The 144,179-nt window shown below is 38.9% G+C and overlaps 3 protein-coding genes across 3 annotated transcripts in view; all 3 read right to left on the bottom strand.

Moving 5' to 3' along the window:
- Positions 1-52,720, bottom strand: part of LOC140243023 (inositol polyphosphate 5-phosphatase OCRL-like) — a 61,662-nt gene extending 8,942 nt beyond the window's left edge. Inside the window, exons 1-16 of the mRNA XM_072322764.1 lie at positions 52,498-52,720; positions 43,622-44,743; positions 32,919-33,018; positions 26,344-26,441; positions 20,495-20,623; positions 15,986-16,441; positions 10,478-10,573; positions 9,436-9,616; positions 8,117-8,239; positions 7,191-7,407; positions 5,473-5,589; positions 3,967-4,148; positions 3,076-3,187; positions 2,204-2,313; positions 1,213-1,348; positions 438-548 (exon numbers count right to left, since the gene is read on the bottom strand). Of these exons, the coding sequence (XP_072178865.1) occupies positions 438-548; positions 1,213-1,348; positions 2,204-2,313; positions 3,076-3,187; positions 3,967-4,148; positions 5,473-5,589; positions 7,191-7,407; positions 8,117-8,239; positions 9,436-9,616; positions 10,478-10,573; positions 15,986-16,441; positions 20,495-20,623; positions 26,344-26,441; positions 32,919-33,018; positions 43,622-43,682 (2,229 nt within the window). The 5' untranslated portion in view covers positions 43,683-44,743; positions 52,498-52,720. The remainder of the gene's footprint in view (positions 1-437; positions 549-1,212; positions 1,349-2,203; positions 2,314-3,075; positions 3,188-3,966; positions 4,149-5,472; positions 5,590-7,190; positions 7,408-8,116; positions 8,240-9,435; positions 9,617-10,477; positions 10,574-15,985; positions 16,442-20,494; positions 20,624-26,343; positions 26,442-32,918; positions 33,019-43,621; positions 44,744-52,497) is intronic.
- LOC140242895 (uncharacterized) lies at positions 49,045-49,842 on the bottom strand. Its single transcript, XM_072322641.1, has one exon. It carries the CDS (start codon positions 49,840-49,842, stop codon positions 49,045-49,047), a length of 798 nt encoding a protein of 265 aa, XP_072178742.1.
- A 15,464-nt stretch (positions 52,721-68,184) lies between the features above and the next one.
- On the bottom strand, positions 68,185-139,890 carry LOC140242792 (uncharacterized). Its single transcript, XM_072322549.1, has 28 exons — positions 139,608-139,890; positions 120,483-120,675; positions 112,250-112,359; positions 105,442-105,558; positions 104,222-104,357; positions 103,351-103,508; positions 102,492-102,609; positions 101,727-101,870; positions 99,622-99,728; positions 98,486-98,689; positions 97,625-97,711; positions 94,470-94,556; positions 91,812-91,866; positions 91,156-91,361; positions 90,524-90,669; positions 89,920-90,017; positions 87,413-87,493; positions 84,549-84,817; positions 83,695-83,853; positions 83,169-83,352; positions 81,989-82,119; positions 80,473-80,583; positions 79,919-79,984; positions 79,027-79,100; positions 78,114-78,232; positions 75,638-75,832; positions 72,618-72,717; positions 68,185-72,057 (listed from the first exon to the last, which is right to left on the bottom strand). The coding sequence occupies exons 1-28, from the start codon at positions 139,710-139,712 to the stop codon at positions 68,607-68,609; spliced, it is 7,011 nt and encodes a 2,336-aa protein (XP_072178650.1). The 5' UTR covers positions 139,713-139,890; the 3' UTR covers positions 68,185-68,606.
- Positions 139,891-144,179: the final 4,289 nt, after the last annotated feature.

The following is a 144,179-nucleotide window of genomic DNA, read 5'->3' as shown; positions in this document are numbered from 1 at the left end:
TGGCGGCACATTCACACACTGTTCTTTGAAGCATAGTAGGTAACATCTTGAAGTGTGATTAGGCAATTATTTATTCAAAAGTTAGGAAAAGCTTAAAAGCGTTGATTGGGAATGATAAGGACGTTAAGTTGTTACTAAAAGCCATACAGTTAGTGGCGCCGTAATGCTCTTATCATTTTCAACCAATGATAGTTTCATTTTCTGATCTTTGGTGGGTTGTTACAGAGGGCAGCAAACTAAACAGACACAGCCTGACTCACACTTATAGTAGTATCAGCAGAAGACAGATATCACTAGTTGTGAATTTTCCCAAAGAAATATGATGCTTCATGGGCACACATATTCTCAATACCTGAATTCCTGAGCACGTTTCTTCTCTTGACAAGGAGTGGAAGAAATGATTGACAGACAAGGTATGGTAGAAAAAGAAGACTCACCTCATTCCTGCCAAGGGTGACTTGAGGCAGAGCCTCATTCTCCTGCTTGTCCAGTTTTCGTATCTCCTCCTCCACCACTTCCCTGAATTTCTTCTCGTCCACGACTTTCACCTGCGGCACAAGGAAAGAGAAGTGAATCATATTGCATTTATCAAATTGATACTACCAAATATTTTACAGACAAAAAAAAAGAACTGCTTTTACTATTATCCGACAAAGCTTTTTCAAGCACATAAAAGAGCAAAACATCAGGGAATTACTGAACATAAGCTTGCTCCACTTGATGAGCATTTCACAAATCATTTGGTAGTCCTGCAGAAACTACATGGAAGGTGGTGACACATGGATGAAAAAAAAAAAAAACCAACAACAACAACCAAAAACACCCAAATTATCTAATCTATGAGATTTCCTTCACAATGAAATCTGCATTCATTTACCAGGCCTTCCAACCTTTCTGACTAAAAATAGGGATGATCTGGCTCAGAAGTAGGAAAGGGCAATTCCCATAGGATTGTGTAGTAAAATTATCAAGAAAAATAGGAAACACCTATCAAAACAAACAATTGGGAATGGACAAAATTCTGACTCTTTCCTCCTAATTCAGAATGGTTGGGAGGTCTGCACTCACCCAAAAAGTATAAATCAAATGTACACTTGTACCATTCAACCTCCATACAGAATTGGAATCCTCATAGTATTGCATTTCATTTTTTAACTGTACGAAAGGAAAGAGATGTTACAAGGAAAAAAAAAAATTCTCCCAAGTTCTCACCCCTATATCATAGAGGGCACTGACGGGTTTGTGGTCACTCAGCTTCAGCTTCATGTGACTCCGGTAGACCTTCTGGGTGATGCGGTCACCACGGTGAAGGATGCGATCACACCAGGCAGGCACACGCTGTTTCTCACTGAATTGGAACAAGGAGATAATGTTTATGTTTTATACAAAATTACATGACAACTTATCAAAACACTTCTTATATTTGTCCGTCTAAATTCTCCTGAATGAGCACACCATCTCATCAATTGTATGGTTTAAAGCATTGTTTCACAACAAATGCCAGATGCTTCAAAGTATCTGCAGAGCTTTCAAATTTTATAACATGCTATGATGCAGATCTACATACAATGTACAACTTGTATGTACAGACTCTTCCTACGTCCAACAAAAGTCTTTTCTTTTTTTTTTCTCTCTATTGTTGTTGATTATTTTTTTAAAACCTTATATGAAAGTTTGTCATGGCTGAGAAAGCACAAGAAGACATTAGTGAGTCAGGGAAACAGACTGACCATTCCTCAACTTATCAACAATCCTTGAAGAAATTGAGCTCTCATGCCAGTTTCTTTAAAATGAATTTGTAACTTTAGACTTTTCTCCTTAGGTAGAAAAGTTGATTTGTAGTTGTGTTGTTGTTTCTTCTTGAAATTGAATGCAAAGAAAGGACCCAGGTTTCTCCCTCATTCTTCTTGCTTTGGAACTCCATGCTTGAAAAAACAAAACAAACCGACAAAAAAATACACACACACACACACACACACAAATAAACTAAACTGCCCTGACACATCTCAATGAGGGGAGTTCTAATGCAATTACAATATTTCACAAAGTAACTCTTATTCATCACCAGCCCCCCCCCCCCCCCCCCCCCAGTGGAGTACTACCTCTTATCCCTTTGTGTATGTCTTGATTTTTTGTGTGTTTTTTTTTCCTGTTCCTGGATGACACCATTAAAAAGGCAAAGCAGCTCCCCCGAGTCCCTTACCTGTTGTCCCACTCATCCGTTCCTGAGTTGTACTTGTAGGTGGGTCTGAATCCAATGGGCCCCTCCTGGAATCCTGCAAAGACTCTCTGGCATTCCCGCTGCCTGTTTAGCTTCAGAAGGATGGGGAAGGATCAAAAAAAAATAGAATAAGATAATAATAATAACAATACAACCATGTCAAAGAAGCCATTTCACAGTTTCAATCTGAGCATGTGCAGTTAAAGGTCATTGCAGACCTTCTCTCAACATGGATTTGCAACTGAGGTATTCAAAACCTGGATAGGGCTTCATGACAACTGTGTTGTAAATGAACCAGTTGCAGATTGGAATCTACAGGTGAATGTAAATTCTTTTCAGCAACATTAACAAAAGCCATTTATGCAGCACTGACATGTAAATTACCACTTCCTGCATGGCTGTGTTCAACTGCTCTTCTTGAAGACTATTCCATGTATTGCAAAGTCTGTGGTTGTAGAGGTCATTGCAGACTAGTGCTAACTGTGAACTGGCTTATTTGGTTGAAAGAACACACATCACACTTCACTACTACTCCCTCATACAATTAATTAAATTGCTCAAAGAGGGCCTGTATGACAAAGGTCTACAATTTTTACTATGCAACTAAAATCATACAGCAGGGATTCACACATTTGCAATTCAAAGCCGTTGTCCACCATGTGCATGTTCCACTCTCCATCACCTTCCAGTAGTGTAGTATTTTCTTTCTGAGGGTCTTGTCTGTGCAAACATTTTCGTTCATAAATTTCAACAGTAGTGTACATGCTGTCCATCATTTCACACAAATGCAAAGCACATTGAACAGTATTTCACACAGACATGGATGAAAGCCAAATCACCCCTTTTCTCCTTACCTGATCTTGCATCAGCAGCTCTTTGTATAAATTCTTTTCCGCCAGCATCTTGACTGTGTCTACCGGAATGTCGCTGACACGGTAGTTCAGGTCCCCCATCCAGATGACAACACTGCAATGTATTCAGACAGCATGAGTGGCTTTGATCATTCTACTGAAATATGTACTGCTTTGATGCTTAACTGTACACAAGACATCTCTGGTCTGTAGAGATTAAATGTGACAGGTAGAAAGTCGATTTCACATGGTATTTTCATACTGGGTTAGGATTTGAACTAACAATACGAGTACAAATACGAAATAATACATTTAACAACGATGATAATGATGACAAAGGCGACAGTGACAGCAATATCATGAAAAGAAGACAAACACACCAATCATTCCTGGTGATTATGGTACATCAAGTATATCGATATCACACGACTGACAATATCAATGACATGGTCTGTGGTAAATACCAGACAAAATTCACATCACGGTCACGTTATGCTATCTGCCCAATTGATCAAACTCACTCTAATCAACTGAAGCTTATTCACTTAACAGTTTGAGGTCTGTGTGACAATAATGCAATGTGATGGTATCTTCTAGTTGAAAGCACTTTCATGCTTCCATACCCCTGGTTCTTTTTGATATCATCCTTGTAATCATGCCACAGCTATCAATTTAGAAACACCTGAGTTCTTGTTGCTTTAATGAAAAAGACTGGGGGAAATGTAAAGAAAAAAAAAATGCATGAAAACTCCTGAGAGCAGGTGGCACGCCTAATGCCTGTCATGAATATTTGAGCGACGAAGCACAGAGATGGAGCAATGACATAATGAGGGCGACATTCACGAGGCCGTGATAGAGAAAGAGAGGGGAGATGGTGTTGCCATGGCAACTCACTCGTGCTGCATCACGCCCAGGGGCTGGCGGTTCTCCCGCTCGAACTTCATGCGGGCGCAGATGTCGTGGTAGTCCTGGTTGCGCCTCTCGAACTCCTCCATGTGGGCCGCGAGATGCGAGTTGATGAAGCAAAAGGAGGTGTTGTGGAAGTTGAACCTCACCGCCACAGCTCCCTTGTTACCCTGGAAGGAAAGGAGTTTAAAGGTACAGTCACATCTTCAGAGGTTAATCAAAGAAGAAATATTGCTCCTCAGTGTTTTCTTGTCACCCTGAGGTTGCCTCAGAGCAGAGAGTCCAATTCCTACATCAGGCACCAGTACCTGATGATGATGATTTAAAAAGAGAAATGAAATGCATGGGAAAGAAACAACACTGAACTCCTTTAATTACAGACAGCTAACAACAGCCATCATAATGTACAGTATTCATGCCTGTGTTTATCACCACTGCACAGTCCACATATATCACAAGCAGTTTTGTTTTCTTCTTCTTTTTATTTCTTCAATAAGGACTATATTGCTTAAAAGATTACAAGTGTATGATCTAATATTATGTGTATCAAATCAACGATGCAAAGTTTGATGATAAAAACGGCATTTCCCCCTTTAAAGGGCACGAGGACTTTTTTGGAAAAGCAATCACCTGATCACCAATGCCTCTGAATTTTTAATTGGCTGATGCAGGCAAGCAGTATGCGTGATGTCAACTTGTGACCACAGTCCACTGAGCCTCCAAACACTCATTGCAAATTGTTCACTGCGTTTTTGCACATCTCCTTAAATATGAATATGCATTTTAGTTTTCCCCTCCCATCTCATTAATATTTACATTTCTCCTCACAACAAGCAGGCATACACAGGAATCATTGTGTGAAGAGCGAACTCTCTAATTCAGCTTTATTAAAGAAACTATGAAAATATGACAACACCATTACAAATTATATGTAACGGGTAAATTGGAGTCACTTGGTGACCAATTTTTTATAGTAAAACTATTGTGATGTAATTTTACCATGCACACACAAAAAAAAAACCAAACCCCAGATTGCGCAAATCTCTCATCAAATTCGAGTTTCCATCAACTAACGATTAACACTCTAAGAAATCACTACTCCTCATATCATCACATAACACAACGCAGTGAAACAAATAAGAATAACACAAAAGATTTATTTTGTTTGTTTTATGTTGGTATTGTCTGGGGCAAATTATTTGTTGTATGGGGCCCCAATTTTTTTTTCTTTCTCCTCTTTCTTTAAAACACACACACATAACACAAAATGACACACACACACACACACACAAAAATTATATGCTCTGAAGTTTTATTTTTAATCATTTTCATCTCCTATGATGATAATACTTGACAATAGTGATAGCACACTTACAGAGCTCTTTTAATGTTGTCTGGGATAAAGGGGGTGGGGGAGATATTTCTGATATAAGTGGTTATAAATCCTGGAGTTCAGACCTGATGTTTCTCTACTATGAGTACATCTAAACTCACCATTTTACCCATAATGCCTGTGCCCACAGTTTCTGCGATGATGTCGTCAATGTAGGGAAAGTGCCTCTCCAAAATGAATACAAGTAGCATCATGCCCACGAGACGAATCAGTTTGATCTGTTGGGACCATCAAAGGTGAAAGGTCAAACGAAATCAGCACAAACGCAATGGCAAGCAGAGTGCTGCGAATACCAAAACTACTATAACACTTATAACACTGTTGGTTTTTATTTGAGTTTAGTCCTGCTGAAGTACCACCGAGCATGATCCCTATATGGCATATGGCATCAGCATCGCGAAAGTGAAATTGCAAGTCAAATTGATGTGTTGGAATAGGAACTATTCTTGATGACAACTCCCTTTTTCTTTGTGAGCAGGCAATCTGTTGCCTCAATAGAGATGTATTTACGTCTCGTCAGAAATGGTTCTATTGCAGCAGTGAATTCTAATTCTATCTGTGTATGTCAGAATGCGTGTGTAGCAAAATGCTGGCAAATTGAATGTCATTAGGGGTAATTTAAATTTTGTTCAGTGTTAATGCCTTAGCCGACAATGTGTTGCATAGCTCAATTAGATAACATACTGTAGGATGATGTAGTACAAACATATGTGTACAATAGTATGCATAATTAATTCATCACGAATGACTATCAATGTTGATACAAGGTACATATTGTATATCGTCGCTGGGGTGACAAAACCTCATATCTCAAAATTGTCAAATGTTCAGGAGAGCGAAAAAACATGGCGGCCAAAGCACTATAGTGAATGGGAAAGCCTTCTCTTTGACATGTCATGGTGGCTTCATTTTTGGAGTAAGAGAGTTAGGATTTGGCCAAGACATCACTTGACCCATTATTTGACCATTAAGCTTAAAAAAAAAAAAAAAATTGACATTTTTTAGATACGAGGTCTTGTCACCCCAGCGACGATATGGACTAAAAGGGTATAGGTCTGAAAGTGCAATAATTCCGAGAGTCAAGACAGAAGGGGCTTGTTTTGTTTTGTTTTGTTTTTTTTTTTCTCTTTTCATTTTCTATCTGACAAGATGGCTGGATAGCCCATATTTAGCTGCACTAGCTGGTCTTCCATGGGGTCAAGTTGATGTATGTACTTTTGGCGGACCACTTTCACAGGTTAGTATACCCCTGCGTTAAATGAACAAAGCGAGATCTTTTACAAGACAGTGTGGGTTGTAACTCTCTCACGAACGGGACCTCAATTTGATGTCCTGTCTGAAGGACTAGACCCATGATAGGGGGGTAATTTTGATGGCTTCCCTCCCAAAACCCTGTGATAGGGGGTCAAATCCTAATCCATTTCCATCCTCAAAGGGGTATCTGTCAAGCCCTCCGCACACTATACAATCCGACTGGTTGTACAACCTGAAGACCAGAAGTGTGACATCACCAGCCTTGCCGGTTTCAGCCATACGACTGGGTCTTAGTGCCAGTCATAGAGATTTGACATGTTGAATTTCCACAACCGGTCGTGGGCTTTCAGCCATTCTCCATACAGTAAAATGCACGTACTTTTGGACGCACTAACTCAGTACGGTCATAAGCCTAGTTGTGTGGTCTGATCGTACAGTGTGCAATACCAAGACCTGGTATTATGGTCATAAGGTCGTATAGTCGTGAGTTGTATAGTGTGCGGCGGGCTTACGAATCTGGAACAATCATACGTGTATGGTTGACTGTCGGTGGAGGGGGTCATACCTTGACGTAGATCCCGTCTTGGTGGAGGCACATGACGACCCTCTTATGCCACTCCTCCTCCCTGATGGAGTCGTTGAAGAGGAACGCCTCCTTGCTCAGATCCAGCTCCTGGAACCCGATGGCGTACATGTCCGGGGGTCGAGGGTCGGCCGCCAGCCAGTGCCGTAGGTCCTCCGTCGCCCCCTTGCCGTTGACGTTCCATGTGCCGACAAACACCCTAGGAGGATGATTTTGGGGATAACAAAGGCTTAACTGAATAGAGATTTACAGTTTACAATTAAACTTACATGCGGCCTCATATCATGTCAGATTCATAAAATTGCGTGGCAGTGGTCTTCTACTTTCAGCATTTCTGAACATGCAAGACCATCTCCTATGCTTTCTAATGACATACCTGTATCATTTCTTTCATATAAGTTTTTAATATCTGCGCATTAACAGTTGAAAAGGTGGCTACCAAATACACACTGCTTTGAGAAAATCAGCTTAGAAGTTAAGATGCAGTCAAATGTGCAAAAGACTGTGTACAGAAATAGAACATATACATGTACGTCAATTTAACCCACCAAGTAAAACTACCATGTTTCACAATATCTAAAGCACTTCAGGTTACAAAATGTTTCGTACTTTGAAATTGGAAGAAGATGAATTAAAGATTTCAAACTTTTGATCTTTGAAAAGAAAATAAGATTGTTTCCCTCTGCTGGCCTTCACAAATGGCTGGAATTACACTGCGCACTGTGAAATAATATTTTTGTTGCATGAAATTTTCGCGAATTAGGAGCCGACGGCCTTTTTCGCGGCTTGAAATTTTCGTGAGTTGCCTCCAACATTCAATGAGTATAGCGGAGACAAGAACTTTCATGTGCATTTTAATTTTGCGAAACTGAAATGCACACAAACATTCCTCATTTTACAGTAGTTACCTGAAATTATGAGGAAAGGTGTACTCATCCTCTCTCCTCTTCAGGATCTCTTCCCGGATTCCTGCAGGCTTGAAGGGTTTGATGGAGGCATAGCCCTGCTTGTCTATCTCTGGGTTTGAACTCCTGGGGTAGAGACAGAGAGGGAGAAGTAACATGGGTGTGGTGGGGGAAGGGGTTAAAGCAGGTGTATCAAGTACTTGGTACTTGGTAGATGTCCTCCAAAAGGCTCCTTAAGAGGTGCTTAAACGGAAGGTGTGCCGTGTGCGGTCAGTCACCAATTTACAGTGCTAATTTTGTGGTTCTTTCTAATATTGTTTTGAAACTACCTAAAGATGGTTGGAAAAAGACTGAAGAGGGAAGGCAATGCCATTCTTTCATGATTCTTTGAAAAATACTTAATAAAAAACTGGTGGTTATGTACCCGTCCAATCCAGTTTTCCTTCAGAGAGATGTATTCCTTATAGTTAATGTCCATTTGGCTGTGGATTATCTTGTATAAATGGGTAATTTGTGAAATCTGCTTTTCTGTTTGGAGAGGGATCCATCCAATGGAGTCTTTTAGAGCAGTTACACTTGAGTGAACAGAGTGTGATGACAAATAATAGCACAGTCTTCTTTATTGAGGGTAGCATGCTGCCACTGCTCTATCAGAGGGCCCTGCCTTTTAAATCACTATCCTAGTCATTGTAAGGTACCTGTTCATATGCCTGAGTTGAGAGGGACATGGTGGGTACGAATATCTTGTCTAAGGACGTAAGCACTAGATGGGATTTGGATCTGAGATGGAAAGTCAAGTGTCTTCCACTATGCCACAGAACCCCTCCCCCTCCCCTCCTCCATATCTATGAACGGATTCATGATGAATGCAGATTGTAATACTCTGTATAAATCATCAGATGTGGCTCCTGCTGTGAATCTGGGGACAGCTTCATTTGGGGACTCTTGGTTCTGCCACCACAGCAAGACTAGTTCACCGACATATTTGAATTTAATGCCTACCTTTCCAGTACCTGTCATTTGTGACAACCACATATCTTGCCCCAGTCTTGTCCAACATGTAGCAAAAACTAGTAACTGTACAGGCAAACTGGATAAGAAGTATCAAAATGCATTGGGTATCTACAGGCAGATGGAACAGCTTGTTACCAGCTCCTCTAGAGGAAAAATATCCATAAATTTGATTACATCAGTAAATCTCATCACTCTCAATCCAGTGCCGACAGCTACAACTGCGTATTACTTGTATTTATAAACAACTTCTTACATAGATCCTACACAGATCTTTAAATCATGATGGGAAAAAAGCAAAGTTTTCTTACGTCAGTAACGACGACTTTGAAGTCGTCTCCTGGAATTTGTGCCCATCCAGGTCGGTGTAGAATGTACTATTCGTTGGCTCCTGGAAATGGTCGTCTTGAATGAGCATACCGCCGTTGCTGTCGAGCACCATGCCGGCAAAGTTGTCCTCGAATCCTGGCGTCACTCCGACTTTGTCTACACCTTGGCGGGGGCAGAAGAATGTAGGCAGATGCCACAAGAGTTCACATCTAATTCTGAATCTGGACTCCTATCACATGACCATAGACTCAAACAGTATGGAATGTATCATCGCCCACAAGATAGATTGACTCACTGGTAATTTAGGTAGCATGTAAAAACATTGTGCTTTCCACCATCTTGGAAGGTAGAATATCATCTGGGATGGTGCATCACAAATCTTTGATGTCACAGGTACTATAGTGACAAATGCATTCAGTGCCAATCTGATCTTGCTCCATAATAATTATCTCAAAATTTGCTGTCAGTGGATGTGAAAATTGCAAATCTCCAGATAAGGTGTGAATCTGTTTCACTGAAATGAGATCAGCTTTTGATAAATCACCATGGTGACACAAAATAAAAATGAAAAGATGAATGATCAAATACCTTTATGCCCTAGACTCTAACTTACCAGCTGTGTCTACTATTGAAGCTCCCTCAAGAAAACATCACTTCTTAAGTTGTTTTTTTTCCCTTGCTCTTGCTAGATATTCTTGAAATATATGGTCTTTTCAACATGGATGAATCTGCCAGTTTGCAGAAAAAGTTGCATTTGGATTTGAAGCTGCCATACACAAGGCTCTGAAGCACAGGAAAACCACATGACAGAACATTTGATGACATTCTATGTCCAAGTAACTGCAAGGTAGTAGCAGGGACAGAAAGGAGAAGAGGAGATATGTACTTGTAGCCCCACTATTACCACAGACATTGATGTTGCCCACAATGCTTTGTGTTACACAGGACATGGGAGAGACAGAGAGAGTGGAAACACACATCTACAAGAAACAAAGCATAGAGCACCGCCTTGATGCTACTTACTAGATGTCGAAGATGATGATGAGGATGATGATGAGGATGATGTCGAAGACGATGACGACCCCTCGTTATTCCCATAGTCCTGTGACACGTGCCAGGCTACAGAGAGAGTTCATAGCACATAGTCTTGAGAGTGTCACAATGAATTTCTAATGAATCTCTAGCACCACCCGCTAAAGCTTGTGATCTCAGTGAAAAGTCATCCACCTCCAAAGTGGTCAGGCTTGAAAGCCACCTTCACCAGCAAGTCTGACTTCATGCACTCAGTTGTTCATCTATAGCTGGGCTTCAATGCTTCCAAGAGTATGCAATTTTTAAGGCAGGTCTAACATTGCCCATTACATGTGGTTGACCTGACTGGGAATTCATCCATATCTGAAATTAACAGGCTTGGAAGTCACACCCCTCCCTAGTGGCTTGACTTCAATCATCACTTGCTGTTTCAGAAGCTTGGTGTGGTAAAAGCTTTTGAAAGATTTTATTCAAATCACTAGCTATAATAATAAAGCTGGATTACAAGAAGGTTGCTATATGTCTGAAAAGCTGGTAGCTTGAATGACCAACTACTTTGAAGGTAGATACAAAGTTTTGGGATTTAAAAAAAAAAAAAATCCATAAATGGAGTGACAGTAAAAGACTTTCTTCAAAGAAGGCATCACAACGGAGAGCTGTAGACCATACAATTTTCAATGGATTAGAATTCATGCTACACAGATGTTGCATGTGTACATCTTTATGTAAATGATTGTGCTGTAATGGGTGACAATGGAATAATTCTTGACCTAATGTCGTCATGGCAGAAAAGGCAGCCTTGGCGTTACTTTACATGAAGCATGCAGCATATACATGACAAAACATGCAAGTAATGAAGATACATGCAAAATATGTAAGATCAGATAAAATATGTGCAATAAAGAAGATGTACATGCAGCATAATATACAATGTTAACAGACTAGCATAGGATGTGAAAAATATCAAAAACATGTAACAGCATACAGCCATTATAAAAAAAATAAGTAAGAAGAGCGTGTATTATTGACATAGAAAACTGATAAAACACGGCACAAAACATAGAACATTGAAAACACGGAGCAAAGAGAATACATTTAAGGAATTTCTTTTGAGTAACGATTCATGACTCATATGCACAGTGTGTACAATGCTCTGTTTTGGCTGATAATCCCAGGATAACAGATCTGTGATGATACAATCATATCAATGTGGTGTGTAGTGTCACACAAACACACAACAAAATCCAACTTGATCTTCACATGTGAACCTGTCTTTACAGAATGCATAACATATTTGAAACTAGTGGAATGAGATGAAAAGGAATCTGGATTACAATACAAGAAAAGGTCTATACTAGAACTGTTCTTTGCATTCGAGTACAGTTGAACCTCTCGTATCCGGACAAGTTGGGACCGGGGCTCATCCGGATAAGGGATTTGGCCGGATACGGGAGACTCAATACTTTATACATGTACATATACATACACATGTACTGATGTAGCCCATTGTAGTACCACATGTAGTAATGTGTATACTGCAACCTTTTCATTGTTACATTTGGGGATGTCTGGGGATGTTGAAATGTCTGGAGGTAAGCAATTTGGAAGGAAATTTGATGTAATGTATGTTAATCATGTTGGAAGTAATATGTAATTCATGTGTGTTTGGGTAGAAGTTGTCAAGGAGTTGGGAATCCCCCTTTCCTCCCGTAATTATTTAAAGAAAAATCACGGCGAGATTGCGTCCATATAATAGAGAGATCCGGATAAAGGGAGGCCGGATAAGAGAGGTTCAACTGTATGTCATCCTAAGCCATTCTTGGCAAAAACATGTTGTTGTTTTTGTTTTGTTTTTAAACAAAACAAAACAAAACAACACAACACAAAACAGAACAAGAAAAAATTTATCTGCATAAAATGGACCTCATCAACCAGAGGGCAGATGAAATGTTTTGACAGGTTCTGATTCACATAAAGAAGACCACAGAAAATGAACACACATATCCCACAGGTCACATGACCCTGAGCTGACCTCCAACACTGGCATGGGTCACACTCCATAATGTTTTAGCCTCTATAGTCTCGTATAGTTGGTTAATCCACCTTCTGCAAGTAACCCCCTCCCCAAACACGTCATCCACAAAGTTCTTTGTGGCAACCCATGGTCCAGCCACTGCTGACACATTGTCCACTATCAAATCTCCATGAAGATTAACCCATTGAGGAAGGGCTGATTTTGCTAAAACATGCATTTGCCCGAGTATGCTCGGGACTCATTGTCAATGGGTTAAAATTACTAGCTCTCTCTTGATAACTGTGTGGTGGCAGTCATACACAAGCAGACTATGATCAGTGGGAAGTGTAGCTGATAAGTGCAAATATGCAAGCAATGTCAGTGTGATCTTGCACAATTCGACAGTAGACGCAACAGGACTGATAGCACCTCCCTGGGCTCATTTCACTTTCCTTTGCAATCACTATTTCAGCCTATCATACAACTCGCATATATTTATGTTGCCATGGCAAAAACTGAAGAGCTTTCAGCTGATTGGTTGTTGCCCAGCTGCATATCATAGAAAATATTAACACCATACATGTATTTGATGTTGTACTTTAACCCGTTGAGGACTGTTTGATTTTGCTACAACACGCATTTCCCACAGAAGCTTGCCTGAGCATACTTGGGACTCGTCCTCAACGGGTTAAAAGCTGTTTTGCGAAATGGGAACAAGTGATGGTATCAATACCAGCTCCTATTTCAGGTGTAGCTAATGAGTGGGGTGTGGTGGGGTGGAAGGGGTGGGGGTGGGATAGCAGGGCAGACACATTCCCAACCCTAAACAAACCTCAAGGTCCCATCACAATAAAGACATGTGGATCTTGATCACTGATCCTTGGCATAGCATGCAAACTCACATTTCCTCAAGTCTCCTCATCAACACAAACTAACCCATTCCTCATCCCCTAACCCACCCTACAGAAGAGGACAGCAACTATACCACGGACTAGTCTGAATACTTCCAGCTGTAGGACCAAATGTGACTGCCAAGCTAAAAACCCACAAAAAGTCACACATTAGGATTCTTTGTAATGTAGCAAAATGAGTGTTATCTGGGTTAACAGAATCAAATTGTTAAAGTTTGCCTTAGCTGGGACAGTAATCTCTACTCTACCTACTGTCAAAATTTGACTGCCTAAAATAAGACAAAATCAAGATATTAGCAGTTTTTTCTTCTTATTCTTTTTCTTCTGAACATTATATATTTACAGACACATCTGTTAGGTCTGGAGTGAATAAATTACAGCAATGTAGCAGCACAGAGAGAAACATCAAATCAAAACTTGTTGCACTCTTCTCTCTTTCAATTTATATGCTGTACCTACATGTAACTTCTTGATTGCAGACTGTGGTACGATTTTACTACTATATACCAGAAGCCATGGGTACATCCATGCACATGACTCTCAATATTCAGGGTGTCCAACTTTGCAGGGAAAAATTCCAAACAAATGAGCAAGATTGGAAAAAAACAAAAACAAAGAAAAAGCAAATCATCTTCAAACAAAAGGTTCCGTGGCAATGTCCATTTTGCAAAGAATAAAAGTGGTGGGTGATCACAAAACATGCACCATAGTACAAAGTATATGCTGAAAGAAGATGTCTCTAAAACCTTGTCTATAATAGGTAGATCAGAAACTCATAATTCAATGATAAAAAGGGCCATAACTCAAACATATTTGACCAGTCCTCAAGATAGGGTCATCCCGGTATATGCTGGATATGAATGAACTGTTTTGCAGGGTGCATTCAGAAGCTTAGTAAAGCAAGAACATTCCAAGACAAGGACATAAAACCAGCATGCATAACTGACATAACAAAACGAGCAACTGTAAACAGGGACAAGAACAAAATGCACTGAAGGAGTAAAGGCAAAAACAAATGGGTGAAAACGTGGGAGGATGCAATCAGTAGTATGACTTCTCAAAGGAAGGTCTTTCTTTGGATGTGCGCATGCTTGTGTGAAGTGAAGAACAACATAGCTAGAAGAGCAGGTACATCCATTTGCTCAGGCTTTGCTGATTTATATGTGTGTGTGTGTGTGTGTGTGCATGTGTGTTCTCGTAAAGGACTTCAATTTGGGATATTGGTAAGTTTTGCTCTGAGCAACCATCGATACATTTCACACCATTCGGATACTAAATTCGATGGTTTTCCATAACAATTCATCAATTCATCAAAAATATAAAAATGTTTTTCAGACATAAAAGATGGAATTTTCATGCCCAATTGCCTTGAGCAAAATATCATATATCCAGGCGGAAGCCCTGTACAAGAATGTATGCATATATATGTGTGTGACTATTTGTGGAAATGGGAAGAGAAAAATATGGAGTTGTGGATGTACACAGAAGAAAGCTTTGAGAGAAAACTCTAAAATGAAACACAATAATTATAATGATGCAGATATGGGAAATAATTGCTAGTTTGAGTTGTAATCTAATATTCTCACATTTAGTAGCACATGACACTTTGCTTGTACCATACATGTAGGTTTTCACAGTATCACCTGCCCATTAGAATGATGTACATAAATCACAGGATTATGGTTCATAAAAAATTTTAAGAAGACTTTTATTTTGAAATGTTGTGTGCTTTACTAGTGAGAGACTTTCTGTTTAGATGCTGCAGTTGAAGTTTTGATTCCATAAATCTAATGTAGCCCTAACACTGACACAGATTCATTACAGTTCATACGAACACAGATGACCACACTAATAGACAACAATATTGATCCTGGGGTGGCAGTGTGTTGCATACTGGTACATTAACTTTGTGTATCCAAATTCAATGGACTTCATAAAGAACTCTTAGAATGGCCATGTTACCTGATAATTACTCAAGTGCCAAGTTTACCCTAACAACAAAACATGTCCCAGTAACTCTCAAGTCTGGAACTGGTACTGGAACTTTTTAATAGGATTTTTAACAATTCACTGTTTAGTGTTACTGTTTCATCGGGTACAGTAAATTGTCATTTATACAAGGTTATTTGTTTCAGTTGTAGAATTTGAAAAGCCTCTAATTGCTCACAATTCATTAATTACTAAATTGGCAAACTATTCGAGAAGATTCAAGTTCCTGTTCCCTTGAAAACTGGTGCTTTTTTGTTTACTTCTTTCTGATTTGATATAGAAGTCACGTATTTACTCAGTTCCATCAAACCTTTCTCCAATTGAAAGATACACTGTAAAACTGACAGGTACTGAATCTTTGACGATATTATAAATATGATGATTTGTGCAGCAAAATTCCCCAACAACTTGAGAAGTTTACAAACAGTCATGTCTGGATAGGCAGATGGACATATGGAGGGGTGACACACATGCCTTTGGCACCAACTTGTGGCTTGGTGATAGAGTGAGTGGGGAGTGGAAGGAAAACGTGATTCAGAGCAGATGGAGAGAGGGGGAGGAGAACGATGACCAGCGATGAATTACCTGACGAGGTTGACGATGGAGGGGCGGGATGTACCATTTGAGAGGAGGGGGTGAAAGGGTCAGTACTGTCCAGTAAACTCCTTTCCCCTTCCACGTTGCTCTGGGCCCCGATGTTGACGTAGCCATGCATGAGGGGGTCTGAGACTCCCCTATGCATGGTTGGCTTCCCGGCTGTTGATGTCGGATTCGCCGCTTCCAGGTTGGGCAGGGTCTGGGCGTGTGGCAAGAAGGGGTTAGTACTGGCAGTGGTGGAACTCGGGGACGACACGGAGGTCGCCGACGATGGCTGAGGAGCGAAGGAGGTCATTCCGAACGGATCCGTGGTGGTCGGTGATGAGATGTTTAACAGGTTAGCTGATTGCTGCTGCTGCCCCCCACCACCCTTGATCATTTGATGGTATCGCTGCAGCCAGTAGAAACTGGGAACGACTCCATGTTTGACTTTCTCTAGGCACGCTAGTGGATGGAAACAGTGAAGAAATGAAGACCACTGCTCTAAACGAGTTTGCTATTAAAATGATGGGGAAAGAAAGCATTGGTTTTGTGTGAACATTGGGTAAGAATGACCAAATATGGGTGAGTGTGGGTGACAAGACTGAGAAGGATGGCTTTGGACACATCTTCAGTTTGACTTTGCCTGCATCATGAAATTGCTCTTGAACAGAATAGATTGCGGGATACTCTACATGTACATCTCTACATGTACATCTATATGTACATTTCTGGACTTTGTTAGTGCATAAATGTTGTATGTACCCATGGTGCATGTAATGCCCTTCTATCAGAGAAAGACTCCTGACCTTCTCTGTGATGAGCACACTGCTTTCCCTCACATCATGTATCTTGAGTTGTCTTGAAAAGAAGGAGTACTATGCAGGGAGTTCCTGATATGTACAGCCTGTATGCAATTCGTATCAGCATACATATCAGGGTGCAGATTATATACCCTTGTACGTATGCAATTCTCATGGTCTTCAGTCTTTCCAACTCTACATAGAGAGAGAAAAAAAAAAAAAAAAACTTGGGATACTGAAGTAATATGCTTGCTACAAGGAGCATAAAGTCGGTCCACTCCATGAACAACCCTCGCCATTTTGCGCACGGTTGTAAAATTGTGAGACCACAAGAACAAGGACAATCTAGTGCATATATGAGCAGGATACAAAGAGAAGAGACAGCACAAGTCTAAACGCAAAGAACGTTGAACATACATACCATAACTGGACACAGAGACCTTTTGTTCGATGAATTCACAGACTGATATTTTGTTCTATATACTGACCTCTCTGCACCTTTTACTGTGACATTTAGAGATGTTCTTACTACACAGTTACAACCTAGGCACTCCACACAGAGACCAAGCTACTGTAAAGGCAAGAAGTCAGTCCCTGGGGTTTAAAGAGGGATTCCAGACCAGTTCAAAGTTTAATAGTTTGATAAGAAAGAGTAAAGCTGGATATTAAGCACGGAAGCAAAAATTCCATCAAAGTTTGATAGCTAAATTACTGAAGGGAAGCAGAAAATCTTGGAATTTTCAGGGGTTTGTTTGTTTGTTTGTTCAACTGCAACTATGCCCTATAGTCTCAAATCCTAATATACCTGCATGATCATTATTTTGAAGCTATTCATCCATGAATCACACTGTGTTTCACACTTTTAGAGCCCCCTCCCCCCAAAAAAACAAACGTTTACCTGGTCTGGAATTCCCTTTTAAAGCCTCAGACTTTCAGCTGCAAAAGTCTAAAGGTAGTTGAAATACACTCAGGCTAATCACACTCTCAACAAGCTCAGCATTCAGGCTGTTGCACGATAATGCCAGAATAATTTCATGCATACATTGTATACATGTACACACACCTTGTACCAGCATATTTTTCAACAATTAATTTAAAATCTGACAAATTGATCGAGGTGCAATGGAAGAACAGAGATCAAAGTTCAACGTCACGAAATGTGGAAGTGAAGAGTAACCCAGCCCAGCATGTATGCTCATTTTGACAAGGTTATCTATAAAGCATTATCTGCTGCACTTTGTAATCTAATTCTTTGGCATGTAAAGTGAGGATTAGCATATCCCAGTTACCACTTTAGGCATGCAGGAGTAAATTGTTTCAATGGACTTAGTCTAGATTCCAGACTGCCTTTGTTTGGCTGTTTGTTCTTGTCATAATAGCACATTAAACAGCACCTATAAATCAGGCTGTGTGCTATGTGTTTTATGACTTTCCCTGGATATTCTCTGGTACAGCTCTTACAGGTACTCCAGTACCCTCAGATACCATTGAAGAACATTTCTACTACTAACTTCTCAGCCAGGCAGTGGCTGAGATGTTTTCTTTCAAGATGTTTTAACTTTTAAATGAACCAGTCTAGAATCTAGACTATGATCTAGACTACACTTCATAATACATGTACCTTTGCTGTAGGAAAAGTTACTATTAAAGTGCGAATGTTTAGTATTAGAGTGAAAGACAAGATGGAATTAAGTGACATGAGAAATGTTTGAACAAGAGAAATGCAGGTTTTAATAGTAATGCAAAAGTCCAGAATTCTACGTGAATGAAAGGTGACAGGTCATTACATGAAGAACTCACACTCTGTGATGTTATCCCCTGCTAAAAAGAATGTCTCCCTCAAAACCTCAGAGCAAGGGTATGGCAGGAGAAGAGTTGTATGGACCAAAAAATTTTGGTATGACCAAATATTTCCCTTTCACATAATGCTTGGTCAAAGGTAACCTGTCCTTTAAGTTTAACAGAAGAATTGGGCCAAGCAGTATGGCCTTTCAAAAAAAATCAGAGAACGAACTAGCTGCTCTCTCTCTCTGGTAAGTAACCATTTCTCTCGTCTAAGTAATGGTGTCTTTATTTTAAGTGATGTAATACCACATTCCTCGAAGCTTGTTCACACTATTGTTACTCCCTGGGTCATCTCATTTGGCTCAAAAAGCTCTTTTTGTTTTTTTAACATTATGATACACTAGAATCTTGTTATGAATATCTAATTGGTCATGACTAAAGTTCTCAAAAGGCACTACTGTTTTCTGTTGGGCATCCAACTCATATCAGGTTCCAGCTCTGGGCTTGAAAGAACTGCCATCAATATAATGGCCTTGGGGTTATTCTCAATATCACGGAGCCCCCCCCCCCCTCCCCTCCCCCAATAGACAGCATAAACAGGGTATTGTGCTTTCCTGCAAACATATCCTCATTGGTTGGACTATCTAAGGAAGACCTCAAATTCAATGTTCGTTGGAATTTGATTAACACCAACTGCTGTAGAAAGAGATCATGACGCATGAACATAACAGATGATCTTTCCCTTTAAAGGTCTTCATGGTGTATATGACAATATTTCAGCCACGACCATCATACAGTAGTAATCTTGTAAAATCTTAATACAATGTATATCATCAATTCCCTACTCTACATGTATACATGATGTTCTTGGCTTTAAAACAACAACAACAACAACAACGAACTTGTCACTGGACACGACTGGTAATCAAAACCTCTCCATCTTTCTACTAGTCTACTCAAACCTGTTTGACCAATCATAATCAAGGCAAGATAAGATTATCAAGGCAAGTTCTAATTCACAGGGTGAACTCTGAACTTGTCGGAGGACATGCTGGTGCCCCTGGTATTGACAAAATCAATATTAGATACAACAGCAAACTCTTGGTGGATTATGCTCTATTCTAATATTTCTTTTTATGCATTTATAATGGATCTGGCATATGCTGCCAATTAGCCTTGCCAAAATGAGGCTGAGTGTGACAAGGAAGGAAGGAGTCAAGGGTAAGGGACAGGGAGGAGAAGGGATAGGGAGCGGAAAAGGGGCAAGAAAAGGGAAGAAGAGATTGAGGAAAAAGAGAGGAAGGGAAGCGGGTGAAAGGTGGAGGAGGGCGGAGAGTGGGGGAGGCAGGGAGGTTGAAGGGGGAGGGAGAGGGGGAGGAGAGGGTGGAAGGGTAAAACAAAAGGGACTATTAAAGTGGAAAGGGAAGATCAGAAGAGTGGGAGGGGGGTTTCAAGGGGAGGAAGAAGAAGAAGAGATGAGGGGTAGGAAATGGTTAGTGAGAGTATGGTAAGTGGAGAAGGATAAACAGAAGACGGGGAAAGAAGGAGGGGGAGGGATGAAAGGGTAAAGAGTTTAGGAGAGACTAGAGGGGAAAGGGAAAAAAAGGGGTGAGGGAGATTGGGGGGAGGGTAAGGGGGCAAGGGAAGAAATAATAAGACAGGAAGGGAAGAAAAATTGAGGGGGCTACAGGGGAACAGAACGAAAAAGGGGGTGCATATAAGAGGGGGAGATAAGAGACATAGGAAAAGAGGAAAATAGTAAGGTGGGGGAAAAGGATTTTTTTTTTTTTTTTGGGGGGGGGGGGAGGGAATGAACAGTAGGAAGGGAAAAGGGGAGATATGGTAAGGCAGAGAGAAGGGGGGGGGGGGACTGGTGAGAAATGGAGTAAGGGGGCTGAGCACTCAGCTGTTACCCCAGCAGCCATCTTACCATTCATCGACTTCTTGACGTTGTTGAAGAAGGCGGAGGAACGCTGGGCGAAAGGCACCTCTATGATGAGACTGGTATCAGCTGTCTTGACGTGTGCTCTCACCATCCCTTGGTCACGGGCAATGGTTTCTGGGCACATAAAAGTAGGATATTAAAAGAGGATCTGTTTAAATACTGCATTGATGATTGTAATGACACGGATACAGCTTTCATAATGTCACTTCACACTGAGTGTACAATTTTAATTACATCAGGTACTCTTCCAACTATCTTACATTTCTTTCTTTCACTTTTTATTCAAATAACAAGACTGCTTTCATTATTAGGGATCATATAGTTTTGGTTGAGACTTAACTGCAGGTTTTTAACATTTTTTGGTGAGATAGTGAGAAACCTCTTATGAAATATGAAAGAGCATGTAATTCCATGAGGATTTCAATGTTTATTTTATGAAAATTGATTTTGAAATGGCTGAGATAACCAAAACATAGCAATCCTAATAAAGTGTGGGACCCACACTTTATTACGATCTTTTTGTTTTACTTTGTTTTTAGATGTTTCAGCTACTCCAAACCCAATTTTCATCAAATAAACTTTGAATTCCTCTTAAAATGTTATGCTCTGTACTATTTCATAAGTGTTTTCTTGGTATCTCGCAAAAAAGATAAAGCCCAATTTTCATCTCCACCAATACTGTACCATCCCTTTAATCAACTGATGATCGCTGCTTTTAGCCACATGAAATGAGTTTCTTTCCTGCCTTACACTTGTGATTAGTTTCATATACGTGGAAAACTTCCTCCTTTTGTCTTTATGTTATAATGTGAATTTGAGTATTTCTTTGATCAGTGATGCAAACATCTCTATACCTTGATTAGTGATGCAAACACCTCTATACCTTTAATACAAACATTGACTTGCCAGACATGACTTATCATTTACTTTGTCAGAAGTGCAATCTTAACATGAACATTTACTTGAGATGTGTGTTTTCATGAAAACTCTTGGTATGTTTCAAATGTTGAAGTTCCAGTACAGTGTAGAATGACTCTTCCACAAACAGTTGGGAGAATAAATTTCTACGCCAATCAGAAATGCTAATCAGAGTTATTTCCCTGTACAGTGAACAAGGAAAATGGTAGCAAAACAACAAAAGCAACAACAACAATTAAAAAACTAGAAATGTCGCTACGGCGACTGATGCCTCCGCCATAATGCATGATTCTCCCAATAGGTGTATAGTACAATGTCTTGACAATGTGTGATGACAGTTTCACATAACTGACAAAATATCAAAATAACAGGTTTGTCAGAAATATCTTGAATGTTCACTTTCCACGAACTGGGTTTGCTACAATTGTCTATTAAAGAGTGCAGGTACACATATTTGGGGAATTGAAAATTTTTACTTGACTTCTGACCGACCTTATTATAAGTTTATGCATTGAGTATAATTTTCAAGGTATGAAGAAAGAGTGTAATTACAGTACAAAATATTTTTTTTTCATTTAAACCTGACCTTTGACCCTTAACCTTTGACCTTTGACCTTCTGGCTGGAAATTTCCAAGAGAATCTCCATCAAGTAATACATGTACATATATTAAACACTTTTAAAACTAATAATGCAATCATTGCATATATACTAGTATGCATGTATGAGGGAAATACAGTAGTGTGCATTTTGAGGAGTTGACCTTGACCTTTGAACCCCCTGACTATTGACCCATGACCCCTAAATTCCCTAGATAATCCCTGCCAGTCAGTACATGCATATGTACCATGCTCCATGAAGATACATTGAACCATTTGCGAGAAAAGTGATATTGCAACATTTTCACCTAACCTTTGACCTTTTGACCTTTGACCTTATGACATGAAACTCTCTCTGGAGAATCCTTACGCAGTAGTACATGTCTACACTAAGTTTCAAGAAAATAACTGTGGGCATTGCATAGATATGGGGGAAATAGCAACATTTTTAGCATTTGACCTTGACCTTTTGACCTTTGACCTCTTTTCAATGTCACTAGAATCTACTCAACTAATTGTCCCATCATACATCATCCTTGGACCAAGTTTGGTGAAAGCTGCTTCATCCAGTTTTGAGTTATCACATAAACAGATAAATTTTAGGATTTGACCTTGATCTTTGACCTTTGACCTCTGTCCAATTTCACAGAAAAACTAATCAAGTAATTGTCCCATCATACATCATCCTCCAACAAAGTCTGGTGAAATTTGCTCCGTACAGTCTTGAGTTATCGCGTAAACGGATACAATTTCATGATTTGACCTTGACCTTTGACCTTTGACCTTTAGCCGATTTTACCCAAAATCTTATCAAATCGTTGCCCCATCATACTTCATACTTGGACCAAGTTTGGTAAAATTCCAGTAAATATTACTCAAGTTATCGCGTAAACGAAAGCGGACGGACGTATGGACGTACGTACGGACGGACGGACAACCCGAAAACATAATGCCTCCGGCACCACTTCGTGGCGGAGGCATAAAAAACCTTGGGAGAGATTAAAATTTGGATGTGAATACACAAATATGGGATTTAAATGTCACATGATTCTCTGCGAAATATGTGAGGGTCTTTCAAGGATTCTCAAAATTGACTGAAGACTTATAACCGTCCCCCCCCCCAAAAAAAAGTTTGCAATTCTATCAAGCTTCTCATGCGTGGATCTTCCAAAACAATTCTTGCGCAACATAGCATCCTTCAATACCATTTAATTCAACACCTGGGGTCGTTAGTGTATACTGTGAGAAACTTGACAACAAACTACATCTCTAACTCACCCTCTCCTTCTTTCTCTATCTCCTTCCCTTCAAGAAAATCATGACTGACACCCTTTACCTCCCTCACTTACAAAAATAAACCCCTGAAAGTCTATTTCTGCACTAAAAATAGTTTTTTTCCCAGATAAAACCGTAGTTGCAAACACTATATAGTGATTCATAACCTGTCCAACTCACACCTCTGTTCTAATCCCCTCTACCACACTAAAGCTTATCCTCATGATTTAGAATCATTACAGCTCTTGTGTATTGAGGGCAATCTCATCATAAAGAAATATGTCACTATAAAACAGGCCCCCATTCACACTAAAAAAATAGGATGACTATCATTCACAGTTGTCTAGGAGATCTTCCGTTTATAGAGTACTTCAATAAAGTCCAAACTCTCTGACACATTTAAAGTGTATGTTTATATACCTACTTAAATGAAACCTAATTACTACAATGCTATGGCAACAAATAACTTCCTCATTGTAGTAATGCCTGTAAATTTATGAGTCTTCATGTTGATTGGAAGTGGGATATTTCCTGGTGAACAGCACAGTACCTCCAAACTATTAACTCCTCATTCAGATCCACAGGTATTAAAGCTCTGGCAGAATTCGTCCCAGCATTAGCTGTTATGTTTTCCAACACAAACTTTGGGGTATCCAAACATACAACTGTACACCACTTTTACTTTCCTAACATATATGAATGGGGCCAATATCCCTAATGAACTACAGTTTATTCACGATGGCACTTGACATGTCATTATGCACGAGGTCCACCCTTGTGTGATGCACATATACTATAATTAGAATCACTGAATACATTTGAACATAGAAAATACTACAATATATTACAAGTTTGATCAAGTTTTAAAGACCCCTTCAGTATTCTTGCCATGCCATATATTGGTGAAACGTAAATGAAGTTGTAATCAAGTTTTAAAAGACTTCTTATGTTCTATATGTGTATTTTTACAATACTGCAGAGATTTAAGGTGATTAAGTTTGATTAGCCCTAATTCAAAAATTAAACATAATTAAGACTTAAAACTTTCAGGATATGTAGCCCACATATATGAGAGACAGTGGAGATAAAATAATATGAAACCTTACATTTTTCATGTATATTTTAAACAATATGCCTTAAAAATTGGCCATTTTAGGACACCAAATTTGTGACATGATTAGTACCCCTAAGATCAAATGCATCATACTCAACTAAATTATATATTTCTATAAGTGTTTTTGACTGATCTTATTCCAGAACATGCCTATTTGGAATGACATGTAAATAAAACCCTGTTAATAAACCTTTTTCATTCCTAAAATGCCATTATAAACAGTGCGTAACGCGTGTTACGCTTGGTGTCCACGCGACAACCGTTACACAGAGATCCTAGAAAAGGTTGATCAGAATTCTGAAAATCAATGCATTTTTGCTGTTCTAATGAGCTCAATGGGGGATGAAAAATATGTGACTTTTGTTCCAAAATATTTACATCTTTATGTCAAAATCAACAATGGTAAATCAGCAATTTTTTGGTGTCCAATGTAACCACCGTTACACATGAAGATTTGATCTTTTATTTTGTACATTTCCAATACTATTTACTGGCCTTTCTGATTTTTCTGAGTTCCTTTCCAGGATAGGTATCCAAAAGAAAAGAATATAAATTATATAAAATATTTGGGAAGAAACTATTTGCCTCTTTCTCTTTAGTGTCCAATCGCGACGCGCGTTGCGACACGCGTTATGCATATTTGGAAAATGCCTAAATAAGTACAAACAGTAAAATTCTGCACTGTTATCACAATACATTAGTTACATTATTAACAAATCAAGTTTATAAATATTTTGTGATCAACAATATGTGTTTAAAATTATTTTCAATATTCTATGTAACGGATGTTACATAGGACACCAAGCATTTTCAATGGATTTCCCTATAGGAATGTACACAAAATAACATTTTTCTGATTTAATTTTTTACAGAGCTTTTTTGTGCACTATCTCTCTGTACAACCCTGTATATCAAGAAGTCACTATTCATTAAAATGAAGCTTATTTTGAGGTCATTCTAGTGGAATTTAATTTGTAGTACAATGTCACACTTTTGGTTGCAGTATTGTAAAAATACACATATACTACTCCCCCGACACCCTGCAATTTGTTGATACAGCAATAAAGATTTGTATTTATAATCAATGTCGTCATAACTGCCATTACTTTCATTCTTGACTGTACGTCATGAGCAGTTCTCTATATACTACTGCAATTATTTTACACATTTATGTTCTCACAAGTGATATAAAAATGATTACAGTCCCCTTCTTCTCATCAATTATAACGAAGTGATCAATCAAGGCAGGTATTCAAAGTTTGTCCCGCCTCAAGTTCTAGAAACCGTTTTGTGAAACCACCTGACATGTCAGATAATTGCCCTTTCACTTTCACAGGTACTCGCCATGCTCAAAAAAAAAAAAAAAAACACCATCACAGTCAAGATGTAAAATTGATGGCTTCCAATGCCACTGTGACAACATCTCATTCAAATTTGATTGCAAAGAGAAAGGATCATCTGCTCAAAATTTGTGATCTATTAACATAATTAGTACTTGCATATGCAGCAACACCGCATCAGATTTGAAAGTGTGCACAGTAAATCCATGTCTTTAGTACGTTGTACAGTGTGGTGCCGCAACAAAGAACCATGGATGCTCTCTGTGCTTTATATTATAACCTTTTTTAGTACTTCAAAGAAAGTGAAGTTATTACATAAACAGCCTTTAAGTCACACAAACCACTTTTTTTGTGTGTGTGTTTTTGTGCTTTATGTTTTTTTCTTCTGATATTGGGCTGACTTAATGAATCAAGCCAGGTCAACCTACAATAATCCTTAATACCCCAGTCTACGAGACATATATGCAGTGAAATTCAGAGATGCCAATCTATGACAGGATAATATTTTCTGCAGCATAATTCTCATATTTTTGAAGACTTGATGGGTTTGATCCTGACCCAATGACATGCATGACCTTTGAACCCTTACCTATAGTGTAGCTGAAGTCTCCCTTGATAGGTAGTGCCCTTAGTAGTGTGATGTCACTGCTTTGCTTTATGACATCTGGTCTTGTGAAGATGAACAACCTGAAATGGAGATAAAATAACTCAAAACATAAAACTCTTATCGAAAAATCTCTTTATAAGTTATCAATGAGGTGACTCACGATAAAATATGCCCACCATGCCAACAGTAGCATGCTAACAATGAATTCGCAAGTGAATTTGTGACTTCAAGTTTATCTATTGAAAACATTCCTCTTCTTAATATTTTACCCAATTAACTGAAAAACAAACCCAACTTCGTAACTATGACATGGTACAGGTAGAGCATAATTTTCAAGTCATTTGATCTTCAGCAACGTCTTCAAACACAATGTGGCTTTCATTTCATTCAAACAGTCCAATCATGTAGACATTCAGATACACCAATGAATGAAGGTTGATATCTTGTATTGTTAAGAAATATGTAATCCACAGCTACAACAATATCACTACTCCTACCAATAATGATGGTGGTGACTACCATGACAAGATGACAGCAACGACAAAGGAAGAGGAGGAGGGGGAAAATGAGAAGATGGAGAAGAAGCAGTAGTAGCAGAAGGAGGAGGAGGATGAAGAGAACAAGAGGGAGAGGAAGAGACAAAGAAATGAAAAAAGATAGAGAGACAGAAAAAGTAATAGATGAAGATAATGAAGGAGTAATAGACAAAGAGGATGGAAGAGGAGGCAGAGGAGGAGGAGGAGGAGACTACTAAAGGAAGAGAGTGAAGCAGTGGATGATGAGAACAGGATGATGATACCAATGATGGTGGGGAATGAAGACCACACCCTATAATTCATCTGCCACACAAAGGAATGACAGGCAGCAAAGAAAAACAAAATCCCTGCCTGTCACCTCTGCCTTCCACATTTCTCATGGAGTCTACACCATGTTCCCATATTGCATTTGGCATTCCAAATTGGTGTTTTCTTCATCCATGCTGACAAACTACTGTTGCACTAATAAATCTTATTTCACTTCAGGGAAGGAGGATACACCAAACGGACTTTGGGACTGAAGAAACCACCCAATAAAAATAGCATCATTCTTGTGGCATTCACCAAGTGGTTTGCTACTCTTATTACTATCAGACAAGCAGTATCATCATCCTTCCTTTTTCCTCAGGAGTAATTATCCTTAAAAGATTGATTACAGGAACACTAGATTTTTCAAGAAAGAGGTAAATCAATACAAATATTTGATAATCAAAGCTTCATTAAACTCTCCTAAAGAAAAAAAGGGGTTGAAGAAATTCTATTACCATGTTCCACAGAACAGTGAGATTTGTAAAAATCAGTTGTATCTATGCAAATTTCATATCAAAAGATCATGATATCACTACAGTGTACCTCACAAGTCTCCCACAGTCTCCCACAATCCACAAATCTACACTTCAATTATTTCTTCTTTTCATATACGTGTGTGAATGAAATCAAAACATATCATTACATCCTACTGCACAATCAAATCACCTTTATAACGATAGGAATTTCACAGGGATGATGCTGCAGTTGCCAAATTGTTCACGGATGTTTTAATTCAAGACTATTTATCACCAGAAACTGATGGGAGAGTTCAGTTGTGAGGCGATGACATCACTAGCTCATCTAAACTTCATCCTGGCTATGCCCCACATCAGTTTGGTAAAAACAGATTTACCTTTGATCTGCAGTAACTTCCTTATTTAATACCATCTTTTGACAAAGCTGCTGACTTGTTTTAATTTTATTATGAAATGATTTACATGATTTTAAAGGTTTTGTTTACCATTGGGAGCAGTGACTGAGATACCACATTTGCTGCATATCTGTAGGTCAGTTTATCACAAAACATCCTACCATATAGAAATTCTGTAGTAAAGCTAACGTAAGGAGATCTTTATATCACTGTTTTTACCACTAAACCATAACTGTAGACGGTTTAGTCTAGAAACATTTTTATTATAATCACTGTTCATATTTTGTATATATTTAACAATACTTCACATTAATTACACTGATTTTATTTTTTACATCACAAATTTGTTTCTATCCCTAAATCCCCTTTTAGAACTGTTTTGAAGAACTAAAGCTAGGTTTTTATTTTATCTGCAAATGGTACGTTGTAAATAATGCTTTTACAAGTGGAGTGGAATTTGCGCTGTCTCTCCATAGGCAAAACTATCTGATTTGATGCCTTTCACAAGTCACGGGTCAAGGATGCACCATTCATTGAATGAGACACCATGTGTGCCCAATGTTGTACAAAGTGGGAGTAGAAATCACTGCAGGACTGATTTGAAAATTGTGGAGCATGCTACTAAATAGTGTATTACAATAAGTTTTTATTTTCACAAGGGTTTAATTTTCGTGAATTTTGCAAATCACAGTTGGATCGCAAATTTAACAACACACAAAAATGTCTCCATGCGCTCGGGCAATGATTGCGTTGCCGTCAATTCATCAAAACAGCATCTCGAGAAAATGTCCATGACCTCATTTGCAAAAATATCTGTACGCAAAAATAACAGTGTATACAGCATCAACGATGCATGGAAACCTTTAAAATTTAATAATTTCAGGACTCTCTTTTCCTTGGTCTGATTTCAAGACATCTCTACCATTCTTTTTTGACCAATTTTCCTGCATTTATTGAAGTCAACTCAAATACGATGCGGAACAGAAATTGACTTCACTGTCCTCGAAGACGTTCATCTTAGTGTGACGCATCTACAGTCATTACAAACCAAGTCTGGCCTTCTGTGACAAAGACCTGCACTGCAGATAGAATAATGTGTCCTACCTGGGGTTTGAACCCATGACCTTTTGAGCATGAGCCTACTAGTGCTCTGTGTACTGTAGGATACACACAAATGATGTGGGTAGTGTTCTTCATGAACTGTGCAAGTTCAAGGGAGATTACATATTTCCTTTGTGTGCTGCAGTCTCATTAAACTTTTTCAGATTTTTGTCTAAGCCCAGACAGATGTGTAATCGGGCCAGAATTCCATCTTCGACATTAATTACTGGAGTAGCTGGGCCTATTAATAACCTCTCAGCTGAGATTTCACAATTCTGTGGTTTGCGATCACGTCAAGAACAACTCCCACTCAAAACTCGTTTGACATCATTACCGCTTGCTGCTCACCCCTGATTCTTCCCTTTGGCAAAATCGGCATCAGGAATTGGCCTATTAGCAGGGCTACTTGAGCGGCTACCGAAAGTGACACATGGCGTCAATCCAAGCACACGTGTCTGTGTACACCGTCATGCACCCTCACAGCCCGATACACACCCATACTTGCCAGTTTTGGCAGCCTTTCTTCTATCAAGGAGTATAAGCACCTAATGCTACTTTAAGGGTCACTACTGCAATACAGTCACCATGGTATGATCCTCTACAAGGTTTAAAGGGGCAAGTCATCACGACAGCATTCACAAAGAGATATGTACAGTATGTAACTGCCCAAAAGAACACTCAATTCTCAAAGCTGTAAAAAACGTGGCTTCCCCTGAGACAATAGGCCCGTTCACACACAAGGGAAAAAGTGCGATTTAAAAATTGATTTTCTTATCACGATCAAAATTTCGAAATTTTTTCCAGTGTGGACAGAAAAATCTCACTAATTACCGCGATCCTTATCGCGATCCAACTCGCACTATTAGTGCGATTTTTCAGAATAATCGCGATTATTTTGCCAAGCGTCGTGTGTGTGAGCGCGATCGAGATTCGAAAATCGGTATTTTTAATCCCATCGTTCGTAGCGCGTGTGAAACTCTATTGGGACTGCGGGGTCAGTCTTCGGTCATGCAAGATTCGCGCATGCACAGTTTGGCCACTGATCGTTCTTTCCTTGCTGCGAAGTGCGATTTTTCCCTGTGTATGATACTATGAACGGTCGAAAAAAAAATCGAAATTTGGATCGCGATTGAAATTTCGATTTTCGTTGTTTGTGAACGTGCCTAATGACATTTAAAGTCATGACCCTGGAAAGCCAATAAATCATCCAGCAGGCCATCATCCCTGAAGCCGAGAATAAAATATCGGGATATTGATCACATGACTGCCATGCATGTTATCTGTATGACATCCTGTCAACGATTCATAGCGATATTGCACCCTCAGTGTATCTAAATTCCCCTTTCCTACTCACTGGTGTCTTCCCCCTATGTCTTATTAGGGTCCAGAAGTTTAAAGGACAAGTTCACCTTCATAAACATAAGGACTGAGAAAATGCAGCAATATTAGTATTGAGAACACATCAGTGAAAGTTTAATGAAAATTGGACAATCGATGTAAAAGTTATGAATTATTAAAATTTTTGTCTTGGAACTGCTGGATGAGGAGACTACTACAGCTTGTGATGTCGTATGTATACAACAGTAAAAGAAAATGTAAAGAAAATTCAACATATTCACTTTTTTTCGCATAATAAACAAGCACTTGACTTGCCTCTTTCTAAAGGCAGGGGGAATAATATTACCCATAACATTATGTCGGTAACGAGTCAAGGGAATGTGTACTTTTTTTAAAAGATGAAATTTTGTGAAATTCTCTTTATATTTTCCTTATATTGTTGTACGCATGTGACATCATACACTGCAGTAGTCTTCTCATCCAGCAGTTACTGCATAAAAATGCATAAACTTTTGAATGAATTGTCCGATTTTTCCTCAAACTTTCAATAATGTGTTCTACTAATATTGCTTCATTCTCTCAATCCTTGTTTATGAAGGTGAACTTGTCCTTTAACTTTTATCCAACCATCTTTGACTTCAACACTCCACAGCACTAACCCGTTGAGGACGATTCCAGGGTATACTCATGCAAGTGTCTATGGGAAATGTGTTTTGGAGCTAAATCAGCCCAGCCTAAATGGGTTAATCATCACTTCAAAATCCAAGCATATGATATGTTCTGTCCAAACTTTATTGTTTGCTGGTACACAATCATAATGGAAACAATCTATTTGTAAAAGACATGTTATATCATTGATGCAACACCTACCATTACACAACATCAAACAAGATTAATGCTGCTTGTTTGGTGGACTGCTTACCACTGACATTTCTTTTGCTATAAGTATGGTACCATTGCAAGGGCGCAAAAGCGGTCTTTGGGGTGGCACACAATAACATTCACAACTTTGTACACTACTCCCATACATTCTTCATTAAACTTGTAGTTTCCAAACTTGCCTTGCACTGAGAATTAGTTGTTGTTTTAATCCACGCCTTGTCTCAGATTACCACTTGTAACAGTTACAGATTTGTATGAAACAAATACAAATTGTATTGAATGGCCTTCATTTCCGCGATGAAATAAGATTTTGCACAAGGTGAAAAATGAGATGCTCCATTCAACAAGGCGAAGGCGAGTTTGATACTGCATCTCATCTTTCACCATCTCACACCACTGCACTCTGACCTGGTAATTCACTACTTGCATATTGTTCATAAAACCAAATTTTAACTCATGATATAAATGTCTCTTAGTTTCCACCATACACTGTAGTTTGACTAGTTTGACACTAGCTATTACCTTGGAGGACATCAACACCACTTGTGCTGGTCAAAACAAGGATTCCACTACCATTTCCTAACCTGAAGTCAACAAGTAATTTTCAATGTAGCCTACATGATATAAGTTGTATCATCGCTGCAAGATCAGAACATTGCATTTCATCTAAAACAATCTAATAAATTATGCCAAAATTAACTACCAGCACTGAAACTATCTGCTTCTCACCTTGTCCCAGTACTAAGCCATTTTTCAGCTTAACCACAACTGCACACTGCTTCGCATTGCGTGACAAAGAACCTTCAAATTGTCTCGGAGGTCAATTGACCACACCAAAGTGGCATTCGCAGCAAGGGTTCCACCCCAGCTGCAGTACCAGAAATTAAAGGGGAATGAAACCCAAATACACATTTGTGCATTGAGTGAATGTAGCGATATTTATAAGTAGAACACATCTGTGAAAGTCTGATGAAAATCAGACAATCAGTTCAAATTTTATACATCTTCAAAATTTGGGTGTAGCCACTGCTGAATGAGAAGACTACTAGTTTTTATGATGTCATGTATGGAAAATGACAAAAAAAAAATTTAAAGAGAATTCAACAAAATTTCATTTCTTACAAAAAGTACATTCCCTCCACTTGTTTAATACTGACATATGTTAAGGGTAATATTATTCTCCCTGCTTTCTGAAAGAGGCGAGTCAAGTGCTCTTTTATTATGCTATATACATGTACATCAAAGTGAAAATATGTTGACTTTAACATATTGTTGTATCGTTGTTCATACATAACATCAATAAATGTTGTAGTTTTCCATAATCTTGTGATAGCTGCACTAAAACTTGAAAAATTCATAGCTTTTCAACAGAAGGTCCAATTTTCCTCAAACCTTGCTGACTTGTCCTATCAATATTGCTGCATCCCCTCAATTCACAAGATATATTTGAGCGTCATCCCCTTTTTATAATGGAGGGAAAGATCCAGGATGGCTTGTCAGTCTATGAGATGTATACTCACGCCTGTTCACCAATTCCACGAGCAGCGGTGGGGCAGTGGACTAGGGCGAGCAGCCGTCTCCCCTGTAGCCAGTCCGGGACAAGTGTTCCTTCCAAGTAGTGCACGCAGGAGAGGTTAAGGAAACTTAAAATTCAGCTGTGCTGTTAGTTGAATACCAGCTCTGATCTGTACTTTCGGAAGCTAAAAAATATTGTTGGACTGATAGTATTGTGGACTCACTGTAATAAAAATGAATGTGGCAAAAATACATCCTATCATCATATTTACAAATATGATGGTACATGTACAAATTACAAACTGTAGGTCTTCAAGTCCTAGCTAAAGACAAGTTGCCTAGTAGTAAGGGTCTGGAAGGCACCTCTTGGAAAGTTCATATTTGCCAGTGCAATGTCAACAAACTTTTGGCAAAGATTTTCCAAGCAAATCGGTAGTTCAATCACCTTCACACTTTTGCCCCATGTGCTATTAAATAGCAACATGTGTACTGCATTTGGCAATACACCAACCATTGGCAGTGCACCCAAGATCAAGAAGTTATGGACCCAAGTACATGTGTACATGGAGCAGAAAGTGAACAAAAAATATCTGCAATAATGTTTGTACAAACCACCTAGCACATGTACAATGTACCAGTGGGCAAACTTACTTTAAATCAAGAATAACAATGGATCCAACAGCCGAGTTACATTTTACGGGACCAGTGCTATTCTCCACTGTAACACACCAACTTTAAAGGTGGAAGTCCTCTTTTTAAAATTTTCATCATACATTTGAACTCTTCCAGCTTAGGTAACATTCTAGTCTGTTATAGTACGGAACTGACAATGCTGCCTGTGTCAAACTGTTACACATCTCACTATCTAATGCATCATGACGTTGCTATGGTTACACCAAGGAATGAACTCTGCTCCCTTGAGGCTACTGTAGGGTGGCTTCAGAGTATCATAAGGAGTACACAAAGTTCAGGTTTCTTATGACAAACCCATGCGTACAGTAGGTGATGGATCGATTCTGTGATACAGTCTGGTGCCAGTTACAAACATCTTGAGATACAGAACAACTGTGAATCATGAGCAGAATGGGATTGTACAAGATTGCTACAATGTACATGTTGTGTACCACGGTACAGAAATGCCTCTGAAAAACATTTCAGTAGCTTTTATGAAGTATACCAGGAATATATAGCACCATCTTGTGTACGTAAATTGTACCATAATGTATGAGCACAAAGTTGTAAACTCTATGTACAGTCTGTATTTCCCCCGTACAAACAGCCTACAGACATGAACATGATTTTAATATGTCATCACATTGTCTCAAATGTCTCGCGTAAGGCAAGGAAACAACAAAACAATCAAGAAGACCATATGCCACAGTACTCATCTATCTGTTATACCCGGTACCCTTTTCCCACTGTAGAGAGAATTGTCAGTAGGTCTGTGAACAAGTTGTATGAATACACTGCACAATGGAGGGCCTTGTATTCATAAGCACTAACTACTGTATACGCCATATATCTCATGAGTCTAGACTTTCGCATATCGCGAATTCGCGACGATTTTGCGAGTGGTTAAATTCGCGATCGTGGAGTCTTGTACTGAACGGAGAAATGTAATTATGCGTACGTCACATCCACATCGGGGATCAGAGTCAATATTTTCACGTCTTTTATTTCGCAAATAGCACCTGACTCATGAAATTCGCGAAAATAAAAACCTCGCAAAATATTTGGCGTATACAGTATAATATGGTTGATGAATTTCAGTGATCCTCCTGCTGAAAACAAGATTTTTAGCCCTATCCAGATCTGATGCATGAATATGATTTCATGTACATTGTACAATATTTGTACTAGACCTAGTAAAGTCTTACGCAAACCTACAACAGCAAGAAATTGCTGAACACAACTCAAGTTCCAAAACACACTGGACACTTTACTACAGTACATCTAGACACACAAGTTTGAATGGCAAACTGCCAAGCAAACACTGTACACAGGTGTACGATCTTCTCCTAACCTTTATACACCGTACTAAGAGGTTTTAACATTGCTATTTCCGCAGACAATGCCACGAAAATATTTTCAGTTCACAAAATCTAATACTGAGAAGTTGAACAGAAGCAACACACCAATGACCTTTGAGATCAAGGAAATTTCCCCTGAAATCTACAGTGTATGCATAGTGGCTTTTTTTTTTTTTTTTTTAATGAAGATAAAAGCTAGGTTTTCCATCAAGAAATTTTGTAATGATCAACTTCACGAAGTTGAATCATTGTACAGTTTATTCCATTCTCTCTTTTCATATTTCTAGTAACTCTAATGACAAGCTATTTGCTTAATAGCCAAAATGGCTGTGAGATAATGGTATTATGATGTCACATAATTCTATGCAAGCGATTATGATGAAGATATTATTGTATGATGAAAGTTTTTGTGATAGCATGTTGAATATCACAACATCATCATCCCATTGCTATTGATTGACAAATTGCCCTTCATTGATGTAAATAAGCACCGACTGATCAGTGTTTTAGGAGTAGCTATGATAAAATAAATCATGGGTGTATACACTCGAGCAGGATTCAAACCTACACAGTTTTGTACAAACTCCATGAATTTGAATAATTGCCCAGTACCCGCTGCATAAGGATTACAACCAACACTTGCTGTTGGGTGGAAGCTCATTGGTCTAGTGGAGATGATGCCTGTCCGGAGATCAGGAGGTTGGACAATGTAGGTTCGAATCCTGCTTGAGTACGTACACCCATGATTTCTTTTATGATGGCTACTACTAAAACACTGATCAATCGGTGCTTATTTATGTTGATGTACAAATTGTAGGGCAATTTGTCAATCAATTGCAATGAAAAACACCTCCACGGATGAATTTCATGAATTTGAATTATCATTCCATGTCCGTTTCTGTCTCTATTTTTAAAACTTATCCTTCGGAAATCAACTTGGAGTGGTTGTATGTTCCTTGTGATCTTTAAAATAACACAATGAGTGGAAGGACTACAAAGTAGAAGGAAAATTGTAAGACTGTTGTTGTTTTATAATGTAGGGGAGTGTCCTCTCTTATCTCACATTAGTCAATGAGCTAGGAGCCAGATATAGCAACATCAACATGGCATCAACTATCTAAACATCCATACCCAGCACGTCTTCCCTTTGAACATAAACAGTAAAAGCTGAAACCTGGAAGCGAGAAGTAGACGAAGGAACGTTTGTGCTGCTTGCATTGGACTTACACAACATCCCCATGACACATTGCTGCATCCAGTTTTGGAACGTACATGTACGTGTACATGACAAAGATCTAGAGGCATTCAGATCAGAGCACCAAGGCATCAAATGATATCCAACATGACCCTTGTACGAGTAAATGCATTTTACTTGGTTTCTATTTCCTACAAAAGAGCTTCTGATATGAAAGAAAACAAAAGCAAAGATATGTATATAGCCATATGAATGCTAATTTCCTGCAAAGGTCAAAGGTTAAGCGTAAAACATCCCAGTGTCACAATTTTTTCTAAATAACAAACACACACACACACACACACACACACACACACACACACACACAAAAGAATACTGCCATCAAAATAATTACCTTTTGGGCTTTTTCATTTTGCACAGAAAATTATAAAAAAAGAAAAATGTACATGTGCAGGTCTTAAGAATTAATGAAAAGGTTATGATTACATACAGCATCCCAATATACCCATTGCCCATGTTGATTTTAATATCAATACTTTTCTACACTGTTTTTAAAAACAGAAAGTTACTTACAGTGATATTCATTGGGATAGGGCTGATGATCACACTTTAAAGGGATCGTACAGTTTTGTTTGAGACCTACATGTAATTTCAGGTTTCTAACATTTTTTGGTGAGATACAGTTTCGGGACCGGCGCTCATCCGGATTTAGTGAATTGGTCGGATATGGGAGACACAATGTTAATGTACATAGCTGCCGTCCAGGCTGTCGTCCCAGTGCACTGGCAGCTAGGCAGGTACACTGTAGCTTACCCTGCAACGGTGGTGTAATCTATGCTAGCCTGCACAAAATTGTAGTCCCTTCTTCACAAAAATAAAGTATATCTTTATGTGAATATCATACATGTTTTACCTCGTTAGATATTGAGAAACCTATCATGCACATCTTATGAAATTTTAATAATGAAATAGATCCATGAAAGTTACTGGGTTTTTTTTCTCAATTTTTGGATGAAAAAAAAAGGTCCTTCACTGCGTGAACGCATCCGAATAATAGAGATTTCCGGATAAAATGAGGCCAGATAATTGAGGTCAAACTGTAATGAGAAACCTATTATGAAATATGAAAGAGCATGTAATTCTTTGAAGAATTCAACGTTTATTTGATGAAAATTGGTTTCGAAATGGCTGAGATATTCAAAAAAGAGCGATTCTAATAAAGTGTGGGACCCACACTTTATTACGATCGCTTTGTTTTACTTTTTTTTTTAATGTCTCAGTCATTCCAAACCTGATTTTCATCAAATAAACTTTGAATTTCTCTTAAAATGGTATGCTCTGTACTATATCATACAGGTGTTTTCTTAGTATCTCGCAAAAAGTTAAAAGCCCAATTCTCATCTCCACCAATACTGTGCCATCCCTTTAACCTATCAAGTCCTACAGATTTTGTTGTTGTTGTTGCTGTAATTACACTGTATAAATTCTCATATCATCTATAGATAAGTATACAGGTCTCTGAGTATCTTATCCCAGAAACTGATAGGAACTCACTGAATTCATTAAATCGGCACAAAATAAGAATTTGACATCATTTACACATTTTATGCAACTTGATAGAGAAACAGGAACTATAATCTCCTAAATGTTGTCAACTTTTTAAAAGAAGCAGCCACATGTAGCAGTTTAGAGGCTTTTGAAGTTTCTGAGACCGAAACAAACAATTACAATATCACACTGTATACTTATGAAACAACATTGGGCTGAAATTAAAAACATATTTTGCTAGAGATACCAGAAGAAACACTTCCACTGAATAGTACTGTATACTATAAAGAAAAGATCAGCTTACAGTCACAGAAATACAATGTATGGTTTCTGTGACTTGAAGGGGTGAAGGGATGGTTTTCAAAACAGCTTTATACTGATCAACGACACTGAAACTATTGTCTGTCATTGAGCCTGGTCATGCGTCAATAGCTACATTTTGTAGGACAACATTGCACTTGTACACGTCGCATTCTGCAAACATCAAGAAATTTTGCATGGTGAAGAATAATGTCTCCAAACACTGTACACAATATCTTATGGTGATATTACAAAACTGTACTTTCAAACAGGTCTTAGTGACCACCCGTCTATAGCGGCCCACCAGCTGTATACATGTACCACCACTAAAAACAATTCACTCCGAGAGAAAAAGCATGTTACAGAACCTGTCTATAGCAGTCACCTGTCTATAATAGACACTTTTTTGTCTCCCTTGGGTTGCTCCTGTAGACAGGTTTGGCTGTACATTGAACATTGTGTAATAAAGCACATTAATATACAATGCGTGTAGGCCATGATTTCTGGTGAAATGATTTGTTCTTTTTGTTGTTGTTCTCATTTGCTGTACAAGCACGTTTAATACAATTTTGACAATATTTTTGTTTCACTTCATTCATACTGAACTTTGTCAATGGTCAATGGTATATCTAACTCAAACACTATCAGTGAAAAATGCGAGGAAGTAGAAAAACTGATACATTTCAAGCTTTCATGGGCTGTCCTTAAATGTACTTGCTGACGATTGCCATTATATTATGCCCCTATCAATTGTAAGACCCACTAGGTGACCCCCGGGAGATGTCAGTCATTGTCAAAGGAGAGTCCAATACCATGTACACACCCTCCGTCGCCACTTTGGACTCACCATTCAATGATTATTATACGCACCCTCCGTCGCAATTTGGACTTACCTCCACAGAATTTGACTTTCCATCTTACGTACATCGGGTTTTGGAGGTTTCTTGATGTCTGTAACTTGTGTCTTCTTTATTTTCACTTGCTACTAATTAAAATCTATCAACAAAAAATTTTGACCTTAAAATATAACAAAATTACAACAGTAGTTTTGATATGTAAAAATATCCCTCGCAAATATTTATTGTTGAACATTTTCCCCCTCCAAATTAACCCCAAATTCGTCGTTCGAGTACATACGGATCGTGCAGTGCATGCGCGTGAATATGTGCTGCTGGATGGTTACAACTAATGTGCATGCGCATGCATATTGTACGTTGCGCTATAGCGGGACTATTTTCAATGCCAAACCAGCAGCAATCGCAACCGCACGGCACTGCCACACGAAATACATGTACTTTCAAAGATAGCAATCGTGAATAGGTAGGCCTACACGTACATTCATTTTCAATTGGCTTTGAAAAACTGATGTTTCTTTGAAGTGTATTATTGCATTTGTCAAATATTTGAACTGCAATAGTACTTACTGGTTGTTTTGAAGAGTTCTCGTTCACATGCACTCACTGATTCTACATCACTGAAGGTACATTCATGTACATGCGTTGATCGACGCGTCCACGGTATATACGGTACCGGTCCTGTGCGTACGTGCGTATATATACAGTTCAGCCAGCGATCAAGTTCCCCCTAGATCGCGATCACGGGCGATTAGTGATCGCATACACGATATGTCGCAATCAATTGATCGTATGCAATTCGGCATACAATCAATTGATTGCGACATTGATCACTGATCGCCCCTGATCGCGATCTAGGGGGAACTTGATCGCTGGCTGAACTGTACAACGCGCGTTCGGTGCCAGCAGTGGACTAAATTGGACGCACGTCCCCACCCAGTGAAGAGACTGACATTGCCCCACCATAACGTCTCTGGCGCGACTCACCAAAGGTGTCCTTGACGGTGCCCTGAGTCCATAATTTTGGCGCAAGTACTCACCCATGACGCACTTCTCCCAGGGGTCACATAGTGGGTCTTACAATTGACAGGTGCATTACAGTTTGTTGTTCTTTTCAATGAAGTTGTCCCACAGAAAAGAACAACACAGTTGTGAGCACTGCACAGAAAAGTGTACATCATAAATGTGCATATAAGTACAGTCAACCACGCGTAAGTCGACATAATCGGGACTGAGCAAAACACGTCGACTTACGCGAATGTCGACTTACGCGTAAGTCGACATTTTGTCCACTTATAAATGAAAACTAATTTCCCCTGTACAGAGTAAGATTTGGATCACGATGCGGATCGCTACCCAAATTTTACTCCTTTTGCCGCCAACACATGCCTACTGACATCAGCAACAATAATGTTTTAGTTCATGCATAAATCTCGCTCCGTTTTGTAACAACAACGCACAATTCCCAAATCTCTAGAGAGATTTTGAGAGAGCGGGATCAGAAACCTAGGCCCATTTCTAGACACTTTACGTTTTAAACCTGATTTGAAATATCAAACGCAAATTCCCCAAATTGCGATTTAAATTCAAGTGCGTTGCTGTGAAGATATGTGTGTGATTTCGTATGATTATGTGGAGATAATTTTTCAGTGCCGACTGAGTTGAAATATGTGTGATTTTCCTGTCGCCATATTTGTTTTGCTTAAATTTCCATTGCCATACTCTGAAAATGAATTGTTCTCGTGCTCCGATTCGCAACATTACCGCTCTGTACGGCGCGGGTCCGTCTGAAATAAAAAGAAGAAGAAAAGTTTGTTCATCCGAAAACGACATCTTTCGGACTACTAACCTTCGTAAAAACAAACCTCTTTCCATTGTCGGACTAATAAAGTTTGGACTGAGATTTAAACCTTCGGCATAGCGAACTTTAATAATAATTTGTTATCATTTTTTCATTGACATTTCGTGAAGCAGCATGCGTTTCGATAGTTTGAAATGTGTTAATGTTGCGATGTCTTTCCCCTGCAAGTGCAGACTAAGTTCGTTCACGGCGAAAGTTCCGTTACGAAATAAAAAATAATGCGAGACAATAACGCACTTCCATAAATTTTTTATGCGTTTAAACGCAGTTTCTAGTTTCGGACAAAAACTGCAAGTCTTTTCTGCAACGCTCTTGCATTTTAAATACAGCGTTCCGTGTGATTTGATGGACTTGCATTTGATTTTCAGAGTTGCGTTTAATTTTTAATTTTGCTTACGAAATAAAAAATAATGCAAGTCTTTTCAACAATAACACACTTCTGTAGATGTTTAGAGATGCGTTTAAACACATTTTCTTATAGTTTCGTACAAAAACCGCAAGTCTTCTCTGCAACGCTCTTACGTTTAAATACAGCGTTACGTGTGATTTGATGGACCTGCATTTGATTTTTAGAGTTGCGTTTAAACGCAGTTGAGTTTAAAAAAAAAAGTTCCCTGCAATTTTCTAGTTTCGTATGATTATCAAACGCAAGTCTTTTCAGCGTTTCGTGTGATTTGATGGACTTGCATTTGATTTTCAGAGTTGCGTTTAATTTTTGATTTTGCTTACGAAATAAAAAAAGTAATGCAAGTCTTTTCAACAATACCGCACTTCCGTAGATGTTTAGAGATGTATTTAAACGCAATTTCTTATAGTTTCGTACAAAGACCGCAAGTCTTCTCTGCAACGCTCTTGCGTTTAAATACAGCATTACATGTGATTTGATGGACTTGCATTTAATTTAGTGTTGCGTTTAAATGCAATTGAGTTAAAAAAAGTTCCCTACAATTTTCTAGTTTCGTATGATTATCAAACGCAAGTCTTTTCAGCGTTCCAAGTGATTTGATGGACTTGCATTTGATTTTTAGAGTTGCGTTTAAGCGCAATTGAGTTTCAACTTCGTACAATTATTTTCTAGTTTCATATGATTATCAAACACAAGTCTTTTCAGCAACGCACTTGCATTTAAACGCAAAAGTTGCGTGTGATTTGATACACCTGCACTTGATTTTTTGAGTTGCATTATTAGTTACATTTTAATAAATTTTCTAGAAAGGGCCCAGGTTTCTTATATCGCTTCGGAGTAATCAACGTTAGAATATTCGGATTAACAAAAACACCTATTTCATGTTCAGATAATGAATACAAACTGGGACATACAAACTGTAGGTGTACAAAATTTGTGCGTTTTGAGAATAACGAGAGGGAGAAAAGGGGTAAAGTGAACTGCCTTGGGTACTAAATGTAATACTCCAGTGTAAATGAGTGTTTCCATGCCCTTTCTGTTCTGGCATACAAGACAATGGACGTATGGCGCGAACGCTACTGCGCCGTTCACTAGGGAATTACCGAGTAGAAATGCAGCGAATCGGAGCGGGAAAACAATTCTTTTTCAGAGAATGGCGATAAGATTTTGAGCGAAAAACTATGTCGACTTAGACGAGATAATTAACACGTATTTCAGCTCAGTTGGCACTGAAAAATCAGGTCGACTTACGCGAGTTTTCGACTTATAAATGTCGACTAAGACGAGGAAATTTTCAAGGAATAACAAAGGCAAAAATCGGGACTTTTTTATCGTGTCAACTTACATGTACAACCGTAAGCGAGTTGTCGACTTATGCGATGTCGACTTAAGCGAGGTTGTTTGGACCTGGAAGTAATCAAATCTGCAGTAAAAGTGTATACATGTCCATAATGGGTCCCACTACCACGAGTTTCACTTTCAGTGAGCTGAACATACCCATGAAGTTTCCTCTGGTTTTGACTTTCAGAGCATATTAAACTGATACTTATAATTTGATGGAGAAAATTGCGCAGCATGCAAACAAAAATCATCCAGCAACAATTCTGCTTCACAGATTAACCTAATTTTGGACTACTGTACCCAGGTAGCTTTCTCAAGTGCTTGCAATAAAAATTTAATGTGATGTTTTCATCAATCATTTTTCTTTTAAAGAAATGTCTTGAGTATCCTAGGACTCCACATGCTGTCATACCTACATGTACAAGGAACTTTTACAGAAACTTCCTAAAGCATTGTATCTCATGTTTGTTCATCATTTCATTTTCCGTCTGCCTGAATGCTACATTGTAGCTGGAGTTATGTTTCCCCAAGGAAAAATTTCTCAAAAATAGCATCATACAGTCCTCAGAAATCAATATTAACCATAACAAATCCCTCACTAATGTAAATATCTTTGAGTGCCAAGTCCCATGATATTACTGCAAGAATGTGTGTGTGTGTGTGTGTGTGTGTGAGAGAGAGAGTGACATTGATTTCAGAGCTGAAGTAGTTAGTGTGAATAAGAAATGTTGAATTTCTAAAGCCAATTAAAATCAATCTGGCAGCTAGTTTTAAACTTAGAGACCAATTTTGATTTGATAGATAATACTACATGTATACAGTTGTACACTCATTTATAGAATGTGTATACACAAGGTACTGTAAAGTATAGTATCAACCCGCTGAAGATGTAATAAGAGTCTGTAGTATGTACTTGGCAGGTGTCTATGGGAAATGCGTGTTGTGGCAAAATCAGTCCATCCTCAACAGGTTTTTGAAATACACTGTAGACCCTCTTTTCCACTGACATAGAAAGTCTGCAGAAACATTTTAATGTTACATTCATTCCAATGAAGCTTCTTTCTCTTTATTCTTAGCTTTAGAATTCACATTGAAAATGTCAGAACTCACACACATCACATCATCATTTTTAGAGACAAATACTGAACTCCTTAAAGGGTAAAAAGGATATGTCGATACATTGCTCCCCAGCACTGGTGTTCAGCTTCTCCTGCACAGCCACTTTAATTTCCATCGTGCCAGAATGTAGACTCCTAGGATTTCTCGATGATTCTTGCTGGTGATAAAGATCACTTCAGAATAGCGTCATCTACCATCGCTTGGCGATGCACCTACCCCTTGCGGCGAGTTTGAACACACAAATTCACAATGTCCTAAATCAATGTGGTCGTAATCCTGGTATTTCTATCACACAGAATACAATCCAAGCAATGTTTGCAGTACAAAAATTTATCAGAGTTGTTAGCATCCAATGTTGGAAATCCTCCTTCTAATCTTTTACAGCTGTCACAGAAAGTGCTGTATTCATCCACAAAAACATTGTACATATGCACACAAAAAGTATATAACTTGAACGAGTCTACAGTTTGTGCAATGTACATGTACATGTGCAATACCGGTAAGTCACAGAGTCTATCAAACACCAATGCACTGCAGTGTCTGGCACAGTCAAAGGTTTTCTTGTGAAAGTGGCTTCAAAGAAGGTCGGGAACGAGGCAGGCGGGCGGGGAAGTTGATGTCAAACACCTCCGCACACAGCCCTACTCTGAGTCTGACTCATGTGCCGCACACGTTGTGCGCCCTGGCATGATTCTCCGTAATTGTGAGCTGGCTTTAAAGTCAAACCCCCGTCCTGTGAGCACATGTGTGTGACTACACTATCATACTTTGCCCTTTTTTGCACCTCTATCTTCTTGTCTTCTTCTTTTTTTTTTCTTTTTTTTTTGGGGGGGGGGTCAACAGAGACAGAACAGAGAAGGTGCTGACAAGAAGTTGGCTGTTGAGAAGGGTTGCTGGTGAGGTTATTCCTGTGATCCTGCTAGCTCAATTCAGTCAGATCGCCACAGACAGTTAGCAGCTCATCTGACGACTTCCCACCGGATCACCCGGCTACAGCGACAGCAGTCCCCTTCTGCTGAACGCTGGTGTGCGGATAAGAAGGTGACAACTTAATCTGCCGCTTGATCCGCTGCTCAAAATATTTATCCTGCACGATAGTTCGGTCAAACCATTCATTTCCTCCCTCGCATTCACAGAAGCTGACGGGAGAACCCTGCAGCGATTATGATGCGCCAACTGAAAAGAGAAAAAGAATACAAAAACAAAACTTTTCATCAAACAATGGGTTTGGTGTGCATTTACAATGTACTGTATCTCACAATAGACAAACGGTTAGAAATGATTGTCAAATACTGAACACAGAGCATACCACCACAGATTCAGCTATACCTTGTATTAACTTTTAGTAAAAAAAAAAAAAAAAAAAGAAAAAAAAAAGAAAAACAAAAACAAAAGAAAGAAAAAAGAAAGAAAGATTGGTTTGGGAAATTTTGCTAAACAGCACCATCATCTTTTCTCTTGTGTGTTTGATCATGACAATGTGAGTTTGAGATGTGATAAATGCGTAGCTGTAGCTCAGGATAAAGCTTAAGCACACTAGTCACACTATTGTACATAAATGCAGAGTACACCGCCAGCTGTGCAATGTACTGTGTAGATGATTTTTTTTTTTTCTCTGAACATCTGTGCGAGAGAAAACATGCCAATGTGTCAAGAAGAGGCACTGAAGAACTCACTTTCACACTGCGATTTCCGATCTAAACTTTCCTGCTTAAAGGGATGGTATAGCTTTGGTTTAGATGGGGATTGAGGTTTTAACTTTTTGCAAGATAATAAAAAATTACATGTACCTACATGAAATATTAAAGTGCACACAATTCTAAAAGGAATCAAAACTCTATTTGATGAAAATCACTTTTAAAATGGCTGAGATACCCCAAAACAAAGTAAAACAAAGTGGTTGTAATAAAAGGTGGGTCTCACATTTTACTACAACCTCTTCATTTTTGGATAACTTGGCCATTTCAACACCAATTTTCATCAAATAAACTTCTAATTCCTTTCAGAATTGTATGTTTTTTTTAAACATTTCATATAAGACATTTCTAATTACAATGTACGTATCTCGCCAAAAGTTCAAATCTGAATCCCCATCTCAACCAAAACTATACCATTCCTTTAAGTTTCTGTTGTTTGTTGATTTGTCTTGCTCTTAAAGGACACTACCTCTCAACCAAGTACCGGTACACATGTAAGTATATGTTGGAAGAGTACAGCCTATACACTGGAGATTAATAAACTAATGCCAATGCACCTAGGCATGACAAATGTATGTCAACACACATGTACACTGGTCTGTAAATGTCTGCATTGTTTTTACTACTGTAAAAGTGGAAATTTTCACGCATTTCGCACACCCAGAAACTAGCGCGAAAATAAAAGCACGCGAATATTTTTGCTCGCCATATATGTACCTGTGCGTGATGTCTTGATTCCACGGAATTAAAAACACGCGAAACTCTTGTGACCCGGCCAAGCGTGAAAAATAAGTCACGCGAAAATATCCACTATTACAGTACTTTGTATACATTAATTTAACCTTATATGTACCCCAGACAATTTTTACCTGAATGCGACCTACAGGTATTCATCATAAAACTATCATTTAGAATGAGACAAGGCTCCATCTTGTAATAGAATTTGAAAGTTTTCAAACTGGGAGATTTGTACCACCAGCTTATCACACTGAACAACAGAGAATTTCATTAACATTGTTTTGTTTGAATTTTCTCACATTTAAAGGACAAGTTCACCTTCATTAACATAAGGATTGAGAGAATGCAGCAATATTAGTAGAACACAGTACAACAGTATAAAGAAAATGTAAAGAAAATTCAACATATTTTCACTTTTTTCGCATAATAAAAGAGCACTTGACTTGCCTCTTTCGAAAGGCAATGGGAATAATATTACCCACAACATATGTCAGTAACGAGTCAAGGGAATGTGTACTTTTTTTCAAAAGATGAAATTTTGTGAAATTCTCTTATTATTTTCCTTATATTGTTGTACACATGTGACATCATACATTGCAGTAGTCTTCTCACCAGCGGTGACTGCACAAAAACTTCAAAAATTCATAACTTTTGAACGGATTGTCCGATTTTCCTCAAACTTTCAATGATGTGTTCTACTACTATTGCTACATTCTAATGAATGTGAACTTGTCCTTGAACACAATCTCATGTGTGTTTGAACAGTGAATCATGCAATCAATATTACACAACAAGCTCTCCCGTACTGGGCATCAGGCTAATTGAAACCTGATCACCATATTTGGACGGCTTCAGAAAAGGTAAGGATTTTACCTCAGTACTGGGTTCCTAGTACAGTGTATAAATTGTACCTACACAGTTCTATGACATCACAGGCTACAAAGCAGCACAGGAAATGGAGAGCTTGTACGCACTGATTTTGGAATCCTATGAACTTTACGTTATGATGACATGCTGTATCCTAAACTCAGTGTTGGAATTACCTATAGTAGCTGCAAAAACAAAGTCAGGAAATCACAGTGCTTTTAAATGTAAATACTGTGTCCAAACAGTGTACAAGTGTACATTGTATGCATACATGTAGCAGCTGTAAGCCGAGTGGCCGAGTGGGTTTAGGCATAATTCCATAGTTACCGCATACACACTACCGTACAGTTTGTATATTCCGACTGACGCACGAAAAGACATGTGCCTCATCTGTTTTATAGAATGGGTAATTTTCTTGCGAAAAACCCATTTTTCTATCGTGTTACCCGATGACAAATTTACTGGATGCATTTCCTTTTGGCTTGCCATAGATGAGAGCCCGAAAACCATGCATCAGTTTTTACTGGATGCATGGTTTCTCTTCAGAACCATGCATCCAGTAAAAACTGATGCATGAGTGTTTTAGCCAATAGGCGTCTCGTACTGAGTGCGCGAACGCTTGCTTAGTGCGCAAACCTTTGTTACAAGTGCACGATAAACATGTTTACCACTGTGACTCAGCGTGTGGCCAGTACAAATCAACACATAGCTCTCGACCAATCAATGAGATCGCAGGATTCTCGCTACCCATTCTATAACTGTTCATTATCTTAGAAAGTAGTCCCAAATGTCAAAGTTTACCAGCAATGAAATGGTAACACTACCAATCACAATCAAAATCATGAAAAATTCATAATTCCCTGCAGACCAGAGCATTCAATAATGCACATGTTTTACATACAATGGTGAACATACAATTTGTACAGGTTTGCACACTGTAAATCGCTCCTGAATGGCAATTACAACATGTACATTTGAATTGGCAATGTACAGGATTTTGATGGGAAAACAAAAGATGTCTGGTCCGTTTTCAAAAGTTTCTCCATCCAGCTAGTGGCTTTTATAGTTTAACTCTGCACAATGGTTAATGTTGGCTTTGAGGACTTGAGCATAATCACATGCACAGATTGAGAGGTTACCTCATACTTCAAAATTGCACAACTATGTATGTAAAACAACATTCATAAGATTTGACAATCAAGGGGTCGTGTATATAGATTTTTTTTTTTTTTTTTTTGGGGGGGGGACAGCACTAGCACCTACATTGTAATTTGAAATCACCCAATGTAAAGTGGCATTTCAACTGTATTTGTTTTTTGAATGTTGTATGATGCACAATGTATTTCTTTTATTGTATTTAAAAGAGAGGATTCTTTCTTTCTTATACCCCCTTGGAGGAACGACAAACAAGTCTCATACAGACAGGCAAGAAAACAAACAAACAAACAAACAATCTGCACAGAATGAGGAAGTTAACAATGTTGGTCATTGGGATAAACAGCTCGTACACTACCTTTCTAGACTTACAATGTAGACCAACAATTTTGGTGTGCCTAGCTTCACATGTTGCTTTTGCATTCACATAATGATATTTGTGACTATACTGGTCGAATAGTTTTCCATACAACAATCAGAAGATTGCTAGCTGCTTAGTATGTTGTTGTCCGTAGGATACAAGTGGTTACAAGTGTACCACTTTGGCATGTGAATGTGGATTGAAGTTACAATACACTGTATGTATGGACAGGCCTTGAAAATGGGATGTATACATTGCATGACATTTATTGCCTGAAGTGCAGTGTAGAATTGTACTGTATATAATATGCCATATATTTAGAAAGTCTAAATTTTCGCGAATAGGAACTTCCAGATGATTTCGCGAGTGGTTAAATTCGCGATCGTGGAGTCTTGTACCGAACGCCTACGGAGAAATGTATACATGTACGTCACATTCATAGCTGGTGATCAGAGTCAATACTTTTGCATGTCTTTAATTTCTCGAACAGCACCCGACTTGTGAAATTAGCGAAAATAAAAACCTTGTGAAATATTTGGCGTATACAGTATTCTAGTGACCAGTATGATTTTACCTTGAATTTACCTTGAAGTGCCACACCTCCATCTTCACGTAGATAGATTGCAAGTGTGGCAGGGTTTAGGGAGCTTTTTAGCCCATTAATAACCCAATTTAGACAATTTCATTTTGAAGGTGAGGAGTGTCTGTGACTGGATGACATCTTCTGGGAGTTTATTCCAGCTGTCTACCACTCGTTGGCTGTAGAAGTGTTTTCTTACGTCCAGTCTAGGACGTGTCTTTGCAAGTTTCTGGGAATGCCCTCGGGTACCTTGATATATTGTTTTCTGGAAGATGGAATTTGGGTCAATGTTGTCTAACTGTGTTATGATGCGGTACGCTTGAATGAGGTCGCCCCTCTTCCTTCTGACTTCCAGAGTGGTAAGGTTGAGTCTTCTGAGTCTGATTTCATAAGGTAGATCTTTTAGGTTGGGGATGAGTTTAGTGGCCCTAGCCTGCACTTTCTCCAGTGTTTTCTTGTCTTTCTCTAGGTATGGACACCAGGCCTGCATACAGTAATCCAAGTGTGGTCTTACAAGTGATTTGTAGAGTTTTAGGATAACTTCTCGACTTCTGTATTGAAAGCTTCTTTTGATCATTCCCAGGACTCTGTTTGCTTTCTTTGCGGCTGCTGCACACTGGGTTGAGACTTTGAGGGATTGGTGTATCAGTACTCCCAGGTCTTTTTCCTCTGGTGTTACTCTTAATGTGTCGTTCCCCATGTGGTAGGTGTGGTGTGGGTTGTGGTATCCCACATGCATCACTCCACACTTGTCAGCATTATACCTCATTTGCCACCTTCCAGCCCATGAGTGGAGATTGTCGATGTCTTTTTGCATGTTCTCGATATCCTCTTCTGTTCCTACAGGGTGTGCTATCTTAGTGTCGTCAGCAAACATACTAATGAATGAGTTATCACCCATACCACATGGTATGTCATTCATGTACATAAGGAAGCAGAGTGGTCCCAACACTGAGCCTTGAACGACGGAACTCTGGTGCACACAAGGGCAATTAATGTTGTATCCCCTGAAAGTTGCCAGTCCATCATCATAAAAAATCAGACATCTAGAGCAAGCTTGAAAATACTGACAATTAATGTACGGGGTAATAACAAAGACAGAAAAAAGATCAATTACAGGACACCTTGTCATTACTGGACGTGATATGGCTAGCCATCTCTTGCTATTAAAAAAGTGTGCAAACGTTGTATGCTTGCCAATTGCATGAACTCTTTTGCTACAAGTGCATAATAGCATGTTTAACAGCGTCTCTCCAACTTACTGTTTTTCCCATTTTTTTGCCAATAACTTTTCTTCATCCCTTCAGGCAATGTAAAAAAAAAAAATAATAATAAAAATCATTGACTGCACTGGTCAATAATGATGACAGTCAAAATGCGGAAGTGGATCCAGAAATATAAACATGCACCCCCCCCCCCCCCCTTGAAAAAAGCTGGTGACGCCCCTGAGTTTAATAACATTTTTTTTTTTTTACTTTAAATAATGGTCCTCCTCCGGAAGGATTCTGTGAAACCAGACGTAGTCTGCATGGAACATATTCTTGACGACGAAGTACAGACCGATCTTTCGGTCAACTGATCGGTGATCTATCATGCTATTAAAAGTTGACACAGCCCACATACACAAATTGTATACACCATGTACACTGTATGGGACACTCACAAAGGTTCAACCTCCCCTGCAAAGATTCAACTGTGTGCAAAAGCATTTCCACACGATGTAGGTTTCTACATGCAGCACTAGCAGGTGGTCGAATTTTGGACGGCATTGAGTTGTGATCGAATTATGGGTGGCTTGTGTTAAATATACACCGACAGAGTAGATATTATGGCTATGCAGTAGCCATACAGTCGGCATCAGAATTATCTACTTTTCTTTCATAATTAGCCTTATCTTTGAAATTCCATGATATGGCATGAAACCATCACCAGACTCTAGATACAACTTATTACGCAATCAAGGCCAAGGAAGGGAACAGCCCAGTCGCTCGCGCTGTAGAACCCTATGTTAGTAGTATGGCCATGTGTTGTGCTTCGCATGGCGTCTGGTCGGGTTAGCTTTGTGTACCAGTATGGTTGGGTGTTCATAATACCGGCCACCTAATGTTTTTTCTATCAATACAAACGTAAAAAATCTCACAATTTGCCTGAAATTTTACTCACGTGTGGAGAAAATACTCCGGATTCACAAGCGCGCACTGAAAATGCGATCTGAGGTACGCGCTCTAGATGGCGGCTTCGAACGCGTGGGGTGTCATTTTTTCCGCACTCAATGCCCTGTTCATTTCAACCGACCACCCTGGCAATACGTATAAAGGGCACTTACACTTTGTAAATGTGTTTTTTCGACAGGCCGCTGTTTTTTTCCAGCCGTCATTTTTCCCCCAATAATATTTGAATATATTTTGAATCCTTCGATATTACTTTTGAAGGACTGTTTGATGAATTTGAATTGTTAAATCATTGGGAAACTTTTCATCGTAATTGAAATAAATTAGATGAGTCGGTTTGTTTTTTCACATTCATTTCTCGTTTCTGCTTCAACTCATATGGTCGTACCAGGCGACAAAATAATTGTCATGTGTATGTGTAACGTGTGTGCACGATTGTACAAGCGGCGGTGACAATTTTGCGGTCAAAATCATCAAATTTATTGCGGAAGGATACTCTAACGTTACATCTAAACAACGAGTCAGCAAAGGTAGGCCTAGTTATATGTAGTTACACGATAAATCTTATTCGATTTTGCTAAATTTCGTTAATTCAGAGGGAATACTTATTTGTTTTCGCCTCATTTTACTCGGTAGCGTAGCCCAGTGAAGAATTGAACACCGTTGCGTTGTGCGTAGTCCCACGCGTACATTTTCTTTCTGTACGCGCATTGCCATTATAGTGCGCGGTTGGTTGATATGGACCCGGTCGGTGTGTTAAACACCTAGGCCTACCATACATATTGTTATGGACACAAGGCAAGGACAAGGTGTGCATTTCTACTGTACTGGTTTTCTACTGTATGTTTTGCTGTATTTTTAATGTATTATGGTGATGGTTCACAACAACAGTCGACAGTAGTAGAACTCTAACGTTACATGTACAGAAAAACTCATGACAATTACCTTAGGCTTAGCACTACACTGTACATCTGTACGATATTATATTACTGGCCATACTAAATAGCAAAAACTACTGCTACACTCAGTACCCTCTATCTAGCTATGCCGGGTACTGCCCACTATCTAGCATCAGCATGTAGCACCGAAACACACTGCACTGTACTAATGCATGCATGGTGGGTCATGGTTTTGCGTGCGTGTGAAGTGATTATGAATACCAGTGCAGTGGCAGTGCAGTGGGAGAGTCCTACCGATTGATGTAGCTCAGCCCGTGAACTGCGGCTGCGGCAATGCAATGGATGTGGACACCATACGATGTTTACTGCACAACTCCCCTATGCCTATGATGGGAATTGACAATCCTGAGGCTGAGCGAACGAACCGAAGCGGCTAGTTTCTCTGCTGTTGTAATCCATTACCTTGAGTCAGCACTGATACAGCGACTGAGTATCACGTCCTATGTACAATCGCCAAATAGTGCCATAGGACCCACAGAAGCTGTCATTCCTTCAGTTAGATATGTACGGTACCTCTCAACTACAATTTGCGGAAGAGTGACGCGATTATTGATGACATTGGGCTTACAGAAACCCATACCAGTATATCAAAGAGAACTCTTTGATACCACCAATCAATAACGCACACTACATACACTGTAATACCTAGTACACACGACATGCGCTGCATGCATCGCATGCATGTATATCGTAGAAGTCCATTTCCCGGTACGCCCTCTCTTGTCGAGGAGAGCTGCAGCTCCCTGTCAACAGGTATCCGCGGAATGATTGGATTCAATACTTCAGTATTCAATCAATTCAATAATAATATTGAACCAATTATAGGTTCAGGGCCGGCGCAGTGTTTTCAAAAGTGTGGGGGCCCGGGTTTCATGAGCTAACAAGCAAAAAAAAAAAAAAAAAAAAAAAAAAAAAGGTCCTCAGCTCATCTCTCCCCGTCCACTTCCGGCAAAAAAAAAAAAAAGGGCCTCAGCTCATTCTCTCCCTTCCCATTTCCGGGTGTTATAAAAAAAAAAAAAGGTCTTCAGAGAATACACATAACCTTACCATTTCCGGGTGTTATAAAAAAAAAAAAAGTCTTCAGAGAATACACATAACCTTACCGCTGCCATACTTCAAGATCTCTATCTATTTCTATTTTAGTGCCACTTACGTACTTCCGGGTTGAAAAAAGTGTGGGGGCCCAAAGTGATGACACCTTATGTATTCTTTTGTATGGTGCACAAAAAGTGTGGGGGCCCGAGCCCCCACGGCCCCCACGGCTGCGCCGGCCCTGAGATTGATTAATACTAAGCAACAATATTATAGTAGAGCAGATAAGCCGAAGAATTGTGCAAAATTTGACTAAAGCATGAAACTTTCACCATTGTTAATACATGCTATAAGATTAATTTTAAGATCGGGAGGTAAGTCTGAATTGACCTCTGATGACCTCTAGAGGTCAATGACCTCAAAATCTAGGAAAATTGATATTTTGCGTCATTGGTTAATGATAAACACAGTAATGATGTACTAAAACATAATTTTTGTCACAGTGAAATTGTCTTTATGTTCCACAGAGCCGTGACAGGTTTCTACCTTTGACCTCTGATGACCTCCAGAGGTCAATGACCTCAAAATGTCAGAAAATTGATATTTTGCATCATTGGTTAATGATAAAGCACAGTAATGATGTACTAAAACTTAATTTTTGTAACAGTGAAATTGTCTTTATATTCCACAGAGCCCTGACAGGTTTCTATCTTTGACCTCTGATGACCTCCAGAGGTCAATGACCTCAAAATGTCAGAAAATTGATATTTTAATGCGTCACTCATAACTGAAACACGATAATTATGTACTAAAAACTAATTTTTGTAAGAGGAATTGCCTCAATGTTCCACTGAGCCTTTCGAGTCAGATTTCTACCTTTGACCTTTGATGACCTCAGATGACCTATGATGAGGCCAATGACCTCAAAATGTCAGAACATTGATATTTGGTGCAATTGGTTGATGACAAACATGATTTAGATGTTATATTCATTTGTATTACAATTGAATGGTTTTCCTATTCCACAGAGCAAGAGAAATTACTCACGTGTCTCTACCTTTGACCTCTGAGGAAGGTGACAGGTCAATGACCTCAATATATCAGAATATTGATATTCTATGTATAGTCAATGGTCAACTTTGTAATACCCGATGTACAATCATTTATGCTATAATAGTCTTCTTGTCATCCATGGAACAATGGTCATTAGCCTGTGCATTGTGTAGGCTTACCTGCATTGATGTTTGGCTTCATTGGTGTAATCGTAAATGCTTAATCATGTACAAATCACGCATTTACGTTTTGATCAAAGTATGTATGCATATTTCACAGAGCATTGGTTTATAGTAACAGGTCTCTGAAATGTGAGAGGTCAATTACTTCAGAAATAAAGCTAAAGTTTCTTGAGTGATGGCAGTGACCTCAAATATAACTGTTATGTTTGGGTTAGTTATGTAGACTAGCAAATATAGGCAAATATGGCCATTATCTCGACACTCGAGGAAAACAAGTTAGGCCCACGAGACTGATATACAGAGTGTTTAATCTATTCAGTGTAAGTCTCATAGATCTTTTCCCCCATTTGTCGGACTCATTATGGGACTGGTTTGCCTAAGTGTCAAGCTCATGGGCAATATTTGCATAGTTTCCAGCTGGTGGGCTTGTATTGGCCAGTGTAAAGCTGGTGGGTTGTTACAGTATGACTGCGATGAATGACTCATGGTCCTGGAGTATACGGTCCACAGCTGCGACATCATGAACCATCTTGAAAACTTCGACATACTGTGAGGCCCAACATGCATTCCACATGAAGCAATCCTGTGTATTGCAACTAACTATTGCCATCCGAGACCTACCCAGGGAATAGATAAGCATTAATGGCAAACCATGGAGAAAGCGGATTGTGCAAAATATTTTGGAGTTCCAATAGGAGGCTCAGCTGCAATCAAATCGCCACAGCAGCTTAAAAAGACTCTCTCCAGACAAAGATAAGAGTATCATAAAGTTCAGGTGTTTTGCTACTCCATGCCGCTCAGGACTGTCCTGGAATATGCATGCATCATCTGGGATCCATTCACCCAGGTGAAACATCGTGAAGTTTGGACTGATCCAGAGAAGATATGCACTCTTTAGCTGCGATGACCATCATATGCAAAACAAGCAGTGTTACAGTCACACTTGAAAAACAAAACAAAGCAAAACAAAACAAAACTACAGTGGCAATCCCTGTAAGAAAGTACAGCACAGGCAAATTCAGCGTTGATGTTCTGCATCAAGAACCCCACAATATCCACTCCGCAGGAAGTTGTGGCTCTATTGCTGCATTCTTCGAAAAGGGCCAATGACCAAAAATGTCAGGCATCATTTGGAAGAACACAAAGTAGGCCTACTCCCAAAAAAGGTGGCGGCTACTCTCGGCCACTGTCTCTTGTATCTCTTTGAAACACTTCAGGAGAGAGATACTCAATATTCAGCTCTGTTATTAAAGACTTATGTCTCTCTTTTTGTTTTTGCATTTGTTTGTTGTTTTTTGCTTCATATAGCTCTTTGGATACCTTCTTTAACCAATTAAGAAAAGGTACCGTGGCAGATTACAAGATTACACAGTATAATGAAGAAGAAGAAGAAGAAGAAGAAGAAGAAGAAGAAGAAGAAGAAGAAGAAGAAGAAGGAGAATAGGAAACGAGATCTGCTGTCAATGATGCAGAGCCAATACCAATCAGTTCCATGGCAGATCTTAGTCGGCAGCGCAAAGGTTTGGATGTCTCTCTCTGTTGACAAAGGATATTCTAAAGCTCCAAGTAAGTCCATGGGGTAGTTTACATTGTCTGGGCATAGAGGGTTGGGTTGGGTATATGAGGATGATGCTTTGTTATAACAATTAGGTCTGAGATATCTGTTTTTTTATGTTTGTTTTGACCATCCCGCATGGATCTCCAACAAAAAGGAATGATAATGTGTTAGACCCAGCCGCCACCGTGTTTTTTTCAATAGATTTTGATATTATAGTGTAGTTGAGAAAAAAGTAACCGCTCATTGTCCTAGATGGAAGTCAAAATTGAACTGTGTGAGGAATACTCTGCATACAATTTCGGTCACACACACACACAGAAAATGCATTTTTTTAATATAATTATTATTTCATAAGCAGCTGGCCATTACAAACCAATGAGACCAGACATAAATATTCTTACATTTTGATGCATATCTTTCAATATCCTCCAGTGGTCAGAGGATCATCGCTAATGTTCATGTGAAATGAGTACACGCCTTTTGAATTGCTCACTTTTATTGCTATAGAAATACACAATATGTGCATCATGTCAATCATTGTATCAGTTTCATTTTCAGTCTTGGATTATTTTTTCTATGTACAAATAAAATCGTGGCAAAGTAAACAATTTTCACATCAAAATATAAACGAGAATACTAAAAAAGAAATAGATGTAATAACGTGCAAGGCAAATACCAGGCCTACATCATCTTAAGGTATACAGGTGAAGGAAATCACCTTATTGATAAACAATTTACTTGACTGGGATAGCGACCACTGAACAATATTGTTTCTTAAAACTCTCTCTTCTTTTCAACAAGTGGAATAAAACACATGCACATACCGGGGCATCGGTTTGGAGGAGGGGTGGGGTGGTGGCAGGGATAGTTGACCCCCACCCCATTAAATTCTGAGATGTGGACTAGGCTATGTTTTGTTGTTGTTGTTGTTTGTTTTTGTTTTTTTGCTTTTTAGACAGAAAACTGCCCAAGTTTTTCACTTTAAATGTGCATCGGATTGTTAAAATTTAATTCTGAAATGCAAAATCTCCCTTCTGTGAGAGGGGATATCTCCTTTCAATAGACTCCTTCCTCCTGCTTGGTTCCTTCCACAGATATAACATACTTTGGGGAATGATAATTTCCCTTATTCTATGAAAAATGTTTTTTAAGAGATATTTTTATTTGAATTCCAAAGATGAAAAGGCTTTCCTATATATGCACGATTGTTCATTTTGGAGGGCAAGAGGTATTTGCCCCGCCTCCCGAGAAAATATGGGAGAATGGTGGGGACATAGAACTTTGCCTCCAAGTATTTCCTGAGATGGAGATTTTTTTCTTCACTTTTTTGACAGAAAATGAATTGTCACTGAACATTTCAGCTATAGTATGCACCAGATTAAAAGGCAGAATCTCCTTTGCATAACCCCCTTCCCCACACTATCTTTCGTTATGTCCCCTTCCATATACGCTCAGTGCTTTTGTCCCATTTTTGTTCTATATCATCACAAAGTATGTACTAGATCTTTAATTTCAGTTCCGACATATTAAAGAAAATCCCTCTTGTTGGAGGGGGTGGTGTATCTTTCAATTAACCATCCCTCCTCGGTTTCTACCCTTAGATTTGGTACACTCCTTTTACTGATAATTTCAAATATTCCATTATAAATGTGTATACTAGATTTTTTTTTAACATTTCTATTCTTACTGCAAAGGCTCCCTCGCATGGGAAGGATTGGGGGACAGCCCCTTTCATACCCTCCTCTCGCTGTATCAACCTCTCCTCCACGCATTGATTATGGCTACACATTTGGGTATGGACTTTTTTTTCAAAATGGTAGTTCAACCAAGAGTGGCACGAGATCATTGAATTGCAAACACAAGAATGCAAAAGCTCCATAATGTGGGAGGGGGATACCTCCACCCACATCCTTCTGTCGATTGGTCTCCCTCCATAGATGGCTGACTTACTACACCTTTTTGATACAAATTTCGAGGTATTCCTTCAAAAGTGCCTGTGTGCCAGGTTGTTGAATCTCATTTCTCAAAATACAAGAGCTCTCTCGAATGGGAGTGGAATACCCTACCCTCGCCAACGCTGCGCTTGCTGGGTTCCCATCCATATAGACTTGGTACACCTTGGTGATCCATAATTTTCCAAATATTCCCCAAATGTATGCATCAGATTTTAAAAAAAAAAAACAACAAAGCAAACTTTGTCTTTGGGAGGAGGGTAGGTGAGATGCGCCCACACCCCATCAACTTCCATATAAGTGATGACGCATACATTAAACAAGAGCTACACTGAATCACTGATTTCAGGTCTAAACCTGCAAAAATCCAATCCCCCACCCACATCCTCCCCCTCCCCTCCGCTTCATTCCTTTGCACCATGAACTTATGCTTTTACATATTTTCCAAGTCCCCCCCCCCCCCACATGAAAACAGATCGACACCCCTTGCTCTGTGCACATACCCGACTTAGATAATTACCTGAAAAGTTCTGCGGAATGAGTAGCCACTTTTTTGGTAACAGAAATGCATGGTTTGTAAGCCTTACATTATAAACAATTATTAAAGGGCACGTTCACCTTCATAAACATAAGGATTGAGAGAATGCAACAATATTAGTAGAACACATCAGTGAAAGTTTGAGGAAAATTGCACAATCGATGCAAAAGTTATGAATTTTTTAAATTTTTGTGTTGGAACCGCTGGATGAGGAGACTACTGCAGCTTGTGAGTCATATGCGTACAACAGTATAAAGAAAATGTAAAAGAAAATTCAACATATTTTCACTTTTTCGCATAATAAAAGAGCTCTTGACTTGCCTCTTTCTAAAGGCAGGGGAAATAATATTACCCATAACATTTGTCGGTAACGAGTCAGGGGAATGTGTACTTTTTTCAAAAGATGGCATTTTGTGAAATTCTCTTCATATTTTCCTTATATTGTTGCACGCATGTGACATCTAAGTTATTCATACACTGCAGTAGTCTTCTCATCCAGCGGTTACTGCACAAAAACTTCAAAAATTCATAACTTTTGAACGGATTGTCTGATTTTCCTCAAACTTTCAATGATGTGTTCTACTATATATTGCTACATTCTCTCAATCCTTATGTTTATGAAGGTGAACTTGTCCTTTAACTATTAACTATCGCAATATCAATATTAACATCCTCACATTTCATTCGAGGTATTTGACCTTGTGTGAACGTTAAGGTGAAGGTGAACGGTAATGGCTCGTTAATAAGCAGGGCCTACGAGTGCTCTCTAGAACATCATCATGTTTACCATTGATAACTATTCTGATACTTTGAGGTCATTGACCTCTCGAGATCATCAGAGGTCAAAGGCAGAAACTCGTCTGTGTGCCTTGGAATATGAAGACGATGTCATTGTACACAGATATGCTTGTTTTGTATATCTTTACCATGTTTGACCTTTCACCAATGATGTCATACTTCAATATTCTGATATTCTGAGGTCATTGACCTCTCAAGGTCATCAGAGGTCAAAGGTAGAAACCTGTCCGCTCTTTAGAATATGAAGACAATTTCATTGTAAGGCAGATATGCTTGTTTTGTACATCTTAACAATGGTTACCATTAACCAATGACATCACAGATCAATATAATGTTTTAAGGTCATTGACCTCCAAAGGTCATCAGAGGTCAAAGGTTAAAACCTGTCAATGCTCTGTGGAATCAGAAAATGGTTTCCCTGAAGTATAGATGCATGTTTAGTGAATCATAACCACATATATCATTCACAAATGTCTAAAAACATCGATATTTTGATATTTAAAGTTCATTGACCTCTGGAGGTCATCAGAGGTCAAAGGTAAAAACCTGTCAGTGCTCTGTTGAATCTGGAAATGATTTCTCTGTGGTATAAATGTATATTTAGTGCAACAAAACCACATATATCATTCGCAAATGTCTAAAAACATCGATTTTCTGATATCTAAAGTACATTGACCTCTGGAGGTCATCAGAGGTCAAATCAGACTTACCTCCCGATCTTAAAATAAATCTTATGGTATGTACTAACACTGGTGAAAGTTTCATGCTTTAGTCAAATTTTGCACAATTCACGTGATTTTGAGGGCTTATCTGCTCTACTATTATGAATATCTTTGAATGACAATTTAATGTGATGAATAGATTGCAATACGTGCATGTTTACATGACAAAAAGTGAATTATGGTCATGTACCTCGAGAAGCTAGAAGCACAGTGTAGAGTTGGCGTCCAGTGACACAAATATTTCTCTCACGTTCATTGTTTTAACTTTGTTTATTTCGTGTGTGTGGGTGTTTTTTTCAAGATCCCAAGAACACAAACACTGAGAATGCAAAGTAGACATGAGCTCTTTTCTTTTGGTCATTAGAAAAATCCTTGGAAGATTCTAGCAAGTTTTCGCCAGACTACAAGGAAGTCCATACTGCAAGATTTTGTTTTTTTAAATAAAAACTCTGAAAGTACTAGTAGATCATAATCTGTTACTTGTTGCTGTTGATATTGTTTATGAATACATGTGAATGGGGACCTATTGAAAATAACATGCAGCAAACATGAAATTAGCAAATCAATGTATAAAAATGTATAATAAACATGATCCTTTCATAAGGACCTTCAGAAGAGTGTGACCATGTAAAGAATTGTATTGCAACATGAGCTAATTACATTCTTGCATGAGATATTTGTGATTGAAGCTGCCAAAAAACAGAAACAAAATCACACAAAAAATACAGGATGTTAATTACTCATAACTTCAAGAATATACCTTGTTATATCACAAATGAGGTAAAAATGTTTAATTTTGCTCTCTCTGATGATGAACTTACTTTGAAATGTTTAAAAATGGGGCTTAGCAGTTTGCAATAAAACTCTTCATAGTATGAATGACCTTGAAAAAGATAAAACTTAACTTCTCACTATGTTAAAAAACGTGAAGAATAAATTGAATAAAATTCATACTACTTTCCCTTTGGATATCACCAAGAACTTTTCTTGGAAATTGTCAGGCAACAACATTGTGAATCAGTCAAGGAACTTCACTTTCGTTTCTGATGGAAAGGTTTTTGTTTATGGTTACTTCCTGTTTGATAGCTGTGTTGTTTTGCTTGAAAGTGCAATTCTTTATTCTTTCCTCTTTCTCCTTCTTCTAAGTGCTTAGAGACACTTTTATGTGATTAAAGCACTTTATTGATATCATGAATTATCATTGTTTTTATTGCTTTTATCATTATTGTCACTTCCTATTGATTTATTTTTTTTACTGAGAATTTAGAACCAGAAGTGAGTTTGCTCTGAAAGAACAGGATGAAACTGAAACTTTGCTTTTTCTCAAACTTCCAAAACTGTAAGAATAAAAAAATTCACCAGGCTTTGTTTGTAAAAAATATACATTAGGAAGTTGGCTAATTTGATTCATTGGTGCTGAAGTATAATTGAAATTAGTGTTAATCAGTGTGACATTTTTTCTTTTCTCAACACAATCCACATCACTTTTCCCCCCTTTCACATCGTGATCCATGAACCGCAAACAACTGATTAGGTGCAAAGTGGGGACATGCCTAATTTCAGTGCACAAAACTCTTTTGACTCAAGTTATCTAGGCCCTACTTTTAATTTTCCCCATGCTGCTCAACTTTAACTAGGCAAGGATGGTGTATATCCCTCTGTCCAGTATTTTTCATGAATAGACCCGAATTTAAAAAAAAAATTATATAGGCTTGCATAATATTATTTATACTCTCTCATCACATTTACTCCCTCTCTCATATGAATGTGGGAAGGGGTCCCGATCGTGTACAGAACCAGTGTAGCTCCTTCATTATTTAAATTCAATGCATCGAGCGCTTCATCTTCTTGCACTATATTATGAAGAGTTTGTTCGCAAAAACCGATAAGTCCATTTTTGAAGATTTTTAAGTATGGCCTCTGTCATGAAGTACAACATAATACCTTTTAAATGATATATTGGTCACTTCATACAAAGGTACATTTTTGAAGTTATGGTCAAAAGAAGCAAAAATTTTCTTATTATTCTCTTTATTTTTCTTGACCTTTAATCGCAAATATCTCCATTTGTCAAATATGGACATCAGTTTTTGCAAACAAACTCCTCATATATATATATATATACTCCTAGATGGGTCATTTGGAAGACATTTCCATTTGTTTTATATTCAAATTTTAAAATACATGTTCAATGGCAATTTACGCAATGGAGACACGAAAATTGTCTCCTTAATGACCAGTTGTCTCCCTAATGAAGACACTTCCCCCCAATATGTCTCCCTAAGGTGCCAACTAGGGATATATATATATATATATATATATATATATATATATGAAGAGTTTGTTTGCAAAAACCGATAAGTCCATAATTGCCAAATGGAGATATTTGCGATTAAAGGTCAAGAAAAATAAAGAGAATAATAAGAAAATTTTTGCTTCTTTTGACCATAACTTCAAAAATATACCTTTATATGTAGTGACCAATATATCATTTAAAAGGTATGATTTTGTACTTTAAGACAAAGATCGTACTTCAAAATCTTCAAAAATGGACTTATCGGTTTTTGCAAACAAACCCTTCATATATATATATAGTTATGCTCAGTTTAGGCCTAAACTGAGCATAACTTGCATGTTTCTCTGCAATCTAATCATCTAATTAACAAAGAAACATACAAGTTATGCTCAGTCTTGGGGATTCCAATGTCTTTTGTTAATCATAAATTATTACTACCTTAGCTGTGATTGACAAATGATGTCATTGATAGAATCTTGGTTTGGAAGTTTTTTTTTTTTTTATGGGAGTATACAATACTGTGATTTAAAGAAAAAATTGCTAGAAAATTATTATAAAATACCAATGGTATAATCTTATGCTACATACACTACATATGAAGAGTTTGTTCGCAAAAACCGATATGTCCATATTTGCCAAATGGAGATATTTGCGATTAAAGGTCAAGAAAAATAAAGAGAATAATAAGAAAATTTTTGCTTCTTTTGACTATAACTTCAAAAATGTACCTTTATATGTAGTGACCAATACACTGTATATCATTTAAAAGTATTCTTTTGTACTTTATCTATATAGCAACATAAGACGTGTTGAAGGTATAAATCAACAAAAAGTCAACATGCATTTGCATTGCATCTATAGGTCCTTCTATTCAACTTTGAGGTTTCTAGTTTGAGTCTGCATCAAAGACCATTTATGCCTTTAGGCAGGGCACTTTACCTTTCCTACCATGTTCTCTGAAGGTGACTTACAGCCATTAGTCGCACTAGAGCTTGCTCAAGAAATTTCAAGGACAAGTCCACCTTCATATACATGTGTATTGAGTGAATGCACCAATATTAGTAGAACACATCGGTGAAAGTTCGAAGAAAATCGGACAATCCATTCAAAATGTATGAATTTTTGATGTTTCTGCGCCACCATTGCTAGATGAGAGGACTACACGTACTACATTTTATGATGTCATATGCGTAGAATGATAGAATGAAATTATAAAGAGAAATTAACAAAATTTGCTTTTTTGAAAAAAGCTCATTCCCTCGACTTATCATGGACATACACGTTAAGGGTAACGTTATTCCTGCTGCCTTCTGAAAGAGGCGGGTCACGTCCTCTTTTATTATGCAAGAAAAGTGAAAATATGTTAAATTTTCTTTGTATTTTCTTTTATTGTTCTACACAGGCGACATCACAAGCTGTAGTTGTCTTTTCATCTAGCCACAGCTGCACTGAAACTTCAAAAATTCATAACTTTTGAACAGATAGTCAGATTTTCCTCAAACTTTCACTGATGTGTTCTATTAACATTGCTGCATTCTCTAAATTCACATGTATATGAAGGTGAACTTGTTAAGTGTTTCCCCAGAGGCCACATCAAGTAGACCAAACACATCAAGATAATTTGACTTGGATCAATGCCCCGACTTCATGATAACACGAGTGATGTAGCTGGAGGCTTAATTTCAGCCATCTATAGGATATCTATGAGAAAACTTCTATATATAAAACACTCATCAATCTCAACAACTTTCACCTCTCAAACGACCGCTTCTTGTTTATCAGATCACAAACACATCGAAACCAAAAAGAAATCACAGCATACGAGCCAAGTATGTCTTGCCCAGAAGGCGTTAACCTGTTTATTTAGGAAATGTTTTGCCACTACACTGTCGACAAAACAAGATCAAATTTAACATGTTTGTTTTCTAATATCTGTACAAAATATCCAAGTCTAATTACAGTGTGAATCTTACACAAAGAGTATTATGATAATTACAATTTTCAAACAGTTTGCTTTAAAAAACATCAACAAAAATGTAATAAAATTCTTTCAAAAAGCAGTAGTAAGTTAACTGGTAAGAGCTAACTGCAGGGTTGTTAAGGCAAGCAAATTGTATGTCTAACATCACGAAGGATTACTCTCAATGAAACGTGGTCAACATATTGTGATAGTTGCTGAAAAGCAGAAGGCATTAACTCTAAAAACTTATTTCACAGTGTTAGTGCTGTTCTGCTTCTCATGTGGTGGTCAGTTCATCAGACTTTTAGACTACTATGCAGTAATGTTGGTTTTTCGGAGAATACTTCTGCTTTAATAGCCGTATACACACACATATATTCAGTCTGGGGAAACAAGAGGCTGAATCAACAGGTATTTGCACAGGGCTGGTCTCTCTAAGTTGCTGGCAAAATCTGAATTAATACACCGCAACGAATCCAACTGGGAAAAAAGAATGCGCACATTACAATTGCAGTCAAGTTCATTTTGGGTTATGTAATCACCTGAAAAGAGCACTCGATGACTCATAATCTGAATGCCAAATTAATGTTCTACCCACAATCTTATCAAGCATTAGAACCAGAGTACAGACATTGGGAACACAGAAAAATACCCAACTCAAAATATAACATTGTCATACACAACTAAACATCTTATATCGAGTGTGACAAATGTGTTATTGATGATCAGAAAAAGAATGCTAATGATCAGAGGCTTAATTCAGATGTATTTAATGTACCATCAAAAAAAAAAAAAATAATAATTACCAATCTCTCATACCTAAATCTGCGTCAGTCATTCTTTTCCCACATGCAGCTTTTATTGGGTTTTTCTACATTGAATACTGTCTGTACAAACTTTACCAGCCTTGAATTACATGTGTATGTCAACTCGTCATGAGCAGTTTGCAGCCATAAGTGCACCTGCATGCAGATGACACATAAGCTTTGGTGTACACAGCTCAAGTTATTGTACCTCAAGAAGTTTCTGAATACCTTTTAAGCTGAAGGGCTTTAAATGCTCTCTGCTTAATGTTGTGACCATCTTAACAAGCTTCTGAGGGGTTTGGGTATCATGTCTCATACGGAATACAAAGTTAGTTAAATTACATACATCCCATTGACATTCTATCCTGGCTGAACATTGGATGGCTGAGGTACACAGTGCTGGCCAAAAACTTGAATATCTCAAAATGACAGAATACTTCATTTCATCCGCATATCAGGTACATAACGAATACTATTAATCAGTGAATACATGCGTAAGTCCATGAATTCTGAATCAAAATGGGAATACAATGCAAAAGATTGAAAGGAGGATGAAGTAGATAAGAAAACTGTTGCAATTGAATACAAAGATAGCAGGCATGCCTGTAGAATTCATATTTCTTTAGGCACCTGTTTAATTCATTACATACAAATATCACTAATTTCATTTAAATAATAACATTCATGGGTTTATTGAATCAAATGGTATTCACTTGAGCAAGGATATACATGTAGTGGTATCAGACTCCCAGCTAAAAAAAAAAAAAGAGAACAATATAATTTACACAATGGCAGAACTGGGCATAAATTGATATGAGAAAAAGATAAATATACCTAAATATATAAATATTCAATTAGTTCGTTTTTCATGTTAGAGAACAGGAGGAAAAAAGGGTGAGGGTGGATGAAACAACATCCCAAAATATTACGAGCCAAAAATAATGAAAAAAAAAACCTTTGGTTGAAAACTTTGGAATTATGTACAAGCAAAAGATCAACGCAACAACAATGCTTTTACTGAATAACCTGTATGGAAATAAACTACAACAAAGAGAATGTATGTTTTCAAATATTACCAATCAAGCAACAATAAACAATCATGCAGAATCGCTCACTGTAAAAGTTTTGTAACAAGATGAAATTCCATCATATCCACAATTTGCTCATTCTTGCTCTCCACATTCCATTTTGCAGGTGTAATCACATAAAAGAATTAAAATATAATTGTTTATGTTTTTTTTTCTGCAAGCATTATTTCAACTTACAACACATATGTACCAGCAGAGCTATATTTACAACATTGTACATGGCAATGTAGAAAAATGTAGTTGATTCGGAAACAGAGGGTGGAAGGGACAAAGAGAAAACTTAAAGCTGTGTCATGAGAATGAAAAAAAAAAGTTCAAGGTATATCCTCTACTGGAAGCATGTACTCGATTGTATGTACAGACACTAATACTACATGTATTCTTCATCAAAGCTTGATAAATGCCTACAAGCACCTGACACAGAGTCCACAAGGCAAATCTGCTGAATATAATATGATGAATACATGATTTCCAGGGGATTCAAAGTATTCATCGATAAATCTATAACACATGCTTCATATCCACAAATGCCCACGCAAGTGCATTGCAAACTTACAACATAATTCTGAAAGTGTGTTCTGTTACACAGTCTTGTCTTCCATACGAATGTTATCAATTTAAAAAATAACTGACTAATAAAAGATTCTTCGTGATCATTTAAAACAGACAGAAACACTGTCATTCTGTGTAAAAGTGCAATTCCAAGAGTAAAACTTTGCCTAGTCATGAGTAAGTACATCAATCACAGACACGGGAAAACACGGCTTAGACAAAACACATCATGCACTACAGCAGACATCTGGGGGATGTACACAACATAGGGTCTGTCCACGAAAAAAAAAAATGGTCTTGAAGGAAGAAAACAATGCTGAAACAAACAAACCACACACTCTAGAGAAATATGGAACATGTCTGTTCTTTAAGGCAGGTCCCAGAATTTGGTAGGATTCATAAGGGAAGGGACCAATTCCACAGATTATGGCCTCACTACCCCCACTTCATTTTCTTAATATTCATCCAACTATACAGATATTGCAATGCAGACATCATATGATGGCAAGACAGTAATGCCGCCACACTGGGATAGACTAAAATATGGTTTGATCTTGCGAGAACTCCCTGGGAGTGTGAACAAAGCTTTATGCCATGTTAATGAAGACACCAACATTATTGCATGCAAACATCAGATTTAACATATAGTTAGACCCTCTCAAATGAAACAAAGCTTTGATGTTTTACATTTTAGTTTGTTAATGTATCTCATTTAAGTTTTGCTTTTCCAGCCCCCCCCCCCTCCTAAAAAAAAAAAAAAACAACAACAACAACAACAACAACAACAAAAAACCCATCAATTACAGATACCTTTAATATCCTATTGAAGTTCAGGTTCACATAGGGCATCAAGTTTACACACTTTTTGTCCAATGTGTACGTTCCACCATAAAAGAGAGGACAACATGGAGCAGAAAGACACCTGGATTGGAGATAAACTTGGAATCTCATCTTCACAATCAGTGTAGTTGGCAAACAAGTTGCCTTCCTTTCCAACTATGCAGAATACACCTACCATTTTGAAGTCTGGCCATTTAATTTGCCAGAATACATCTCACGAGTTTTGATGCATGAAAGGGACTCAAAAGGAAATGCTCTGGTGTTCACACGACAGTCGACCAATGGCAGATGTCTGTAGCTCAGGCAAAAAAAAGGGCAGTAGCGACCGACACGAGAATAATATCTAAGACCATACGAAATTCCCAACAGCAATCACGATATTACATCAACTTCTAAGGCAAATTAATAATAACATTCCTAATACACTTGTACACACATTTGAAACATTCACTTCTCATCCATGCATTATACCAATAAGACTTGAAAAAAAAAAAGAAGATCATGAAAATATGCTTCTAAATCGGTGCACGATGAACAGAGTTTTTGTATTATACCAGCCACAAACGATGGCTTACTAACAATGGAGAGATTAAAGACAAATTAATTGCACTCTACACATGTGTACGCTGCTACTACGCTGTACTGAATTATCAGCTAAAGCATACCACAGGACAGCTCCTACTGGGCAACATTGTCTACGTAAATGTCTTGATGACCTTGACAAAAGCATTTATGATTCTGATGTTGCTTGCATAAGGCATAACCCGACAAGCACAAAATATGGAGCATTATTAGCATCTTGTAACCAATATCACACAAGTATGAATACATCAAAGGTCCCACTAATGCATTTCCCCTCATCAAAATCACCTGGAACTAATAACACTATAGAAAACAAACAAAAAAGAAATAATCACATAAAGCTTCCATTAATTGGGAAGGCTAGTACTTATGGATTCAGTCTGTTATCTTTAATCCTTGGGATGATTTCCATGCAGAATGCAGAATAATTCTTTATCTTTCTTTCTTTTCTTGCATAGGCTTGCAAAATTTCATTTACATAGTCGATCATAATACCAAAAATCAGGCAATCATTTTTAGTTCTGTTTCAGTTCAGTTCCATGGCAAAAAGAACTATGGAGACGCTAGGTTTGGGTTTTGGGCCAGGAACTCTCGTTCCCACTTTGATGTTCTTGGCTTGCTATTGGGTGTGGTGTCTGAGAACAGCTTCATCTTCTCCTTGAATGACATCTTGTTCATGTCTGGAGTCGGGGGCTTCTGCTGGAGCTGCTGCTGGGCAAGTCGCCTGTCCCGAGGATCGTTGTAGACTTCCTGCGCCCCGATCACTCCAGGGGTGTCTCCAGTGCGGTATACCGGGGCTGGGGCAGCATTCTGCGGTGTCAAGGAGCTCTGGGAGTTAGGCACAGAAGTTGGTGGGGTGTGGTTGTACATGCTGTAGTTGTTGGTCGGCTGAGCCTGGTAAGAGTTGGAGTGCCCATTGCCATAGCTTGTTGGTGGGGTCTGGTACTGCTGCTGAGGTGGAGGGGCACCCCCAGAGTTGTTGGAGCCCACACTATGCTGGGAGCTGATGGAGCCACGGTCTCCTACCAGATCTCGCTCATTCAGGTAGTTGAGGGGCTCCGAAGTGGAGCTGGGCCTCTGTCCAGGCCTGAAGGACACTCGCTTGGGAGCAACGGGAGGTGGGGCCTTCTTGAAGGGTTTGGGTTTGTTAAGGGATGCAGAGTCGGTGATGCTGAACCCATCTGTAGGTGGTCTCTCCTCCGACGCATTCCTCACTTCCGGTTTGTCTGGCCCAGGGACATAGCCGGCACTGACTGTTGTATGCAGCATTGGTGAGGTGCGGAAGGCATGCATGTTGTTCACCTGAGGTTGTGGTGGACCACCAAGGGACAGTCCCTGCTCAAAGCGGCGGCGCTCTTGTTCTAGTTCAGCTTCACGGCGCTCATATTCCAGGCGCTGCTGGTGGTGCCTTCGTTGCATCTCTTCCTCCTGCTCTCTAAGTGCCTTCATCTCTTCATATTTTCTGCGCTCCTCTTCCGCCTTGCGCCTCATCTCTTCTTGCTCTGCAATCCACCTGGCACGCTCCTCTTGCAATTTCTTCAGCTCAAGCTGCGCACTACGCTCTTCTTGCTGCCGAGACTCCTCCAGTTCCCTCTTTCTGTCCTCCTCCTGTTTCTGGCGCTCCAGCTGTTGTTGCCGCTGCCGTTCCCTCTGCAGTTCTTGCAGCCGTTGCTGCTCTTCCTGTTGTTTGAGCTCCAGCTGTCGCTGGATCTCCTGCTGGCGTTGAATCTCCTGCTGGCGTTTAATTTCCTGCTGACGATGGAGCTCTTGCTGCCTCTGGACTTCCTGCTGCCGTTGCAACTCCTGTCTCCTTTGAAATTCCTGTTGCCTTTGGATCTCTTCCTGTCTCCTCTGTTCTTCCAGCCTTCTCTGTTCTTCCGCCTGCCTCTGTTCTTCTGCCCGCCTCTGTTCTTCTGCCCTCCTCTGTTCTTCTGCCCGCCTCTGTTCTTCTGCCCTCCTCTGTTCTTCTGCCCGCCTCTGTTCTTCTGCCCTCCTCTGTTCTTCTGCCCTCCTCTGTTCTTCTGCCCGCCTCTGTTCTTCCATCCTCCTTTGCTCTTCCATCCTCCTTTGTTCCTCCTGTCTCCTCTGTTCTTCCTGCCTCTGCATCTCTTGTCGCTTCATCTCCTGTTGACGCTCCATTTCTTGCCGACGCTCCAGTTCCTCCTGCCTTTGCATTTCCCTTTGACGCTCCATTTGTCGCTGCATCTGAAGTTCTTGAACCCTCCTCTCTTGTCTCTGCCTCATCTCCATCTCTTGTGCTCTTTCTTGTCCCATTTGTTCTCTTGTTCTCTGAACAGCAAGCTCTGCACTGAGATTGGCCATCATCATCTGTTCCCTGTATTCTGGCTTTCTGGTGATATCCTCCTCTTCATCCTCCTCATCCTCCATCATTGACTCCTCCAGTCGCTGCTGGAACATCTCATCAAGCTGCAGCTTACTCAGCTTGTCCTGCTGGGCAGGAGTCAGGGATGGAAGGGAAGACAGGTACTCGATTTCATCACTGCGCATCTTTTTCACATGTTCTTCTAACTGCTTCTCCTGCCGTTCTTTCTCATCTCGATCCCAGGGAGAAGATTTTGATGAGGGGACTGAAGTAGAATTTGTGATGGAAGTTGTACCAGGCATGGCCCTGCTGGGTGGTTCCATACCTGCTCTCTGGGGGTTGAATCTATCACTAGCTGGGCCTACTGGTTTGTCCATTGTGCGCCTGTCAAGGGAGCTGCGTGCTGCTTCTGCTGAGGCTGCAGTCCTTTCAGGGGGCATTGGCGGAGGAACTGGCTTTGGTCCCAATGGGGGCTTTTGTGGGAGGGCTGGACGCTGATTCTCGCCTGCAACCGGAGTCAAGGATGATGATCTATTGATGCGTCCTTGGCGAGGCAAGGAAGCAAAGCCAGAATTTGGTGTCTGTCTGTTTTCCTCCTCTAGCTGTTTTGCCTTCTTTTCCTGCCACTGCTTGTACTCTTCATCTTCACTCTGATGCTGGGGTGGTGGTGGAGGAGGCAGTTCATCGATGCTACCACTGTTTGATCCCCGACTGCCAGCCATTTCAGGAGGTGGTGGTGGGAGCACATCTGCATTTTGTGGCCCATTCATGCCATATTGCTTAGCTTGATTCTCCATAGCGTGGATTCGTGGCTGCTGAATGTCATCTCTCACCATCCGTGGGGCAGGCTGAGGACTGTTTGTGCGATTCTCAAACCTTCTGTCTGCAGGATTCTCTGGACCCCTCAAAACATTCCCTTCACTGTACACTCTGCCTCTTGGTTCGGGCAGGTCATCAATCATATCCCCCTGACTGTAGTTCCTCTGTCTGGGTGGCATGCCAGGATTTTCTCTAGGATCTCTTGGACTCTGTCTCCCCTGTGGTGCCATTCTGTAACCTTCTGGTGCACCATAGCGATTAGGTGGTGGCTGTTGCATGATACCATCTACCATGTGCTGATTGGGTGGCATACCCCTTGGACCCCAGCCCTGCTGTGGTCCTGACGGGCCCCGAGGATGAGGGATTGGCATCCTCTGTGGTGGACCCCTTGGATCCTGCCCGGGACCAATCGGCCCACGAGGGTACTGCCCTGGGTGCTGGGGTGATGGTCCCCTTTGCCTTTGCTGCATGTGCATCATTTGCTGCTGCACCTGTCGGGGCTGAGGGGCGGGCCTCATTTGGTTGGGTAGGTCTCTCTGTTGGGGCACTGGTCTTTGGACTGGAGACTCTCGCCTCGGATCTACAGGCCTTGGACCTGGTTGGCGCCGGTGATACGGCTCCTCATCGTAATTCTCCAGTGGCGGTCTGTCTCCTGGCCTATACTGGGATTCCTCCTCTCTTCTGAAGGGCGGCTCCTCCCTTGGGGCGTGTCCTCGGTAAGGTTGCTCATCTCGCTTACTGGACAGATCCATGGTTGACTTAGCTGACCTCTGGATCTCATTTTCACTGGCATCTGGCTCTAAGTTGGACACTGACTTGGATCTTTGAGAAATGGGTGGTGTTGGTGTGGATTCCATGCGGCTGTAGAAAAACAAGAAACCAATATTACTTCAGCATAAACTCTTTCAACACATTCTAATTTCTCTGTTTTTTTTCTAAGCTAAAACAAAGAATCGTGAACACATACAAAATGTTTGGTTTTGATAATGCATCAATCTGCTTAACACTTGTTACCTAGAGGTTTACTATGAAACTAATAGAGTATTTAATTAAATGTTCACAGAACTAAAATCCTGCAAGTATGGTAGGTCTAAACACATTAAGGAGTATGGTGGACAGGGACAAGGAAACCTTTTTTTGTTGCTGTTTAGGGGGAAATGGGGTGGCTATGGGAATGGTTTTGCAAACCTGGCATTCACCTTGCCTTTGGTATTATCAAAATCTTCCTTTCTCTTCAGTGTCTACCATCTTGAACATACTAAAGTCTTTTAAAAAGCTATTAGGTTTCATCTGATGGACATAAGCTGCAAGAGCAGAAACCAAGCTGCAAAATGTGATGACGACACCACTTCCCGTAAGTATGGCACCCACAGCAGGCTAAAGTTCGGATTACAGGTGCCCTCCTCAAAGAATTAACATACCTTCGTGGGTCAGGCCTCATTCCCACTGACCCATGTCGTCCGTAGTCCTCCCTGCTGTTCATTGGCATGTAGTTTCCACGTTCTGGTGGCCTCTCATCAGCTACAAAGGAGACAGAAGTCAACATAAAGAAGGCATAAACACAGATTCTAAATCATGCTGAGAATGGATGCAAGAATTATCCAAGAAACTTCAGAGCAAATCTTGTGCCTTACTAGTTGACTTTTTGCAGGGCTGGACCTCTTGCCAGTGTCAAATATGTAAGCATTACTTACCACTTTTTATACATTCAAAATGTAGATACTTCCCATCCTCCCAGAAAAACAAAACCAGGAACAATTTTAGACAATTACTTTTCAATGGAAGTGATTTATTATCGTATGCACAAATAAAAGTGCAGGAAACGTATGTTAAGCGACACTGGCATTAGCCATGATAGCATACAGAATAATAACTTGAGTTACAGACACGCAACGATAACAACTTTCAGAAGGTTGGTCAATGGGTTTAACTGAATGTTATGGAGCCTGCAACAAGAAGCATGCTGCACAAACAGAATGAGGATAAGTAGCAGCACACCACAGCAAACATTAAAATGAAAAACACAGAAAGGATAAAGAAGTAAAAGAGACAAACATAAGAGCGGAAGGTTCATACATGCCTTTTTAAGAAAAGTGACAACAATTGGAGAATATCACAGGATAGAACCTAACTTTCCCAAAATGAACATTACAACAATGAACCATAGATGAGGAAGCAACCTATTGTGACTTTGTTAACTGACACCAGATTCCAGATTTATCAAGAGCATGGCTTTTAACCCTAAAGGGGCCGGGCTTTTTTGGCTATGCTCAGGCCGGGGGGGGGGGGGGGGGGGCGGATTCCGCCCCCCCCCCCCCCCCCCCCCTGAGATCTCGGCCATCGGTGGCGCGATCGCGATGAAATTTTGCATGCGTGAGACCTGCATCATAATCTACAAGATTGTGTCATAAGATTTTAAGAAACAATCAATTTCTAATTTTAATTAATTAATTATGCAAATTAAGCTCAAGATCATATTTTAGCCTAATTAAAAGCATTGAGAGTCTAATTTTTGGTCTGTAAATCTGTTGCAGCATATTCAACGATTGTACATCACAAAAACTTCCAAAATTCATTTCAATTCTTATGTATTTTATTGTTTTCAGAATTTCTTATGTATTTCTTTGTTTTTCAACTTTTGTTTTTTCTTTGTTTTTTCATTGGAAATTGTCACTGACCACTTTTCTACCATAATTAGCACAAAACTAATCAATGAAAGTGATTAATTGTAAAAATAATCAGGTTTTTATGACTTTCACGACAGAGCACTGTTTTCCATAGGAAATGTACACAAAATCACAAAATTGTGCCCGTTTTGGGGCGACATTCCGTTACAAAAATGGGCGTGGCTTCGCAAAAGTACGCGCGGACGTCGCAAATTTGGTCTCAAAAGTTGCGCGAGACTTGAACAAACAAAGTCAAGAAGCCTCGCGACGAGGCCTTCTCGCGTAACAGAATTATACCGCGAAACGTCGAGGGGGGGGGGGCGGATTCCGCCCCCCCCCCCGGCCCTTTTAGGGTTAAGATATATTAAAAATGGATAGTTAACTGCATAAATACAGTGATTGTGTAAGAACAGTGATATCCCAGCATACACTGACTGTCGTTAAATTATTGAGCTTCAAAATCCATGCCATCAGACCATTATTATTGGTAGAAATCAATTCATACACTAATTCTCTTGGATGAATACCTAGAGGCAAAACAATCCTTTATGGACTTGTTCATCAATAAAAAAAGCACAAAACAAAATACCACAAAACAACACATACACACACATTTAACCAATGTTTGTTTGTTTGTTTTTTCTAATACACAGTAGCTGTGTAGGACAAATGGATTAAAGACACAGTTCAACAATGAGTTGGATCAAATTTCATAAAGCCCAAAGTTTTGCTGGCTGAGCTACAATTTGTATATGATGATGCTCAAATGTATGAAGAAAAATCTAGCATCCAAAAACACATGTTGAGAATCATGCTGTCACCGTGAAAAGATCTAAAGACAAATGTCGTGATGCAAACAACCTGTTTACTGTATGGTTTATACTAAACACTACTGTCTACAGCATATATTGAGTATAGAAAATCTGGTCACAGTCAGATTTTCACCTTTTTTGAAGCATTTACTTGCGTTTATTTTCAGTCCTAAGTTTCTCACAGCTCCATATTTACATAATTTCACATGCTCTGGTTCATGCAGATCTATCAGCTTCCAACCTGAAAGCGTTGTTAAACAAAGCTTAGAGCAAATATGAAATGTAGCAGCTATAGGAAGGGCACCCATGATTGAGTACTTGAAGACAATCCCAACATTCACTCTGCTGTATCAAGGCTTTTCTTAAAAGGCAAATGCTTTGCAGAGACATGCATGCTGGCAAATCACAATGCAAAAAAAAAAATAAAAGAGACAAGAGACAAAAAAAATAACACCCCCCCAACACACACATATATACACAAAAACAACTACTGCAGTTAACTGCTGGAAATTTTACTCAATGAGGGACAAAATGACGTCCCATAACTGAGACGTGACACTCCTGTGCTTCACATTTAATCCATGAAATCTGACTGAACCCTCTTTTCAAATCAGTTTTGACGAAGGACTGACGCGTTAAAACAATTTACTTAAGCAGTTGTGCACAGTTTTAGCACTTGTGAGGATTTTTTTGCGAGGAGCTTGAATGATTTTTTCTTTTCTTTTCTCCCCAAGATCCCAGCATGGTCAAGATATAATGACAGATTGCAAAGACAGTTGGAAGATGGAGAGAACAATGAAATGTTGCAAAAAAAAAAGTACTAGAATGACACCAAGTTAGTTATCAAGAGGGGAAAACTCCAGTGGAAAAAGTGAATATGGAGATGTCAAAGGAAAAGGAAACTGCCACAGCACACATGAGACAAAAGACAGACTGACAGGACGGCACAACAACTCTTCTCACCAAGATTTGGGGAGGATCGGGCCTTATCCGCCTCTCTCAGGCCCACCAGGGGCACGCCAATCACTCCCCGGGGGAGTGTGGCGGTGTCGCGGGGGTCAACCGACTCCCTGGGGGGAGCGGTGTTGTGGGGGAGGGTGGCGGAGCGCCCCGAAAGGTCCTCGCTAACGGGCCGGGGCTGCCGCTCTCCCTTGTTGGCTGGTGGAGGTTTTTGATGAAGGGAGTTACAAAGAGGGTGAAGAGGAATAAATTGGGAGGGAATTCATCATAAATAATCCATAAAAGATACTGATGGTAATAGATATTTTTTTTGACAAACTAAACAATGGCCCTTAATTTACAAAAATCATTCTAAACAGGGTAAGGGCTATCACACACACAATTTTAATAGGCATTTCCTCACAAACAATTCAGTAGAACATTAGGAGCTTAATTTCAACCCTAGTCACAGCAACAGACTCTTATTTGCACAGTGTGATAGTGCACTTGAAATAAAAGGTCTTTTTGTAATGAGAGGGCAAAAACAAAACAAATCAAATAAAACAAAATAAAACAAAACACTAAATGGCCTGAGAGCCCAGGACTTCAGATTCTAGACCAACTGATAAATTATCCACTTGTGGCTAAAACTGAGTGAGATTATGGAAAGGCAACTTGATTCCCATTTTCTATCCTTAATTTGATCTAAGGTTACTTATGTTTTGAAAATACAGTGTAAGCAATTGCACACCTATCAAGACTGAAAATTTGCTCGATCAGAACTTTAACCCTTACTGTACTGGGCTATTTGGCTCCATGAAAATACTGGGGGGGGGGGGGGGGCCTGGGAGGCTCCCCCCCATTGATCTCGGAAACGCAATGTCCGATGAACTTGAAAATTTGCATGCTGATAGATCTTCGCGTGCTGAATCTGATGGTGTAATTCATTTTAATCAATTATGCAATTTTTTGCATAATTAGCTAATTAATTATTCATAATGCATATTTTATGCATTTGGGGGATATTTTCATAATTTCAGCCTAAACAAGTACAAAATTACATGAAAACTGTAATAATGAAGAATAATGTTTCCCAAATGTGAAATAAATCAATTCTTATCTATTTTTATAAGTACAGCAGATTTGCATAAACTATTAATATGCAAATTCACTACTTACGAATTTTTGCATACTTTTGAAATGTATGACGTACTAAAATGAAACTGGAAGTAAAATTACCCTTTTACAGGACCCATGGGCACTACCATACTTTTCAACTGTATTCTAATGTCCCTGATATTGTAAACTTGAAGTATAATGTATGCAAATTTATGTAAATTTATGACTTTTTAAATAAAAATTAGCTTATATGTGATTTTGCGTGCAAAATATAAGAAAAATCAATGAATACAAAATGTATAGAAATGTGAGAAAAATCAAACAAGTTATTTGCCATACTCATAAAACATTTTTGAAATTAACTTTACAGAATCATGTTTTTTGTCTCAAAAAGTGAAAATATCACTGTTATTCTTTTGTTTTTTCCAATGTTTTTATTTCTTTTGTTTTTACTGTTTACATTTGTTATGTATTTTATTGTTTTCTAAGAGTGCCCAGTAAATCATGTGGAAGGATAAGAGTTATTTGATTCATCTATGTGGATAAAAACTCAATTTCCCCCTCAGAGAGAGAGAAAAAAAACAAGAAAAAAACAACTTTTTTGTTATGCTTTGTATTGTTTTTATTTATGTTTTCTATTGTTTTATATTCCTTATGTATATCATTGTTTCTAAACTTTGCCCAATTTATTTCAGAACAATATAGAAGCATGAACCAAGTGGAAAACCAATTCCTGAGCAAAATTTATAAATTAACGCAAGCCATGGTCTATAGACAGTATGTAACTGTACACAAATATATGCAGCGATTAGCCGTTTTAATGACATACGCATACTAATTGGCCCATAACACCCCCTAGGTAGGTCCGATATGGACAAATGTGGTATCAAAATGTGCGCAAGACTTCAGGGGGAAAAGTCATGGAGCGAGAATCCGAAATTCCCAGCGGTCGCGATGCAATCGCCAAAAGTATGGAGGGGGGGGGGGGCCTCCCAGGCCCCCCTCCCCCCCCCCCCCCAGTGCAGTTAGGGTTAAAGAGCAAACTTTGACTTGAAGGTCTCCTATGACTTCATCATAAAGCAATCACACAATCGAACACCAAACCAATCGCCAACGATCAAGACCAAATCAATCAAGTCTTTCCCATTTGTCAAGACGTTTGCATGAAAGAACCACATGCACGCAACCATCCCAACTTTCAAACATGCACACGACCATACCACCTCTTTGCATGCATCCATCCTCATAAAACCAATACCAAACACCCATACAGTCATCACCCATGCACCATGCAGATGATTCTGATGGGGGAATTCCCAATCTTCAATGAGAGGGGGAATCCCCAATCATTGTGGAGAGGGAAAATCCCTGCATTCCTTACCTCTCTGCTGAGGGGGTGTGGTCTGGCTAAGGATCTGGGCTAGCCCGTGGAAGATGGCCCCCTGCTTGGCGATGGTCATGTCCACCACTTGGCCGGACTTGACCAGGAACTGGGCAGCTCTGTGTCAGGACAATGAGAGAAAATGATACATCTCTTATTGTCTTTTCTTCAACATTTCTCGAAACATACAAGCGCAGAGTAAACAGTCTGCTCAACAAAGAATTACATCTGGATTATGGATGATATCTGTTATTTGCTCTGAGGTTTTATTGTCCTGCTACATGGCTGGCACTCATCTTCATATCCTTAATCGAAGCATCTTCCATTTATACAATACATCAATAGTGGTGCATGGGCAAACATACAGACACAATATCTGCATAATGTTAGGAAGAGTTTTTTACCAGTTTGAGAAAACCAGCAAATATACTCTGCTTGTGTTCCTCAAATTATGTCATGCAATATACACCATCAAGGACATCAGAAACTCCTAACACTGAGCACAGACAGCCCTGGTACAGACTTTATCACTGCATATATTTACTCTCTGAGATGTATGCTTTGATCAGATCTCTACAAACATTCATGTAGCTTGGGCCCCATTGCATAAAACTATGGTAACATTACAATCAATACTAACTCTGCAATCAATAGTTTACTACAGCAATCCATAGCCAATAAAACCTAAGAAATCACAGACTGTGTCCATTGTCTTCAGAGTTATCAACGCCACAGGGTCCCGGTGATTCCACTGCCAATGAAAAGCTCAGAAATCACTGATGGTTACTACTGACTGTAAAGTTACCATAGTTTTTAGCAATGGGGTCAAGATAATAAATGTGTGGGTGTGTGTGAGAGAGAAAGAGGGAGGAAGGAGTAGAAAGAGAGAAAAAGAGGTAAAGTATATCCTTACGCATCCTGGTCCAATCCAATGAGGCTGTTACCATCCACAGAGAGGATTTGGTCACCTGCCTTCACTCGCCCATCCTGATGTTGATAAACAAATGAAATGAATAAACGCATTCATTGGTATACAATGTGGTGTCAACCACATCCACAACAATGACTACAACAACAACAACAACAACAACAACAACACCACCAGCAGCAGCAGCAGCAGCAGCAACTGTAATAACAACTCACAAAAAACTACCCAACCCCCCCCTCTGCAAAAAAAAAAAAAAAAAAAGAAAAAAGGAAAAAAAAAGGAAAGAAAAGAAAAAAAGAAGACGCCTTCAAGAGAGACACAAATGAATATTTATCACAGGTCCTTTCGCATTTGATGCAATCGATATTGGTAAATATGCTCCTGAAGTTGCAACATCATTTGCCATCAAAATACACACCAGCTACATTAAACCTACACAAAAGCAACAACTGTCTTTCAAACTCTTAAAATCTCCACAGGTTACATATGAACTGATCAAGAACCCCATTCACTCATGCATGCCAATTGGTACACAAAGGACAGTCAGGCTTTAACAGACCAGTGATCCAGGTATGAAATGATCCTGAGAAAGAAGATTACTGTAAAAGCTGTTATTTTTGCGAGGGTTTTATTTTCACACATTGCACAAATTTCGAAGCACTGCTGGACTGCAAATTAAACAACACATGAAAATGTTGCCAGGTTCAGTAAAGTACCTATAATAAGACTCACATAAAATTGCAAAAACAACATCTGGTAAAAATGTCTGTGACCTCCTCATTTGTGAAAAAATATGCACATGAAAATAACGGCTTTATCTTTTCTACACTTCGATATACATATTCGTGGCCAGTTTGTAAGATCTCGCCTGCCTTACCTTGTCAGCTGCAGAGTCAGGTACCACAGCCTTGACATAGATACCAATCTGGTTCTGACCAACTCCCTGCAAAGGTGACACAAAATGTACTTTGCATTTGATTGGTTTTATGCCTTTCTTCCTTCACTTAAACATCACACACATTGGTATACTTTGTGATAGAAAGCATGGATTCTCTCTTTTTCTCTGACCCAAACTAGATTGCACTGTTGTATGACTGGTAGTTTTACAAAAAAAAACAAAACAAACCCAAATGCACATTTTAACTCTTACCAAATTCATATCATAAAAGTGGTGTCCAACATGAATATCACTTTGGCTCTATTCTCTCTCTCTAAAAAAAAAAAAAAAAAAAAATAGTGAATTTCTAGATATTTTCAAAATGTCATTTCACTTTCTGTAGAAGTCCAAAAATCTAAGTGTGCAGCATACTGCAGTAATTTGTTTTTGCGAGAGCATTACTATAAGCCAAGACAAAATTCAGTTGCTGGGCAATTTCCGGCACCAGGCACATACGTCAATACGAATAGTCATCAAGTCTTCCTTTAACCTACCGTTGCAGCTACGATGCTCAGTCCCATGCCTGGCTTTCCATGTTTGTCCAGCTGGATGTGAATGATCTCTGGCTCTTTACCAGGAGGCTTGGCATCTGGCTTCACCTGCGGCTGTGGAAGAAAGGAAACAACAAAATCAACAACACCGACATTAATTATCAGCTAATTAATTATCAATTTAATTATCATCTGTTTCCATTTTAGTCTCGTAAACTTAAGAACCAAAGATATACAGCCTCATAGCATCTGGCATCCTTCATCTTCAAAGACCTTTTTTTTTTCCACATATGAATACTGAATGGCCTTGCAAGGTTGTTGTTTAATCATCTGTCAAGAAACATTCTGAAGAGACTGTTCAAACATTAACCCTAAAAAGACTGGGCTATTTTGGTAGCTCGAAAGACTGGGGGGGGGCCTAAAGGGCCCCCCCTTAAGAGCTCGGCCGTGGATCGCGCGATCGCCGCGGAAATTTGCACAAAGGTAGTGTGCGATGTAATCTACAAGATCGTATATTTAAATTTTCCAAAATAGTCTTCTTTTATTTTATTTTGATTAATTATGCTAATTTATGCAAGAAATCAGACTTTTTTATCTAAATCAGTAAATAAAGCTCCATAAGTGCTCATTTTTGGTCTAGATATTCTTTGTAGCATTCTTAGCAAATGTACTTGAAAAAAAATTCGGTATCAAAATTAATTCCTAATTTATTTTATTGTTTTATGAATTTCTTATGTATTTCTTTGTTTTTTCGACCTTTTGTTTTTGTTGTTTTTTTCAGCAAAATTTGTGGCAGACCCTTTTTGAAGCATAATACTACTAAAACAAATTGATTTTAGCCACTGAGAGTAAAAATAAGCATATTTATATGAACCATATGATAAACCTCAATTTGTATTGACTTTGTACACAAAATCGCATTTTTGAGCCGATTTTCGGTCTCACGTGCATGTACAAAATGTTATGTAACTTCAGAACCGTACCCCCGGGCGTCACAAATTTGGTGTCAAAATGTGCGGGAAACTCGAAAGAAAAAAGTCACAGAGCATCGCGGCGAGAGCATTGTGTGTTGCTGAGTAATCGCGCGAAATGTCGAGGGGGGGGGGCCTTTTAGGCCCCCCCCCCCCCAGTCTTTTTAGGGTTAAAAATCTTCATTTATAGTTGCAGCACAGGGTCCACTTTGGGACAGGGCATCATTTTGGGAAACAACAGGAACAGATCACTGCTCAGAACAACTTCATGTTTCCACATTTAAGTGGTCACATCTTTCTTACAAGCCATTTGTAGAAGTTTACCAATATTAATACTATTGTTGTGTCACCATCGTCATTCAGCGGGGACCTGTTTTATAAAGAGTTATAACGGATTACAGAGTTGATTTCTATGGTAAGTCTCAGGCAGCCTGTGTGATAAGGAAATTTATAATTGATTATATCTTTTGATAAAACAGGGCCCAGAACTTCTACGTGGCAGCTGTGGGGTGACATGGAGCATCTAGTCACTGACTTTCGGTCTTTACCTCTATGTGTGGCTTGGAAGGAGGTTGTGGAGACTCTGGAGACTGTGGTTCCAGAATGGAGGGCTGGTTGCCGTACATGTGGACAGTCCATGTCCCATTGGCCTTGGGGTGGGGAGTCAGGCGAACTTGTGCTGGGTGGGATAAAAAGAAGCTGCATTTACGCTGTTGGATCCTTATGAATCTCTGTTTTTCTCTTCATGAAAAGCAAGGGAGGGATGGCTTTAATGGCTACACAATCAGTGAAGGCTTGATAGCAAGAGTGTGAAAGTTATTGTTCATTCTAAACACGAGATTTTACTTTTATTCACATTATTAGAACAATAATGATGGGATTCTTTTGTGCAGGCAATACTACTAATGTTGGTTTGAGAACACTGGAACAAAACAGCTTACTTGTCAAGATATCTTCTCATATCCATAGTTGTGGGTAAACTCAGCCTAGCGGGTAAACTCTGTCCCCAGCACGCACTTTGCAAGTGGCCGAGTTTATCAGCTAGGCCGAGTTTACCCATAACTATGGTATGCGCAATGAAAGATACAGGAGACCTGAGTCAATATCTGTTTGTCTTTGGGTAATTTGCATTCTGTGTACTGACCTGTGACCTGCATGAATGCACATTTATGGGAAAGTTGTAGGACCCACAGATCGCATCAATACATTGATATCCCAAACACCCAGAAGCTCTGGGGGTTTCAGTGCTTAGAGTGTGAATTGGCACAATAAAAAAGAAAACAAAAAACAAAAAACAAGCTAGAGAAGCACTATGAGTTCCCAATACAGAAACCTTTTGTTACGTCATCAATGCCAGCGCGCAGCGCGCCTCGTCCTGGACAGAAACTAGAGCACGCACTCCAGTGCGCGTATGACAACCTCAAAAATACGCAGCTTGAACTACCAAGTTCAATGACCCTACATGCCAAAACACCAAAAATCCTTCATTAAATCTACAAAAAATGCTTGATCATTACTAAAATTTAATCATCTGTTCCTTGTGTCATCCTCAACCTTTCCTGCACGTTTCATCCAAATGTGTGCACAACTTTTTAAGTTATTTTGCATACGGACAAACAAACTAACGGTAATGAAAACAGAACCTCCTCCCTTGGCGGAGGTAAAAACACCCCATAGTATTGTGTCCCTGTCAATACGCTCTGGTACAGAAAGGGTTCAGAAACTCACCAGCCTGCACCAGTGGGTTGAGGAACTCCCTCAGTCCATTAGGGATGCCTTTGACGATGTCACTGGAGTAGCCGTCTTCGGGGAGGAAGGCCGCCACACGCAGCTCTCGCTCCTCTTCCAGAAGAATGGGACGCCCCTCCTGCTGTGCCTGTACCTCCTCTGGGGATGCAGCGTTGGCGGTTGCCTAGGGGACAATCGGGTTTCAACAATCTATCAAACTTGCCTGACATAGTAGCAAATGACCAGTCACCTATACTGTATTCCATGTACCTGATGTAATCAACAAGAACAGGTGTTATGACGACCTCAGTACATTATACTAGGTTCTGCATATCCCTAAATGTTTAACTTTTGTTGAGTACAAAACAATTCATTAGATACACTCAACTCACAAAGGGATGCTATGCTCCACATTGCTATGGGCAAATTACAAAATAACTTATTTGATAATGAAATCCATATAGTCGGGTATGGGGGGAGTGAACAAAAATTAAAGGGTACTGGATGCTCGTTTCCATGGTATTACCTTAGCAATGGCTTCAGGGGGGATCTCGATGGCTCCCTTGGGAGGGATGTAATTATCAAGGAGTGCTTTCAGCTGGCGGGTGTTCAGTTTCCAGCTACCAGAGATGGCAGCGTTCAGCTGGGTGGAGTTCTCCTTGGGGGTGATCAAAAGCTCCAGGGCCTGTCAAGGATTCAATGAATAAAAATGTTCACAAATAAGAAAATATGTTGATGGATGGATAAACGAGAGAATGAAATAAGTGGAGAATGAATGAATATATTGACAAATCAAAAATAGTCTCACAATAGCAATGATAAAGAACTTCTGAACAAGCTATTATAAGTTGGATTCACCTACAACTGTAGTATCCATTATTTCTTGGGGAATTTCTTCCACACTGAGATCAATTCATGACAAAAATGAAGTAATGGTGCAATCATAATCACTCATTTAAGTGTGCAAGTTTGAAATGCCCTAGTTCATGAAGCTTACAAAGCATGCATTGATCCTACACAGAATATTAGAGTATACAGTGTACTTGATAAATGACTTAAACAGATCATCACACGAATGCCAAGGAAGTACACTTTGTCCTACAGAGTCTGATGAATTACAATGTTTCCAAAGTTATGAAAATACTTTAACTCACTAGATTTTTGCACCTCTACAAATAATGCACTCAAAATAACCTGCCCAAATCTGTTGCCTCAAATACTACAAGGATTCTTTCACTTTTTATTTCTTAGTTGTGACTGGAAATTGCTCAAAATTTCACTGTCCTGTTCCTGATTTTCTGCTTCTAGTCATACAGACTAATATTCAGGGTGGTGTTCTCCTCTTTGATCAGGAGAGAAAACATGGATAGACATGGGCACCTGCTTCAGTTTCTCCAGGTGGGCCTCTGCGGCCAGCTCCAGGCCCTGCTTCTCGGCCCAGGCGTCCACGCGGGCCAGGCGGCGCATGAGGCGGCGGCCCCAGTCCTGGGTGCAGAGGCCGGCGTGGCGGGGCGAGGTCACCAGCCGGTTGAAGAGGCTGGCGCTGATGAAGTGGAAGAGCTGGGAGAAGAGCTGGATGGTGAGGGCGGCGTTGACACGGCAGACGCGCAGCAGCGTCATCGCTGACGACAGGATCTGGAGGACGTCGCCTGCAGAGAGCACAAGGATGAAAAACAACGACTGATGTTGAATTGAATATTGTAGACATACTATTAGAGAATTCATGGCAATAGGAATTTACCATCCCCTTTTAGTACAGACATTAGTCATCCCTTCTTAGCACAAGGAATTTACTATCTCCCTATTTAAAGGAAAAAAAAGTATCATCTCATCATATAAACTATTACAGTGAAAATTATAGGCTCCTCTAGGTAAAAATAACTATAAATCTTTTGTTGTTCCTCTTCTTCCATCGAGTATTTTGTCACTATGAAATTTTTCATCTATAGATATATACTGAATGCAGTCTTATCCTTTCAATATATGTAACTGGTAGCAGAAAATACAGGGTACAACTGTATATCAGCACTCATAATGACAGTGTTAAACAGATAGAAGTGTATCCCTAACATAAGCTTAACCTGACTTTGTACAGTGATGATGTTCTAAAATTCCATTTTTGTCACAAGCATGGGGAAGAAAGACATCATATGTCATCTAGGTCCGAGTATGACCAAGAAGGGAAAATCACTATAAGAGACAAATCGAACAACCAAATTACTCAAACATTACAAGAAATAAAGTCCCAGATGCCTTCTTTGTGATTACAGGACAGCATGTATCTTCTACATGTCTTGATACAAGTTGTACCCTACTTAATATAAATATCAAAGTTTAAACAAACAGCCCTAAAATGCAGTTATCTGTATTCCCATGTTCATTTTACATGAAGAAAAAAATATGCCTCGAAAAAAAAAAGAGAGAAAAAAAAATATAAAAATTGTCCAAACCTACATTACAGCAATGACCATCATTGGTATACATATCATTGTGCGAAAGTGGAGAGCACCACAAAGAAAAATAAAGCATCTCCTAGTACGGAACCATATCTTTCCTCATGCATTCATTCATTTAATCTATCTTTCTCTTGACAATATGGGGGCAATGCACTTCTCTGACGGCTCTTTCAACTTTTTTTTTTTTTTGGTTTCTTGATAAAGTATGCTGCAATTCTTAAATACCAAAAAATGTATACTTTATAATACGAGGAATCAGTGCATATCACTATCAGTGTCAAACTGTTCTCAAAGGTGACCAATAAATATGCATCTTGTATACTTGCACATGGACCATAAACAAAAGGGTTGGGGATGAGACTTTTAAAATCTACACTTGCAAAAGCCTGGCTGTATGTCACATGTTTTTTTTTTTTTCATTTTTTCCATTAATTATCATAGTTTCATAAGCAAACAAAGATGATCTTTCCCTTTTTTTTTCTCTCTCTCTAGTAGCAACTGCACTCAAGTATGAAGTGTCTGCAGCAGCTTAAGAGTAATTTTCCAACATGAAATGAGAGAGAGAGAGAGAAAAAAAAAACACAGAACAAGAACATGGACTACAATGTATGTCCTTGTGATGCAAAATCCAGGCCAATGCAAGAAGGAGACAAGGATGATTTCAACCATCAAGTTTTGCTTTTAATTGTGGAACTAAGAGAGACGGTTACTGGCACAAAGGGACAACTACACGTACATACTAATTACTACTGCATCTACAGAATGGTGCATCTACAGAATTGTCTTACATGCATTAGCAGCAACTACATTTCATGCTGTGGTCACCCATACAAAAATTACTGGACAGGTCTGATTAACAGACTATAAGAGAAGAAAGCATTCTGTAAGAGTATACCAACATTATATATACAGAAATCTCTCCTTCGCCATGTGTTGTTAGTCGCCAGTTCAAAATAACATCGCAATCATCTTCATCAATGGAAAATTTCAGTTAATCAACGCTACCGCAGTATTTGAACAGCACTACTCTACTGGCAAAGGAACAATTCTGCCTGGATTGGCAAGGAGCATTTGTCCTACACGCATCTCTATCTGGGACAGCATTCACAACTGCACCCAATTCTGTAGCCAGAGTGAATACACAAAGCCTATGCAAAAGGCAGTACTATAGCTAGCGAAAAGCAAGCATTTCTACTGAAAGTGCTTCTCCGAGTACTACACATCATTCTCTTTCAAAAAAATACAAATTCTATTTGACATCAGTCACAGGCAAACAATAAGAATGTAGGAGGTGCAATCTTATAGCTTGACTAACTCTACTTGTAAAGTTTGGCAACACTTGGCAACTACACTGTAGCAGATGTGAAATGCATGCATGGTTTAGTTATAGCGAAAAAAGCAAGGTATTCAAGTGGAAACTAATAGAAGTACACGTAGCACTGGTTTTGGCCTCGGGGTCAGATTCTACTCATGCCTGTCACCCTCATTCTTTGCCGAGGCAAAGTTAATAACACTGCAAGACTCCTGACATAAAATACCCAGGTATCAGTAGACTATGTGTCATGGATGGCTAGTGACAAGTATGGGACAGAATGGACCGAGACATTCCAGACAGTGGTGTACAGTTACAGGAATGAAGTTCGCTGTGGTTAGACTGTGAAGGCATGCATGCGTATGGATGTTGAGGAGGTGCGATGGGGATGGAGCTGTGTTGCCATGGATACAGGGAGATGAGTGAGTTGCTATGGATACTAAAAGTGACACGGGGTGGGGTTAATTGGTGCCTACCTATTGTTGGCCGTCCACTCATGGGGCTGCTCGACGGCGGTCTCATCCAACGCCCACTCTCAACACTCTTTGAATCCTCGTCTGGACGGGTCAAACGGGAAGATTCAGTCGGACACTCAATGTCATATCTGGCCCGTGCTGCCCTCAATCCCCAAACTCTTACAAACACTTTATCATGAGTAATCAACAAATGTTCACAAATCCGTGGCACTCTGGTTATACTGTTCTTTGTAAATAAATGTGCACTAAATAACAAAATGTTCCTCACATATTCTCATATATCGCTTTTGAGATAAACAGAATAAAATTACAGCTCTGTCTTCATTATTGGCCAAAAAAGTGGACATGCTCAAAAAAACTGTCACATTTTTATCTTGTATATGTGCAGAAATTGAGTTCTTGGATAACCTATCTGCTGATGTCTGTTAGTTAGTGTTAGTAGCAACACGTTGTGATACGCACAAAGGAACTGCTCAAAAGTTTCAACAAAAACTGAAGAAAATTTCCAGTACTTAGAGCAAATAATGGACAAACAACATTCCTAAATAAACCAGTTTATAAACTTATTCCCCTATCTTTCATGTACACATATAACGGTAAATTGATAATGACTTTTACTTGATACTCAATGTTTTATTTTTCAATCAAACTGAATCCCCTACCATTCTCTCTTTGGGTTTCATGGTAAGTCCCAAAATGATAATTACATTGGCAATTAGAAATATAAGCCTTTTCTCTTCAGGTAGATATGATGTTAAATTAATAACTAGTGTGGTTCTATATTGAACGTTTTTCCCCATTAACTGAATTCCCCATCCCCTCCCCCTCTTTCAACAGTTGCTTGGGTCAAGAATCAATCCCAGAAAGTTTTCTAGACTGAAATAAATCAGTGAGCAGATGAAAGTTGTCTATGATACACCATGCAATCAGGCATAACAGTAATCTAAACAAAATCCGATTTGTATGCAGAGTAACAGAGTTTGGATGACCTCATATCATGCAGGATGCAACATATGGCTGAATGATGTTCTTGTGTCAAAATGCTCACTGATACATGATAGAAACTCCTGTCAGACAGACTGTGGAGACTTTACTTGAAAACACAACACAACACAAACTGCCATTCTAGAGTCTGTGTTATCTCAAATCAAAGTCAATGATGGGATCAAGAATAAGGATCCAGAACATTCTGACGATAAAAAAGAAAACACACACACACACACACACACACACAGAAAAGATGGAAAACGAGTACTAAACCAAGTTGTCACAATGCAAGTGACCTTTAAATGACGTGCAAAAGACAAGGTGACACAGAAAGTCATTTTCACAGTGAGGAAGATGGTTGCCTTGATGTGATGACATGAGTTCTGTCATGATTTAAAGCAAAGGAGTAGGATGAGAGTGAGTCCTGGAAGCATGGACCACTGTGGCTCAGTGGAGCTATATGTCTCGGATACATCATACAAAGTGTGTATGTGTCGTTCAAAGCTAGCCTCCCCAATACAAGTAGAGGAGCACCTATCTTGTACCCATCATGGGGGACAGAGTAGTTTGTCTTGGCATTTCATTGCCAGAGTGCTAACAATCTGCTACCAGGAGATTTTGAACTTCACCAGAGATGTGGCTGTTTAGTACAGTACTCTTTGCCTCATTGCAGTGCTGGTAAGAATTGATTTTACCAAATTTACCAGAGGGTACCCAATTAAGAGAAATCGCAAGAAATTTGATGAGAAATCCAACAAAAATGATGTACGATAGAAAAATGTATACAACGACCTCAAATTCTGAATCATGTCTACAGTCTCTAGCCTTAGGAATCTCAAGATGATGAGGTGTCATGTAGTATATCAATAAATGAAAAAGAAAACTGCTTATATTGTCAATATACAAAATGTATCATGTAAGAGTAGCTAATTTATGAGCTCTTGACTTTCCCTTTGCCAGTAACACCAGTCTTGATTTTCCTGTTTTGTAGCAATGTTTCTGCTCCAAGTTACTCCCATTTCATACTCTTTGTGTTCACCAGAACAAAGAAACCTGACAAAAAACTTGAAGGTTCAGGGAATGTCTGCCTGATTACATTTCTCTTTAAAAAAAAGAAAAAAATTGTGTTAATATAAACTTTTGCAATAACTGCTTTCAGCTGTTGAGGATGAGTCCCAAGTATACTCCACCAAGTGTCTATGGGAAATGCGTGTTGAAGCAAAATCAGTCCATCCTCAACGGGTCAATGAATATCCCAAAATAAACATTCATCATTCTTCCTTTCAAACTGGTAGGGCAAACTACAGCCCAGGGCCCTGTTTCATAAAGCTGTTCGTAAAGTTACAAACATACGAGCGACTGGTAATCAGTTCTGATGTGCTATACTTACCAGAATTTCAATGGTATAGCACATCAGAACTGATCACCAGTGGCTTGTAAGTTGTTCATAACCTTACGAACAGCTTCATGAAACAGGGCCCTGGTGTCACGTGACTTAGCCCAGGTGTCACATGACTTACCTGCTGAAAAGTCCCGCTCCATATCTGCCTCGTCGCTGGGATCCAGGAAAGCAGAAAGGTTCTTGTTCAGCTCAATCTGCATGGCACGCACAAGATGTCTGTGGGGTGAAAAACACAGTCCAGTGGTGCATTTTGACAAAGAGAATGAGTACAAACATATTTTTAGGTGTCATGCAGAAGGACATGACTTCACGCTTGATTATGACAACGAACACCAAAAGAGATAAAAACTACTGGACAATCTGCTTGCATCTCAACACTATCATCATGTCCAAGAAATCCACCCCTCTTTCAAAGAGGCATTCCATATACAATGGAAAGATATCCTCCTCCTCCTCATCCACAGCCTAACAACCATCTTCAATATCATAGTCATCATCATCACAAACATTATCTTCATCATCAACATTACCATTATCATCATCATCATCACCACCACCATCATCACCACCACAATCAAATTTTAAACAATGCATATCAGAATGCAACATCAACATCTACAGACAATGACATAGTTAGTGTGAAGGCTGCACGTATGTCAGCTACATGCAGAGAGTATGGTAACCATGACGACACTGGGTGACCCCTCATCCCTCCTCCTCACCTGAAGGTGTTCTGGATGCAAGACTGGAGGATGTCTTGGGCGTCGTGGGAGATGCCACCGATGTCACGGTCCTGCTGGATGAAGTGAAGGAGCTCCGAGACGTTGGCCAACCAGAACGTGAGGGCGCCAGCCACTTGGGAATCCTCCTGCAAACGCAGATCAGAAGCAATTTTGTGCAAATTGTTTTTTTCATATTGGTACACGATGCACTCCATCACCATATAAAAAGGACTATTGGAATTTCCATACAATATTAATTTCATGCCAAATGATGGCCTCCAAAGGATGGCCAGATGAAAGCATCAGTTGTGTGATTTTGGTGCAGTAGAAGCATTGTGTCATAAATTGAACAAATTGAACTAATTGAGGGAAGTGGAAAACATCCAGAAGAACTACACAAAATGTAAAAATTATTCCACAATTAAATCTCTCTCCCTATCAATATCAAACACCAGAATGATTTAAATGAAATATTACACAGAAGCTGTGTCAACATCAAATGGTACACAAAGCAGACAGTTTTATGTATATTGGGACGGTTTGCAAGAGAGGGCTACCAATTACGGTACAGAGACTTCAGTCAGTTTGCATAACACCTCCCCTATTAGAAGTGATGAAGGTGGTTGCCATACCTCAACTGTCCGGTCAATGATGTCAGCCATCTTGTTGAGGAAGGCAGAGAGGCGCTGGGCCCGCTCTGTCGGGCCCATTTCTGGCCGGTAGAGCTTGGAGAGGCGGTACCGGCAGGCCAGGTAGAGGGCGTAGGTGGGAGCAAGCTTGAAGTACAGCTGGGCACCGTTCACATCGTGTACTACAGTCTTGAAGAAAATCTCCTCGGCTGATGGACACAGGACAAATGAAAGGAAATTGATTGGTACCGTAAATAGAAATGCTGGAAACAATCTGGTCTATCTTACAGACTCTAAAACTCTTTTTTTTTTAAAACCATGCATATCTCCTTCAGCTTGTACCCACCAACATTAAAAAGTCAAAGTTCTAACTTCAAAGATGCTTTTCTCAAAATTGTGTTGACCACAGAGGGGAAATTCATACAATTCTGCAGTGTCTTCGCTCACCACTCAATAATCAATTGTCCACCTAACACACACCTCATCACATTACCCTATAACACTGCTTTCCATATAAAAAGGCTATAACAATAATGCCTCCAGCACCATGTTGGGTGGAGGTATATGAAAACAAGACATTTACTGGGCTGGAGGTTACTGCAGGCCATCAAATTCAATTGATATTGTCAAGGATTGCCTGAATGTTCTGTATCACTCACCTGTATCTCTGAACTCCAGACTCAGTGGCAGAACTTCAGTGTTGGGATCACGGACCTGCAAAATGACAAGACAGGTTTGGGTATTGAGCATGAGCACAAATTTTAAAGACCTTGTAAAGTGGGATTCATCTGTGGCCCGATTCATTCGCTGCCCACTGGGGTACATCATGGATAGCCCTGGTCAGCGAATGCATGCATTGAAGCATATGTGCATCAGTATTGGTCCACTTCAGTCAAAATTCTTCAGATGGATGTTCCTAGACATAGATCAGTGATAAAGCTGTACACAAGACGTTACAGGAATTCTCAAATATATCCTTACTAGTCGGGCATGCCTTTCTACTCCATGGTATCCCTACATCTGCCGGTGTTTATTCTCAACCCGAATTTATCACTTAGCACCCTCACTCTTTCCCCATTGAATTACTAATAAAACACAGTATTTTTGCGGCATGAAATTTTCGCGAACTGCCTTGAACATTCAATGCGTATAGCATAGAGAAGAACTTTCGTGTGTGTTTTAATTTCGCGAATCTTGGCTCTCGCAAAATTAAAATGCACACAAACATTCCTCCTTTTACTGTAAACTGAAAATCTTCAATTATTTGATCATCACTTGTTTTCCAAGAGATCAATGGACACCAACAATAGATGCAAAATATACTCTTCAGTTCATGTGCATCCCCATACTGCAAATAAGAACATGGGGACAGAGTACCGGTAATGCAAATAACTGTATGACCTTTGTGTTTGAATGGTCTATCATAAACACACTGGGGGTATTGTAATGAGACTATATGAACAGACATATAGTGTGTATCACACAAACATTATCACTACAAGTGTGCACTTGTGAGAATATATGAGAGTATATAAGTAGCATGGAGAGCACATGAAAACCTACTCATTCGCTAAGGTGTTAGCCTTAGAACAAGTCTGCCCCAACAGAAATAAGAAGATTTAACTGCAATTTGAGGTGCTGTGAGGCCAATTTCTGTACACCTGCCATGTGTGTGTATCAGTGGAAGAAAGATTCATACTCTTTTCTTTATCTTGTCTGAGATATTCTTATCTATCTATTACCATTTGCCATCAAACAAAAAAGCATGGCCATTTCCACCGACACTGACTCACCATTCCTACACCTAGGCACAATTTTGTTTTGGACAAAGTTTGCACAGGAGCACACAATAGTTTCTACCTCTGGACATCTTTTTGTCAATTGATTTACAACAGTACTAGAGTTTAATACAAATAGGGTAGATAATTATGCTGAGAGACCAAAGTGAGATTCTTGCAAAAGTCAAAATAACAGTGTCAGTTTGTATGACATTTGCAAATCATAGTATTACCACTCAACTGGGTGGCATAACAAGAATGAAAGAAGAAAACTGGGGGGGGGGGGGGAGGGGGAGGAGAGAGAGGGTGAGAGATTTAACAGTACATTATCAACACGAGGTGTTGGCTTGGTTCATGAATATCTTTTCCTCCATTAAAAAGCCCACACAAGAAGTGAATCACCTTCTAAAATGAGCAGAATACAATGAGCTGCTGGATAAATACTGTGAGAAAACATGCACGGATGTGGCAAAACACGGGTATCATAAATGAACTGTAGTGCAGAGAAAAGAAGAGATAATTACATAACAGGCATAATAACAGGTATAAAGTTATTCCCATATCTGGGAAGGACTGTTTAATCCTCTTCTCAGGACACAAAGAGATAGAGATAGATGATAGATGTGAGATATATAAGAGATAGATAAGAGATATATAAGAAATAGATAAGAGATAGATAAGAGATAGATTAGAGATGGATAAGAGATAGATGAGAGATAGATGAGAGATAGATAAGAGATAGATTAGAGATGGATAAGAGATAGATGAGAGATAGATGAGAGGTAGATAAAAGGTAGATAAAATATATCTTGCAGATTTGGAAAGACTTGGATACTCTGTTATTGATCTAATGCAACAATAACAGCAGTAATTCTCGAGTAAGAATGTGAAGAGGTGAAAAGAGCTCTGAATTAATTTTAAGTAATACATAAGAAGTGTAGTTTGGTTCCTTCACCTCTACCAACCCCAATCCTCCCCTAGCCTCCCCCCGTGATACCATACCAGTATCTTGATCTTTAGAGACAAACTCCTTTCACATTAATATGATTATTAAATCAAAGCTATAGGTGAACATGCATTAAAGTAAAGTGCATTATCAAAATACTCTTCATTGCTAGATGCTTATGTGCATGTTTTGAGTATGAACGTGGACAAACGAGGGCGCACTTGCATTCTCTTGCTTACAAGGTGAGGGAGGGACAATAATGCACCAGGCCAGATAATGCAGTGAAGTACAAGCACACAGGTTGTCTAACTGTTACCATGCCAACCATGCAGTGACACATTCAAGACAGGAGCGCAAGGCAATTAAAGGATGATGATACTGGATTGTGCATTAGAGATGAGGATACTCAAGTCAATGATGGGATAATAGGGTGATCACAGAGCTATCCTTTTTTTGGATTCATCTTATTCATTTTGAGTGCATATTTTGAAAGATGGATGCAGGCAGTTGCCATGGTGACGCAAACCAGAAAAATACGTCGGAGACGGGGTCCGAGTTGGCACCCTTCTCCATCTGATCCATGCTGCACTAACCTCTGCTAGGGGCGCTGAATGCGTCGCTATGTGACCGTTGGCACCAAAAGTGGTCTCAACAGTGTACGTAGTGCTTCGAGTGAATATCTGTGGACACGTGTGTGTTAGGTCACGGATAGGGAGGGTTAATGGGTTAGGTTGAAGTAGAATCTGAGGAGGAGGCTTATGTGATTAGAGGAAAACTGGTCTAGTATTCCTAAAATTGAGCAAGTATTTATTGTCTCTTCAATTCGCATCATACTCTACTTCTGCCTCTCCCCGTATTTTTCTTTTCTCTTTCTGTTCTACTTTCTCAGATTTCCCCACCTTTGTGACTGAAAAATAGGGATGGTTTGGCTCAAAAGTAGGAAAGAAAGAACAATTTTTACAAGAGTGTGTAATAAAAGAAACTCCAATTGAAATAACAGCTGGGAATGGTCAAAATTCAGATTCTTTCCTCCAAATTCAGAATGATTGAGAGATCTGCTTTATATCATTACACACATGAAGGTGGTTTAGTAAATAGAATATAGAAAGTTAGGAGTGGTGGACCGATTTGAAGTTAGCCAGAGGTACCTTGGACGTTGTGGACTAATTGATGTGCAAATGTATCAGGTTCTTTTTGACCACTCCTAGCTAGCAAGTGTTCCTATTTCATGCCTAGAACCTTTGATCTCAAAGTTAGGGTAGAATCCTCTTCTCCTGGGCTCTGTAGTTTGAATTTTATTTTATCTGACAACATCATTTAGCGTCAGAAGGACCTATGTCAACTTTTTGCTCCGGTGATGATAGCTAGTTTTTTGATGATGTTATATATGCAAGAATTCTTTGAATTTCCTTTTCCCCCCATATGAAGATGCCTTTGTAAAGTGCGATTAAGATTAAAGATTCCACCTCCCCTTGTCTTTACCACCAGGCCTACTGGTGAGCTTTTTGTAGACAATATCAATCAAATCTAACATATTCTTAGTTTTTCTATTAGTTTCTCTCTTCTTAAAAATCAAAAGAGTGAAATTTTCAATTCTGCCTACTTCGAAGAAATATTTAGGGGATGTGTATATTTGTTGTTGTTTTGTCTATGTAGAACGATTTAGTGTTGGTATAAAAGTCCCATACATTTCCATTAAACACTATCCCACAACTGTTACACATGCAAACACTCATGAGGTTTAAAGGGATAGTACAGTATTGGTAGAGATGAGAATTGGGCTTTTAACTTTTTGCGAGATACCAAGAAAACACTTATGATACAGTACAGAACATACCATTTTAAGAGGAATTCAATGTTTATTTGATGAAAATCGGGTTTGGAATGACTGAAACATCCAAAAACAAAGTAAAACAAAACGATCGTAATAAAGTGTGGGTCCCACACTTTATTAGAATCGCTCTTTTTTTATATCTCAGCCATTTCAAAACCAATTTTCATCAAATAAACGTTGAATTCCTCATAGAATTACATGCTCTTTCATATTTCACAAGAGGTTTCTCATTATCTCACCCCAAAATGTTAGAAACCTGAAATTAGGTCTCAACCAAAACTATGCGATCCCTTTAATGTCTGAATGAACAGTACTCACTATAGGGCCATTAGAAGAGCAGGAGTACACTGCATACAATAGGTTTAAAGCATGCACATTTTTCTCTGGGTCTAAATTAGTATTATAAAGCACTAAAGCAATTTTTTTTTTTCTGCCACAAAAAGCTATAACCTTGAGTGATAGGCTTTGCTGTCGATGATCATCATGTATATGTATGGTTAAAATGCCGGTAAGATGTCAAACTTTTTAGTGTGTGACAAGTGAACTCTTTTACAAATTTGCTCCCTGTTTCTAGGGTAGCTGCACTGATGTAACTTGTCAGAAAGTTCAAAGGAGAAAGGGATAAAAATGCAGGGTTACATATTATGAGAAAATTTGGACTTGCAATACTGAGCACACTCCAGAATTTGATCAGTGCAAATGTAGCTACTAACCTTGAAGTTAGGACAAAGATATAACATTTCACTGTAGATTCAAGCATCACAAGCCAAATCTCCCCATTCAAATGTGCAAAAATTGTATATCAGGTGAGATACACATGTGATCATGCGGTATGGGATATCAGAGCCAGTAGTCTATTAATACCCAACAGCATTCAGCTACAACATAATAATCTCTCCACTCTTGTCACTATTTATAAACATCAGGAAACGGGATAATTCCTAAAAATGGACATACGACAAAGAAACCAGGTTAACTACTTTAGCACACCCTTGGTTTGGACACAAATTACATAAACATGCTCTTGTACGACACAGTTCCAGTGCTCTAGTTACAGATATAGAATAACACTCAGGACTACATACAAAAGAACAAAACATTGACACATTTGGACTCACAACAATACTGATCTGAGCAATAAAGTCACTTAGATAAAAGTTTCTTTGGGTGACAATTTTGTTAATTTTTCTTTTTCTGTTGCTGTTTTCACACGCACACACTTTCTCTCTTCCTCTGGCTCTCTCCACCTATCTGCCTATCTATCTATCTATCTATCTATCTATCTATCTATCTATCTATCTACCTAGCTATCTATCTATCTACCTATTATCTGTCTATCTATCTATCTATCTATCTATCTATCTATCTATCTATCTATCTATCTATCTATCTATCTATCTATCTATCTATCTATTTAAAATAAGGAAGAATGAAACAAGTGCAAGGGTGTGTCACAAGAGAGAACTGAACAGACACAGACAGACAGGTAGATGGACAGACAAATTGCTACTGTAAAGAGACCTTGTATCTTAAATTTTGGTGAAAATCACTTTATTGGATTAATTGTCATGTAATCAGTGAAGTGACATCTTGTTCGAATCCTAGCTGTCTTACCCCAAAATAAGCGATCACAGCATGTGAAATCAAAGGCTCTCCCATTTGATATAGAGCTTTGGCTGCCATATTTTCTGGCTCTCCTGAACACTTGACTTTTTGAGATATAAGGTTTTGTTGACCCACCAGTGATAAGCTATCCAGACAATCAGATGGAAAGATAGATACAACACATTGCTTGAAAGATAGATAAAAAAAGATAACAAAAATATATAGATGGACAGAATCTAAGATTAATAGACAGATAGAAAGACAAATGAGTATATAGAATTAGACAGCAGGGGAGGGGGAGGGAATTACCTTCTCCTGTTTGCTATTGTACGTCTCGATGCTGCCATCAGCATCAAATGTTGTCTCCACATGTGATGCATTCCTGTCTTCCCAGTCCTAAGCAGAGAAGAAACGGGACATGGATTAGTGAGAAGACATGGCGAATCAAACAAATGAAAGATTGTGTAATCCATTGGACCTGAGTATAATCAACCATTCTAAAGTATTCACGCAATCAAGCTATAAATACATGTTTAGTTTTATGTCCTTTGTGCGCATTCACTCTGAAAAAGATGCTGCTGAGGGTTTAAGTACAGTCAGGATGGGGGCAGGGGGCAACTCCCCTTTCCCAACACCATACATACATGAGATTTCCATTCAACTCATGCAAATGATGGATTACATAACAACAACAACAAATGCATGTCTGTCCTGTTCCCTGGATACCGATAAGGCTCCAAACATGATTTATGAAAAGCTGTATTTCAGTACACATTGTACTTTATAATACCTTCACTTGCACTATACCAAGAAAAAGATTAAAGCTCTCCAACAATCATGTCAGTGGGTCTTTGATGTAGGGCACATTAACATTTTTATCTGGTGGCCCGTGTGGGACTCTAAAAAACATTGATGTTTTTCATTATTACTTTGGTGGCCTGAAAAAGGAAATGTAGCGGTTTGAAATATAAGGAAATATGAAATGTCATTTTTGATTTAAGCTGCCAAATTGGATCACTGAAGGATAGCCCTTTGGAAAGTTGGTGGCCTGACATCAATTTTTAGTGGCCCCAGGCCACCGAGCCACTGCAAATATAGAGCCCTGTTGATGGTAAAAGAACCACGGCAAGGGAAACATAAGGTGATAACTCAATGTAAAGGCCAACTCACAGGATCTTCCACTTGCGGGTCACAGAACCTGAAGGTGTACTGGCGACCAAACTGCACGACGGCTCCGTGCTGGAGGATGGTGGTCTCAAAGATGCGCTCCCCATCGACGTAGATCTCCGCCTCGGCAGTGGATGGTGTCACCGTGACGATGCCCTCCATCTTCGCCACCACACAGTGACGAGGATGGATGTCTTGTGCCACAAGCTGGAGGAGTAATCAGGACTCTGGGGTTTAGTTTCCACCCTGAATATAGTGTACAGATTCAATTTCTCCCAACTTCCGAAACCTGTTATCCCTTTCTGTGCCGGTAACTTGAATGTACAAAAATTTCACAAACATACTCATGGATGGGAAATCAATGTGGTACGCAAAGGGTTGATACATCTTTTGCTGCTAATATCAGATCGTCTACGAACCATAAAAAACAGCAAGAAATTCCTTTGATATACACGTCTTCAAAACCTCAATCAAAATTTGAAATAGACTCCTTACAGCATACAATCCCATATTGTACATAGATCACTAAATGTCTCGCTACATGCCAGTATACTATTCCCCATAGGAAGTCTGTCGGAGAATAATGGTTATCTATCATACTGTTATCACTCTTCAGCCAATACCATTGACAAGGATGGTATATGTTTTTTATGCAAGAAACATTTTGGTCAAAGCCATGGAGCCAAGGTCCAAAGTGAAGAAGTATCACTGCGATGCTAAACCAACCTGGAAATACTACATCCTACAACAGGATCTCCTGGCAATTGTAAATATCTTTCAGTCCTTACTACATTCACGGACATTCCATTTCTTTCCAAAACTGAACTCTCATGTCTAGCTACACAGCAAGGCATTACGACAAAGTGCAAAGTGACATTTTGATGTCCCGGGAGGGATGCCATCCTTTTCTTCTTCTTGTTTGTTCTTTTTTTTTTTTTTTTAACTTTAGATCATGGTTTCTCACCCAAATGGTTTGTGCATTTCAAACCAGATGCCAGACACCTCTTGAACTTGTGACTACTGAAAACCATGATAAGTAGAGTGTTTCCATGTCAGCACTACTGACACGATTGATGCTTGAAGCCAGGGGCTTTAATACCCAAGTAATAACCACTGGTCCAGGATCTCTATTGGCTCACCTGTAAGTAAGGTCCGCCCATATGTGGGTCTCGCTGGCTACCCACTTCTGTGACATCCATCTGGAGGCGATAGTGCTTGGGCTTGTAGTCAATGACGTCGGTTCCATCTGCAGGTCAACCACCATGGTCAGTGGGTCAGTGGTCAGTGTGTTCAGTAGTACTGTCACTCACAAAGGAGTGGCATTATGTCATCATGCATTGGTTTACAACTAGAAAGTGTCTGAAAATTCCTGCAAATGGCATTAGGGTGCACCTTCCATATCACCTGCACGTTCTACAGGATGTACATGTATGCTCACTTAGCAAGTGGTATCACTAAACAATTAGCATAGAAGCATGTGCATACAGTACAGCATAGAGGCCTCTGAATGCAGACATTTCTCTGAAAATGCAGGTAGTTTCAAAACTGCTATTTTAACTACATGTGATAGAACAATGAGGCTGTACATGCATACTCTACAAATTGTAGCGGTAAACATCCCCTTAGAACTGAATTACGACAGTAAAGACACAGCCCAAAATGTGTAACATACATAAAGTTACAAGTACATGTTGTGACTGCTTGGGGTAGCTATTCAGAAACAAGGACATCCATCACTAGTGTGTATTCATGCTTAAAGGGATTGTATAGATTTGGTTGAAACCTTACTTTAGGTTTCTAACATTTTTGGGTGAGATAATGAGAAACCTCCTATGAAATATGAAAGAGCATGTAATTCCAAGAGGAAATCAATGTTTATTTACTGAAAATTGGTTTTGAAATGGCTGAGATACCCAAAACAAAGCAATCCTAATAAAAGGTGGGACCCAACTTTTATTATGATCGCTTTGTTTTACTTTGTTTTTGGATATCTTAGCCATTCCAAAACCAATTTTACATCAAATAAACTATGAATTCCGCTTTGAATGGTAAGCTCTATACTATTTCACAAGTAGTTTCTTGGTATCTCGCAAAAAGTTAACCCTAACTAGGCCGGGTGGGGGGGCCTCTGAGGCCCCCCCTCGACGTTTCGCGCGATGTATCGCTACCGCGAAAAGCTATCGCCGCGACGTTTCATGACTTTTTTCATTCGAGTCTCCCGCATCTTTTGACACCAAATCTGTGATGCCCAGGCACGCGGTTCCGACGTTGCGCATAAATATGTGCGTGCATGTGAGACCAAAAATTGCTCAGAAACGTGAATTCGTGTACAATCTCAATGCAAACTGTGTTTACAGGCAAATTTCATAAAAGCATGATTATTTGGGGGTTTTATTGCGTAAAATCAATAAATAACATATTTTCTTGTTCGGAACAATGTCGCGGACAAATTCCATCAAAAAAACAATGAAAAACATAAAGTCGACAAAACAGAGAAATACATAAGAAATTAAAAAGACAATAAAATACTGAAGAAATTTTTTCTGACTGCACAATTATTTTTCTCTTACATTTGCTAAGGACACTAAAAAGAATATTTACACAAAAAATGTGCCTGTTTTAAGCTTCATGTAGTGATTTATACCAAATTGTCTGATTTCATGCATCATTATGCATAAATTAGCGTAATTTAGCATAAATGATTTATCTTTTTTTAAAATTAACTTCATGGTACTTTAGATTACGTCATAGGCAATGTGTGTGCCAATTTTCGTCGTGATTGCGTGGTCGACGGCTGAGATCTGGAGTGGGGAGCCTGGGAGCCCCCCCCCCCCCCCCCCCCGGCCGCATCATCTACCTAAATAGCCCGGCCTAGTTAGGGTTAAAAGACCAATCTTCACGTCCACCGATACTATACCATCCCTTTAACATGTGTACACTCCTGGAATGGTTTACGTTTAGCAGCATGGAGAAACATACTCCCAAAATCTTTCACAATTCCCTCCATCTGGTAATGCACAATGAAGCTGTGACTAACTTCTCACTCATTTGATACAAAGACTTTTAGTTCTTCCAGGCAATTTTGTTTAAACATCTTTATACATGTCTTTTTGTATGAATGTCTTACTTCAGTTTTTGTTCTACATCTAAGTCAATGTCTTATTTATATTCTTTTATTCATGCTCTTGTGTTTGTTTTGTTTTATTGGTCATAATTCATTAATTATAATACACTTCTGGCTCACCATTATTGAGTTCAAGGAAGTAGGGGAGTCTGTCTGGTGGAAGGCTGTTGGGGCTCTGAGGGACGCCATCTGCCTTCCTGTTGGGTCGCTTCAGGCGCGGCTGGTGGTCGCTCGATTTCTGCTTCAGCTCAAAGCACAGTTCACCTGTAAAGGTAAAAGGATGACACTTCTTACGAAAAAAGATTCAAATCCATTTCAAAATCATTCAATCTTGTGAAGCATATAGGTGCAGATGGCATTTTGTGCTTTATGGTGGGGGGGGGGGGGGGGGACTGTCCATGTTAAGATTTATAATGGCCTTGTAAAAGTCTGTCATAAAAACAAGGGATATATATGTCTCCTGGGCCCCATTTCATAAAAAAGTTGATATGATAGCAACTCTTGCTGGAATGGCAATTGTCATATAGTGACAACAAGAATCCAGGTTCCTGATTGGCTGTTGCTATTGGAAGTTGCCATTCCAGCAAGAGTTGCCATCCTAACATCTTTTATGAAATGGGACTCAGGAAGAAGCCACTGACCCATACCTGCCAACATTGCAAGATGAAATATCTTACTCATGGATTGCAAAAATCTTATTTTATATGCAAACTGAAGTTAAAAATCTTACTTTCAGTCAAATCTTCAGAAAATACACATGAAAGGTATATCTAAATATTTTTTTTAAAATCTTATTTTGCTATTTTTAATGTAAAAAATCTTACTGAATCTGATAAAATCTTATTAGTTGGCAAGTATGCTGACAATTCTACATGGATCTCTTACCCCTGTTCTCCGGCCATCTCAGGACAGCGTCCATCGGATATTCGTCTTCGTCCAGCAGGGCCTCCTGGAAGTTCTCCTTCCCATAATCCTCAATGCTGCGACCTGGTGGCACCACGACCTGACAGGGAATGAAGAGAAGTAATTGGGATTATCAATGAAGGCTTTTCTCATTACAAAAAATTATGACTTGAAAACTAATCTGGTGTTTATACTTAATTTAACGTAATGTTTAGAGTTGAAAACTTGTAATGTTTTACTTCATGTAATGTTTTACTGAATTTAATGTCATGTTAGAGTTGAAAACTTGTAATACAAATGTACTTTACTCTGTGTGTCCTAATTACTCTGAGAAACATAGATTCATGGAGTGGTATTAAGGCTGGTCCAGCTGGGATATATTGAATTATCCCCGTAATGAGTTGTGTACAGCTTTATCTTTGATTTCTATGTAAGTAAACAAAGTGCCGAAGAGTCTTGAATAAAGTCGACTGATACTGACGGAGCGTACGCTTTGAATCACATATTCAGTGACAGGTCCTATTCATGGTATTTCCAATGTACCCCGGTGGATGATAATAATGATAATAATAGTGGCCTCTTATAAAGTGGTGAAGTCCATCAAAAATGACGCTCATGGCGCTGTTACATAACCAGCATAAACAGTACATATACATGTACAAGCATACGTTAATCAAATACGATAACTTACGGGAACAAGGAAATACAAATTTACACAAAATGCTGCCTTAACAAAACAAAATTGATGTCAGAACATAAAAGAAACCGAACATTAGCGAATAAAGATTAATACACTCGGACCACCAATATTCCCCACGCTACCATGCCTTCAATAAAGTACCTTGGCGAGGCAGAATTCGGCAGGGTTTGCCTTGACAGCGCCAAATTTCTCGAGAGCCTCCCGGACAATCTCGCCAGCCATGGTGTTGACGGAGACGAGGAGAGTCTTGTAGGGAACCTCAGGGAAGGTAGAGTGGGCGTAGACCTTGAAGGTACCTCCTGTCAATAGGAGATGGCAAAAAATTTACTGGTGAAGGCAAAAACTGTCACATATATGACTTGGCTATGAATGGGGCAAATGCAATGAATAAATGAGACATGATTACAACATGCAACCTCTTGTGATTCTGTCTTTAATACTACTGCAATCAATGTGACTAGAAATACTTGATTAGCTTGACTTATCAGCTACATCATATGCCAACAGTCTGATTCAAGTAAATGCTACCTTAAAAATCTACAGAGATTGAGGCATACATGTCTTATGCTCAAATTGAATGAACAGTACATGAACAACCCAAAACCAATGAACAGAACAGTCTGTGGGGAAATATCATGATTCCATACAAATTTGCAATAACTCAAGCAGAAATGTTGTGTAGACAGTTTGGCATTCGACTTGCTCTTCTAGACAAAGTTTAATATCCCATTCTTAGGCTGAATGTTCAAATCAAGGATGGAAATAGACCAGAATGCAGAATATGATACTTGTCTTTTTCTTCATTGTTGCTGTTTTTTTAAACCATTATCACTTATAATATGTTTTTTTTTTGACAAAGGTATCCTATTCTTAGGCTGATTAATCAAATCAAGGATGGAAATAGACCGGTTTGCTTTATCCCCCCCCCCCCACAATTACCACGGTTTTCACAAGGTATTTCACACGGTATTTTACTCAAAGTGTGAATGATCCCATTGTATGGTGCTCTTACCAGACAGAGGGCGGTTCTTGTATTTCTCAAGCTGGTCCTGTTTCTGCTGCCTCTTGCGTCGTAAAACATTCTCTGGGTTAGAGATGGTGCGTGTGAAGTTTGACTTCGCGAGGGCATCGTACGCCTTGGTTTCACCCTTTCAATATACGACAGACCAAAAACGTTTTTCACTTCTTGCATGTGGCAAGGACAGAAAAATTATTCATGCAAAAATTCTAATTTTCTCTCTTAATGGATACAAAAAATGTATACAAAGATGGATGCAAGGTCTACATATGGCTGCCTTATCCCTGAAAGTTGAAATACATGAGCAAAGAGTAAATTCATGGACAATACCAACATGACTAACAATATGCACTAAACGACAAGTGAGGCTAAATATGTCTCAAAACTTCAATGTGCATTTCATTTCTTTGGCATAACATTATAGCTACACATGTAGCATGTCTGCATTTCTCTGTCTTTAAGGTGACTTGACAAATATGGAGCATAAAAAAAAAATTACATAAATAAAAAAAAAGAGAGAGAGAGTCACATTTAGTCCCGATATACTGGATTCCACATCGTTGCAAGTCAAGCTAAATTTGGATTCATATTTTGTTGTCAGAGGGATCAGGTTAAAAAAGCAACATGGCTTAAAGTCAGATGGAGCAATTCTTAAAATGCAGCAAAGCCTGGATCTGAAAAGTTTACATGGGCTCAAAGTTCATTTTCCAGGAGCTACAAATGTATCTCTGCTTAAAGGAATGATATAGTTTTGGTCCAGATAGGGATTCAGGTTTTAACTTTTTGTGAGATAATTAGAAACTATACATTGTAGAAATATTATTATTACAGAGCATACAATCCTAAAAGAAATCAAAAGTTTATTTGATGAAAATTGGTTTTGAAATGGCTGAGATATCCAAAAACAGACAGGTTCATGTAAAAGGTGGGACTCACCTTTCATCACCACCAGTTTGCTTTGTTTATCTCTGTTTTTGGATAGTAAATCTCAGCCATTTAAAAGCTGATTTTTCATTAAATAAACTTTGAATTCGTCTTTAGAATCATATGCTCTTTGATATTTGATATAAGTGGTTTCAAATTATTTTGCAAATAATTAAAACCTGAATTCCCATCTCCACCAAAACTATACTATCCCTTTAAGTTCAGATTCTGACCACCTCCCAGGGGCTAATACCCGGTCGCAGAACTCCCAATTTTATGTGACTTCTCACCTTCAGCTGCGCAGCTTTCCTCTCCTTCTTCAGTTCCCTCTTTTCTCGCTTGGAGAGACGCTTGGAGGAGTTCTTCTCAAAGTTCTGATCCACAGCATCTCTGTTGTAAAATTCCAACTGTAGGGGAAAATGAGATGGAGAGAATAAGTGTAATGTTGCCATTTTCATTTGACCTTTGACTTCTAACCCCATGGTCCAAAATTTTCTGAAGGGAATTTTTACCTGTAAAAATTTAAAACAGAGACACTGAGAGAATATTACATATTGATATTCTTGACTTCTTCTTTTTTTCCCCTTCATGCTACAAACATGTTAGCATGAGTCAAACCAAAAGAAATTTTGGTAGAATTTATCAGGTCTGTTTTGATAGAGAAAGTACACAGGGATACAGAGAGAGCAGGTGGAAAGAGATGGGAAGAAAATGTAGAAATAATAGAGAGACAGAGAGAGAAAGAGGCAATGCAGGATTGTGTTGCTATACAATCAGGCAATCCTTAGAAACATTTGATACGCTTTATGACTCTCATTTGGATAAGAATCTTCAATCAACCTTGGGGATATCGTACTTGTAAAGAATCTGAGCATGCATTTTTCCCATAGTGCTTCCTGCATAAAACAGTCACACACAAGTGCAAACACATATACACACACCCAAACACACATGATTACTCCACACAGAATAATTCTACATAATACATATATGTGCTACTGCAGACTGAGGAATTTCTCACGATGCAAAACTACTTCAGTGTCAATTTGTGGGTCATGGCATGTAATTGTAAGTACAATCGTCATCAATCATTCCGAACTCGGACTTGTGCGACTTGGAACCATCTCTCTTTCGACTGGCTGCTTCCTTTACACCAGTGCACTTTGTCAAAAGATCAGTGCCTGAGATCACAACCCCAGTGTACTCTTGACAATGGCTGCCATATTTACTATTTTGTTTCCCATTTCGATGAAAACATCAGGCATGGGGAAAGAGAGAAACACAACTAGTGATACACAAGAGCAGTTTTGTACCTTGAGCTTTGGAAATCTGATTGCATTATGCTGCCTGGCTTTGACAAGCATTCACTGGCAGTGATATAGGGTCAAAGGTCAACAACGGGTGCACACCTGATGCAATGAAACCTGTCTGTGTCACAGTCTTTTGTGTCCATGGATGGAGAGAAACCTTACAAAAATTGGGATAATAGAGTTTTACTGCCGTCAGCTGAACGATGATTACAGGAAAAGAATTCAAACATAGCATTGCAGAATCAGTGCCATGAGACATGCAGTTTCCACAACACTACCAACTGTGCTTTGTCATTGACTGCCAGCTTTGATAATGGTATTTACTCTTTAACATTTAGGCCTATGTTACAACATCTACAATACTATGTACTTCATCAACACAAGTGTGTACTGCTTTGTACAGGTGGCTTGTAAATGTCTTAATACAAGCAATGGATATAAGTGAAATTACTCTGCTTGTTTCTAGCAACTCAGAATGTCAGCAAGTCCAACACAATTTCCCTTACTGATTTTCTGATGTTGATGTTTCCATCCCAAATGCTAAAATATCAAATCTTTACAATACACTACAATGCCAGTACCTGAACACAATTCCAAACAAAGAGTGATGCTACAATCACGGAGCAGATGACCATCTGAATTAATGGAGACGTGTGTGGGAGGACTATGGTAACAGTCATCAAGCCCAAAATAAAACCAAAGCAACAGGTGACTAAGCCCCAGGCTGCACCCCACCCATAATTACCCATACTTCAATGTATGGAATTCTTCTGCTGCGAACATGCCACTCTTTGGCTGTTAAATCTTTTACAACTGATTAGTGTGTTATTTTTATTCATGCAAATTCAACATATAATAGAATGGCATGGAATGGAAAATTGAAGTAAAGAAAAAAAATGAATAGGACAAGGCCTTCTAAACTAAATAATTCCTTGTTTTTCCTGATAATCATGTATCTGCAGTCTTCTTTTGGGAATCAAAATGTACTGTGTCTGCCTTTTCTACTCTGTAATTGCTGAATCTTGATACTGATAGAACTGAAGAAATTCCCCATAAATCTAATGACACTTGTGGTTAAAATGAATTACTAAGTGCTAAGTGCAATAAGTACAGCAGGTGCGTTACAATATCACTTGCACATTAACTATAATCTTCCACCCTGCATTTGGTATTAAAGGCAATTATAAAAGTAGTCGCACTGGGAAAATATCTTTTCTGGTTTCTTGAAGAAAAATAAAAAGGGATTTCCTTTTTATAAGAACAACTCACTAATGAAAAAAGAGCAATATTCCTAACAGACAAATAAATGGGCAGATAAACTTGGTCTAAAATAGACAGAATGAAAAAAAAAAAAACCCACAAAATATACATTACATACTAGATAACGGATCATGCCTCAGGCACTAACAAAAACATAAAAATGTTTGAGGCTGAGGAAGCTTCTCCTTTTGTTACGTCTTTCTTCACGGCAAAACCATTAAAAGTTTATCAAGTATTTCATATTACAGCTGTATGTAGCTGATGATTGTCACTATGAGACAGGACGGCCATTTATCTTTAACATTTATATTAGATACGTAAACATTGTGTGTAGACAGTGACTGCTGCAAGAATAGTACACACACCCTTGCTCTTTCTCATTTGGACTTTGAACATTGTGTACTAAACACTGGGACAATTCTACACCCGTCACCCATGACTCGGGCATAGGCAAACAGAAGCAAAAACGCAGGAATAAAGTCCTTTTTCCTAGACAAATGTTTGGCTTAAAACTAGCAAGAAAATCTACCAGTCAACTTGTCCCTAGAATTCATAAGTACTTTTTTGGGGGGGAGACTTATACATTGTTTTTGTTGTATCGAAGACCGTGACACACTGCTTTCATTTGTCAGTATTACGGTCTCAGTGTTTTTGTTTTGCTTGTTTTTGACTGCTTTTGGCATGATATTCTTGTAAACACATGTGTGCCATTTTCTTTTTGATGGAAAAAAAGACATTGTATGACTTGAAATACTTCTTATCTCAATCAATTCACCCCACTTCATGATACTCTTTGATTTACATACTTTACAATGTACCAAAACTTTGTGTACAAAACTACTTTCGAAGACACATTCCAAAAACATGTTTTTTTTCCCCCTTCCGGGGGGGGGGGGGGGGGGGGGGGGTTGAAAAGAATGAGAAGAGTTTCATAATAATGAACTCTTATAAAGTGTTCATTCTACCTACTAAAAATAATACTCATGGTGCTGTGTAAATCAGAGAATTAATAGGATATGTTGTGTTTCAAAATAGTACAATGTATAATAAGAAGAACAGAAAAAGAACAAAAAACAATCATTTCATGTTTGAATATTATCAGTGTAAATTAAAGAGATAGATTTTTAGGTTCAATTTGAAAACATCAATATTGAAGATGCTTGTCCTAGAGATATTAGGAAGGTTATTCTAAAATATTGGGTCCATATATGAAAAGGCATGATCCCCACAATTATGTTTGGTTTGAGGTATCTGTAGAATTTGTGTGTTTATAGAAGAAAGGAGAGTTGGCCATGGTTCACAAAAATGAAGGGTATCTTGAAGGCACACACTTGTATTCCCGAGGGCAAGTCCATGTAGTGCATGGCATACAAGGAGGTTCCTCATGCAGTCTTTGAAAGTTACTGCATAAACTTTTGCCAAATAATCAGTTCTTATCACTCTAAAGAGCAGGATGACATGTTGTCATGATGCATAGGCCTCCCCTCAGGGGGGGGGGGGGGAATACAGATTACAATTTTTACATCGAGAAGGCTTACAAAGGACCATTGATAGCTTCAATACCAATTTGATATGAATAGTAGCTTTAGCTTTGATTCCTTGTGATCTGTAGCCATGCAGAAAAAGGTGGGAGGGGTTAGGATGTGGTGAAAATTCAGCTGGGTGGGTGCTAATCCCCCAGCTGTCACAGGGGTTTGGCTATTAGGAACAGACCTCCACAAAGCCATGGAAGCACAGGAATCGTTTCATCAAGTATTAAGTGGTTGATCATCGCCTGGATAGTTGGGTGTTCGTTGGGGCATAATTGGCTCATTAAAACCAAATTATCCCACGTCATTACATCTGTCATATGTCTAGAATGTTGGAGAGTAGCGTTGTAGTGCAATTTCAAAAATGCACAATTTAAAATTCTGTGGTTGCGTTAACTGCATAGTACGATTATTCCGTATCACCAGAATGAGAAAACAGGTGTTTGGCCCTAGGATTTACTAAACTTCATCACTAAAACAATGCTTCAATGGTCAAGAGCTTTCCAAGTTTCTATGTTTCTCCTGGATCACAAAAGTTGATCAATAACAAAACTGTAAAACATTTTGATGCGACACTGAATTTGAAGATTGGATTCATCAAGAGAACAAAGCATGATACTGCTTTTTTAAGGATGTTTTTGACTGTACAGGAAGACACAGAATTACTACTTTTTTAAATTACAAGTGTAGTATGAGGAAATGAACTTCTTGTTGGAAAGTCATGGGATGATGTGCCGCAACATTTTCAATCCTAATACATCTACACATATAAATGCCAGTCATATTTCAGGATAAATACTGACCGATCAAACTGACCAATCTCATGGTAATGAAAGGAAACATGTACAACACCTCTATTTCTGAAGTAGGAATTTTAGTTGGCACACCTGCAACATGCCTATTTTCAGCCTCTAGAGAACTTCTAATAACAAAGTGGTGGTATTTTTATACTCTATCCCCCCCTCCCCCTCATATTTACTTACTAGTGGTATGTGTGTGTCATCCATTGTAGAGTGAGCTGTCTGTTTGCCATGGTATACACCCACTCCAAGTAGTAATTTGAATAGGCATTATTGACAAGAAGGTAATAAACTCGTACCCCTATTGAATTCACATACTGTAGGAAGTTTCGCAGAGTCTTCCCCAGGTTTAATCCACACCCTCCTCTTGAAACAAAAATATGGTAAGAAGCTCTACAGTACCTGTTTTGGCATTGTATGCACAGACACAGTGAAGCTTAAATGTAGAGTATAAATAACAAGTAATTGTCTAAATGTCATTGTGGTAAGAGAAACAAAAATATGGATAAGAGGACACCGGTCAGTGGTAATAGAGTCAAGACTGCTTTTATTTGATTTGTGAGAACAATCCATTTCTCACTTTTTGGCACGGTGTAAGGTGAACTTTTCCTGAGAAAAATCTACACTTGGATTACACATGTAGGCCTACTAGTAATGACAACAAAGAATCCAAAATACCATTAAACTGCATGATCACACTGAATCTCTGCAAAGACCTGGACCAGGGAGGTGGAACTTCTAGCAAATTGTGGAGTGATTGATACCTTAAAAATTAGATACCACATTGCAAAGTGTGTTCAGGTCTATCGAAACAAGAGCTCATGAACTGCTGAACTCCATTTGATAAAGCCAACTGACTACACAAAAAAAAAATCTGTAATTCTTAGCTTCTGGCCAGGCTGAAGGTGAAATATGGGTCAAAATGGTACTTATTTACAAATTTTGTATTGTGACTGGAAATCATCTGTCACAGGAATAATCTAAGTGTACACATGAATGCACTTATTGTTTTCTTGTAGTTTTCTACAGAGACATGTGTCTGGCATGCATTCCTAGGCCATCAGGAATTATATTGGAAATTTGCCCTATTTAATTGAATGGTGAACTTTTGCCCTCAATAATGCGAAACAAACTGATCCACAGTATCTTTAAATACTCACATCTCTGTAAATATTCTGATTGTTTGTCTTTTCTGCTCTACGAATGCATTTCCGGTGAACAGGCCAATAGCAATTTTCATTGTTTTGTTTTGTTTTTTTCCATGTACCAAATCATTGAAAAATGTTTGATTCAAGCAAGCATTCTGTGATTGTTGTAATTGCAATGGGCTTGTAAAACAATGAAGATGTTTTAGGTGTTGTTGTTTTTGTTTTTCGTTTGAAAGAGAAAGAACCAAGACTCTGAAATGAGTCCGCAAAAATGTTTATATGTACATGTCGCTCAACAGATCAGCACAAATTGGAGTAAAAACAAACAGAAACAACCAAAAACAAAAATAAAAACAACCCAAGAACATTTGCCCATCTCTCATACTTTAATCAAGAACAGACACTCAGGAAATGAGAACACCAGGAGGAATACAAATGCACTTGTTTTTTTCCCTCTTTTCACACACACACACACACACACATACTAGTACATCTCACTATGTGCATATCATGTGTATATATGGGGGGGGGGTGATCCACAGTAGAAATGCAGAAAGAGTTTATATCATTTGACAATATTGCAGGGACACAGAATTATGGCTTTGATGGTGTATTGTATCTCTATGGCATCTAGGCTGGTACAGGATTGTTCACAGCATGGTGCTTCTGTACAACAGCCACTGTCCTCGTATGGAAATATTGGAGGTTTGTATTTTCTCCTTGTCTTTTGACACAATGCCTCCCACAATTTGCATTGCAACTTTCTTCAATTTTAAAGGGCGACTGCTCACAACTGTGCCATCAACATCATAGCCAGAATTACGCACAGGGAGAAGTGGGGATTACCGAATAACAGGCCTGATATTATGTGTAACATCCTTCCAATCACAATCCCATCACAGTAAAACCACATCTCTATTCACATAAAAACACCAGCATACACAACACCTCCACATCCCCATGGATGAAACACAAATCAGTGCTGGCCTTTTTCACACACATGATCTGTATACACTGTACTACAGAATTTGTGACTTTCAGAATCCGGTACCTTTGTGGGGTCATTGACCTGTCTCAGGAGAAAGCGTCCCTCCTTCAGATCTTTTGTCCAGTTGAGCTGGACGTATAGTGGTCTCTCCTCATCCTGCAACTTGCGGTCATCTAATGGTGTGAGGACAAATGAAATAAACATACTGTAAAACACGATATATTCACGGCATGAAAAGTTCTTGAATTGGAGCTGACTGCCTTTCTCGGAGCATGAAATTTTCGTGACTTGCCACTGGCATCCAATGCATATTGTGTACATTTGTATGCAAGAACTTTCGTGTGCATTTTAATTTTGTGAATGTTGCCGCTCACAACATTCGCGAAATTAAAATGCATGTGAACATTCCTCGTTTTACAGTACACCTGTACATGGTTGTAAGACAGAGAAACAGAATTGCAACAAGCCAAAAGTATAAAATTATTGGTGGTACAATTATTTCCCACACTGCGAGTGATTACACTTCTAGATCAGCATCTTACACTGCAGTTCATGTACTGTACATGCGAAGTTGTAGCATGCAAACTCATAGTGTGTTGGAGAAGAAAATATATATTGTACGCAGTAACGGCATGAAACTATAACAAGCAAAATGCAGGGCAGTGCATCATTGCACAAAATTTGGGTCATAAATGGGAAATGTAGGCCTACTTTGCCCTATAGAAGAACATTATAAAACTTTGATAGACACAGCTACACTGTATGTGAAAGTCCTTTAATTGACATCAAGAATTACTGTCAACAATAGAGCACAATGCAGTATTGGCCAACATTTTCTTCACTATTAATTATAAAATTTTAAACAATTTTTTTTTAAAATATCCAAGACCAATATCTTAAAATTTTCTCCATCACTTTGTCAAATCATGAATTTTCTACAGAAACAATCTCAAGTTTCATGATGACTCTATTAAAGCCCTAGTGATTATATAAATACTGCTGTCAACTGGTCTAAAATATATAATGGTACTTTGTATGAATTAAAAACGTGCTAACCTCTGTTGTAGTATGAGCATATATATATACAAAAATTGTACTTGTGCACCATTTCATTTTCCATACTGTAGGTACTCATGCGCATATCAGGCATACAACATCGTACCTGCTACCTGAGCAGTTCACATCCAATTCTTGAATTTATCGCCACATACAGCCCCAGCAAAATGCCTAGATGTCAAGTATGTCACCTTTCCACAGGCTGCAAATTTGTTATCACCTTTTTATCTCTTACCCATCAATCTTGCATAGTACACGTAGGCCCATACCTGCAGTTCATGCTTTACATGCCACAATCAACCAAGACTCATCCTCGTACAATAATTGTACGCTAGAAGATCGATTGGAAGACCCTGATACAGTAGTCTATCATGGGGAGGCCCTCATACTTGGCATTTGAGGGGCATTGCTAAAAGAAGAGTGTGGCTTGGCACAGGGTACAATTGTAGGTGGGGTTGTGGTTGAAGCAGGGTGGGGCCATGGCCAAGGGTGGATAGGACTAAACTGCAAGGACTCATTTCAAATTCATGTTATACAACAAATTCTTCATTTGGGTATAAATCCTTGAATAGTTATGGTGCAGTATCTAGTTAATTGTAAATTTTACAAGTACAATGTAGCTTTACATTATTTTTGTTAATACTGTTCTCCAGTGGAAAAGAAAAAGAAAAAGGAAAAAATATATGTTAATAAAAGGGGGACATCAGTGTGTTAGCCTTTCCTGTTTTTTCCCCCTCTTTGATAGGAAAATATCTTTAAGGTTCAGCAACTGACATCAAACACAAGCACAGAAATCTTTGAAAACTTTCTGTCCACATCAATTGCCAGTACAAAAAAAAAAGATGATAAACAATATATGGCACTAGTTAGCAATGACAACTCTGATATAATTATCTACATGTAATTGTGACTGGATCTGCCTATGATCTGTCATGCAAATTTACACAGACATAGTATATTCATATTAACTATGAAAATTAATTCAACCGTTTTCATTTTTGAGGTGTATACCTCATCGAAACCTCCATTACTTTCAATCTTCCACATGCTATTTGATATTTCATTCACAGCTTTGTGAAATCTAATCTGATTGATGCTTAGCTACATTTTCTCTGCTGGTTTTTCCCTACTACTGTGTTTACTACATGTATCATGGCTTCATATACACAGTGCACCACAGAGGTCACGTTTTCCTTGATTTCTTATTCTAGGGGAAGTTCCAAGGAGTGACTGGGACGTTCCCACGCTCTCTGCAGTATATCTGGTCAGACATACCATCTCTGTGACCTTACAGGGATCTAGAGGTCACTTCAAGGTTACTGCCAGCTACAACCGATATGGGCAAGCATTGATAAACTGTAAGGGCATATTTCACTATGAATAAACAGGTGCTGGGGACAAGAACCAAGCTGTTTAAATGAGATACTTGTTGCAAGCTTGTTTCTTTTCTCCTTCTCGTCATACAATGTCATACAGTGTATTGCTCTTGATCGCAGTACACAGAAACAGTTTCCCTAGCTGTGAGAACTTGTCCCACTATACTTGTACATGCAGAGTCAAAATCTAAATGCAATATTTCATCTCATTTGAAATTATCAAACTTTCTCCATGAATTCAGGCATGATGTACATGTACAGTTGTAGCCTACATTAAACTGAGTACGTAATCAATATCAAATCATTCAATTTAAAACTGAAAACAAACTTTTTCTTTTCTTCAGCAATGAGTTACATGTACTTGCAATCAACATTTTCACAGTAAGAATCAAATAGCAACTTTGATAAGAATAATAAATGTAAGTTGTAACTTTTTATAGGAATAATTAATGTAAGAAAAATATTAACTTTTTCTGTTCTGAAAGTACAAATATGTAGGCACGAAACCACAGTGTATTGAAGTTGCTGCTATTTTTTTTTTTAACATAATGAAAACTGCATAGTCAAACTTCATTCTTTAGTCAAAGAGAAATGTTTCTATTGGGTAGTGAATAAACACAACTGGTACAGTAGTCTTACAAAAGACACACACATTTAAACTTGGCATTCTTTGATAATGCAATCTGGTACAAAATTTGGTCTCATACATACATGAAAGCAATCACTACAAGCTTAAATGTACTTTCTAGAAGCATGGTTTATGAAACCACAAGGTCATTATCAAACTCCAATTGGTGTATAATGATACCGTCATATGATTTGCTCACACAAACTGATTTACAGTGAAATTTGTATAATGTGTAAGTTTCCTTCTCTAAGACTACAGGTGTCATTTTTTGTCTGCCGTGCCACAGCCGCTCCGGTGCGGAAAGGTGACTTGGGATGAAATTTCACCTTTCATCTGTCTCTCAGCAAGACCCCATTTCTTTGTGGGATCACATGTCCCCACATCACGTGACCCTAACGAAAATACTCGCCCTTGGCTCGCCTTTTGTTTAGGGGAGACTTGTGGAGGAACGCAGACGGTTTTGAGTCCTCCGACAAGATGAGATGGAGAGCCTGGGATTACACCTCATGGAGTGCCGCTTAACCAGGTTCACATACTTGGTAATAATATAAGGATGTAATAGGCCATGTACCATACATTACCGGTACTTTTAATAATCCTTGGTGTGCTTGGAATACTGATTAGCACATAAAACCCCATATTAAATGCTTTCACAAGTTGCTTTCAGACATCAAATTGTCCTTTTCGTGTGGCACTGCATGTCATATATCATAAAATCAAGGACAGATGAAAACATTATATGTGTGTTCGTGTGTGTGTTGAATACCTGACCGTACACACTATTGTAAACCATGATATGCAGGCCTATAGTGGAAAGTAGGCACCTACATGTGGTTGAGTTTACAAGAATCTTGTATTTAGGCCAGAGTGGCTCAAGAGAAATATGTGATAATCCTCGTGGGATAAGATTTTGTGCATATATGCATTTCTGTAATGTAACATCTCTGAATGTCATGGTAAAACAAATCAGAATGCTATAGGCGTGTCTTCATCAGCCCGAAGTTCAAACTAGTGGGACATTTTGCAGTCTTAGAAAATAGCCCGATAGAGCAAATGTGCGTCTTCATCAGCTCGAACAGCCTACTTCGGGAAATTAGTCCGAAAATTGACGCATGCGCACTTTGCATCATTACTCTGCCTAGCTCGCTGTTCGAAAGTGGATTTCCCGCTCAAAATCTCCTACAACACCGTATGTACGATACTACAACCAGGGAGGTGAGCAGTACAGCAAATTCTCTCCAAAGGGATATTAATATAATAACGCTACTCTTCTGTCCAGTGACACATCTTATATGAAATGAACGAATTACAATGTTTAAACAAATCCAAAATACACACAATCTGCAAGAATCTTTAGCTAAGGTAGAGTGGACCAGAAAAAGAAGTTTACAAAAAACAGCTAGCATGCACGGAATCACCTCCCTGGTTTTAAAGATGTCAACAACAGTAGGCCTAGTACACACAATACGGTCATGTGATCCTTGAATACGCCGTGAGTGTATGCACTATACACAATCACTATAGCTTGTACATGCGCTTTCAATAGCCAGCTGGCTAACCAGAAGCGTGGAGGGATCGAGAAAATTTCGGGCTGATGGAGACGCACCCGAGATAGCGCGCTATTTCACGAATTAGCGCTCTAGTTGACGAACTAGACCAAGATTTCGGGGGAAATTTTCCCGATCAAATAGCGCGCTATTTGCGTCTTCACTACACAGATAGCGCGCTATCTTGACATCGGACTAGTTTGGTAACCGCAAGATAGCGCGCTATTTTGAAACTTCGGGCTGATGAAGACACGCCTTATGAAAACAATTAAAAAATACTAGAAAAAATATCAAATACACTGTACATGAAATAGATAAGAATGTGTTCCTTGGAAATCCATAGGATAAGGTGCTGTACACCATAAATTTTGTGGGGTTTGAATTACGTGGGATTTAAAGTTTTGTGTATTTTACAAGACGCGAAAAGTATTAACTTTGATCTTGACATGAATGCAATGTACACACGTTTTGTATATACATTATCTTGATCCACAACTGTACTCTACAATCGTGGACTCAACCACTTTAAAGGGATGGTACAGTATTGGTAGAGATGAGAATTGGGCTTTTAACTTTTTGTGAGATACCAAGAAAACACTTATGAAATAGTACAGAGGATACCGTTTTAAGAGAAAATCAAAGTTTATTTGATGAGAATCGAGTTCGGAATGACTGAAACATTTAAAAACAAAGTAAAACAAAGCGATCGTAATAAAGTGTGGGTCCCACACTTATTAGATTCGCTCTGTTTTGGATATCTCAGCCATATCAAAACCAATTTTCATTAAATAAACGTTGAATTCCTCATAGAATTACATGCTCTTTCATATTTCATAAGAGGTTTCTCATTATCTCACCAAGAAATGTTAGAAACCTGAAATTAGGTCTCAACCAAAACTATACATTCCCTTTAAAATTGTCGCGAAGTCCTTATCTGTCGAAAATTTAGACTTGCTAAATAATATGGCACGGCATATGAAGTATGGAACTGTCAGTGACTGCAGCCAATGCTTGCTATTTCTTTGGTCAAGTGGTACAAGTGTGTCAAGTGGTCAAGTGGTAAGCCAATTCTGCATACAGCGTTCTTCTTTTTGGTGCGTGCTGTGAACAGTTTATTTTTGTATCAAATGAAAATGGGACATCCAGCTGTGAACCTGCCAATATATACCATAATTACACGATGGCTACCATTGCCTCTGACATTGTGTTAAAGGTGCATGGTCCCGGTGTTTTAGTCAAATGCGTGTAACGCGGGCGCACGGCACAAGTTTCCCATAGAGACCTACACTATCGACTTCTCTTTGGCGCTTACGCTTTGGCCCACTTTCCTGAGTCCGAAGAAGTCCGATTCAGTGTAGTCAGTGGTCCGATCACAATTCGGCTCATGAATCGGTTGAGAAGGATGACAGCTTTAGCAAACTTCTTTTGTGATGTCACATTAACAAGCAGATATGCACGCACCCTGGCATTACTACAGACTGGGCGATGCGCAAAGAAGACAACAAAGGCAACGTTACTTAGCAACACTTACGCACTTTACTCTTGATGACAGCTCAACTTCGGTAATCTTCGTATCAATGCCAACGATGATTGGCAGTATCATCAACAGCGCCATCTACACTACCGGGACTATGCCCCTTTAAACTGGGTTGTATAGTTATGTAGCACCTTACATGTTCATGTGCCTGCTACACTTTTGTTTTGTTTCCTTCGCTACTGAGGAACACGACTTTGCTTGTGTTTTTTCCCCTCTCAATAATAATTCTGGCAGACATATTTTATGAGTGAAACAAGAAAGATGCACTTTAAAGGGTGTGTACACTTCTGGTCGAGGTGAGGATTTAGCTTTCAACGTTTTGTGAGATATTCGGAAACCACTCTATGAGATGTCAAAGAGCATGCAATTCTTAGGGGTATCAAAAGTTTATTTGATGAAAATCGGTTTTGAAATGGCTGAGATATACCCAAAAACAAGGTGAAACAAAGTGCTCTTAATAAAAGGCGTGGCCTGTCGCCTTTTATTATTATCACTTTTTTGTGCGGATATTTCAGCCATTTGAAAACCAATTTTCATCAAATAAACATTGAATCCTTCTTAAAATTACATTCTCTTTCTTATTTCATAAGAGGTTTCTCATTATCTCACTTAGGAATGTTCAAAAACATGAATCCCCACCTAAACCAGTACTGTACAGTCCCTTTAATTTAAGTATCATTTGTATTGAACAAATTACATTCAGTGATTCTTTTTCTCTGTTCTGTTATTTGCATCACTATTATTATGATCAATATCAACTTCTATCATTATAATTTTTACACACCAATCATTCCAAATGAAACTGCGACTAAAGACTGTGCAAAAGATTACAGGTAAAATGCATACACTGTACACAAAACCTTTAACTGTTTCCCTATCCCCACCCCTCCCCAGACAAAAAAAAAAACAAAAAAACCCAAAAACAAAAAACACAACAACAAAAAACAAAAACATTCCTCATTACATTTTTTCCTCCATTTCCTAATACTGAATTTTCTTACAATTCATAGCCTAATTTGAAGGTGCTTTCCTTTTTCCCATGAAGAACATTATTTGTCTGCACGGGACCATCACAACCGCACTGCTCGTGATGCTAAGTCACAGACAAGATCGACCCCCTCCCCAATAAAAAAAAAAAGAAAGGAAAAAAGACTGAGCTTGAACCAGCATGGAGCAAGCCAAATGGACGCATGGAGTATTCCCAAATTGGACTGATTATTGGCGATCCCCGGAGCTGCATGCCGCCATGATGAAGCAATAAGTACGGCCAATTAGGTCGCAGTCATTGGTAGCGAGCCAAGCCCAGGCTTCAGGCTAACTACTTTTGGTTCTTCTCTCGATACGTAAATTGGTCACTCGCTGCACAAGTACTCAGTACACAAAAACGAAATAGACACACGCATATGATGCATACTGCATATTGTCTGTTTTGAAATGGTTCTTTGAATGCCCCTTGATTTTGAGCAGTTTGTGAATTTCATGTAGAAAGGGGAGACTGTCGTTAAAGCTTGTTTTCAGCAGTACCTGCAGTTGTCCCCACTTGCGAGGCATAGTAAAGTAATCTTCTCAAAAAACGCAATCATAATCATTCAGTTTTTCTGATGCTTGCCCCACTTCACTTAATTCTTGTCTTCCTCATTATCATAATCATCATTATTTTTATCAGTATTATAATAAAATTGTTAATACAGTTTACTTCTACTCAAAACATCATTCTACAGTAAACCCTATTCATATTATTATGACTACTGTAAATCCAGGAACATTTGGGGCATGAAAACTTTCGTGAACTGCAATTGTTGGCCTTTTTCAGTGTGAAACTTTCATGAATTGCCCCTGGCATTCAATGCATTGGGCAGACAAACACTTTTGCGTACGTATTATAGTTCCACAAATCTTGGCTCCTTACAAAATCCAGCAAAATCTTATGCAAAGGAAAATGTCAAATTTTACAGTTACTGAAATTTCATTTACTCCCATTAATTTCTGTAGACAAGACATTCAGCATTACAAGTCCATCAGTTCTGTTGTTGTTGTTACCCCCAAATCAAAGGATATTCAAGCCCCCCCCCCCCAAAAAAAAACAAAAAACAAAAAACAAAAAAAAAACAAAAAAAAAAACCAACAACAACCAACATAAAGTGCTACCAACCTTGGTCTCTCTGCAGTTCATAGAGGGCATAGTCTGGGATGGAGAGCATCCTCATATCAGGGTGAAACTTTTCGATGAGTGTGTTGATGACATCCCTGGCAGTGGCAGTGCTGGAGACGCGGATACACTTTGAGTTGGAGGACTTATCAGCATCTTGGAAGAAGAATCGCATCACCCCGTGAAATTCCAGACTCTGTGTACAGTGAGTGAGAGAGAGGAGGAAAGTTTTGGTAATATGAAAGTGAGTATTACATTTGTATATTTTGAAATATGTTTGGGTACAAACAGCATCGATGCAACAGACACTGTTCATACCATATATTTTGCACACTGGGACTCGTACGATGAAAAAGAGAAAGAGCAAAGGATTCCCATGCATAGATAATAAATCTCATCTGAATCAAACCCAACACATCTCTGTCACCTTTAGATCATCTTTAGGGAAATTTTGAACAGTACATCTGTAGTTGCATCATAGGATTACAGTAGTTCTAAACCAATGCTGCACACTGGCAACTGGTCCGACGGCAAAATATTATAACAGCTGGTAAATACAGTTCTTTGTGCAATGCACATAGTATACATGTAAAACAATATGTCCAGATTTTACTCCAGCATCAAACCTCAAACTCTGGATGAAACAGACTCCATACATGTACAGTACATGTGCTTCACCAAACAGAAAATTAATGGAGGAAAAACTGAGTCAGATCACTCATCAGGTTGACCCTTTGCTGCTTGTTGAGAGATACTATCCTCCCACATACATTCCAAACACAATATCAAATCACCTGTACTTTCTATCGGAATATCCCCCCCCCCCCCCCCATTCCTTCTTTTTGAGACGAATGAGAGAAAGTGGTGGTTATTTGTGACTCTACATGTAAAATGTAGTCACAACTCACAACCATACGATGTACCTATTCAAAGCAAAATGCAACAAAACATCAAGGCTACAGAAATGTATTGTGTACAGTTTGTATAGTGTATTTAGGCCTACAGTAATATCAATGAAAGTGCTGAAGTACCATATTACCGGCATGATTCACAAATGTTGCCTTTTTCTGTTTTCGTTCTGGTTTAACTAAGCTACTAATATGCGTGGATAGAGTAGGTACATTGTAGGCATTATTGTATGATTCACTTAACAGCTCTAGCAAGCATTCTTCAAAGATCAGAGCTCCATGTCAATTCTACAACAGTCTTGAAAGAGTCATTTGTAATGGTCAGTGGGCAGTGGTCATCTGATTCTGGCCAAAAATCACCAGGCATTTCCTGCAATTACCCAGAGTTCTCCCTTGTATTATGTCATGAAATGGAATGTGCTTTTAGCTCAGCTAAGAATGCAGTAATTAGTCATTCTTTTAGTGTGTTCACAAGGAAGCATTTTTTCTTTGATCTCTTTGAGAGCAAAAAATAACATCAACTGATTCTAAACTTCTCTAAAGCCACCAAACTCATTCTGAAATGCAATATCTGACATGCATGCATGTCTCCACCTAAAAAAAAAAAAGCATCTGTACATTGTAATTGCCCGAGCCCCATTACGCACAAACTTTTATATGTGTATGTTCTTAGCTGAGCATTAACCTTCCTGTGTAATAGTGTGAGAAAGCACTAGACAGTTCAAACAAGGACAGTTCCATGTACATTGTAGTACTCTGAGCAGTCATCTCAAATTGTTCACACGTTAGTAAGTCTGGCAGTGTGTCATACAAGTTACAATAGCATAGCATCAAAGTGAGCCCAGGAGTATCGATCTGTCGGTTCTATGTTTTGTACTTGTTGACCATCAAAAGTCCTCACGCTGTGAACACACACACACACATACTGACACATAATACACTCACACGCACACACAAGCCACGCTGCACTGTAGCATGACCACATACCGTTGAGGGAAACAACTGGGGCAGGGTCTCCCACACTACACACACCCATAGCCCACTGAGAGGAAATCTCCTCCATTCTCTACACCAATCCAAACTCAGAATGGCTATGGAAGAGATTAGCCGACAACAATGGCGCCTGCAGTTGGGTGCAAAAATAAGATCTTATTGACCTGTTTGTTTGTAACAGCCTTTTTAATACACAGCTGAGTCAGATCTGGGGGATAAACACACAAAAGGTTACATGGTTCTTACAAGAGCTTGAATCTCCCCTAACCAATCCCCCCCCCCCCACACCCTTAATCCGTGCTTGTGGCGCTTCAACCAAAGTAGATCTCATGTACAAAACATGAAAACTGGGAAGAAAATATTTAACAAACTAATCATAACAAGCAGACACGTACCTTGGAATTACAAGTAAGAACAAAATTTTCTGAACATTATAGATTGCAGTCATTAATGATCTCTTCAAATGTGAGAAGACGCTTTCAGTTTGGAATTGAATGTTTCTGTTGATGACAGTTGAAGTACAGTTCGACCTCGATTATCCGGCCATGTCGGGACCGGTGCTCATTCGGATAAGCAAATTGGCCGGATATGGGAGACACAATGTTAATGTATATAGCTGACGTCCAAGCTACCGTCCCAGTGCACTGGCAGTTATAGGCAGGTAGTGTACCCTGCAACAGTGGTGTATAATCTATGCTAGCCTGCGCAAAATTGTAGTCCCTTCTTCACAAAAATAAACTATATCTTTATGTGAAAATCATACATGTTTTACCTCATTAGATATTGAGAAATCTATCATGCACATCTTATGAAATTAGTGAAATAGATCCATGAAAGCCACTGTTTTTTCTCAATTTTTGGATGAAAAAAAAAAAAGTCCTTCACTGCGTGAACACATCCGGATAATAGAGATTTCCGGATAAAAGGAGGCCGGATAATCGAGATCGAACTGTAATTGAATAGATAACTGATTCCAAAGTTTTCCAAAGATCTGTCAAACACCATGATTGTGCACTAAGGTTGTTGTTGGTACAATACTACTTACAGGTGTATACACGTAGTCATGTACCGGTAAAACATATTACTGCATGGAATCATAGACACTTCACACATCAAACTGGTTGGTGGAAAAGGGTTTCTGGTCTTTGATTCATTGCATAATTTTAGTAGAAGTACACATTAGGCGTGTCTTCATCAGCCCGAAGTTCAAACTAGCGGGACATTTTGCGGTCTTAGAAAATAGCCTGATAGAGCGAATGTGCGTCTTCATCAGCTCGAACAGCCTACTTCGGGAAATTAATCCGAAAATTGACGCATGCGCACTTTGCATCATTACTCTGCCTAGCTCGCTGTTCGAAAGTGGATTTCCCGCTCAAAATCTCCTATGTACGATACTACAACCAGGGAGGTAAGCAGCACAGCAAATTCTCTCCAAAGGGATATTAATAACGCTACTCTTCATGTCCAGTGACACATCTTATATGAAATGAACGAATTGCAATGTTTAAACAAATCCAAAATACACACAATCTGCAAGAATCTTTAGCTACGGTAGAGTGGACCAGAAGAAGAAGTTTACAAAAAACAGCTAGCATGCACAGAATCACCTCCCTGGTTTTAAAGATGTCAACAACAGTAGGCCTAGTACACACATGTGATCCTTGAATACGCCGTGAGTGTATGCACTATACACAATCACTATAGCTTGTACATGCGCTTTCAATAGCCAGCTGGCTAACCAGAAGTGTGGAGGGATCGAGAAAATTTCGGGCTGATGGAGACTCACCCGAAATAGCGCGCTATTTCACGAATTAGCGCTCTAGTTCACAAACTAGACCAAGATTTTGGGGGAAATTTTCCCGATCAAATAGCGCGCTATTTGCGTCTTCACTACACAGATAGCGCGCTATCTTGACATCGGACTAGTTTGGTAACCGCAAGATAGCGCGCTATTTTGAAACTTCGGGCTGATGAAGACACGCCTATTGAAACTAGACCTACAGTTTGTACGCTTTCTTCTTTGTACACTAAATGCCTGTCCTGATTTGGTTCAAGTATTTGGGAGACATTTAAAATTCAAATAATCAACTTAATAGTAAACCTGAAAATCATATGGTCTACCCAATGAGTAGGTCTACACTAGATCTTTTACACATGTAAACCAGAAAATAAATAGATAACATGTTGCTTTAGAACTGCTCATTTCTGAATGTACAGTGTAAAACATACCATAAATGGTAATACACAGGCCTCTGGTATAGAATCAACACTCCTATAAAATCATGAGTCAGAGTGCTGAGTGTACAAGTGTGTACATTGCTTTATACACACTTCAGCTCCAGGCATGCATGTACTGGTACTGTAGATTCCCACCAAGTGATACACGAAGGTCCACTGAATGCACACCTTTGCCCACCTCCCATGACCTCATTGTGTGGGACACAATGGAACTCCCACATAGTGGTACAATAAACAACGCTTACGAGCCTACAGTATGCAGAATGCTATGTGAACGGTGAAGAAAAAAAAAAAGACACTGTACACACACTCGTACACACAGAAGACGTGACTTCATACCGGCTAAAATGCTACTTTGAAACCAGTATGTTTGCATGTCAGTAAAAACTTTCATACATGTACATCATGGTTTAGGCATCACACTATCACACATACAGTGTATTGTAATTATGTGGTGATCATCAAACAATTCATTCCACGCTATAGCGATGTCCAGAGATGCATTATATACATTGTATGTACTCCTCTAAAGTATACAATTGTAGTTGTTCATGAAAGTGTTCAAGGCTGACTAAGGTACAACTGTACTACAGTATGAGCTCACAAGAGCAACCTTCAATACACTGTACCATTTTGTGTAAATATGTACAACATCTGCTCATTTCATAGTTTAGTATACAAGTGGAGCATAAAAACTACAATAGATCGTTGGTAGAATGAACAGTGATCATACAGTCCTGGTGACATCATTGAAATTTGACATTACAAATAAATAATGATTCACATATTTTTCTGAGGAAGGGCATCTTTTCTTTGCAGAGTAAACAAAACCTGTACATTCCCTGTCGTACTTGTACTTTGAAAAATGTACAGTCGATGACACATGAGCATTAAAAAGAAGTGTGACAGGAACTTATCTGGGTACAGTGTATACTTGAATATTTTACATATTTGTGAGATGAGTCTAATCTTCACATACATTGTACAATGTATGTTCTGAAATATAGTACATTGTAGTAATTATACGATTAGACACAAAGTTTACTGTATATGTATGCACATCAGCACATGATTGTGTGGTACTGGTATTGAGAATGGATACGTTTTGTGCGAGTAATTTTTCGCGCTTGGCCTGGTGAGATGAATTTCTTGTTGTTTTAATTCTGCGGAATCAGGATAAACTAAGTGCTGGAACGTCATGGTATGCAAAAATATTCACGTTCATTTATTTTCGTACTAGCTTCTGGTTGTGTGAAAATTTCCACACCACAAATATTTTCTCTTTTACAGCATTTGTAAAATTATAATGTAGCTGGCTAGTGTCAATGGCCATTCATATCATACAATGTACAGCACATCAAGAGGGTGAATTTACATATTTAAAAAAAACCCTCTTTCTCTGTGATTTTGGTGGTGTAAGAGTACCGGTACATGGAAAAAGCATAATATGTAACACACAATGTAGGCCTACACACACACTAGTGCACAGTCAGAGTGAATGACATTGCCATATCACTTTATACTGTAGGTGTGTGAGTCTTCAACCAGTGCCAAGTCAAGGGGCAAAACCTGGCTTGTTGCTGGTATAGCCATCATCTGAATTGAGTGACAACCTCAATATCGATGTCTGTCTGTTACAGCACATTCTGCGGCAAAGCATTTTCTATTTAAAGAGTAGGCCTACTGTATTTGAGATCTGAAGAAGTGCGCTACTGACAGTATGGTGGTTCATATCATTAATGGAGACATAAATGTACCTGGGTACTTTGTACATTTCTATTGTGAGGGTATAGGAAATGAAGGAGAAGACAACATCTTCCTGATTAGCAAGACACGCAACTTCCAAAACTTGTACTCTGGCAAGGTGCATATTTAGCAAACATGATGTACAATGCACCATGCAAAGAAAAATGAATGCTGGTACAGTGGTAGCCTTGGGTATCATCATGATAAAAAAAAAAGCAACAACTGTTCACGATCATTGAAAATACTATGATCTACAGTAGGCCTACAAATTGTCCAATAGCTCTGTATTGTTGCTGTGTGCTATTGCAACAATATAGCTTTAGCATGAATCATTCCCTGTTTTTAAACTGCACAATGTACAGTACTTGTATTCTAAGATACATATTGTACTATGATTCTATCCATACAGATTTAAATCTGAAAGTTAGCTAAACACTGCCCTACAACACCAATGATTTTTAGTCACATTTCAAACAATTTAGAGTGTACAATGTACAATTTGTACATTGTACATGATTATGTCAGGGGAATTCAGCAGTCCTGTGCAGGGGCGGATCCAGGAATTCTGGGGGGGGGGGGGCAACTAATATTTCTGGCGCCACTTCCAGGTTTCCTTTAATTTTTTTTTCTTTTTATTTCTTTTGTTTTTAACGAAAATAGGGGGGGGGGGGCGTGCGGTGGTTGCACCCCCCTCTGGATCCGCCACTGCTGTGTACACAATTTTATATGGTCATCTACAAGTACAAAAATATGAAGTTGACAATTGGGCTACTCAATTTGAAATGATGGTGAAAAGGATGGTACTAATCTGAGTTGAATTGTGTTGAATTGTACATGTATCTGATGCATCATGCTCTCAGCATACAGCTGTAGCACTGCCTCTACCAAGATCTCCTCCACACCCTACTACACGTTTGTAGCTGACCCCAAGACAGCTGGGAGGTGTTCTTTATCAGACACCTCCCTGACAGGGCAGGGGCTACAGAAACTGATGACAGTGCTGATTGGATGGGACTGTCATACTGTATACATTGTACTGTACTGTACGAGCTGAAATTTTCGCGTACAGATATTTTCGCGAATTGCTACTTGGGGGACATTTTCGCGTGTTGTTAATTTCGCGGTTGCGAGGGTCTAATTGAACTTACTTATTTGCGCGTTGTTATTTTCGCGTGTTTTTATTTTCGCGGTTCAAAGGCGATTCGCGAAATTCGCGAAAATAAAACCACCGCGAAAATTTCAGCTCGTACAGTATTCCTGGCCATGTTCGGTGCCTCTCTATTCTACAGGACACAAGCACTACAAATGTACAGGTTAGAATGCAATGTACACAGTAGGCTTCAGGGACTGGTGCAGGTCAAGTTGTAATGCCCTCGAGTGGCTTTCAGGACATTTCAGAGTACTGCAGTATGAGCTGCTTCATGACAAGAAAGGACTGTTAACTCCAATGCACAAGCACAGGTTCTGTGCTGCTCTCACTTGTTCAAATGAGCAAGAAAGCAATATAAAACACATCCACTTCTTTTTTTTTTTTTTAGGCATATGCTGTGTACGTACTCTCAGGAGTATGCATCAGCAATACCATGTAGGCCTACATTGTACACATCAGTGTGTAACAACGCACAGTCCTTTGATACACCACTGTACAATGCAGGCCTACAAATCAATGTGTACAGCATGCAGTGTAACACTGAAACGTATACAGTTTGTACAATGTACACTGTACAATAAAAGATGTATTTACACAAGTACAGCAGTGTACTCGATAATGCTGCATTATCTCGTGTGATGTTTTCAGGAACTAAATTGTATTTGTTCACATTTATCCACAGAACACAGCAATACATTCACATTCGACAAACATACAAATGTACATAAACATCACAACACACACTGGTAGGAAATCAGCAACCACTCATATACAGTACAACGTACGTAGACAGCCTATATCGACAGTCAGTACTGTCAGCAACATGTTTACAAGTATGCAACGGTCAAGGCAGTTAGAGTTGGCAGTCTTGAGAACTTTAAGTACATGTAGCACGTGTCAGGATGACGAGTGCTTGTCACCTCAATGAATCTGCAATTACTGCCATCAAACAGTCTGCACATCATTAGCACTGCCAGCTGCAATAATACTTGCCTTGCTCGGAGAACCTGCCAAGTCAGGTGCGGATTTCAAGATGTTCGTGGGAGGGAACGGATATCGGAGGGTCTTCTTCTTCTGCCCGCGACGCAAAATGGACTGAATGCCCATATTGGGCTCAACTAGTTGTGTTTGACAGTGAAAATAAATTTAAAAAGAATGCTAACAGGACTTTTACAATCAGACTACAATTCACACATATGATACAGTACAATCAAGATCTCGCTACATTCTATTCTGCCCTACTACAATGTGTAGGCCCTACTAGCAATGTACTTCAAGAGTGACGAGTGCTTCAGGAAGACACACAGCCATGTAATCTGAGCTACTGTATTGCGGAAATTCTGTTTAAAAACCAAACACATCTTGACAAAAACCTTTCAACTCCTTCCTCTTGCTGCAGTCATTGTTATTAGCCTAAAGAAGATTTGTAACAATGTGGAAGAGACTTCAGGGGAGCTGAACACACCCTGAACTCCCTCTCTCTACAGATGTTTCTGGTACAGTCTTGCCCATGTCACTTGCTTCCTCATACCACTCTTTTGTTTGCATCCATATTAAATGTATCTCCGTCTATTTTCTATCAACAGCACCCTATCATTCCTCTTCCTCCTTCCCAGACACTCACCAGAGTATTCCCCTGTCTTGTTATGTTCTCCTAAAATATCAAATTAAATGTAATGCAGACCTTGTACAATGTACAAATGTACCACATTCAAAGGTAATAGGGAGCTTTAGATTTCGACGCGCGGACGTTTGAGACGACAAGTGCGCCGGACGTACTCCTCTCCCTTGCGTCGCATTTAAAAGCAGCTTTAGATTACACTGGGACGCAACGTATTTAGTGGCGCCCCCATATGATCGGTGCATGAAGTAGTTCTCTACGTTGCAAACTGTGCGGACGTAAAAATAGCCCAGTACGCGTAGTGAAAAACTGAGGTGACGCAAGCTAAAAATAGATCGACTTGACGGGCGCTTCTGCGCATGTTCAGAACATGGTTTTTTCCCTCTGCACGTCTGCGCATCAAAATCTAAAGCTCCCTATTTATCAAACAGCTGCATGTACAATGTACAGTGTACAACTACAGTCTAGATAGTAATACAAGGGGCAGGTGTGAAGGAAAGAAGAAAAATACTGTATGACATAACGTATGTGGAACGTCAATGTTTCGTAGGCCTAGCTGAAAATTAGGTATGATATATAAAGTGCAAACTCCATTTGACTGTCTTTGTCAAAAATCTCAGGCTTTTATGTCTGAATGTCAGGATTACTGAACTTGGTCTTTCTATGGAAATATAAACTTTGTATAGTGATTGCGAGTGATGCATGCAGTAACAACAAAGATTTAAAACTCATCTCATTTGCTGACAATTTCCCATAGTTGTAGGCCTGCAATGAGTTAAAAAAACAAAAAAACAAAAAAACACCAGCTTTTCAATGTTCAAATCACAACCCTGGTAGCCAGGCTAATCAGAAGTTAGAACATAATTGGAAATGTGATGTCAAGAAATCAACAAGCAGTTTTGATACTGTAAAATCTCAGCCACATGTTCTAAAAGCTGCAAACAGCATACATTGTATGGGTGATTCTGAGTACTCATGTACAATGTACAACTGATACAAGTGGGTCTAGTTCAACTACAAAAAGTATTCATGACAATACTTTCAAACAGGATAAAATTTCATGAGATGTCACCCTTATTTTTGTATCTTGTAGACTGATAATATTCACACAAACCTATACTTACTGCCTAGTTTTCACAAAATTGCAGTATACAGAACAATTTGTTGTCACGACATGAGACTCTCTCTACTGTCCAAAGCCACTATTCCACAAGATCTCTCAGCTGGCATTGAAAATAGGGTTTGATCCCTAAATCTCATTTCTTCCAATACGCATTCCAGGGGGAGTACCTAATCCTGTGTGGTATTTTTCAGCCCACATTCCAATGCCATTCCTTGACAATTGCAGCCATTGTCTGACGTCACAATACAGGTCTTCCACAGACATTTACCCACACTGTCATCTGTTCTTTTTTGCCAAGAAAGATCAAAGTTCTATGTAGAACATCATAGCTCAATAATTAATCCCTTCTTCTCCTCGATCAAAGGTTTTGCTCTTCACCACGCTTGTAATTTTTCAGGCAAATGTACATGTAAATGTGCCAGACTTTCTTCAATGTACAGGGTACTGTCACTGACTTTATATTAAAACCACTTCTCATACACTATTGTATCTAGGCTCTAATACTCCAACATATGCAAACTGCCACTTTATTGCAATATTTTTTATATGGTAGGATGTTTGTGACACAACTGTCGTACACATGTACACTTATGTATCAATTGTGACAACTCAAACATTTTTAAATCACTGCTCCCAATGGTACACAATACCTTTAAAGTCATATAGTTGCAGTTGAAAAAAAAAATCAATTTGGCTCAAACTTCCTAGTACCCCTGTACAGGGCTGCACACTGGCGCCGGTCCGACGGTCAAAGACCGGTAAAAGTCACTGTCGGACCGGTAACTTTTCAGGAAATCCACAAGTTACCGGTCCGACATGACCAGTAAGAAAAAAGCATTGGTGGGGTCAGTAGAAAGAAAAAGAGCAGCCCCGATCAGGAAGAAACAGAAGGCAAGATATCGCACTGTTCAACAAGTTTTACGCAAGTTTTCGTTTGTGTCTACCGGTGCAATTTGTACAGTAAACATATTAGTTTTGAGCACTAGCAGTCGACCAGTTATTCGCGCTCGCTTGCGCATTTGGCGCTGTTCACGCACTGCCATGCAATGCAATACATGCAAAGCATGTACAGTGTATAGAACAGTGTAACTGCTTTTCGTTTGCTTGCGATCGGCGGTCATGCCAGACAAGAAGCATTGATAGAAACGCACGCATTTCTGAGTCATTTTGCTCATGATTTTTTAACGCAAGATCAATCCGATCCCGGCTTCGCAGCAGCGTGGCAGTTATGTTAGAACTAATTTACTTGTGTTGATTTTTAGAAAAAGTAAAAAGACATTCGATATTCAACGATACAGTAAATGGATCTGATTGCGTTTATTTTCATTTTACACAGTCATTTCACAGATGAATATTTTCATTCGTTCAGAATGGTCTCATAATGAAGATAGGCGCAAAAAGGATCACGAAATCGGCCCTTCCGTGTACTTTTTAAGAACGCATGCACAGAATGTGAAGAGATAATACTAGGGAGAAAAAATCATAAAATCATCGCAGTCCCGCTTACATATTTGAGGTAGAAATCGTCCCAAAAAGATCATGAATTCGACCGGCCGCGTCGTATCTTTCAAAAGCATATGTACGAAACGCGAAGAGATTATAGAGGAGAGAAAAAAAATAAAGGACACATTTGGTGAGTACATCATAAAAGATTACAGCCGAATAACATTTCATGAAATCAACGCAATCCCGTTGAAATTTGAGGAAATAACGGGCGCAAAAAGGATCTTGAATTCAGTCCTGCATGCCGTGTTGGTTATCAAACACGCATGCACAAATGCGACAAGATTATCGGGAGAAAAATAAAAAACACATTTTTACCCTTCTGGTGCGTGCATTACAAAAGATTACATCTGAAGTAATTCATGAAATCGCCACAATCCCGCTGATATTTGAGGTAGAAATAGGCGCAAAAAGGATCGTGAATTCGGCCGTGACGTATACCTTTTAAGAACGCACGTACGAAATGGGAAAAGATTAGCGGGAGAAAAATAAAGGACACATTTTCACCCCTTTTGGCGTTTGCGTCATAATAGATTACAGCCGAATAGTAATTCATGAAAATTCGCAATCCCCTTGGAATTTGAGATAACAATAATAGGCGCAAAAAGAATCTCAAATTCGGCTCTGCATGCAGTGTATAATTTTGAAAACGCATGCACAGATGCGAAGAAATTATCGGGAGAAAAATAAAGAACGCATTTTCAACCCTTCTGGTGCATGTATCACAAAAGATTACTGACGAAATAATTAATGACATATCGCAATCCCGCTGATATTTGATGTAGAAATAGGCGCTAAAAGGATCGTGAATTCGGCCGTGACGTAGATAGGCATGTACGCAATGCGAAGTGATTATTGGGTGAAAAATACAGGGCACATTTTCAACCCCGTTTGGCCCGTGCATCATAAAGATTACAGCCGAATAATAATTCATAAAATCATCGCAATCCCGTTGAAGTTTGAGGAAACGATAGGCGCAAAAGAATCATGATTTTTGGCCGTGTCGTGTATATCTTTTAAGAACGCATTTACGAAATGCGAAGAGTTTATCGGGGAAAAATAAAGGACACATTTTAAACCCTTTTTGGCGCATGTATCATAAAAGATTACATCCGAAGTCATACATGAAATCATCGCAATCCCGCTGATATTTGAGGTAGAAATAGGCGCCAAAAGGATCGTGAATTCGGCCGTGTCGTATACCTTTAAAGAACGCATGTATACGGAATGCGAAGAGATTATGGGGAGAAAAATAGAGAACGCATTTTCAACCAGTATTGCTGGTGCGTGCATCACAAAAGATTACATCCGAAGTAATTCATGAAATCGCCACAATTCGGCTGATATTATTTTGATGTAGAAATAGGCGCTAAAAGGATCTTGAATTCGGCCGTGTCGTATTCGCATGTACCAAATGCGAAGAGATTATTGGGAGAAAAATACAGAACACATTTTCGACCCCTTTTGGCCCGTGCATCATAAAGATTACAGCCGAATGATAATTCATGAAATCATCGCAATCCCGTTGAAGTTTGAGGAAACAATAGGCGCAAAAAGAATCATGATTTTTGGCCGTGTCGTATATCTTTTAAGAACGTATTTACGAAATGCGAAGAGTTTGTCGGGGAAAAATAAAGGACACATTTTCAACCCATTTTGGCGCGTGTATCATAAAAGATTACAGCCGAAGTAATTCATAAAATCATCGCAATCCCGCTGATATTTGAGGTAGAAATAGGCGCAAAAAGGATCGTGAGTTCGGCCGTGTCGTATACCTTTAAAGAACGCATGTACGGAATGCGAAGAGATTATGGGGAGAAAAATAAAGGACGCATTATCAACCATTCTAGCCGGTGCGAGCATCACAGAAAGTTAAATCCGAAGTAATTCATGAAATCGCCACAATGCCGCTGATATTTGAGGTAGAAATAGGCGCAAAAAGTGTCATGAATTCGGCCGTGTGAAACATCTTTTAAGAACGCACTTATGAAATTCGAAGAGTTTATCGGGAAAAAATAAAGGACACATTTTCAACCCCTTTTGGCGCGTGCATCATAAAAGATTACAGCCGAAGTAATTTATGAAATCGTCACAATCCCGCTGATATTTGGGGTAGAAATAGGCGCAAAACGTATCATGAATTCGGCCACGTGGTGCATCTTTTAAGAACGCACTTACGAAATTCGAAGAGTTTATCGGGAAAAAATAAAGGACGCATTTTCAACCCCTTTTGGCGCGTGCATCAGAAAATATTACAGCCGAAGTAATTTATGAAATTGTCACAAACCCGCTAATATTTGAGTTGGAAATGGGCGCAAAAAAGGATTGCGAATTCGGTCCTGCATGTCGTGTACCTTTCAAGAACGCATGCACAAATGTGAATAGATTATCGGGAGAAAAATAAAGAACCCCTTGTAGCGCGTGCATCAGAAAATATCACAGCTAAAATAATTCATTAAATCGTCGCAATCCAACTGACCACCAAGAGCAGGTTACGCAGCAAGTTCGTGCGCCGATGTTTAGAAAAAGTCACAAACGCATTTGACACAATCTGAATTTGTTCATTATCATTTTACACTGTAATTCACAAACAAACATTCTATTTTTTCCTATTTTTTTTTTGAATTTCTTGTGCAATATATAATGCAAGTTTTCCAAAAAAATATTAATCTGTAGAATGTACATGGGTGTGGGGGGGGGGGGGGACGTCCATAAAAAAAAAAAACAAGAAAATGAGTTTGCAAGTCATTTAATGTTTTTTCAGGTTGTCGTTGTTGACCGGTAAATTTTCTGTTCGGACCGGTAAAAAATGGTAAAACGGGGCATTTATCGGTCCGACAGAGACAGGTTGGACCGGCAGAAAAAATGGGTTAGTGTGCAGCCCTGACTTGGGTCATATTGAATGTCAGGTTTTTGGTTTGTTTTTCTTATTTGTTTTGATTGCTGTTGTTTTTTTTTTTGTGTATGTTCTTTCTTTCTTTCTTTTTTTTTGGGGGGGGGGGGGAGAGCTTTAAATGCAAGTTCTAGGTTGCAACAATACAATGTTGTACATGAACAATTGTAGTTTATGAATGCTCATCTACACGTATACATAGTAATTGGTTAGCTCACTCCATGCTGCCTTGCAAAGTATGCAATTTATACTTTGCAATCACTGTAAAATATAACAGAAATGGGGGGAAAGTAGAGATAAAACTGTAGCAAGATTATATCAGTAATGATTAAATGCCCACCTGGGCAGCAGTACTGAAAAAGAAATTAAACTTTGAAGTGTTGACATAATTACACAAACACATTATACTTTATGTGACTCACAGGCAATGATGATTGCATATTTGTCCACACATACTTACAGACTCACCCACCATGCAGGAAATCAATGAAATGAATTGCTTCCCCATGCCCCTAATACAGTTGTCTGTTCGCTGGGGTTTGGAAACGGCAACCAGAACCTGGACTGACAGTGGCAGCTTTATTCAGAACTCTCATGGCACAATCAAAGCATTTTCCATACTTTGGTATCAAAAGTATGGGTATCATTACTTACAACAAACTACAAATTAGAATTTGTTTAAATACACGTGTAGCCCCCCCCCCTTTTTTTTTTGCTGATATCTCACATTTTCTAGAATGTAATAAGAGGGCTTCTACAGTACGTGTACCTATATGCATATCACTAAATACAAATTTGTGCAGATTTCTCATGGCTGCAAAAGGTTTTTATTCAATAAAACTCACAAGAAATACTTTATTCTTGCAAGTGTTTCTCTATGTTTGTCTAAAACAAGCCATAATTTCAAAAATGCATAATATAGTACAATGTATCCAAGCCCAATATCTACAATTTATGCTAGAATCGTTTTGCTATAATTTACATACTTTTTGTCATCAAGTTTGTATGAGTACCCATAGAAATTCATTACATTGGATTTGTTTGTGAAGATGACAGTTCCTAAATTTGTACTTTTGTGTAGAAAGGTAAAGATCTACTGCATGGACACGACTCCTACAATTTCATACTAATTGTACATTTCGTTTATAATCAGGGAGAACAATAGGGATCCTCTCTTCACTTCCACTTTTGTTTATTTCTCTTTGTTTTTCTTTGTTTACTTTCACACCATGATTTGAAGAAGGACCCATGCAAAAGAAAGTATGTGTTACACCATACAGTATACAATACAGGGTATGGGTCAAACAATATCCTGGATACATTTTTGTTCTTCAAGTTGGCAAGATGATGAATCACTGTTATTGAACAAAGTGGACTCATTTCTCTTATTACTATAAGAGGGATTGTTTTGAGTAGGAATGAATACATTGTACATGTTGTAGGCATAGAACTGCAAAACTGAGTGTACACCTGTACATGTACATGTAATAGCCTACATTCTTTACGGAAAAAAATTAAAACAACAACAAAAAAACAAATTCTGAAAGCCCCAAAGCTACAGTGGAGAATATAAAAAGAGTGGCAGAAAAGGAAAGGGAATGTACAATGTAGACTTACAGGTACAATGTACATTGTACATTCAGAAAGCTAATAGAACTTGGTGGCAAGTAAGAATGTTACAATACATATTTGCAATGTATTCAATTGTACAGTTGTATGAATACAAAGTCTGTACCATATTTTTGTCAAACCATAGCTGTATGTACAGTGTATGATGTGCAAGTGAGTATGTTGTACACTTGAAGTATCCTTGAACTCTTCTTTATTCCACTCTTGAAGCTTTTAATTTTTGTGATGTACATTTGTACTTAGAATGTTCTACACTTTGTAAGTACCCGGTACAAATACACTGTACCTTTCACCTCTTTTGAACTTTGTTGTTGTGTTGTTGTCATATTTAGATAGTACACTACATATTGAATGTAACCTGTGTAAAATCTTTAGGAGCACGATCGCTCTACATGTGTAATTTTTCCTCAATATACAACTACAATTGTACGTTGTACCATACTACAATTATCACGAGTGCTGAATTTTGTCAACCAATAATCACACTATAAAATACACGTCACCCTAAATATATTGTACATGTGTACACATTATGTATTTAAGGGATGGTAGAGTTTTGGTTGAGATGGGGATTCAGGTTCCCTGCTTTCTTGTGAGATAATGTCAAACGAGAAACCTCAAGATTTTATAGAATATGAAAGAGCTTATAATTTTAAGAGGAATTCAAAGTTCGTATTGATGAAAATTGGTTGTAAAATGGCTGAAACACCAAAAACAAAGTGGTCTTGATAAAAGGTGGGACCCACTTCCGATTAGGACCACTTTAACTTTGTTTTTGGATATCTCAGCCATTAAAAAAAAAGGGTTCTGATTTTCATCAAATAACCTAAAAATTCCTTTCAAAATCATATGCTCTTTAAAATTACATTTAAAGTGGTTTCGAAATCTGGTTTCAGAATCTGAATCCTCCATCTAAATCAAAACTATACCATCCCTTTTAAAGTATTGTGTATGACTAATCATAAAAGAAAGACGAAGCAAACTAGATATTAAATGCTGATAAAGTACATATAACAGCCAAACTGCATATTGTGAAAGGTACATTTTTTTTTTAAACACTTGAATGTGTATGAGCCTACATTCTCTTTTATATGATCAAGTGGTAAATTATATGCAATTGATATTTTGTGTTTTTATGAACAGTTCTTTGTAACAATTTGAATGAAGTTTTTCTGTTTTATGTTATACTTTTTTTTTTTTGCAGATGTTTTTATAGTGAATGTGTGACCATGGACCCTAATATATCCGAACTGGCTAGCCTTCCCACTCTATGGTATCCCTATGCTACCGGGTTTTTAGGTAGGGTCCATGGATGGTGTGACAGATTCAAATTTCCCTGCACTGTTTTAATACAATGTACAATGTACAATGTACATACTCTAACTTGGGCAAATAAAGAAAAAAAAAATGAAATGAAATGTACAAAAGGTACAATGTACATACGATGTATAACACTCAAATGTAGTATGCAGTACCATGAAAAATTATTTGGGAAGGGACTAGAATACTAGTAGTAGTCACATACACTTTTGTACATTGTATTCAGTCCTTCATACAGACGGCAGATGTGGGGATGCAGCACAATATTCAAATAAGCCACACCCACAGGTCAACTCAAAGACTATTAAATGTGAAAACATCTTTTAATGCACTAAAACCAATTTTTCTAGATTAAATCTACTACAGTGTAGATCTAGTGATTTTGAAGACTGTCCCAAGTGTCAGGTAGCAAACTCTAATTTATCCCCCTTCCATTCAATGCAACCTTTTGATAGTTGCATGTCATCGTCTACACGGAAACATTCCCATCTCAACTATCCCACTCAGGGGTCGCACTTAACTTTTTTTTAACTAGCCAGGCGGACTACTTAGAATCAATTTTGACACTGAAGCAATATTTTGGCTAGCCAGACGGACTAGTAACTTCAGAATTTTATGATTTTTAGCTAGTCCGACCTGATTTTGGGTGGCCAATGGCCAGTGGACCATCGCCAATTTCGAACCCTGCCATTTGTTCAAAGAGGTGACTGTCTTTTATTTTTAAACCTGCTTAGCCCCCAAGTAGTATAGTCTACCCCTAGACAATGGCGATAATTCACACTTTGCATAGCGACATGGACTAGTGTCTGTGCACTACCATGGCAATACCCAGCGACCCCAACACGTTTAAAATATAAATGTAGATTATACTTGTTACAGCGCCCCGAGGGTACTGTATACTACCACCACATACAGTACCATGGCCACTACAGTTTCTCATTTCACTACACAGAAACATCGGTCAGTTTGGAGGAGTCTTTTATCTTTTTTAGTTTTTGTTTTACTTTGACGGCTCTCCTCCTCCTTGCATAGACAGGAGGGGATTCCGTGGAGCCAAACGTGAAAATGTAGTCTCCGCGGATCATATCCCTGACAACAGACCAATCTTTTATTGGTCAGTCACTTCACAGGCACCAGCACACAGGTGGTGAAAGCTGTAACTTGTACAAACAGTCAAGACTAAAAACTAACATGTCATTACTCATGTGATTTTGCAAGACACTCATGTTTCAGTTTGGGGCTTGGCTTCAATCATTGTTAGTGCCAGTTTAGGAATAGGCTCTAGATCTACTCAGGTTTTTTGTGTTCCCTTCTCACTTGTTCAACATGTTCACAATGTACTTTGCAATCTGATTTTGGCGAGTGTAACGTAGCTCTAAAATAACTGAAAAGTCCCTCTTATCGACCACTCCTTGAAAACTCGGTTCGATACCAGTGCTGCCAACATTGGAAACTCGTTCTAGTTGAGAGTGAGACTCCATTTTAGGCCAATGCTATAATTTAGGAGTCAAAGTGAGTGAGATCATTAGAAATGCACATGCATGCAAATGAATAAAGTTTTAGAGTGAGGACCAAAATGAGTGAGTCTCTCTCACAATGAGTGAGAGTTGGCAGCCCTGCGATACTGAGCACCAAAGTAATGTGCCGGAAGTTGCCTTCGTATTTTATAAGTCAGGTAAAAATTACACATTGTCGATCACAACATTTAGGCCTATTACAATCAGAATCACACACAAAGCTGCACACATCAATTTTCGAACTTCACTAGACAAAAACACATAGGCCCTACAGCTACACCTTGTAAATTTACACGATGTAGATCAGATCCACCAGTTGTCATGTCATGGTTGTTGTGAGTGTGCTTTTCTTTACATCCTAGCGTAGGATGCCAAATACAACAGCAAACCAGATCCCAAACAAGCTGATACTAGCATGCAAGATAAAGAAGCAGATGACATTTATGGACCGAGACACGCATCAATCACACACACCAATCACACATACCATATCAGGGTCTGAAATTTCAAACAGGTCCATTCGTGTGGCATTCCAATCCTGAATGGCTCGCTGCAACCGCATTCTCTCCTCTTCCCTACTTCTGGGATCCATTTTTCCACAATTTGGGGTCACTCGACGTGTTCCGAAATTCCTGTTAATATCCTCGAATCAGCTGTTGTGGTCTGTTAATCCAATAAAACGAGAATTCATCGCTGGCTTCTCGCCGCAACAACTTGACGGAGGTCGCAATTGGTTTTCAAGATGTTTTCCAATTTCCGTACGTGGTGAGATATCGGTACGTACGTAGTGAGGGTGCGTGCTGGCTACCCGACGATACAATCATGTACGTGAGGGAGGGTTGTGGTACGGCCACGGAGGCCGTGCGTTGGTAGAGGTATGGGATCAGCTAGCAATGCACTTCTTACGTAGATGACGCCAGTGTGGACGGGCGAGACAAACATCGCAAGGTGAACTCGAGTTTGAGGCAAACGAACGGTTGATGAAGGTGCGATCACTTTACGCCGATGAACGAGATTATGGGGTTGTATCGTTTCTAGTACGCATGCGCACGTCAATTATTTGAATGGAATGTGTCTTTCCTCTTTAGCTCACAAGACGGCGCTATCTATATCGCCACTACGTCACAGATTCTGGTCAGGCTGCTATTTTCAACCTGTTATGCGGTGGCTATGCAAGCACATTCAGGTGGTAATGGATTCCCCAAACTACATGACGCATAAGTGAGCAATGTGTACCAGCGTGGCTTGGTCATGGAACGTCACAATTCTGGTTACTAACTGTGTTTACAAAGCAAAGAAGATATGCCGCGATACTATTTTTCCGGTTGTGATGGAATGTTGAAATATGCTGAAAACAAAAAATATTGCTCTTTACTACAGAGACAACGGCTTCTATACTAACACGGAAACGCCCCGCCCATTAATGATGACCTGGCCTACAACACTCCCGCCTACTCTTTTACATCACCACATCGAGAGAAAAAAAAAAAAAAAACCCAAAACAAACCCCCCAAATCAAAACAAAAACAAAACAAAACTAGACAAAACAAAACAAAACAAAACAAAACAAAACAAAACAAAACAAAACAAAACAAAACATGAGCGATCACTTGCTTTGTGAACGATCTCAATATTATTTTTCTTGCATGGTATCAAATGTCATTCGAGTCCGTTTCCTTTCCCATCGTAAAGGCGATATAAAAATTTGTCTGTAGCAAAGACTTCATTCGAGCGTGGGCCTATGAGTGGCGTTTTCTGTAAATTAATGTCTATTAGCAAGTTAAGAATGCGCAGCAGTGGGGGAAATACGATTACAATGTCTAAATAAAAATTTATATTTTGACAGTACTAAAGAAAAGAATATTGTTGAAAAGCAGTAACAATTTTTGTCTGGGGGGGGGGGGAGGTTAAGTATGTTTTGGGGGACATGTGGATTTTTTTTAATGCTTAAGATGATTTTATTTCATCAACAACGCCTAAGTGAGTTTCATAATGCTTTTTTTTTTAATTTTAGGAGAGGAGGTTGATTTGGTTATCATTGTCGAGATTTTTGTGATCATGACACATTAAGGGATATCATTAGCTAATGTCTGCTCAAAACGTCTTTCCTGCATCTTAAATGATGACAAAATTTAATTATGGCATATGAAATTACAAAAAGGAATACATGTAAGATAAGGCAAATAATATGAACGTGCTGAAAAGACGAAATATCACGATTTTGCGAAGACTATAAGTAATACGTATAAGGGTCCTACGTATAGGAGCCTATAAATTCAAAAAGATTACTAGTTTGGTTTTACCCAAGGAAAAAAAAATCACAATTTGTAACATTACACTTTTCATTCATGATAAAACTAGCCTTCAGATGCATCAATTAAGTTGCACACTTGTTTGCACCATGCCATGTTTTATTCATAGACAAAGCGAAGAAGTCTGTTATAATCACAGTAGGCCCTATACGGCTCGCGAGAACAACACTAATTTTTTTTTTTTTTTTTTTTTTTTTTTTTAGTGTACCATTATGAATAAGTTTGTTAAGTGGCCACTCAATATTCATTACAAGCATACATCATATTGTACGCTTATTCTACACTGTGGCACTTCCGACAGTCAGTTTGGGCTGGTGGTTGTGCCTTCGCCCTGGAGGCATCATACTGGGTCACAGGTTCGAGTCATAGGGGTCGACTTTCACGCAATGTTTATCTTTAACCAGTCAGACATCCGACTGTGCAGATGATTCCCAATAGATTTACCTTGTATGGTAGTTATTATAAGAATGCTGTCAGTTTAAACCACATGTCAGACAGAAACTTGCTTTCAATACAGGGGCCGCGGAACATTTTTCAGTGCGTGTGTGTGTGTGTGGGGGGGGGGGGGTCAACGTCAAGCCCCTCGCTTAGATGGGAAGAATCTAACACTTGGGCGGAATCTTTGGAAAATTATTTTTTGTGATTTTATTTTATTTTCTTTTTTTTTTCTTCGATTTTCCCTTTTTTCATGAGCGAAAAGTGTGTGTGTGTGAGTGTGTGTGTGTGTGTGTGTGTGTGTGTGTGTGTGTGTGTGTGTGTGTGTGTGTGTGTCTTTCAGATCGAAGAGCTCAACTGCAGCTGCAGGACTGATAGGCTTTACCGTGTACTGTAATGGTTCCTATACCACCGACCACACCCACTTGGTTAGAATATATCGTAGAGGGCAGTATTTCATTTCATGCTAGAGACGACATACAACCGTAGACGTGTATTATTATTACACATTATTATACTGTGCTATGTGCATACAGCACATTTTTTTTTTTGTTTTTTTGATTCAGTCGTAAAATCCTGGTATCAAAAAATGATCTGTTTTCCGTTTCTTTGTTTTCTTTCCTTCTTACCCCCCCCCCTCCTCAAAAAAAAAACAAACAAACAAACAGACAAACAAACTAATTAGCAACCAATACTAGTAATCCAAAATGCATTCTTTTTAAAATCATTATTATTTGTAGGTCTACCCATACTAAGATCTTTTCTGGTGACATAAACAATATTTTAGTCCCTGAGGAAAAAAAAAAAACAAAACTCTTCCTCCTGTTTTTAGAGGAGGGGGGGGGGGTGCAGATTTTGATTCCTGGCAGGACATGTCAAATAGCGGAGACAGAAAGTAAACTTTTTTTTTTTTTTTTTTTTTTTTTTTTAGGAAGGGGAACGTGTTATGCAGAAGGACGTTTGACCCCGCCTCCCCGAGGAAAATTATTATGACGAAGTTTCTTGTTTACTTTAGATTTATTTAATACTATCAATTCGGGATGCCCTATTTACATGAAACATTATGACAGTGAAGATAACTCGATTGTCACTTGTTCTAATAATTAAGACAACAATAAATTTTTGATATTGACATGGACAGAAGAATTACCTCTTTTTATATTTACGTACACTTATACGCATGTGTTAGCCCCCATATGTTTTTATGATGATAATATATTACATGATATGATTATATACATGTATAATATGTATCATATATATATATATATATATATATATATATATATATATGTATCTATCCATGCAGTAGTACCTCACTTGTAACATAGCAAGGAATGCTCTAAAAGTTATGTTTTCTTATCATTTCTTGCTTTTTAGCAGCTGTAATCACAAATATCTGAAGAGTTTGTTTGCAAAAACCGATAAGTCCATATTTGCCAAATGGAGATCTTGGCGATTAAAGGTCAAGAAAAATAAAAAGAATGATAAGAAATTTTTTGCTTCTTTTGACCATAACTTCAAAAATGTACCCTTTACATGTAGTGACTAATATATCATTCAAAAGGTATTATTTTGTACTTTATGACAGAGACTGTACTTCAAAATCTTCAAAAATGGACTTATCGGTTTTTGCGAACAAAGTCTTCATCTCAACTTAACAAGAATGGATTTAGCTCGTTTTTGCGATAAGACTCTCTCTCTCCCTATAGTATTATATATATATATATATATATATATATATATATATATATATATATATACATTGTTACGACCAAAATCACTCTGAGAATGATCGCACAAAAGAAACAATCAACTAATGTTCAGGCGGTTTATTAACAGTGATATTGTGGGTACAGACTCGTAATCGGTTTTCACATCAGTACAATAATGATCAAGAGAAACAATTATAAATCAGTAATAAAATCACTTACACGCATTACAGCCCAAATCGTAATCACGATGTTATATAGTCCCTTGGTGATGTCTAACTACGATGTTCGATGCACAGATGAATGGTCCTTGATGCACCGATGAATGATTCCTCCGACGTAAATCCAGAGGCACGGGTTGCAATAATCCACGTTATAGATCCGGGGTAAATTCCACGATATGTACGTCCACAGCGAAACGTGCGGAATCCACAGGAAACGGGCAGAATCCAAATGTTATGACGACCACGTCCAGTTGATGCGTTGAATGATGATTCACTTTATAATGTCCAGCAAGGAATCCAGCCCGTTACAGCTTTGCCGTAATAATGTCCGTTGACACTAAAATATGGAGTCTATCTCCAATGTAGGCAAATTAAT

Source organism: Diadema setosum, chromosome 19 (assembly GCF_964275005.1).
Source record: "Diadema setosum chromosome 19, eeDiaSeto1, whole genome shotgun sequence".
Classification (NCBI taxonomy): domain Eukaryota; kingdom Metazoa; phylum Echinodermata; class Echinoidea; order Diadematoida; family Diadematidae; genus Diadema; species Diadema setosum.
This window is presented reverse-complemented; position numbering and strand designations above follow the sequence as displayed.

Bases quoted from the DNA above. Each gene is read 5' to 3' on its own strand.
- LOC140242895 (XM_072322641.1), bottom strand. From the start codon at position 49,842: ATGTTTGCTGACGACACTAAGATAGCACACCCTGTAGGAACAGAAGAG.
- LOC140242792 (XM_072322549.1), bottom strand. From the start codon at position 139,712: ATGGATCCCAGAAGTAGGGAAGAGGAGAGAATGCGGTTGCAGCGAGCC. The intron at 112,360-120,482 runs GTTGGTAGCACT...TCACACCATTAG, and splicing joins TGAACTGCAGAGAGACCAAG to ATGACCGCAAGTTGCAGGAT. The intron at 105,559-112,249 runs GTACCGGATTCT...TTTCCCCTACAG, and splicing joins AGGTCAATGACCCCACAAAG to TTGGAATTTTACAACAGAGA.